At 39.6% G+C, this 123,837-nt stretch overlaps 7 protein-coding genes across 10 annotated transcripts in view; 3 read left to right on the top strand and 4 right to left on the bottom strand.

The window, feature by feature from the left end:
* Positions 1 to 11,704: 11,704 nt before the first annotated feature.
* Positions 11,705 to 20,087, bottom strand: LOC117303305 (paired mesoderm homeobox protein 2-like). Its single transcript, XM_033787472.1, has 3 exons — positions 19,868 to 20,087; positions 15,549 to 15,736; positions 11,705 to 13,268 (listed from the first exon to the last, which is right to left on the bottom strand). The coding sequence occupies exons 1-3, from the start codon at positions 20,085 to 20,087 to the stop codon at positions 12,915 to 12,917; spliced, it is 762 nt and encodes a 253-aa protein (XP_033643363.1). The 3' UTR covers positions 11,705 to 12,914.
* Positions 20,088 to 24,759: 4,672 nt separating this feature from the next.
* On the top strand, positions 24,760 to 52,416 carry LOC117302893 (protein transport protein Sec16A-like). 4 transcript variants are annotated; one of them, XM_033786861.1, is made up of 29 exons: positions 24,760 to 24,845; positions 25,902 to 26,018; positions 26,804 to 27,301; positions 27,479 to 29,970; positions 31,111 to 31,301; positions 32,096 to 32,346; positions 32,989 to 33,286; positions 33,736 to 33,932; positions 34,335 to 34,486; positions 35,132 to 35,193; positions 35,431 to 35,569; positions 36,406 to 36,633; positions 38,134 to 38,231; positions 38,591 to 38,672; positions 38,900 to 39,017; positions 39,301 to 39,412; positions 39,776 to 39,935; positions 40,365 to 40,451; positions 40,770 to 40,874; positions 41,591 to 41,750; positions 41,940 to 42,352; positions 42,634 to 42,921; positions 43,569 to 43,622; positions 43,925 to 44,063; positions 44,503 to 44,646; positions 45,052 to 45,176; positions 45,730 to 45,954; positions 48,138 to 48,200; positions 51,832 to 52,416. In XM_033786861.1, exons 2-29 carry the CDS (start codon positions 25,964 to 25,966, stop codon positions 52,045 to 52,047), a joined length of 7,152 nt encoding a protein of 2,383 aa, XP_033642752.1. In that variant the 5' UTR covers positions 24,760 to 24,845; positions 25,902 to 25,963; the 3' UTR covers positions 52,048 to 52,416. The 4 variants fall into 4 exon arrangements, with proteins under 4 accessions (XP_033642752.1, XP_033642753.1, XP_033642751.1 ...); XM_033786862.1 differs by lacking the exon at positions 48,138 to 48,200 and adding an exon at positions 50,666 to 50,689 and having other exon boundaries at positions 45,049 to 45,176; XM_033786860.1 differs by having other exon boundaries at positions 45,049 to 45,176.
* Positions 52,417 to 56,070: 3,654 nt separating this feature from the next.
* LOC117303503 (general transcription factor 3C polypeptide 5-like) lies at positions 56,071 to 62,297 on the top strand. Its single transcript, XM_033787727.1, has 8 exons — positions 56,071 to 56,223; positions 57,128 to 57,386; positions 57,762 to 57,985; positions 58,746 to 58,934; positions 59,381 to 59,588; positions 60,045 to 60,223; positions 60,538 to 60,739; positions 61,731 to 62,297. The coding sequence occupies exons 1-8, from the start codon at positions 56,071 to 56,073 to the stop codon at positions 61,979 to 61,981; spliced, it is 1,665 nt and encodes a 554-aa protein (XP_033643618.1). The 3' UTR covers positions 61,982 to 62,297.
* Positions 62,298 to 63,721: 1,424 nt separating this feature from the next.
* Positions 63,722 to 68,486, bottom strand: LOC117303206 (sialidase-1-like). The gene is made up of 6 exons (XM_033787344.1): positions 68,311 to 68,486; positions 67,415 to 67,604; positions 66,662 to 66,924; positions 65,574 to 65,756; positions 64,774 to 64,993; positions 63,722 to 63,943 (listed from the first exon to the last, which is right to left on the bottom strand). Exons 1-6 carry the CDS (start codon positions 68,413 to 68,415, stop codon positions 63,738 to 63,740), a joined length of 1,167 nt encoding a protein of 388 aa, XP_033643235.1. The 5' UTR covers positions 68,416 to 68,486; the 3' UTR covers positions 63,722 to 63,737.
* Positions 68,487 to 68,575: 89 nt separating this feature from the next.
* On the top strand, positions 68,576 to 74,914 carry LOC117303395 (multivesicular body subunit 12B-like). Its single transcript, XM_033787576.1, has 9 exons — positions 68,576 to 68,651; positions 70,187 to 70,386; positions 71,095 to 71,193; positions 71,812 to 71,902; positions 72,184 to 72,316; positions 73,221 to 73,352; positions 73,616 to 73,752; positions 74,094 to 74,152; positions 74,664 to 74,914. The coding sequence occupies exons 2-9, from the start codon at positions 70,309 to 70,311 to the stop codon at positions 74,769 to 74,771; spliced, it is 837 nt and encodes a 278-aa protein (XP_033643467.1). The 5' UTR covers positions 68,576 to 68,651; positions 70,187 to 70,308; the 3' UTR covers positions 74,772 to 74,914.
* A 9,000-nt stretch (positions 74,915 to 83,914) lies between these two features.
* On the bottom strand, positions 83,915 to 86,967 carry LOC117302913 (coiled-coil domain-containing protein 190-like). The gene has a single exon (XM_033786891.1). The coding sequence runs from the start codon at positions 86,096 to 86,098 to the stop codon at positions 84,857 to 84,859; it is 1,242 nt and encodes a 413-aa protein (XP_033642782.1). The 5' UTR covers positions 86,099 to 86,967; the 3' UTR covers positions 83,915 to 84,856.
* A 36,253-nt stretch (positions 86,968 to 123,220) lies between these two features.
* Positions 123,221 to 123,837, bottom strand: part of LOC117303110 — a 16,139-nt gene continuing 15,522 nt past the window's right edge. Inside the window, exon 14 of the mRNA XM_033787202.1 lies at positions 123,221 to 123,837. This exon is cut by the window's right edge and continues 865 nt beyond it. The gene's annotated coding sequence lies outside the window, so the exon portion shown is untranslated.

The following is a 123,837-nucleotide window of genomic DNA, read 5'->3' as shown; positions in this document are numbered from 1 at the left end:
TCTTTTTTTTTTGAGAGAGAAATTACCTCATCGCCAAATCACTGGGGTAATTTTTCTTCAAGCTACTATAAGCAGAGGTGGGTTTTTTTCTCAAGGATCTGGCTGTTTTGTTGGAGATTGTCAGTGTGAACAGGTTTTTGTTATATTTTATTTGAAAAAGGTTTTAAAATTGTGCATGGAAAGCCACATGAATAATAGCTGTAATTATATTGTTAAAATGTTTTTGAGAATATAATTTTGAAAGTCTCAAATTGTTTTGGCCGACACTTTTTCTTCTTCTGGTCGATGGATTGAATGAAGAGGGATAAAAAGTGTATGAACTCTGCAGATACTGTGAGTTGTTTCACTGGTCCTTCTGTTTAGCTCTGGAATGTACATTACTATAGACTGATTTGCAATGGATTAGCTAATGATCCAGTTAGTGGTTTAGCTGACTGGATCTCTTCACAAGGTGCTGAACGAAGAGCCATGGCCGGTCTGGCCTCTAGAGCTCCCACAGGAGCCCACTGTTTCGCCATCAGGCACTAGATTACCCCTAAACTCTCATGGGGGCAACCCTTTACTAATGTACCCCCTTTCTAAACTGGCTCCTACTGACTCCCCCCGTGGCCACCTCCAAACACAAATATAGGAAATTAAAGTCTAATTTTAAGATTGAGTTTCTTAATCCGGGACAAGCTTGTATTTGGGGTTCGAGTCCGCTGGGGATTTCTCATGTTAAACTGTGCGGTGATGCCGTTGGCACTTCTACATGGTTTCTTTTTATTATAATTGGTTAACTTTAAGGGCCATTTATCACAAGATGATACACAGGTAAAGAAGTTCCAGACAATTGCAAAGAAGGAACTAGGCATTTACAATTGAGAAAGTTCACATATTTTTCTTGGGGGTTGTTTAAGACATTGTTTGAAAGATTACTCATGTACTACCAAAGCGGTCCTGTGTAGCATGCACTGCAGTTGGTTGCCTCCAAGTTGCATGTACAAGTTGCCTCGTGTGACAAGGCCCAATTCAAATTGTCCTCATGATTGGTAGACTTAATGGTTATGTCTCACAGGGCGATACACAGCCAGACCATTTCAAGAAAATCGCAAAGAAGCAAAGGCATTTACAATTGAGAAAGTTCACATACTTTTCTTGGGGATTCGTTTGGTTTCCGATTCCCCCCCCCCCTGGACAAAAAAGAAAAATTGTAGCAAATAGCCTGAACGGTATACTAATGCATGCACTCAAGTTAATTTGTTTTACTCCCCCCCCCCCCCCCCCCGCAAGGACTAAAAACGTGCACGCAGTGTAAACGTTGCCTCATGTGACTAGGCCCACTTCAAATTGTCCTGCGCTGGATACCAACTCTGAATGGAACATACAGGAGCGTGGGTTGTTTGAGAGATTCTTAATTGTTTATCTTCTGAGTGATGGAGTGGATAGACGTGTGGTCACGGTAGTAGCCAGTATTTTGTTTTTATCAACACCTGTTTTGCAATCAAATAATCTGATGAGAGTTGGAACACAATTTTGTGAGTTTCAGACAAAACTTTTTCGTTGAAATGTTCCTCACTCCCAATCGCAGGACGACTTCACTTTGAAATAAACAGAAAGTAGTTCCTTCAGTGAAACCATGATTGTGAAACCCTTTCCCACTTTGTTTGCCATCACCTTGAGTGGCTGGCCTGTTTGTTTTTACGGTCTTGTAATTTGAAACATCCAATAAAATAAACCTGTGACTAGAGTGAACACTCGGACACATGAATCAGATACCACAACGTGAGTTTTTATCCCCCAAAATTTGAAACCGTCAGATTACTGCCCGAACAAATTTGTTTCCCGAATGTAAACACAACCAAGTGACAATGACTGCACCATTGTAACTCAATTATTTCAGTCACACTTTGCATGAAGAAGTCTTGCTGTCATCTTTTTACACTATGGATTAAAACAGTTGAGCTGTGAAAAATTATTAACATACGTTTTAAATGAGACTGCCCGAACACATTTGTTCCTGAATTTAAACACATGTGACATTGTCTTCACCATATAACTCAATTATTTCAGTCACACTTTACTGTCCCCTCACAATTTGGATTAAAACAGTTGAGCTGGTAAAAAAAGGTATATGTTCACTTTAAAAATGAAACATTTTTCGCGAATGTAAATAATTAGATTCGACGATATCTGCACCATATTACTCAATTATTCCAGTCCAACTTTGCATGAAGTTAAATTATATTCGTCTTGCTGTTGTCCTCTCACACACTTTGTGCTGAGTAACATGCCACGGCTTACACCCGGTCCATTTCGATTTCCCCCTTAATCCACGTGATGGGTGTCTGACTGACAGGAGTGGTTTTTAGAAAGGGGGATCTTGAGGGTGTTGTCACACCCACTCAGCAGCACCGTTGGTACCTAGAATGGGTGCCACTCGGTGCCCTGTGCACAGGGTGCACCACGGGCGTGGGTTGGATTAGTGGTTCTCGATTTAGGCTGGTTTCTAAGCGATGGTTAGTGCAAGGTGCAGCTGTAAAATAAAAAGGCGCGAAACTAGCTTCTTAAATTGGCTAATTTGCATGTTTTGTATAAAGTTTCATGTAGGTCTAAAACTAATGATGATACAGCGTTTAATTAGTAACTGTGATTGGGTTATGATATGACACTTCCTGATACGAATGGCACCACCACCAGCTAGCGCTGTGTGTGAATTGGATGACTGTTTTATGGGATAGTTTGCGGTGATTGCTGCGACCACGGTGCAGCTGTATCAACGAGCCGCGAAATAGTTTGAATGGGCTCATTTGCATGTTTTTATATAAAGTTTCACGTAGTTAAAAGCTAAAGATAACACAATCTTCTTCTTTTTTTATTGGCGGTGTATTTCGATTAGATATGCAATTTTCGTTATACGACTGATATATCCATTATCGAAAACTGTTAATTTTGGTGTTGCATCAACAATTTTAAGTTGCACTACAAGAGGTCTCTATGCGGTCATATCTGTACGGCGATATCTCAAAAAGTTTCAAATTTATTTTTAAAGATTCGTTATTATTGATTGTATCTATATGTTTAACGGATTTGGGTACCTTTTCAAAATGTCCATAGATTTACATTAAACTTACAGGGTTTGAAGATAATGATAGTGGAAAGCTTCCCTTCAAATATTACTTACTGAGGTGCTGTAGTTTTTGAGAAATGAGTAAAACAGTTTCATGAAAATACGTTTGTAAATTATTAAAATAATTTTCGTCTCATGAGTCAAAAATTATTTCCATGACATTGTTTTACCTACTCTCCAAAAACTACAGCATCTCAGCACGTAATATTTTCAGGGAAGCTTTCTACTATCATTATCTTCAAACTGTGTAAGTTTAGTGTAAATCTTTGGACATTGTGTTTTTTGTCCTACAAAAAGTACATAGACCCTTTAAAACAATCAAACGGTTCCAAATACTCCAAAGGACATTCAAGGCACACGAGAAAAACACTTAAAAAAATGTGTTTGGCACTGCTTCAAATCTCACCTGATTGAATATACTCCCACCTTGCCAAATTTCAAATCCCATAGCTTTATGTCTCTCAGTAAGTTCATATCACCCCGTTGAAAAGCCTAGTCATTTATCACCATGTAAATTTTAATGAAATACCACTGAGCCTATAAGCCGCGCTTACATGAACTTGGACTTGATGCGTAGTGTGTGTGTTTGTGTGTCTGGCAAAGTACTTATGGAATTTACGTAGTGATGTTAGAATCATTATAGCGGTATTCTTTGTCGCAATCTAATGTAGGTGTCGTGGTTTTCCATTTTGCCTTTTATTTGATTTGCCTGTCAATTCTTGCTGATGATCAGCTGATGTTAATTTCATTAAGGATTCGTCTTAACACGGGAATCTGCATAAGGGGAGTGAGTTTTTAGCTTAGCGGAAATTGTTGATTAATTTATTGCTTTTTGTGTGTGTGTGTATTATGTAATAAGCTTGACATTTATGATCATAGGTTGGCGTTGTAAATGAGATGCTGATAATATATATAGGAACAATTATGCAATTAAAGCCACATGTAAAATTATTAGCTGAAATCGATGGCTGTGTTGAGAAGACGAAAAAAGGGCAATGTGGCGGCGGGTACCAACCGCATCTCTGACCGCAGCATTCGCGAACGGACATTTACAAATTTGAATTTTCAGTCAGCCTTCAGAAGTCCGAGAATCGATTTTTAGATTCAAATGTTTTGGGGTAAAAAATTATTCTAGTTTATAATGACAGTCAAACAGCTTTGGGTGTTAAAATGGACACCATGGCTGTTGTCGTCACATATTGGGTGCGTTCGGTTTGCTTCCCCGGGTCGACCCCGCGGTGCTCACTCGGGTGAGCCCCTGACAAGAGCTATTCGAACGACCACACTCGCAAGCAGGGCACTGGGGGCTGACCCGGGTGAACCCCTGGTACTTGCATCAAAGTTATTCGAACGCACCGGGAACAGACCGGGGTCGACCCAGGGAAGCTAAATGAACGCACCCATTATAGATACCAAAACAGAATCAAAATCGACACCAGAGTACACCATGATAGGGCGTGATTGGAAGATTACACCAGACGAAAAAAAATCAAACACCTTCGATCTTTTGCTGTGCTCCATTGTCATAATGAGTTGATGTGGCTGGCAGCCAAAGGCGCCCTTGCATGCCTGCTTCTCGAACACGTTGTAGCCGCGTCCTTCACAGCCCCCCGAATTATTATTATATGATTAGTTAGGGGCGTTGAATCATTTTGAATGGTAAAGTTCAAAGAGATATAGATTTATTGTATATAGATGTGGATATATGACATTTTGGTATTTAGTGCAAATGTAAATACTATTAATTATGCAATTTAAATATGTAAAAGCATTACAGCGGTATGAGTTAATACTGACGCAAATTTCAGTAAACGAACAGTCGGCAAACTGTATAAAAAATAACCTTTATAAATGGTATTGCCTGTGAGTTGACACAAAATCATTAATTAGTCGCCTGTAAATAAACTGCTTGTGATAAATAAAACGGAAATACATAAATAATAATAATAATAATCTTGTCTGCAATTTGATTATTCAATGTACTCTTTCCAAACCCAAGTGTCATTCCTTAGAATTGGAGCACATTTTTTTTTTCTCTCGAATTGTCGAAATAGTTTTCCTTCATCTTGAAAACCGATTACATGTACATTTTTTCTCGGGATCGGTTCACGGTTGTCTTCTATATGGGTCGGGCTGGAATGTATCAGTAATGATATAGGCTTACATGTACTTTGACCGGGTTGTATGTTATCCAAGGAAGAGCGATGGGTGGAAGGTGTCTTGTGGAGTGGTCAGTTTTAGCTCCTGGAAAAGACCAATAGTTCAAAAATTTACCAGAGCGGGACTGGAACCTGGGACCTTTGGATCAACGTGCCGGTGCTCTACCTAGTGAGCTATAGCCATAATTATGTTGGCAGTCTCTTTATTACATCTCTTTAATATCGTTGCGGTGTCCGCTGCCAAAACATATAGGATTCGAACTGCCTCTAGCTACCGGGCAACCTTGGTAGTATAGTTGGTAAGACACTGCTCTAGAATTGCAAGGGTCGTGGGTTTGAATCCCACCCGAGTAACATGCCTGTGATATTTTTTTCACAGGACTCGGGAAAGTACTGAGAATACAGTGCTAACACACATGGGTAAACAACCAAAATTAATGTTGGCAATCATCCTGTTTTGTCGACATCTTTGTTCAGTGACTTATCTGAAAGATATCGGTTCAAAAACTACCCCTTCCCAACTTTCCTCCCGCCCCATCTCTGAATCGTAGATGACCTCAACTATTTTCTTAACCACCAGATGGAAAAGACAAGACAGTATAAACCGACGTCATGAATAATGCTTTCCTTGCGAGAGTGCGTGGTGCGATACCGCCACCGTTTGACAGAGTCACCGCCGTGGATCGCGTCGAGCGTGCCGCCTGGCTTTAGCTTTGAAGCGACCCGCGTCTGGCGGTAATTCCCTGTGACCAACCCAACCCTGACCCACGGGTGAATGCTGAACTGACTTTCTTCGTCATTAAAGATGCCACCTATGGTATTATGTCACCAACCTCGATTCAATACCTTAATTAATTAACGGTTGAACATCTAGCAGTGTTAATTACACATTTCCATCTATTCCTCAATGGGAAAAAGTTGTTAATGACTACGAATTTCATTATGTTCGTTATGAACAATTCCCCATAGCCTATGTAGAATGCACGTACACTTTGGTATCATCAAGATTGTGTCTAAAATAAGAGAGGGCGTCCAGTTTTCAACGACCGAGTCTGTATAACACTAATAACTCATGAATTGAAGTTCAATTTGCATACCGAAATTAATATTCTAAAGAATATTAATTTTGGTTTTACCCTTACACCTTCGATGAAATATGTTTGGAACTATTTAATCCTTGACTGATGTTGTGTCAGCCACTGGACTTGGGTGTGTTTTTATTTCATGCCTTTGTGTGTCCCATCGTGTACTATTTTGTTTTGTCAGTATGGGTACTGCCTAATTCACATGCTGTACTAAAGCAAAAAAACAGGCATAAATTGTTTGTGTGAGTGTTGGCTGACTTCCACATTACATGGTTGTACCCGCAAGTTTACTAGATATTTTTACTTCTTATTTTCCACACCATCGTCGTCTAGCCTGCTTCACTCCACTGCAGGAGGAAAGCCTCTTCACCAATTCTCTATTTCAATCTACCCTGCGCTGTCTGTTGCAAAGCAATGTCCCTGTGTGTACTAGTTCATCTCTCCATCTTCCGTTTTCCACACCATGCAGAAGTTCAAACATCACTCGCTCTCACAAACCCGCGACACGTGCGCGTCTTAAAACCGAACCTATCCATCTAAGCTCTAAACAGGCAATCACAAAAACTGTCAAGTTAACGTCTCAGCCCAAGCTACCCTTAAACTTGAGGCCGTAATTGCTATGACCCCACCGACCCCAGAGGCTGTTGACTGACCCGTGGCGTACCCGGTAGCTGAAGCCTCAAATCCCCCGTGGGTTCTCGGAGGATATACCAGCCGGTCTCAGAACAAAAAAAATGCGAGTGAAACGTTGATTACCGCTAACCGTCCGGAAAATTGTGCTGACAAATAAAAGGCCATAAATACATCATTTGCTGTGGTAAACTGATTGATACATTGAGGGTTATGATTGGGTTTTATTTCATCTTTTTTACGATATGTCAGTCTCAACATCGTGATCGTATGTGAAATTCTGTGGTTGTTTTACCTTTTTAAGGCACTGAAGGTGAATGTTTCGAAAACAGAAGGCACATGTGGACAGGTTCCTTTCATGCTCACAATAATATACTGAAGGTTTGTTTGTTATTCTCTTCCATTTTTGCACCTTATCATCTTCCCCTTTTGTTTCTTATTCACTTTGCCTGTGACGTCACTGCACTTTAGCCTGGTAGGCCTACTTGATGAAAAAGAGCTAAAAATGAAATACAAGACGCGTGCAAAAGCTTGCAGTTTTTATCTTAAATAATTTAATTTTTCACCGTACCTCATGTACTTTACCAGTTTTGTCTTTCAGTGTTAATTAATAATTAAGATATATTGCCTGTACCACACTCACCGGGGGGTAATTAAATCACCGTGGACGGCTTGTCAAAAGGTGGCACTTTATAGATCGGAAACAGTGTGGAAGATAGATCAAGAGATATGCCCTTCGTCGGCATTGAACCGAAACATTGGCTATCACAGTTTCGTAGGATAGAAGAATATTGCTTAGGCATAGACTAACTACCCGGGCCCAGTTTTTATATAGCGCTGCTAAGCACACAAATTTGTTTTGCATGAAATGTCTCCCTTGATAAAAACAGGAATGTCAGCCAAATTTCCACGTGAATTTTAGGACAGGCAAACAACAGCTGAATACCAGTAAGAAGAAACATGCAACAAAATGGAAATTTCGTTGGTAATCCTGTTTTTATCAAGGAAGACATTTTTATGCTAAGGAAATTTTGTGCTTAGCAACTCTTGAAATTTTGCCCTGGCAATCTGCTAAACGAATCTCGTCTGTACTATAAGTAGTGTTTAGTTTTGTTGCTATGTAGTCTAAACCTTGAGATCATAGGTGCTAATGTGCTGCATACTGACCTAAAAAAAGTTTTAGTCAGATTTTGAAATAATCTTCAGAATAAACTGGATTCCGAAAGTAAATCTTCTTTGTTTTTGAAATATTCTCAAAAATTAAAATAAGTTGATTAAAATAGGAATATTGTTTGAAAAATCTAGAAAAACAACGTGGGTAAAACAAATAATCTGGCAATAAATAATTTATTCCTTATCGAAGCGTTCAATATTTCCCGCCATTCCATCTCTTTTAAAGTGCAAAAAAAAAAAAAACTTTTTGAAAAGCCTGACGTTTCGACCTGAGCAGAGTCTTTCTCGAAGGCTAAATGACACATTTTCTACAGTCTCTGAAAAGTTCAGCCCTTTATAAAAAAGGGAAACATCTTGTTCCATAGACGAAGTATTTACAACCGGTAATTCAAGCGAAGCCGGAGGGCCACATAATTTTCTCTGAATGAGAATTCGAGTTTTCCCCAGTGGAACATGACAAAGTACCGGCGGGTGAATTCGGGCAGCGCGACGAGTGACGAAGGCCGGGGGTAGAACGACACTTTGCCCCCGCATCAGAATACGACTCCGTCTCGGTAACAAACACCCCGGCAATGTGGTTAAACAATGCCGTAATGTTTTTAAATTGGTTGTGTTGTATGGTTAAATTGTGGTTTATCGATAATTCATCTCTTTAAGATTGGGGAAAAGTATTGGAATTTACTGGGGAAATTGGGCCCGGTTTTGTGGAGGAACTCTGCTCAGTTGCAAATCTTGTACACTTTCCGGAAACTCACAGAACCAAAGTTGCCGATTTTAAAAAGAGTGACCTGAATCGTATGTTTATTTTCTTCAGACCTTAACATTGACTTACATTGCTTTGCGTTAAAAGTCTAATCAAGTCCGTAATTTGGGCCCAATTTCACAGAGCTGCCAAGGTTTAAAACGGCACAATTGTTTACTGGACTAGAGTAAGGTCACCAGCCAAAATACCATCCCACATGCACCATCTGCGACTGGTTTCCTACTGACTTTTGCTAAACAGAAAGTTGATGAGCAAAAATTTGTACTGAAGCAGCTCTATTAAATCGGGCGTAGAAATCGTAAAGAGAGATTGGCACTACTTTGCGCATTCCAAACAAATTATTGAAGATTTAGAAAGAAAAGATATTCACACCCATTAAAGGGTTTATGTAACTTTTGTAGGAGAAAAAAACACAATGTCCACAGATTTACACTAAACGTGCACAGTTTGAAGATAATGATAGTAGAAAGCTTCCCTGAAAATACTACATGCTGAGGTGCTGTAGTTTTGGGTAAATGAGTAAAACGATGTCATGAAAATAATTTTCGTCTCATGAGGCGAAAATTATTTTAATCATTTACAAACGTATTTTCAAGACATTGTTTTACTCATTTCTCGAAAACTACAGCAACTCCGTAAGTAAAATTTGAAGGGAAGCTTTCCGCTATCATTATCTTCAAACCCTGTAAGTTTAATGTGAATCTATGGACATTTTGAAAAGGTATCCAAAGCCTTTAAATAAGAACCAAACATAAACCATGTTTTAACTTTTTACAAAATACTGTATTTATTAAAAACTTTGCACAAAGTTTGTTACAAAGGCACAAAGATAAGAGCTCATTCTAAGGTAATATTAGTTGTTCTTTACAATCTTCGGCTGGATCCGAACCGTCTTCGAGAAATTAAAACGGTCATAACTCTGTGTATTAAGGCTCAGAATAAGGATGATAAATCGAAAGGTCAAGTTGTGCCGGTATCAGATGCAATTGTGTCCGCCATGCAATACTGTCCGCTCCGGACACTTTTGCATATGCAGTCGTGTCCGGGGCTATGCAAAAACCGTCCGGTGGACATGTACATGACTGTACATGTACATGTATGTGCGCGCGTAAGCGAGCGTGCATGCACTGAACCTATGTACAGCATGAGTATTCACAAACTATTTTATGATTGCAGCGACTACCCAAAGGCCGAACATTTCCCATGTCATTCATGACATGAACTTGGCTTGTAAAAAAAATGGCGAACGTGTTCCGTCGACCAAGGGCGTTTAATTTACTGCAAGGGCGGTTTTGCACGGGGGCGGACACAACTGCATATGCAAATATGTCCGGTCGGACACAATCGCATTATGCAGCAGCGTCTGGGCGGACACGATTGCATATGCAAGACCGTCCGGCGGACATTATTGCATATGCAATAATGTCTTCCGGATAGTAATGCACAGAGGATATGATTGCATGCGACACCGGCATCTCTAAATTCTTGAAATCTTTTACTAGCAAGAAGTACTTTATCATATTTGTTTGTATTTCACAAGGAGAAAATAATAATACTTACGTTCTTTCAATTAAAATCTGTTTCCCCCAAATCTATCGATTGTGCCATATACAAAACAAATCTATACAATTATTTAACACTTTTTAGTGCATTCATTACTTTATCATCTTCGAGATCAATTCAGAAACGGGAGTTTGAACGGTGGCAGGAAACATGGGCCCTTTTCAATCCACGGCTTCGGCTTCATCAGATTCGGCTCAGGCTAGCTATGCGCTCTGGCACTCAGACTAGAGAACAGAGCCTGAAGCCAAAGCCGAAGCATTGGTTTCGAAAAGGGCCAGAACGTGTACTGTATACATGTAGATAGATATCCCTTATTAATATGCACAGTTCTGAGTAGACTCGGAATAACTCTTTCAGAGAACAATGGTAATTTGCTGCCACCTAGCGTTCACAAACGTCTCCCAGTGATTTCGTTTAATTATAAACTATTTACAATTAGCTTATTCCTGTTTATTTTTAGTGCTAATCTCATCTCAATTCGACGAAAAACAAACTTACATGCAGTTATATAAAAACGCTCACCTTTTTTTTTATAGAAATGTCATAAATTAAATAGAAAATTATTTTGTTTTGAACAAAACACGCATTATTGTTCTCTGATGTTCAAAGAATTATTTACAACAATATTCAAATTCAAACATGCTAGGGCGTTACCTTGTGATTAATGCGCATGCTCTAAATTTTGTACACAGTGCCACACAAAGTGCGATTATTTCTCCCCCGCGAGACAACATTTTTAGTTGCCAATACTTTGCTTTGCAAGAGAATCATATAAAATAACTGTTAAACCATTTTAACGTAAATCAGATACTTTAAATTGTTGCTCCATTTTTATGAGGACTTCATCTTTTGGGAAATTAGTGGATCACAAAACTTAATGTGACATTAGAGCACCTCTTTAAAAGGAAGATAACTATTGGTAATTGTCAAAGACCAGTGTTCTCACTTGGTGTATAAATTTGAGCTCAATTGCTCATCGGAGTTGGGAGAAAATGATGTAAAAAAAAACCCCTTGTTGGACGAATTTGTGTGCTTTCAGATAGGAATAAAAGACTTCTAGCTAGAAGTCTTTATTATTAAGTGAGAAATTACCTCTTTTCCAAAATTTATGCTACTTCAGAGGGAGCCGTTTCTCACAATATTTTATACTATCAACAGCTCTCCATTGCTCGTTACCTAGTCAATTTTTAAGTTAATATTTGTTTAGAGTAATTACCAAACGTGTACCTTCCCTTTAATTCACCCTGTGTTTTATTAATAATAATAGGATAACTCTTTCAATAGCTTGATTTGGAGTATGCCTATTTCTGAATGACTATTTCCCGGAGTGGACTCTACATTTCCAGATACCTAGCGGTTTCCATGGCAATGTAATTTTTGTTGCAACTCCATTTTGAATTAAACAATGAATATACGAATATTTTGACTTTTGGAACAAAAAGTGAGGGAAATGAATGCTTTGGTTGCAGTTGTTTACAGGAAAGCACACGTGTATAGATTAAGTTTGTGAACCAGAAACACCATTATAAAAACTTACATGAAGTTTTTATTTTTATTTTTAAGTTAACTACAAATTATATCACTCGAAATACGGCTTAATGTCCCACAAAGCATTATGGTATTAAAAGTGTCTTTCTCAAGGACGCAAGTGCCACGACCGGGACTCGAATCCAAACGCTGTTGATTAGAAACACCAGAGCTTGAGTCCAGTGCTCTTAACCGCTCGGCCACGACACTCGAATCTTTGTACGTATTCGATGTGATTAATGACAAACATCAGAATCATTAATGTACTGTAAGACAAACCAATCATTTCTACTTCATCTTCTTCAAATTCCTGCCTTTGGCGGATGTTTTCCTTGTGCATAAATCTTTGTTTTATACAGGAGAGAACTCACACTTCAACCTTTGAGTGCTTTGTTTCTCTTCTTCCAGTTTGGTGATGTTATCCCCACTATTTGCTTTTGGAACTCCCTTCAATTTGTTTTGCAAATTTGGTGAAAGAATTTTACTCCTAGAACATGCGCTAAACATGTAAAATTGTGGCGGGCTCTGGCTTCAAAAGGTCCACTAAATATTCCCTTTTGAATTCATTCGTTTTAGTTATCAGTAGTTGTCTCGCTAAATTTCTGAGTTAATTTAAGATAAGTACTTAAGTAGGCCTATACCTACCGAATCTGGACACGTCCATATGGGTCCCAGAGGTTGCTGTCTGCTTTTTCGGGTTGCACCTTGGCCTTAGCTACGGTAACATGCATTGAATATTTCAGACATTAAACTGGTTCCACCGCCAATGATCGTTAGTGACGTAAGAGTGACGTGATTGCATTAAGCAGCCAATCCTCATCTTGTGGTTTTGTTTTTTATCCCCAATTGGAAGCAGAAGTTCAGTTTTTTGAGTTGATGTTTTTTCAAACATCAGGAGGTGGACCTCACATTAGAGGTATCTGGTGCATGCTGTACTCCCTCGCTCGTAGCCTAAGATTCGCCAGGCTCGGCCCTATTCCAAGCCCTACTCCAGAGCTGTCCGCCCCCACCATGCATGGGTTCATCAGCGTGGGTGCGCTACCGGGCGACATGCTCACCGTGCCGGCGAGGCGACTGTAGGTAGTAGGGCTCCACGAGGCGAAGTCGGCTGGGTTCGTGACGGGACACGGCCGGGCCGCCACCGGTTGCTCCACACTGACGCCGTTCACATTGCCCGCGACTCGGCGGGCTGTCGTCTTGGATGCTTGGTGACTTCGTTCGTTGCGCCGGAATTTCGCCCGTCGGTTTTGGAACCAAACCTAAATATGTCACACACAGACAATGAAAACAACATTAACACTAGTACACTGGCTAACGGGCAATTGCGGTGGTCTACTAGTTGCTACAACACTGCAAAGGTTGTGGGTTCGAATCCATGCCTGTGATTTGTTTTCCCACAGAATTCGGGAAAGCGTCTTTCTACCGGGCCGGGAATTTTATTTTTGAGAGGGCAATGATTATCTAAATAAAGGTATATGGGAACATCTTCAAAGGGCCCATCAAGGCCATTGAGGCCTGATCTATCCCAAACCTAGTTTTTTTTTTGCCCACTTTCGTACATCGCATATTTCCTCCAAATGTTCCCGCCATTTTCTGTCTACTCCCACCTGTAATCTTACACCGCCACGCTCTCATAGTTCTGGGCCACGCAAGCGGGCTGCGAAGCGGGCTCTTCGGCTCACCCGTCCCGGTCAAAAGGGCGCGGTGGCCCCCTCACCTGAGCTCAACCAAACCGGAACCATTCATTACGAAAACTCATCCAAGTGCATCCAAACCTCAAATGCTCAATTATAAAATATAAAATAAGTAAAAAATCACAACCCCGGGAACGCCAACTTGTTTTTCCGGTGTCCTGGTTAGGGTCTGAGATACAGGGGGTTTCCCCATGGGAGAAGATAATAACTCATAAATTCAAAAGCCCAGTAAATATGGCACTGAATGAGAGCACGTCGATAAAGGTAAAGTCACAAGAGAGCTTGTAAATCTGTCCTTTGACCTAGAAATACCTTCAACCGATATTTAGTCCAGCAGGTTTTTATTTTTATTTTAAGGGGTATTGTTTTAGGGTTTCCATAAAAACCGGATGCAATCTTGTTGTTTTGATAATGGAGTTTTGGGTTATTGGTGAATGGAAACTGGTGTAGAAATATTCATTGACATAAAAACTTTAGAAAGAAGGTACAAATAAATATTTTATGGAATGGTGGATTAAAGTTGGTGAACAGTAACAAATATGCAAAGTTCCATAATGCTAACATGTAAAACTGTTATCGGAATCTACAACCCGCAGAAAGGTTTAAAGGTATATATTATAGTTTACAATTTATTCGTAGAAAGTGTTCATGTTTTTGTCTGGTCAATCACAAGCCTAAGTTTCATGAAATAACAAACCTGTGAAAACTAGGGCTAAATTGGTCATCGAAGTTACAAGATAATAATGCAAGAAAAAACACCAGTGTTGGACTATAGAATTGTGTGTTTGTAGATACGTCATGAGCGGAGGCCAAATTCAAATGTTGGTTGTCACGTTAACTCTTTCTTTAAACAACATTACTTCATGGGGTGTTTTTAAGTGTTTTTAAAGTATCAATAGCTCGCCAATGCTTTTTAATAAGCCTTTATAGTCATAAATTGTTTGAGTAATTACCAAAGGTATGCCCTCCCTGTAAATCAATACACAGATTAGTTTGAGCTGCTCAAATGTATAGCCATAAAAACCTGCGGCATTATTATTAGTTATTTACCCAAGTGTAAAGAGTTGCAGTAATTATGACATATGGTCAAATTATCACGAGGTGACATGCACCGTTTAGCGTTGTGCAACCCCTGGCCATCGTGTGTTGTTTCATCGTCACGCTTTACTGCTCGAGTTTGAGACTAGCACAGGGCCCTATTCCATATAGCTGCTTAAGCACAACAACTAGCTTAAGCACAACCACATTATGCTTACCCGAATAAGGTTACCAGCCAAACTACATGTCACATGTACAACTTGTGGTTGGTATCCTGCTCATTTCTGCTAAGCAATTTTTGTTTAAGCATTTGTTTCTGGAGCTCTATGAAATTGGACCCAGTGCCATTGTTTTATACAGCTGCCTAAACAGGAAATATTGCTTAAAGGCTGTTTACACTATTGGTAGTTGTCAAAGACTAGTCTTCTAACTTGCTGTATTTCAACATAAATGCACAAAATAACCAAGCTGTGAAAATTTGAGCTCAATCGGTCATCGAAGTTGCGAGATAATATTGAAAGAAAAAACACCCTTGTCACACGAAGTTGGGGCGGACACAACTGCATATGCAAATGTGTCCGGGAGGACACAATTGCATTATGCAGCAGCGTCCGGGCGGACACGACTGCATATGCAATAATGTCCTCCTGATAGTATTGCATGGAGGACATAATTGCATGCGACACCGGCCGTATTCCCTCAATGCAACTTCATTGAATATAAATTGTATTCAACCGGGGCCAGACTGTTTTGTCCACCCAGCCTCGGTTTGGTTTTACACTGTTTTGAGTACAAAATTGCGCTCACCTGTACCCTGGCTTCACTGAGGTCCACCTTTCTAGCTAGTTCTTCTCTTAAAAAGGCGTCTGGGTAGTGTGTTCTCTCGAATATCCTCTCCAGCGCATCCAGCTGTGCCGTGTTGAAGGTGGTTCGATTCCGCCTTTGTTTTTTTCTCTGTTTTACCTGGGCTGGTGTGAGTCCCTCCTCTGATCCAGCTGGAAATGGATCAAAGAAATATTTGAATATAGGCCCAACATGAGGTGGGAACTATGGCAATGAAACAAAATCACTGTAGCTCGTGAGGCTGAGAAAATCTATAGAAAAGGTTGCTTGCTATAAAATATTAAAAAAAAAAAAAAAAAAAAAAATGGGAACAAGGAGCACAAATATTTGAATTGGCCCAAAATTAGGTGGGAACTTAATTACTATAGTGATGAAACCATGGATGGCTCTTTATTGAACTTAGTCTTTGTAGCTCGCAAGCCTAAGGAAACCAGTGTAACACGCGAGGGTGCTTGTATTATAAGTACAAAAAACCGGGTTAACACCTACTCTGCTACGATAAGTGTTCTGGGTTCTTGTACGTGTATCGCCAATCCACGGGACTTAACGGCTTAAAGGCAGTGGACACTATTGGTAATTGTCAAAGACTAGCCTTGCACAGTTGGTGTATCTCAACATATGCATAAAATAACAAACCTGTGAAAATTTGAGCTCAATCGGTCATCGAACTTGCGAGATAATGAAAGAAAAAAAATACCCTTGTCACACGAAGTTGTGTGCGTTTATATGGTTGATTTCGAGACTTAAAGTTCTAAATCTGAGGTCTCAAAATCAAATTCGTGGAAAATTACTTCTTGCTCGAACACTATGGCACTTCAGAGGGAGCGGTTTTTTTCACAATGTTTGATACCATCAACCTCTCCCCATTACTCGTCACCAAGAAAGGTTTTATGCTAAAAATTATTTTGAGTAATTACCAGTAGTGTCCACTGCCTTTAATGTCTCATCCGAAGTAAAAAAAACAAAAAAACAATCGCGGTAAACTATCTTAATGCCCAAGGATACGACCGGGACTTGAACCCACACTCTGTTTATCAGAAACCGGTGCCCCACCTATTAAACAGTGATTACGTTCACTTTATGAGGTATCCTTGGTTTTATTACCAGCAATATTAGCCACCAATTGTTTCTGAAATAGAAACTTTGATTGGCTGTTTTTTTCCCGCTTCTTTCTGGATCCTTTCCTTAATCCCTTTCCCCCTCTCTTTTTCTATAAATGGATATGTATTTGTTTGTACTTGTTTTATGCCTCTGAAGAAGGTCCGGTTTGGATCGAAAGCTAAGGCCATCTACCCTATTTATTGTATAAAACATAAACATATAAAAACTAAACAAACAATACAAAATCACCCAGCATATTTACCGGGTAAAGCAAATTCATTCATTTACCGGGTAAAGCAAATTCATTCATTTTTGTTCAAATATACTGTTCTGTACTCGTTTTTTTTAAATGTTGGGCAATGGCCTACTTGTTTGTGACCAACAAGGCATTTATCAACACCCCTAACTCCTCGGTGTCCTTTGACGTTTCATCAGCTATCAACGATCAGTTATTCCAATTTTATCCTTAAACTGTTTCTCTTCCGAATTAAAGTGTTCAGTTTCACACAGAAAAAAACGGATCAAAACGAAAGACATGTTCAAAAGCACCTTCGAATGTTATTACCAGATGCCGCGGCTCGGTGCATCGCGCAACGGGTTAATCTTTCCAAATCAACGGCGACCCTTCACTGATCCAAGCGCGGCTTTGCCCGGAGACCGACAAGCTACACAGGTAATCCCCCGCCTTCGCTAGACGGCGTGTAGAAAGCTCTCTACACGGTCGGCTAATTGTCAAATGATTTTTTTCTTCTTCAAATAGTTTGTTATTAGATGTATGGATTCCCAAGATGAAGTTGGTATGCTTCGGGAGGAGAGAAAGAGCTGTGGACGAGAAGGTTATTCTTTAGATGACGATGTAGCTTCTTTGATGTAAATTTAACATCTATTATAATCGTTGCGGTACCCGCTACCAAAGCATATGACTCGAACTGCCTCTAGCCACCGGGCAATCTCGGTAGTCTAGTTGGTAAGACACTGCTTTAGAATTGCAAGGGTCGTGGGTTAGAATCCCACCCGAGTAGCATGCATGTGAGATTTATTTCACAGTACTCAGGAAAATACCGAGTATGCAGTGCTAACAAACATCGAGAAAGACCCTACTTAGTGGCCCAATTTCACAGAGCTTCTTAAGCAGAAAATATTGCTTAACACGTCTGCTAAGCATAAACAAATTGGATACAGTCACAGATGCTATACATGTGACACGGCATTTTTAGCTGGTAACCCTTTTTCTGAAAAGCATAATTTCGTTGTGCTTAGCTAGTTTTTGTGATTAAGCAGCTATGTGAAATTGGGCCCTGTCATTAACTATCTTTTGAATGTATATAGATACTTTTGGTTGGTTAGCAGTTTGCACAAGCTAGTTCTATTTTCTGATTGTGTGTGTGTGTTGTGTGAGAGTTTGTGCCGGGGGTGTGGCGTAACCGAAATGAAGCCAGCCCAGTATCTTGCCCCGATAATGATATTTCCATTGAGTGAAGTTAACCAGATGACGTTTTTACCCGTTGAACCAGGCGTCTGCTTTATTCCAAGCTGACATTTAGTATCCATGGAACATGTTCTAATTCGGTCACGAGGTTATGGAGACTAATAAACTTTATGGAAATGTCAAAATGTATTCTTTTTATTTTAGCTGAGAATGATTTTTATTAACGGGCATAATCAGGAGTGCCGAAACAAAGACTATACTGCACAATCCTGTCATTTTGTGTATGGACGTTAATGTACTGACACAATTTGTGTTAAAATCCCTCTCCTGGCGCTTTCTAGGTTGCATCATATTATACTTAGGTATGATCCCTGAATTTATTATGTGGAAACTCCAGGCTTCTGACTGGCAATCGAATATATAGACAGGCCTATGACAAAACAGGGAGACCATCAGTATAATAGGTATAGCTCAGTTGGCAGAGTGCCGGCAAGTTAATCCGGAGGTCGCAGGTTCAGGTCAATACAACTTTAACCAAAACGTTTTTCAAATTTAACCCAGTCAGTTTCCCTTGGAATGTTACGAACACCACACTTTCTTTGCGAGTTTAAAAACCTTTGGAAATCATCTTAGCAGGCAATTTTTAAAGCAGTTTCGGGGTATTTCAAGGACTATGTCACCGCTACCCCTTCAGGTCATGATGTTTCCGAAAGTTTATAGTCCGCAAAACTACCCACTTTTAACTTTTAAAAACCATAAGGTTAGTATCAAGTGAGATGACCACACGGAGTGGTGGAAGTTATCGAGGCCACAGTACAATGTCAGAATTCCATCGCAGATTTTATTTCCGCTTTCCAACAAAACCAAGGACAAGACGGTCAAGAAAGTTTCAGCAAGGTGTACATGTGGGTTTCAGAGTGGCACCGTATTACTTAAAGGCACGGGGCACCATTGGTAATTACCCAAAATAATTGTTGGCATAAAAACTTACTTGGTAACCTAGCAATGGAGAGATGTTGATAGTATCATTGTGAGATGAGAAACGGCTCCCTCTGAAGTAACGTAGTTGAAAGAGGTAATTTTTCTCACTCAATCATTTAAAAGGCTTTATTCTTGAAGTCTAATATTTGTTTGCAACTGAAAGCACACGAGTTCGCTATTCTCTTGCAACTTCGATTTTATGAATATGTCGGGATACACCAAGAGAGAATAGTGGTCTTTGACAATTATTACTGAAGGTGTCCAGCGCATTCTAACAGTCGAAACAAACACAAATGACTAATTAAACAAAGTTTATTTATGAGTGTGTTTAACATGAAATTGCAACCTGCCGTGTGTTTTCAAGATACTAGATGATGCACAAGGAACCGACCCGTCAACAAAACTTATGATTTTGAGAACAGTATCAGAAATGGACACATAATGATAATCAATAGTAGGCAATGGCATTTCAGGTTTTTTTTTCTTTCATCAGATGTCTTCAAGAACGCATATTATTCAAAAACAAATTAGTCAAGAAAACCAACCTCTTCCTACTGAGTTAGTTTGTTCCAGATCACAAAGTGTACTAATTTGAGTGAGCACCTATTATGTTGTAAAAAGTCAGTGTAAAAAGACAAGCTCTAATTAAAATGACATTTAGAGATATAATTTACTACTGAATGTATTGCTAATGAGTAAACTATTGTTGCAGCGTATTATAATGAATATTAAAATTAATAGATGGAATTTTCAATATATTCAATATAGTCACCTTCGTAGCAGCCTGTCGAGGTATCATCCCCGCCGTCCATCGCGCCGTTGTGCCCCGTGGCGTCACCGAGTGACGACGCATCCGAAAAGTCCACGTGTTCCAGGTTGAGCAAGTGCGACACGGAGAAGTTCCGGGTCGCCTGGTGGTGGTGATGGTGCTGCAGCGCGTCAGATAAAACAGTCTGATGGACGGAGTTCTCAAAGTCATTTACGGATACCATATTAGTTTGGTCCATCTTTCTCTCTGTGTGGAGCTATAGGCAGCTCCTGGATGAAGATTGATATGCAATCCAATACGGTTCGCTGTAGCGAAAGGATATGGGATCAAAGGTTTGGTCTCCTCACAACCAGCACTAGTATCACAACACTATACTCTGCACTTACTTGGGAAATAATCCGAAGGAATGAAGGGTCGACAGTGGGTTTCTTGTTCCTCAATTGCACTGAAATCGAAGATTGATGAGGTGGGTAGTCTAACTCTGTGTTTCTCCCTAATCAACGCTGATTGTAGACGTCTTCGAAGATCACCCTAAGATTAGATACCGGTTATGTCTCAATTGCGGTTGGCAACTTTATGATGTCACTTTCTTACTTTACGTTAAGCACACTCTCCATTATTGTCACACAAAATGAATTCAATATGACGATTGCTGCCAAGGCAACTTTAGGTTCTAAATTTCGTAGTTGAAGTTGATCCTCAAATCGCTACTCGTTCAGCTATTGTTTGATCATGCGTTGATATTATTTTTCAGTCCTATAGAACAGCCGTGTTGCACAATTCACGGTATTTTCACCAGCTCAGAGTCGTGTGACCTCAGTCATACACACATATGCTCAGACTAATAATTTGTCCAATCCACGTCTACTCTAAATAGTGATTTCTAAGACAGCTATACGAGACTCGAGCGACGGCCTACCAACGTGAAAGGGGTGTGTAGTGGACGAGTAGCCCGGTAGACAAGTCCAACCAAAGTTGTCCCACTTTGAACGCCCCAAAAATATCGTCTGCTCGTTTCATTTGTCCCAGCCACCATCGAAACACCCACCTCTCTGATTGGCTATCTTTCCTCTCGGTATGCTAATGAGCCATAGGACCTTTGACCAATGAGATAGTGTCCATGTGTATTTCAGCATAGTGCACCCGATGTCTTCATGCGATCGTGCCAAAATCAAAATGTCGATTTGCCCTTCACTTCTAATAAAATGCATTAAATCACAGACATTGTGATAGCATGGCAACATCATAACACTTTATCCGCGGTTACAAAATCCATGCAATTACCGGGCCTTAAACAAAATCTGCCCGGCTGAGGTAAACGTGGTGGATTTGGAAAGACTGTCATGAAGTTACTATATCGTCATCAATTTAGCTGAATCATTGTTTCAATGTTCATCCAATGGTAAGTCTGTATTTTAAATGTTAATTTCCATGTTAAATGTTAATTTCCATGTAGAATTTTCAGTTTTTGTTAAAGAGTTTTGGGCAATGATATCTGTTTCTTGAATGATTTCTGGTGACTCGAATATTTCCTGCTTAAAGACACTTGACACTAATGGTAATTGTCAACTAGCTTTCACATTTGGTGTATCTCAACATAATATGCATAAAATATCAAACCTGTGAAACCATGTCGCACCATGGTCACACGAAGTCGTGGGCTTTCAGATGCTTGATTTCGAGACCTAAAAAAATAATTCTAAATCTGAGGTCTCGAAATCAAATTCGTGGAAAATTACTTCTTTCTCGAAAACTACGTCACTTCAGAGGGAGCTGTTTCTCACAATGTTTTATACTATCAACCTCTCCCCATTACTCGTAATCAAGAAAAGTTTTATGATAATAATTATTTTTAGTAATTACCAATAGTGTCCACTGCCTTTAAAGCAGCACAATGAAGTTTGGCCATGGTCTTATAAGGATACAACAGGATACCCATGCACAAAGCTCAAGTAGACTTTGTTGTAGTGATGAGCATTGTCATTGTCATTTACATTTCTGTTAAGAACACAATTTTGAAATAAAGACAAAATAAAAGAGGGTTACATACTGAACATGCTCCACCCCCTGCGCTAGAACGTGTCTAGCTGTCGTGTAAACCACAAGGCTGATTTACAGAGGACTGATGTTCGAAGAGGGGATTATCTTGAGTTTGAAGCCTAATCCCTTCAATATCCTTCCAAAGCTATCGAGTGCAAAACTTCATGTAGACCGGATATTAGTAAGACTGTATTGCGGGGACTATTAGACGTGGATCTATCGCCTCATTGCGCAGTCATTTCCCTGCATCATCTTATGACGGCTCATCGCCGATGGAGTATGAGGAGGGTGGAGGGGGCAGTCACTAGGGTGCCCCCCAACCCACAGTCTTAGATATTAGTAAGACTGTATTGCGGGGACTATATTAGACGTGGATCTATCGCCTCGTTGCGCAGTAATTTCCCTGCATCATCTTAGACTGCTCATCGCCGATGGAGTGAGGGGGTTGGAGGGGCAGTCACTAGGGTGTCCCCTCCCCCAAACCCACAGTCTTAGATATTAGTAAGACTGTATTGCGGGAACTATTAGACGTGGATCTATCGCCTCATTGCGCAGTCATTTCCCTGCATCATCTTATGACGGCTCACGACGATGGAGTGAGGGGTGGAGAGGGCAGTCACTAGGGTGTCCCCTCCCCCAAACCCACAATCTTAGATAATAGTAAGACTGTATTGCGGGGACTATTAGACATGGATGTATCGCCTCATTGCGCAGTCATTTCCCTGCATCATCTTAGACGGCTCATCGCCGATTGAGTGAGGGGTGGGGGGGGGGGGCAGTCACTAGGGTGTCCCCTCCCCCAAACCCACAGTCTTAGATATTAGTAAGACTGTATTATTGCGGGGACTATATTAGACGTGGATCACGCCTCGTTGCGCAATCATTTCCCTACACCATGTATGACTGTATATGTGCTCGCATGCACTGAACTATGTGCAGCATGCATATTCACGTATTTATGATTGCAGCGACTACCCAACGGCCGAAAATTTCTCATGTCATTCATGACATGCACTTAGCTTGTAAAAAAAAATGGCGAACGTGTTCCGTCGACCAAAGGCGTTTAATTTACTGCAAGGACGGTTTTGCACGGGGCGGACACTACTGCATATGCAAATGTGTCCGGGGGACACAATTGCATTATGCAGCAGCGTCCGGGCGGACACGATTGCATATGCAAAACCGTCCGGCGGACATTATTGCGTATGCAATAATGTCCTCCGGATAGTATTGCATAGAGGACATAATTGAATGCGATACCGGCATTATTATACGGCTCACAATGTGGCATGAAGTGTGCTGGGTGCGGGAGGGGAGAGGGAGGTCACTCTTGGTTGACCCCTCCAATCCCCCGTCCCAGTTTGTTTCACTCTCTTTCTCCAAACCATGCACAATTTTTGAGTAGATTATTTAATATTGTCCTAACCCGTATCCAATCCGTTCCTTGTAGTTCCAACACATCGATTGTTTTGTTTTCAGAGGAACCTATGTTAACGGCAGAGCCATTTGTATATAAGCACTGAGATAATCCTTGCTTAACAACAGAAACAGCGTATATGGGCCTACCAGCCGATATACCATGATGGTATTATGTCGCTATCCAGACGTCCTGGTTTGTTTTACTTTAGGGAAGAACTTTACGTTTTGCAGTTTGTGTATAGGCCTATTATCAATTTTTCAGTCATTATTCTTGAGAAACTGTTTTGCCATTATTCTACTACTGCAGAGTAGATTTCTGAATCCGGGATCGGGAGAGAGTTCTGAAAAGAACTGTTCTTCTTATTTTAAGTAGGCCTACATGCTGAGCTAGATATCGGTCGGGACTACTACATTCGTAGATTGTGAGGTCTTCTCGTTTAAGGCAGTGGACACTATTGGTAATTACTCAAAATAATTATTAGCATAAAACCTCACTCGGTGATGAGTAATGGGGAGAGGTTGATGGTATAAAACATTGTGAGAAACAGCTCCCTCTGAAGGGACGTAGTTTTCGAGAAAGAAGTAATTTCCCACGAATTTGATTTCGAGACCTCAATTTTAGAATTGGAGGTCTCGAAATCAAGCATCTGAAAGCACACAACTTCATGAAACTAAAGTTTTTTTAATGATTTATTCCATTCATATCTCGCAACTTCACGACCAATGAGCTCAAATTTTCACAGGTTTGTTATGTTATGCATTATGTTGCTATACACAAAGTGAGAATACTGGTCTTTGACAATTACCAATAGTGTCCATTGTCTTTAACTTCACTGCCACTGGCTCTCTGAGTTATTTGTCTCAAAGTTTCGACTGATCCTGCTCTGAGTCGTCGGGAAACTGAAACGTGTTTGAGATGCTCTTTACAAACTACGGGTGTTTCGAAAGGGAGCTCTGAGACCACTGAGGGCGCTAGTCAAAATTGCAGGTACAATTTTTTTTTCCCATTTTTTTTTTCAGAGTGCACACAAAATCGAGGGTTTAGAAATATCGTGTCTCTGCTATAGTATAGTATGCCCAGTATAGCTTGTCTTCTTTATTTATGTTTTTTCTTTCTTGCATGATTGTCCAACGTTATACTTAAAGGCCTACTACAACAATCTCCACAAAATTGATTATGGATGATGGACTAGAAATTATTCCTAAAATTTCGAGAAGGATGCCCTCATCCATTCATATAAAGAACCCATGTATTTTCTTGCACAAGTAATCTTTGTTACTTCTTGAATATTTTTAACATTGTAGCTATTTTTAGGCCTATCTTTCACAGATCACATGATCATCCAAATCCAAAAACAAAAAGATTTTCTGACGAAGCCATGGGAGCGAGGATGATGCATGATCGTCCCCGCTCGTCCCCAATTCATCCACGCATGCGTAAAGACACGTAGCCGTATGCGATGTCCGACAGCAAATTTTCCAGACCGTCTGTGATGTTGTTACACCATATTTTATCGTTTTCGTAAGTAAATTTTTCAGCAGTTTTGTAAATCAATAGACAGTTTCAATGTCCGTGACACTTATACTTGAATTTAGAGTTAGAATTGTCTGTATTAATGTGGTAATTGTTCGTATAAATTCCTTGTTATTTCGTTGCTGCCAATGGCAATGCTGCTGCACTGCCCACTTTACCTGCTTCCGTATGTAACCGCACCTAACGTATTTTTGTGCAGAACCAGTTTCGTGAAAAAAATTGCAACTTTAAAAAGAATCGTTAAAAGTTCACATTAATGTGGATCAAACCTACTTCCATAGACGTGTATCAAAAATGAAAACACAACTCAAACCAAAAATTAAATTGAAATTAAGTTGTCGGTTTCTTAATTTTTTTAAAAAATTTTGATAACTTTTCATATGGCGCCACCACTTTTTCACTCATTTTTACAAAAAGGGATATCTCATTGAGGTTAATTAGATACTATATTATTTCATATCGAATGAAAAAGTGGTGGCGCCATACGGAAACTTTTCCAAAAATTTAAATACAAAATTGTAGTTATGAACTTATGATAACCTTGTTTTGGGTAGGCGGTTATTTTGTATGGCTCTCTTTTAACATCGATGGTATCGGACTAGTTGCCAAGGCAGATTTTTCTTGTACCCAAAGTCCAAACTCTACATACAACCTCCCACTGGTCTGTGTCCTTTATGATCAGACATGAGGATGGAGTATTAGGATTATCGCCTCAAACAAAGTTATTAAAAAAACCCAGAAAAACAAGTGCAATGTTTTAGTTGGAAATACAAACAATTTGTTAAATTAACATTAAAACAAAGTTAAATCTTTTGATGGTCATTTTTGAGAACCTCTCTTGCCAATCATCATGCTCAAAAAATTCTGAAAATGAAATATAATATCGCGAAGAGGCTTGTTAAATTTGTCACCCCAAATTGTTCAAATGCATTTAATTAATGTCACTCTCTGATCTGGATCCATTTTAAACAAGTACAAATTGTTGTTTTTCAAGGTTTATTTGTTGAAGTGATAATTTAAGATAAATTTTCTTTTCTTTTACAGATTTTGGAACTGAACACGACCCTTTTCAGCTCTTATTAAAAACAGAAGAAGAATCCAGCACCATGTCTGGGGGAGACTCCAACCAAATCACGAACCAAGGAGGTTTTTACAACCAAGGTGAGGTACTAGTGAACAGACCTCGAAAGAACCCACGGCACCCACAGCAGTAGCCGTGGTGCCCTGTGCTTTTGCTGTAGTGCCCTATTGCAAAAATCCTATACAAATTAGCATATTTTAACATTAAAGGATTTTGGTACTTTTTGCAACACAAAACACAATTTCCACAGATTTACATCAAACTTTACACCGTTTGAAGATAATGATAGTGGAAAGCTTACCTTAAAATATTACTTGCTTAGGTGATGTAGTTTGTGAGAAATGAATAAAACAATGTCATAAAAATACGTTTTTAATGATCACTGAGGCAAACATTTTTTTCATGACATTGTTTTACTCATTTCTCAAAAACTACAGCACCTCAGCAAGTAATATTTTCAGGGAAGCTTTCTACTATCATTATCTTCAAAATATGTAAGTTTAATGTAAATCTGTGGACATTGTGTTTTTTGTCCTACAAAAAGTATATAGACCCTTTAAGAGTGAAGTGCAAGACCTGAATAAGGTAAGAATTCTTGGCCATCCAAGTTTGGCCATCCCAACTACAGTTGGGCCATCCCAACAACAGTTTGGCCATCCCAACTACAGTTGGGCCATCCCAACAACAGTTGGGCCATTCCAACTACAGTTGGGCCATCCCAACTACAGTTGGGCCATCCCAACTGTAGCACTCAAGTTGGTGACCGGTCCAAACTGTAGTTGGGATGATTCCGAAGTTGGCAATGAACAGAGATATTTACTTGAATTGAATGACCATTAAATGTGACTAAATTATTTGTCAACAGGTCCTACTCAAGATGGCCCTCCTGCACACTGTGGCCAGGCACCAGACGCTGGACAAGGGTGGTACAATCAACAAACCAACAGCCAAGCTACATTCTTCAACCCAACAGAATACCAAAAGACACAGCCGGCAGTGTTTAACCCGTATAACCCCGGAGAACCCCCACCCAATATGGGTATACCCCAAGAGGGTCAGCAAGGTGTAGATGGGCAACAGCCGCAAATGGGGTACCCAGCTGCAACGCAAGAACCCCAGCAAGGGTACGCCCAACCAATACAAAATGACCAGTATCCCAACAACCAGTGGAACAATGTGCCGTCAGATAACAACGGAGAACCTCCACCCAATATGGGTATACCCCAAGAGGGTCAGCAAGGTGTAGATGGGCAACAGCCGCAAATGGGGTACCCAGCTGCAACGCAAGAACCCCAGCAAGGGTACGCCCAACCAATACAAAATGACCAGTATCCCAACAACCAGTGGAACAATGTGCCGTCAGATAACAACGGAGAACCTCCACCCAATATGGGTATACCCCAAGAGGGTCAGCAAGGTGTAGATGGGCAACAGCCGCAAATGGGGTACCCAGCTGCAACGCAAGAACCCCAGCAAGGGTACGCCCAACCAATACAAAATGACCAGTATCCCAACAACCAGTGGAACAATGTGCCGTCAGATAACAACGGCAGCTACCAACAGCAACAGTGGGGTCAACAACCTCTGAATGGGACGCATCAATCGAACATGAATAATGTCAACCCGAACAGCTGGAGTGGAGCTCCTGTCCCAGACTCTGGAAATAATGCTCAACAAATGGCTCCTCAAATTGGCCTGTACCAGCCATATGAGAACAGCCAACAACCCCAAATGGGTAACCCTGGCCTTGCAATAACTGACTATAATGATGATAATGACTCGCACAGGGGATTTGGTTCTTTCTTTCATGATGACGACTCAGATTTCTTAGGGTCGAGTGGCACGCCAAGCTTGTCTGCCAGCCAGCGACAAACACCAGATCCTGTTCTTAACGATCATTCATCTGTGGATACTGAACTTCACCAGCAAGAAGCTACTTCAAGTCAGCCCCAAGTGCTGGACAACACCGGTGTCCACATTCACGGAAACCCTGATGGTACACAGCCTGGTGGAGATTTCGAACAACCAGCTACAAACCAGCAAACTCACATGTCAAATCAGCCAGATGTTTATAATCAGCCTGGAGTAGAAGTTCCCCAAGAGCCAAGTGGAGATCTTGGTCCCAGTATCCAACCTGTTAATCAACCTTACAATGCGTATGATTCACCTCCTGTCCGCATCAGTCCCCAGACTATCAGCCCCGCATTTGGGGGTGCTCCAAACCTTGAAAGTGGAAGTAGCGTTGAGTATTCTCAGTCTTCAGATTCTCACGGTCATGGACAGTCACAATCCCAGGATGGGGTGTATTTATATAACAAACCAGAGTCTAACTTTCAATCTATGAGAAATGACCCTACCTTGGTTCCTAGTCCAACATCGGATCAGGAACCTCCTTTTGGGAGTTCTGACCAGATCGCCCAACCTAATCTGAGCCTTCAGGGTCCCCCTTCTTACAGAGATGATCAAATCAGCAATCATAGTCAAATTAATAGCCCATTTCTTGGGGAATCGGGAAGCCTGCACTCCCAACCACCATCAGCATCGACAAGTCGAAGCAACTCCATGTTGGGAGACCATGTTGGCAGTGAGCATCCTTCTCTAAGCCCAGCTTTTCAAGATCAACGTCAGGGAAGTCTCAAGGAAGACTCTCAGAGTTTAGATGTTCACGCTACGTCTCAGGATGAAACAAGTAGAACCCCTGATACAACTGTTGCTCAAGGATTTCTCAACCCTACTTCCATTGATCAAAACAGTAACAGTGCGCCTTCTCCAGACTCTTATCCACAAAATTCTGATACTGTACAGCAAGCCCAATCAAATGTTTATCTTCCTTTAGCCGCTGAACAACCAACCTCTCAACACTTGGCACTTGATGATCCGCAACTTGGACAAGGAGGACAGCATCAACAGCCACATTCTCTGGGTCAAGGAGCCAACTCTCAAAAGCGGCAAAGCCCAAATGAGACACCCACTGTGCAAGACCGTCCTCTTTCAAATCCAAGAACAACAAATCCGACAATGGACACGTCAGTTCATGGTGAGGAGCCACAGCAATCACGTCCAGGCAGTGGTTTTTCCGCAGGACTGCCACCACTCGGTCTTCCTAAACCTCAGCCGACGATCCCTCAAGGCCCAAAGGAACTGAGTCCCACAGACGAGAAGACTCCACTCACCCACCCGAGTGCCTTCCGCAGCGTTCAGCGCAGTCAGCAACCCCTGATGACATCTGTGAATCCCTCCCCTCCACTCTGGTCAGCAGAGGTTCCTCCAATGCCGGCCAATATCCTGCTAGCCCCGGCAGCACCTTCTTCAGCCGCCCTGGTCCTTCCTGTACGTCTCTCCACTCCCCAGGCAAACCCAGTTCCTGGTCTGGCAGCAAGTGTCGCCTCAGTCAGCGTACCATCCCTACCATCAGAGGCCGTCTCCTTATTAACTCAGCAGCCGGCAGTTAACCCAACAACACAGTCAAGTCTCGGACCACAGTCCAGTCTTGGTCTGCCCGTTGCTTCATCATTTTCTCAAACGCCTTCCACTGAAACAAGCACCACTCAAATTACTAGCACTCAAAACTCTTCAAATTCTCTTCTCGCTCAGCCCGCGTTCTTCCCAGTGCAACCATCCTTATCTGTACCTCTTGCTAACAGGACGGCAGACTCGATACAACTGGCAGCGTCAGCTCCCACTCTGACACCACCCGTTGCTGTGACACAAGCAGCTCCTGCGACTTTACCGCAGCAATCAGTGCCTGTATCAAATGCTCACATTCCATCGTCACAGACCCCTGGGCCGGCCGTTGGGGCCTCTGTCGCTCCGAACCACGCACCTGCAGTTCAGCAACAGCAACCAATTCAACATCAACAGCAGCAACCAATTCAACAGCAGCAACAGCAACAATTGAACACTGGCGTGGACAGCCAACAGCAGCAGCTGCCACTGCAGAATCAGCAACAGCAGCAGCAGCAGCACCAATCGTTTCAACAACCAGGACAATCATTCAATCAAGCTCCAGATCAGCAAGGCCAAATGCAACAGGTACATAATGGCTTTCAATTTAAACCTAACATGGGTAGATTTCAAACACAATTGACCCCTTGCCCCACCTTGATTGCACATTTGCACCATGGTTGTCCATCATTTTCACCATTTTGGGAGTTGTTAACCACCGGTTGTTTTCAGAACCAACATAACTCAAAAAGAGATATTCGCATGGTGTTACCACAAACCTCTCTTAGTTCTACTTCCACCGTGCAAAGTTTCATATCCTACTTACCATTTTAGGAGTCAATTCCTCTGTGTACATTTCGACTTCCAAAACGGTGGGACAGGATAGGCACAAGTCAAAGTGCTTTGCGATGTGTAAGGGGTCAAAAGACTGCGCTTATTTTATTATGGTGCTTACCGGAAGCCTGGTTCATACTTGCTGAAAGCGATACGAATTTTGACGTCACAGTCCTAATTTTGCTGTTAATGTTTGGCAGGGGTTGAGCACATTTCAACTGGTACAAATTATTTGTTGGGAATTTGTGACGTCAAAATTCATATTGCATTCGCATTTGCAGGAAGTATAAAACCGGGCTTTACACTGTTTGTAACATTCGCTGTATACTCCCTTTTCTGAGTAAATTGTACTCCGTTTTCTGAGTACATTGTACTCCGTTTTCTGAGTACTTTGTACTCCATTTTCTGAGTACATTGTACTCCGTTTTCTGAGTACATTGTACTCCGTTTTCTGAGTACTTTGTACTCCGTTTTCTGAGTACATTGTACTCCGTTTTCTGAGTACATTGTACTCCGTTTTCTGAGTACTTTGTACTCCGTTTTCTGAGTACATTGTACTCCGTTTTTTGAGTACATTGTACTCCGTTTTCTGAGTACTTTGTACTCCGTTTTCTGAGTACATTGTACTCCGTTTTCTGAGTACATTGTACTCCGTTTTCTGAGTACATTGTACTCCGTTTTCTGAGTACATTGTACTCCGTTTTCTGAGTACATTGTACTCCGTTTTCTGAGTACATTGTACTCCGTTTTCTGAGTACATTGTACTCCGTTTTCTGAGTACATTGTACTCCGTTTTCTGAGTACTGAGGGAAACAAATCCACAGGCTTCATGGTTGGGCAGGACGAACTAAATTATTTTTGTTATTCATTTATTCAAATCTGATTCTGTTTCAGGGACAGCCTCAGAATAGTCAGTGGGGCGACAGGAGGAGTTCTGATCCCTACTACAACAGGCAGCAATACGACCCGCGTTATCAGTATGCCGATTATCGCAACCAGCAGTATGATAACTACGGTAGGTATGCTGCAGCTTACGATCAACAGAGTGGGTACGGCTACAGAGGCTCCGCGGCCTACGATGCTAGGTAGGTACACTCTTGTGTTTAAACACCTCACGTTGGCATTTGAAGGGTCTGTATGCGTTTGGTAATGACTCTGAAAATTAATTGCAATAAAAACTTACAGCAGCTTTTGGATAGTATGATGCATTTTTAGAAACATTTCACTTTGAAGAACTGTGGTAAAATGGAAAATGTTATACATTTTTATCCCCCAGTATTTGAATCTCTCAGATAGTGTGTTCAAATAGCAGATTTTTCATCCTGCATTGACATAAACCAAGCGGATACAAACTCTTTAAAAACATTAATAATAAATTAAAAATTATTATTATTATTTTTTTTTAGGGGGGGTGCAAAACCCACATATCTCAGATGGCTCCATACCAATCATTTGTAGAAAAACTACCAAACATATAAAAGCCTTTAAAAAAAAATATAATATTGACAGTATTTTGGCAAACAAATTGCCAAATGAAAAAAAATATTAAAACAAAATTATTGCCTACCGATCATTTGCCGAAGGGAACAATATCCCCCCAGCTGGAACGGAGTCAGTTTGTTTGTTTGTTAACTGCATGATGTTAATTGCAATGTGCATTGAGAATTGCATCGATGACCTACTTGGTAAACACTGGATCATTGATATACCAAATGTGAGCGATTTTGTTTTGCTTTCACTTGTTTGGAGTAATGTTTGTTGGACCAATCTGGTCTCGAAAATTGTTTAAATTGGCGCAAGATGGACATAATTACTGTTTGACTTCACATGTACTAAGAGACTGATGCTGTAAAGTAATGTTTCCTTCATTTTGTAACAGGAGATCCTACTCAAGACAAGGCTACGGGAACCAAGAGCGGCCCCGATCGAGGCAGGGCCAGGGGTACGCTGAAGGGGAGCGGACACGAGATGGGGAGCGACCTCGATCCCGACAGGGGTATCAAGACCCCTCGAGGCAGGGAGCATACCCCGAACAGGAGAGCAGACCGCGGTCAAAGTCGAGACAAGGATACGATCAATATTACAAGGGCTACGACAGGAAGGACCCGAGGGCGCAGGACTACTACAAAGGTCAGGGTTCATAGGTCGTAGGATTCGTCCTATTAAGGCGTGTCCTCTAAAGAGACTATGCCAATTTGCAGTCGACAGTTTTGTTTGAGGATGTGTATAAGTTTCTGAGTGATTGTTGTAAGTGCCGGATTATTACAGCCCAGTTTAGTGTAAAGAGAGCGTCTTCAAAATCGCTGGAAACATTCCTCTTGGAAACACTGACTTTTCTCAATGGAGAAATACCTCTTGCGGTTAAGTCTGGGACAGTGTTTTATTTGTACGTTCCATCAACATTTTAGGAAAAGGGTATTTTCTCTTTAGGGGAGACCTGTTTAATGCTACCATAGGAACAAGAGTGTGTTAAAAGTTGGGGGGACGCTTCCTTATTCAACCACTACAAAGGTCAGGGTTCATAGGTCGTAGGATTCGCCCTATTAACCATTTTTATCCTCTAAAGAAAATAGTTGGTTAAACAAGTTTATAATTTTAAGCCCACCATGTTGCTGTTTAACTGGATTTAGAATGGGTAAAGGTCCGGAAAGATGTCTTTCCTGTTTACCCCCACTGATCATCTTATCATGAAAACTACTTCCACTTCCTGAGATTAAAGATACACAGAAAATAAACAATCTCATAAGGTACACTAATTCACTCTACCCCCAGGCTATGATGCTTATGGTCGACCGTACGACAGACAAACTCAAGAATACTGGGCGAAGAAGGGCTACTACATCAACCAGAGCTACGACCAACGTAGCAACCGTAGTTACGATGACCGTAGCAACCGTAGTTACGATGACCGTAGCAACCGTAGTTACGACGAACGTTACCAGAACTGGGAGAGACAACACCAGTATTACCGCGAGAGAACTGATGATGACAATCGACAGAACACGTCGGCGCCTGAGCAGCAGTGGCCGGCCGATACGCGGAGTGGTCAGGCGGACCAATCAGATACAGGGTAAGAAAGGTCAAAGGTGGTGTCAAGATCAACGGTCAAGTTTTGCTGTGTTTCCTTCAATTGGGGAAATACAGTGTGTGGGAGCTGGTCTTCACTGCGTGGTAATGACCGGGTTGGTGGCTTGCCGCTGTTAATTGACTGAGATGAAGAATATGTGGTTTTTCTTTTGCCGTTATTTTAGGAAGTGTTCTCTCCCTAACTTGTCAACATCTTTGTTTGTGTGGCTTCTGAGTGGCGCCTTGATAAGACATTGAAAAAAATATAGGGGAGACTGCCACGTAGTGCTAGATAGCTTAGTTGGTATTGCGCCGATTATGTTAATCGCGGTCATTAAATCAAGTCGTGGTCTAGTCCATCTTCTTTCCTCTTTCCAAAAATCATTTGCAATTTAATACTCAGTCAGTTTCCCTTGTGGCTTATTATTGATATATAATCATATTTTTCCGCAGATTTTCCTCGGGTTTCCATCACCAAGGAGGGGACACACCCGAGAAGTACAACGCAGACCAGAGCAGTATATACTCCGGTGACTACACCGACCAGGCTAAAAACAGCAGTGTGGCAGCGACGACGTATCAAGATCAGTACGGTAACTCATATAACTACGGCTATAGCTCGGACAGCTCATATCAGGAGGTCAAACAAGGTAGGTATTTACGTTAAATGTATGAGACCTACAATATGGCATTTGGTGGCAGCAGACTTGCCAGGTTAAAATCCATTGTTCTGGTGATGTGCGCATGCTCAGAACTACGTAAACAATGCCAATTTACAAAATAGTTTGCTGCCACCTACCTAAACCAAAGTCTACCATTGATATCGCTTTCCCTGTCTGGTTTTCTAGCCTTACCAAAAATCAGCTGGAATGCCTTAAGAAGTTGCGGTGAAAAGCTCTGTGAATAATTGACCTTTGACTACTGTATAGCTAAGTCTTTCAGAGGAATTTATATCCAGTTTGACCTGCCCCTAATTCAATTGCGACTCGAGCAGCTATTTGTTAGTTATGGCGCATCACTTCTCAAATTGAAACTGTTATATTTCTACACAGCCACACCGCCACCACCAGAGCGCATGACACCAGCGAAGTTCACTCTCCCTCATGTTATAGCTCGGTTTAGCCCTGGTGGCCACCTCATCAAGGTACTACCCAACATGCCGCTAGAGGGAATGCCAGCCTCTGTGGAAATACATAGCGTAGAGGTATAGTAGTCATTTTTTTAAATACATTTTCTTCCTTGTATCTGAGCTTGACAAGAGAATTAAAAACAAATGAAATCAGAACTTAAAGGCCCAGTCAAACTGCAGCGATAACGATAACGATCGCCAAGAGAACGCGCTCTATTGGTTGAATTGCTCCAGGCAGAATATGCACACGCCCATTCAACCAATAGAATGCGTTCTCTTGGCGTCGTTATCGTTATCGTTATTGTGATCGCTGCAGTGGGACCGGGCCTTTATCCCTAAAACCAACTTTGCACAGCTTTGGGCAAGGGTTGGCCAGGATCACTACCAGGCCTGGAATTTCATCTTTGAGAGGGAAAGCCCTTTTCATTTTACATGTGGATTAAGTTTCCGGTTCAACCGACTGTTTTGGGTTTTCCCCATTGGGGTTTTTCCTCCACCATCTAAAACTGACCATTTGTTCTTGTTTTTCTATTCATCATTTTGTTGACACTAACTGTACTGTTGGATTTATAATCAACTTAATAAATAATTTAATAAATAAATATATAAATAAATAAAACAATTAAAAACTTGCAAAAGGCTTCTAAAGAGACAGAATTGAAATACATGTATAGTTTGAGTTTTGTCCTCATAAATTTTTTTTGTTTTGTCTTGTAACAGACCATGCTGGAACACACCCCAGAGACTGAAGAAATGCGAGCATTTCCCGGGCCTCTTATACGGTAAGTTTGAAATTAGACTGCTCCTGAACCCTTTTTTTTAACCCTTTCTCTAAAATCCCATTCAGTAGAAAGGAATCATATCTCAAAATGTTCCACATCAATCGCTGCAGTGCTTTTATCAAGTAAGATATTACTGTCATAAATTTGTTGAGTTTTTTAAATAACGTGTCCGAAAAAAGAAAAAAAAACTGTTGAGGGTCAAATTCTCGTCAACCGTTTTTGTATTTCTATTTGCAGAGGGGAAACCCATAAGGGTGATGTGCTCAGGTTTTCCCAGCAGAAGTCCGCAGCATGCAGTGAGAGTACAGAGATGATGGATAGGGAGTCAGCGGCTCTACTATGGGAGCTCATGGTTCTACTCTGTCGACAGAACGGGGTATGTACTCACTCACTCAATCAACCAATCCATCAATCAAGTACAAAAGTCAGTTATTGACCCCTTGCACGCACTTCACATGCGGTGACTGTGCCATTCTCACCATTTTGGCGGTCAATAGGTTTCTGTGTAAACGCTGCATTGCCTTAATACGCGCACTTCACTGATTAACGCACAGTGACATTGACCATCAAAATGGCGCATCCAAGATTATTCTGATGATGACAGCAGCTGAATTGGGTCAAAAGAGGGCCTGTATAAAAAGTTTGCTCCAAGACACTGAGGCACAGTTGAATTATTAGTAAGCCTGCCGGAACATTTGAGCTGTAAGGAGTGTATTGAATGAGGTGATTGAGCTGGCATTTCTTATTTGTACAGTAAGTCTATGTCATCCTTTAAGGCAATTTATACGAAGAACGATCTCTATGGAAAAGTTGAAAAGCAAGGTCTTGGCAAAACAAAAAAGGAAGCAAGGTGTAGATGAACGAAGATGTCTTTGTTGAGATCTCTATTTGAGCATCTATGTGATATATCCAGCCGTCGATTTCACCAAACTCTTCCTAACTAAGGATTAAACTTAGGACTTAAGGACGAGTTAAGTTCCGTATCAAAAGGCATTGGACGCATTGAAAGTTGGGACGGGTTACTCGTCCTAAATTGAGGTAGGATTAGTCCTAGCGTTTTGCGAAATTGGCTGCAGTAGCTTGTTTGTAGTACTGCAACAGCTAACTGTATTTTCTCAGATACTACAGTCTAACATAGTTTATGGCAAAAAATAAAATTTAAAATTCATAGTAAAACATTGAAATATATGTCTATTTTCTTTCCCCCCAAAGTCAATCATGGAAACGGACATTTCGGAACTTCTTCTGAAGAACCACCCAATGGTGTCCTCCTCCATAACCCCACCAGACCCCAAGACTGAAGAGGATGCTGCGGCTGGAGAGGAGACTAGCATTGAGGGTCAGAGTTCAGAGGTCGTAGTGCAGAAGAAGCCTCATTTGAGGGATGTTGAGGCCGACACTAGTAGGTTTAGAGAGCTACTGTTGTTTGGACGTAAGAAGGTACGTTTATGAAATAAGTGGAAGAAAATTAATTGCTATAATAGTTGCAATGGGGAGAAAGATTTGTTGTTTTTCTTACGCTTAGGGCCTTATCACACAAGGAAAATTTCACAGGCAACTTGGAGGCAACCAACTGCACTGCATGCTATGAGACCACTTTGGTAGTACATGAGTCATTTTGCAAACAATGTCTTACGATACCCAAGAATAATATGTGAACATTCAAATGTGAATGGATTCTCTTCTTGGAGTTTGCATGGAACTGGTTGCTTGTGAATAGACCGATCCAGTAGGCTCCGCCCACGACGCACGTGTGAGCAAGAACACGTGAGCCTCTCCAATGCCTTTCTGCACAACTCTGTCGCGCGCGCCAAGATAGACGCACGCATGTCGGACCTTATTTGGTTGGACCTTCGTTGCATTGTGATTGGTCAATACGCAATGGGGCGGAGCTTAATGGATCGGTCTATTGCCTTGTATAACGGGAGCTTTACGCCGATTCGTGATAGCACTACACCGTATGTGGGTTTTGTGGCATTGCATGGCGAGGTATCCATGTATAATCAGTTTGTGGTAGTACCACATGTAGATCCACTTTGCTGTGTAGATTTTGCCTATAAATAGGCAAACATGTTTCCCACGCTTCACTCGCCTAACAATGACTAGAGAAAGCTATTGGGAACACGGAGACCACTTTAAGAACTCACTCCATTTAAAACAAAATCCCACAAGTTTTAAACTAATTACAGTCGTTACAACCAAAATTAAGAACAGTATGTTTATTTACTGAAAATTGTACTTGGTTGTTTACTAATAATAATAATAAATAAACAATAGGTATTTGTAATGCCCCAAATCAATCTTAACAGTGTTTCAAGGCGCAGCAGAGACAACAAACTAAGCCTTAATGTTCACAGGTTTGTTATTTCATGTATACGGTTGAAAAAATATTGTCTGCAACCATTTAATCCTGTAGAATATCATTAGTTTCGTCTGCCGATTGCATTTAAAAAATTGACTCTCTAATCACTGGGAATGTGTGACAGTTTAACCATACAGATTTTTCTCTGAATACTAAATGTAATTATTTTATAGACGGTAATTGATTGCACCTGTCGCATAACACTCACAGCTGTGGCCAAAGCCTTCTGATGAATATGCACTGACTGCCTTTTTATGTGAAAGCTCAATCAATGTATTAGTAACTTGTTTGGTTACAAATGAATGTTTTGTGTGTTACAGACAGGCTCCAAGGTTAAACTTAGTTTTGTGATGCAATCATTTTTTTCAAAAGATAGAGGCCCTTTGGAAATTAAAACAAAATTACAAACCTCTTACCTCGCATTTAAACAAACATTTTTGGGAAAGATTTATTTGCAAACAAACACAATTAACTAGCCACTTCAAAATTTAGAAATAAGTGAGTTTTAAAAATCATACATATTGTATGTTTATACATGTAGTACTAAAGCAACTTCTTGCTTTGTTAATCCCTCACAGGATGCACTTGAGGCAGCAATCAAGGCGGGGCTTTGGGGCCACGCCCTCCTCCTGGCCTGCAAGATGGACAGTAGAACTCACACTAGTGTCATGACTAGGTATGTATAGACCAAACACACCCAGACTAAGCGAAGATATTGACAAACCAGGGAGACCATTTGAGAGACTCCCACAGCTTCTTTCCTCGCACTGTCCAAGCTTCCTCAAGACATTCTTGAGCTGTAGGAATCCAGCTTGCTGCTTTTGCTTGCACCCTGTGTTTATTTTGGCACCTAAAGCCGTCCACCATCTAGAAGCTTAACAGGCTTAGACATGTAGCAGAATAGACGTAGATGTAGACCACAGACATAACGGCTAGTGATCTCAGTTGGTAGAGCATCGCAAGTTAAATTGATATACTCTCCCAGGTATTTCTGAATAGAATTTTTTAAGTGTAATTTTTCTTGATTGTTTGTAGATTTGCCAACAGTCTAACGATGAACGATCCCCTACAGACACTATATCAACTCATGTCAGAGAGACAGCCTGCTGCAGTCACTGTGAGTAGTAGAGACTTATTTTATGGGGAACTTATTAGGGTGCTCCAAGAGCAAGACAAGGGGCAACATAGGGCCATGAACTCCATCTTATTCAAGGTCTGCAAGAGTGGCCTTGTTTAAGGCGATGAATAAAAACGAGCAGAAATTTTGATGGAATTAATGTTCTTCATCAGATATAAAGAAGGTTGCTTATAACTCATTCTCATTTTTTTTTTTTTTTTTGCCAGAGCTGTGCGGATGAGAAGTGGGGCGATTGGAGACCGCATCTAGCCATGATCCTCTCCAATCTAAGCCCAGATTCAGAGCTGGACAGTAAGAGCATCGTCACCCTCGGTGACTCCCTAGGTAAGGTCTCAAACGCTAGTGGCAGTATTTCTGAGAGAAAATTTCGTTCAGGACAGTTCATAGTGGTGTTGCGTTTATAAGAAGACGAACATTCTAAATGACTGATAATTTTTTGTTTTCTGCAATGATGACTCTCGATTGATGCCTTCAGACTGTTTGTTAAACTCGGTATCGACACTTGTGTTTTTAAGCAAAACACTTGCCACTCTACAGAACTCAAATTAAAACCATGGTTGCTGTAAGTTCTGTAACAGATTTCTTGTTTCCTCGTTTTTCTTATCAGCATCACGAGGTTTGTTGAAGGCATCTCACTTTGTCTATCTGATGGCTCAAGTTGGACTGGGCGTCTACGGTAGCAAGACAACCAAGATGGTCATGATCGGTGCTAGCCACAGGTATGTCCTTAAACCAGGGATGAGAAGTCTAGCCTTTGATCTGAATGCAGACTTTTTGGAGTCTTCCTGATAAACTAAACATGCTGCATTTGTTCTGATATTCTGTCAAGGGGGATAACCCTGTTTCCGGCATAGAGGTATGTGGCAACATGTCCCTGGTGGTAGTTGATTCGGTCGACAGCCAATAGAAGTTAAGTGTGGCCCTTACCTTAAAGTGACCGCCCACGCGGCCCGTGACGTTAGGCAAAGCATAGGCAAGCTTTTATAAAACAATTTTTTTGTATTGCATATATTTGACTGTTTGTAAATAAACCCCCCAAAAAACAATACCTTTTCTACTGTAATTCCCTTCTTTTCTTCCAGTCTTCCTTTCCAGAACTTTGCACTGAATTCCAATATCCAGCAGACGGAGGTCTACGAGTACGCTCAACTGCTTGCCAATAAACACTACAGCTTGCCTAATTATCAACCCTATAAATTCATCTATGCTACCAGACTAGCAGAACATGGATTCACAACACAGGTGGGTGTCCCCGAAATATTAAACAAAATCTAAAAGGTTTTGATTGCTCTTCACATCTCCTTTTCCCCTCCAAGAATTGTCTAGTCTACAGAAGTCAAGTTCTTGGCACAATTTCATAAAGCCTGTAAGCATAAAAAACATGCTAAGCACAGACAAATCTTGCTTAACAGACACAGGTTACCAGCACAAATTCCACAAAGTTTAGAATGGTGCGTCTGGTGCCCTACTTATTTTTGCTTTGAGCAAAGAAATTTTATCTGCTTAACAGCAGTTTATGAAATTGAGCCCTGGCGGTTAATTCATCAGGGTGTCGGTTCGAATCCTGGTCATTACTTTTGTTTCATGACTTGTGCAAGAGGCTTGTATTTTGAAATATCATTTGAAATGTAGAATCATCTATTAACTGGTGCTTCCTCTTATCCTTTTCAGGCGCTCCATTACTGTGAAGTCGTAGCTAAAGCCGTGTTATACATGCCGAGTCTGTACAGCTCAACGTTAGTCAACCAGATCTGTCAGGTACGGATGCACAAGTTATCAATTACTAACATCGCTAAGTTCTGTTTTCGGACCATAACTCTAACCTAGTCACAACCAAAAGAATCTTCATCAATTTCCCTATCATAACGCACTACCCACTATTAAAAAAAAATCTGAAATGTGCTAATTTTTCCGACAGTAAAATATTTCTGAAATGTGCTAATTATTCAGACAGTAATATATTTCTAAAATTTGCTAACTTTTCAGACAGTAAAATATTTCTAAAATGTGCTAATTTTTCAGACAGTTTATCCATGGTAGTTGTTAAAAAATGTGCACTTCCCCTTTTCCCCCCAGCTTTCTGATCGTTTGGTATACCATGACGACCAATATTATGACGGGCAAGTTCTGATCAATCCAGAATGGCTGTCCAAGCTGACTGATATTCTCAGACAAATGAATGTAAGTTTAGTGGGACCGTCATAGTTCATCTACTTGTATTTTTGATGTGCTAGTGTTTGATTGTAATGAATTTTGTGAGATATGTAGGAGGGGGTCTATCTTCACAGGAGCTTCTTTTCCTGCTCTTGATTAAGATTCTGACCTTGGCCCAATTTCATAAAGCCTGTAAGCACAAAATTTGCTTAGCATGAAATTTCTTCCTTGATAAAAACTAGATTACCAACCAAATTTTGTATTTGTTGCATATTGCTTGTTGCTGACATTTAGCTGTTGTTTGCTTATCCTGAGTCAAATCATGTGGACATTTGGTTGGTAATCCTCTTTTTATTTAGGAAGAAATTTCATGCTAAGCAAATTTGTTGTGCTTACAGGCTTCATGAACTTGGGCCCTGAGCTCAATCAGTTTCATAGAGCACAAAAGTAGCTAAGCTCAAAAGATTTTTATGTAAATTTTCTTGTGGGAGGAGTGTTGGCCTTAAAAAGAGCCCTTCTTTTTATAAAACACCTTTCTTTAATAACCATCTAACTAGATTTTTGTCCTTGCGATGGAATTTTTAAATGCCTTTTTTTTTTTGAAATACTGTTCGCTTTATGAATGCTGTATATTATTATTACTATTTTTTTTTTTTGTATTTTTTTCACATTTTCTATTTATCAAAGCAGTGGCAATTATTAAAATTATTATTATTTTATTTGTTTAACCCCCTCCCCTGCAGGATGGTCAGATCCAACCGTCCTCTACGTCTGGTACCCCAATACCTTGGAGTGAATCCTACAGCAATCTCAGTACGATGGGGGAGAGTGTCGGAAGTAGTGGACCGACGTTTGAGGTTGACCCTGCTCATGTCAACGAGGGCGGAGAACCTTATGCATCCGGTAATTTGTTCTTCTGTGTTGTTGTTTTGAAGTTGTTTTTACAATATGTGTACTTTTGCTTTCTCAGTGTAAACTTTTTAGCATTTTTGAAAGGCCCTCGACCTCGACTTTAACATGTCTCCTCGTCTGTTCTTTTTCACTTTGTCTCGAAAAGTTATATCGAATTGTTTTTCTTCTTTTTCTGGATAGTTGGCGACTACGCCCTGACAACGAGCGGCTACTACCATCAAGAGCCCTCAACTTCAGATGTAACAACTGACCTGTCACAGAATCAACACAGTGCCTATAGCTACGATCAACAACAGCAACAACAACAACATGAGCAACAACAACAACAACAACAACATCAACAACAGCAGCAGCAACAGCATATGGCGCAGGGTGATCCTGCTCTAACGCAAAACTCGGGCAACTACACAACATTTGGGCAGCAACCGCTCTCGTCCGTGCCTCGCAACGTCGACCCTGGTGCCTCGCTAAACAGTAATTTCTCAGAGTACAGCACAACGAGCGCAACTTCGGCTGGTGATTCCGGAACAGAGCTGGAGGAGAGCAGAGCATCGAGGGCAGCATTCGACTACTATGGTACAAGCACGAGAACTGTAAGTCGTTAGATTTTACTATTTTAGTTGGCACACGGTAGTAAAATTATAAAGTACTTTCAAATCAAGTATCCAAACTAACACTGATTGGATCTTGTGAAACCCTTTTATTGAACCTTGTGAAAGCTTGTGAAATCCTTGGATGCCTTGTAAAACCTCATGAAACTTTTGGGTGAAACATTTGGAACCCTTGGGTTGAACCCACGCCAGGACACATGATAAATTTATCCTTTTGATTGTCAAATTCTAACCAGATAAATTCTACTCTTATCACTTTTCAGAGCTCTTTCAGTCAATACGGCCAGAAGGCACCCGGTCCACCCTCACCGGCGCACACCTTGACACCCCCACACACACCAAGTGGAAGAGCCCGCACCTATTCAACGGACTCAACCAAACACTTGCAGAGGGAGGATCCCAAGCCAGAGCCCAAGCAGGAAATCAAGGAGAAGCCAAAGGAGAAGCCCAAAGCCAAACAGGGCGGCGGTCGGGGTTGGTTTGGAGGATTTTTCAGCAAAGTCACGGGGCGGGGAAATCAAGTTCATCTACCTGATGATAACAACAAGAAGGTAAAGAAGAAAAAAAAACTTTGTTGATTTTTCATATTTTGTTTATAGACCGGGTCGCCGTATGACAACTACTATCTCGAACGGCCTTGTACAGCAATTGCCGAGGTGCCCTGTGCTTTTGCTGTGGTTCCCTGGGTAAGGTCACAATACAATGCATGAATAGTGTCTCAGATTTCTGAGGGTTAATGTCTGTTCACAATGCTGCTGCAAGAACTGGACACTCGCTGTCACCTTACTAATCGCGGATGGATTTGACACTCTTGTAAAAACACTGTGACAGTGTTGGGCTGTGTTCTCCACGTGTTGGGCTGTGTTCTCCACAAGTAGACACTATATTCAGATGAAAACTTTCACATGCTACTTTAAAATTGAATCTTTCTTTATATTTGTTTTATTTCTTTTATAATCAGCATTGTTTTGACGAAAGCCAATCTATGACCTTAACTTTAATGATGATTTTGAAAATTGAAAACTTTCCCACAGATCGAGTTTTCTCAGTAAGTAGACTACATTCAGCTGGAACTTACACATGTAACCACATGTATCTTTTTGGATAATTCTGCTGATAAATTTGCATTACATTGACAAAAGCCACATATAATCCTACCCTCATTGATGAATTTGATTTTTTTTAAACTTTCCGACAGATCCAGTGGGACCCCAAAACTAAACGATGGATAAACGAGGATGAAGATGAAGAAGTAAGTAATTTATAGCATTACTCACTATGACACAGAGGAACAACAAGCTTGGGCGGAGCCTCTCTGCTTTAAGAAAATGACATTATTATAAAAATATATTTGAGGAAGATAGTGGTACATTTTTAGTGCTTAAAAAAAAAAAAACCCAAAAAAACATACTTTTTATTTATTTTTTCTATTTTTTATTTTGACATTTTTTTATATTTATATTTACTTTGTTTTATTGTGAAGATTTATGAGATAAGAATAACATTGCATTGAATGAACAAACTGTTGATAACTTTTTAAAACTTGATTTTCAGTATGTAGCGCCCCCACCAGCTCCACCCAAAGACACCGACCTAAAGCCAGCTGTACCTACTCCCCAAGGAGGCGGGAGCCAGACCTCCGGACCCTCAACCGGCCCGCCAGCCTTTGGTGAAAATAAATTCAGAAAGCCAGGTATAAGACAAGATATTGTCAACTCAATATTTCTTTTTTACCCTTTATACAACTTTCCCATTTCTCCATTTTTTTGTTTTCTTGTAAGAAACCGGGTAGCCACCAAGGAATTATAAACAGATCATAAAATGTGTCTATCTTAAGAAGTCATTTAGAGTGTCTGTAACAATAGTAACTAGTTATAATGTAGCGCATTTTATAACATTGATTCAATGCGCATTACATAAGAGACCTGGTCATTGGGCTTGTCATGGCCTTGCGTATAAGAACACCAGACTCGACTTACGGTGTTCCTGATCAGCAGAGTATGTGTACGTAAGCAAGTAAAATTGTAAAATTGCCAGAAAAAAAACCAGGTTCTACAAAACACACAAAGATAAGATTTTTCTCTCAAATTTGAAATCAAATTGTAGGATATTGTTTCGCTTTTTGTTTACAGCGAGGAGAAACTATGTTGATGTGGTTGGTCAGAGCAGTGGGGCGTCGGTGTCTAAAGCCAGCATGCCACCACCCAGTACGCTGTTCCAGTCACTACCCTCGGGACCACCAAGTACCTCAATGAACTTCTTCGTCCCCGGACAAGGTATGTGTTCAGGAGACAAGAACGGAAAATACTGCCGAAGAAAATTTTGTGATTGCGGCTTTTGCCTTGTTCATCAACATTGGTATGAAGTGTGACATCCGATAGAGCGGAATATAATGACGAACATTGGTGGCAGTCTGTCTATTCTTGTATGCCATACATGTATTTGTATAACAACAGGACAAAGGTCATGAGTTGGGGGTCACAGAATAACCCCAGAAAGGGATTTTACAAGACAAGGCAGAGCCTGTTGTCAAGTGAAGTGAACAGAAGCGTTTTATGATAGGTGCCTTGGACAGTTTGGGCTATTTTTCTAAACAACATGACATGGTCTATAGAGTTTGTCACTTGATAAAATAACTTGCAAAAAGTCTTATGCTGTGAATTTGTTTTTGTGAACAGCAGCAGCAGGGGATGAGACGCCTAACCCTGGCCAGCAGCAGCATGTCGCTAATCCATCCTCTCGTTCAGAGACGCCGGCTACGCCAGCAACGCCACACAGTGACACATCACCACAGCAGCAACAACAGGTATTTTTTCAAACTGACAGACAAATGTGACCCAACCTGAGAATTATTCATTATTGTCACAAATTTTTGGAAGTGAACCTGAAGATACCTCAAAAGCAAACTTAATGACTGTAACTCGGAAGTCTCAGGAATCCTGTGCACATGGATGCATGATAAGCAAACATAACCACGGTTACTCCGAATTCCTTTAAAGACAAATACTAACACTGTTGCTCGGAAGTCTGAGGAAACCTCTGAACAAGGATGCCTAAGCAAACATTTCACTGTAGCTCGGAAGTCTGAGGAAACCTCTGAACAAGGATGCCAAAGCAAACGTTTCACAGTAGCACGGAAGTCTGAGGAAACATGTAAACAAGGATGCATCATAAGCAAATGTAATTGCTGTAGCTCGGAAGTCTGAGGAAACCTGTTAACAAGGATGCCTTTTAAGCAACCATAATCACTGTTACATTCATACCTAATTCATTAACTTTAAACTTTACACTCTGGACGTTGTGTTCATAAAAAAAAACTCAAAAGTAGCCATCTTTTTATATAAACTTTTCTCTTATAGTTTTTCAATCCAAATGCATTTACTGCAAACAACGGCAACTACAACGAGGCGCCAGCCAGTCAACCACAGTATCCACAACAACAACAAAGCCAGTATCAACAACAACAACAACAACAGCCCGATCCACAAAAACAAAGCCAGTATCAACAGCAGCAGCTACCCGATCCGCAATATCAAGCCAACAATTCTCAGCTAGCGCCACCACAAACTCGAAATGAAGAAAATGTAAGTTGATACAAATTTTGTATTGCAAAAACAATTGGGGACTTTAGTAGTGGACACTAGTAGGCAGCAGAAATACCAGGTAAATCCATTGTGCGCATGATCAGAACTTCGTTCACAATAGAAATTTACCCGGTAAGTCTGCTGCCACCTTGCGTTCCAAAGTCTCCCATTTTAGTGAGGCAACTCGTTCTCTAGTTCATCAATCAAGGGAGACACCAGTGAGGGGAAGGTGGCCACTATTAGTGGCCTCATCATGCAGGTATTCCACAATAAGGTTTAACTGAAAGCTTATAGAGGCCTCGATGAATACATGAGGCCCCAGGTCGTTTGCATTTTATGCAAAATGATTGACCTTTATGCAAATCACGCTTAAACAGGCCACGATGTAGACATGAGGCACCAGATCATTTGTATTTTATGCAAAATGATTGACCTTTATGCAAATCATAACCACTTGCTCCATGACACTAAAACATTCACCAGGTCAAAGGTCAATCTCATTGAACAGCCTATACAACCCAGACTCTTAGAAACTTCTTTCTGAACTGGAGCTCAACTGGTCAGTTTGTGACAGAAGCTACTGACCATTTTGTTGCTTGCACTGCTTCACTTTCAACACAGTAACCCTTTCCTTACCAGAGGCTACCTAGCCGACAGCTCTCATACCACTTTTTTGGTTAATAAGTATAGTAGGCATATGAGTTCTCATAATTTTTTTCCTGATTTGAGGACTTTCTCAAACTGTCCTTGAGCCTGCACATTTTTTTCTTTTAAAAGGATAAAATGGTCACCTATGGGAGAAACAAATATTTGAGACTTTCCGACTGTGCAGTTTTGTATTTCCGTCAACGTCCCGCCTGTAAACCTCTCGTATTGTAACTTCTGGGAGTGTCTGGGTCTAGACTAGTAAGCCATATTTGTTAGGAATGCTTTACACTTGTCAAATACTATTAAAAACGAAAATAACAAAAATTAAGCTTTCATAGTCATAACAAGAGCTTAAAAAAATTTGCCAATGAGTACGCGAATGCTATAATGTTAGAATATTTGTTTCATGTGTAAATAGTCAACAAATGTTGACGACAGTGGTGGTTGAATCAGAGCAGTTTGGTAAGGATAGGGTTATTAGACAACATTTTAAATGTTTTTGATATCTTGTTCCTTTCTGTTTACTCATAAGAACATTTTCAATTTGGTTCACATGATATTCATAATCAAATGCATGCATCAACAATTCCACCAGTAGTCATAAAGTTATACTTTTGGTGGGAGGGGGGGGGGGGGAGGAAAGACACGAAAGACTTGAGTTTGATTCATTCATCCACTCGGAAATATTTATTAATTTGAGGAGTGTGACCTTCCAGCTGCCATTCGTTTTAATTCATTGAGTTCCAATTGACCTCAGATTGACCTAAACTTGAACTATGACCTCTTTGGAGCAATTCTTTGTGGTGAACTGTGATAATCTCATAATCTTAGTTACAACCCCAAAGTGACCTTGTTTGGGGTCACAAAAAAAGGTACCTTGCATCTGGAAAGTAAAATCTCAAGATTTGTCGTCATGGTTTTAAAGCTGAATATTGCAACCATTATTCCAACCTCTCACTGTACGTGCATGCCCACAGCACATTGTTGTCATTTTGACAAATAACTTGTTTTATTTATTAATGTTATATATTCAGGCCTGTATGCTTCGTTTTTAAAAAGGCAAGGGCACCAAGGCTGTTTCTCTTAAGCAAAGGGCACCCTATGAGGAAATTGTAAATTTCTACTGGAGCATTTCAAGGGCACCAAGGCAATGGCAAGGGGCAACGGAGGCAATCGCCTCCGTTGCCTCCGTGAAGTATCAGGCCTGTATATTGATAATAACCAATCCATTTTTGGAATGTCCACAATCACTGCAAAATTAATTGACGATCGAAGGTGTTTATTGCTAGATCTTTTATAGATTTTCAGCACAAAACTTCCTTCCTTTGCACACCACTCTTAACCCCACCCCAGCCCTAAGCCCACTCCTTACCTAAAGGACTCAAGATTATATTTAGCGTTCAGTTTGCGCATGACATCCTACCTGATGATCTTTTTTATTTTTATTTTACTGCTTGTTCCCCCCCCCCCCCTCTTCCCCATGGTTTGTTTTTCGGTTTTTCTTTCTTTGGCTGGGTTTTCCCCCGACCGCTCAGTTATCTCGGTCTAGTTCCATGAGCTCGCTGTCGTATGAGGTTAGCCACCATTTGCAAGAGAAGGTATTTAAATATATCTTTCTTATCTCCCCTGTCTGACGACCCACCCTAGCTATCACTTCATCTTGGCTCTCCATCGACCCACGTATCACTGCTTTTTGTTTGCCTTTCACTGTCCTCTCATTTTACATTATGCAGCTCTTATTTTTACATGTTTATGTTTCATTGGTTGCCCACTGAAATCAATCCTATCTTGCCTCGTTCTCCTTGATGCTGTTTGTCCATGGCTTTTCACTTGTTGGTACTCACTGTCCCCTCACTATCTGTAGCTACTTGCTCTACTATCACTGTAGCGCTCATTGCTCACTTGTAGTTACTCACTTTACTTTCCTGTCACTCACTGTAGTTCCTTACTGCCCACTCACCAGAGCTACTCACTCGATATTGCTACTCACTGCTCATTTCATGTTGCTACTCACTGCTCATTTCATGTTGCTACTCACTGCTCATTTCATGTTGCTACTCATTCCTGTCACTTGTTGTGGCCACTCACTGTCCATTTCTTGTAGCTACTACTTGCTCTTCTTTCACTCACTGAGGCTATTCACTGCTTACTCACCGTAGCTACTCAATTTCCTGTCACTCATCGTAGCTACCCACTGCTCATTCCCTGTAGCTTCTTATTCTCCTGTCACTTGCTGTGTCTGCTCCCTATAGCTCCTTACTGCTCACTCACCCTAGCTACTCACTCGCTGTAGCCACTCAATTCCTAGTTGCTGTAGCTTCTATCAGCTCACTCATCGTAGCTACTCACTACCCATTTGCTCTAGCTATTCACTTTGCTTTCACTTGTTGTAGCTACTCACTGCTAGCCTGCTAGCTACTCACTCCCTTGTCACTCGATGCAACGACCCACTGTCCTGTAGCCATAGTTTTGTTTGTGGCTACTAACTGTCCCCTCACTTGCTATAGCTGCACAAGGTCCTCTCAATTGCTCTTTATAATCACGGTCCACTAACATGCTGGAACTTCTCATTGTCCACTAACTAAACTTGCTGTAGCTACTAACTCCCTGACTCTACTTTCTCGCTATAAGTGTAGATACATAAAGTGTATTTAGCCTCTAGGCACTATATATCGTGCTTGTTGATCATTGCATCTTCTGTGACTGTAGATGTATTTGCTCTTAGTGTAATCTTGGAGCTAGTTAATTAGGAGTGGGTTTGAGTTTACACTTACAAGCATCACATGAGTTACTCATGAGTGTCATTCGAGTTACACATGAGAATTACACGAGTACCATGTGATTTACCCCGTGAGTATCTCTCATCAAATATCCCCTACAGATGCGATCAATTTGATTACAGCCTTCAAATTTTTCTCTGTGTTTATATAGGGTGCATTTCGATAAGCTTCCCTGGGTCGACCTCGCAGTGCTCACTCAGGTGACCCCCTTACAAGAGCTAATCGAACGACCACACTCGCCCTCTCGTGGTGACGGCATGCACCTCAGGTCACCCCCAACTGACCCACTCCACAAGCAGGGCACTTGGGGCTGACCCGGGTGAGCCCCATCAAAGCTATTCGAACATACCGGGGCAGACCTGGGTCGACCCAGGGAAGCTAAACGAACGCACCCTTTATAGTCTCTAAATAGTCATCCATGAAACGATATATATCACAATATTATTATTACCTTGTTATTTTGTTATCATTCGTCCATCAATTTAATTGCATGTCAACTCACAGATATTCATCTTCATGTAAATTTTAACTGAGCTCTTCTTTTCACTGCATGTTTCACTGTAAACCTCAAGGGAAACTGACTTGTACATTTTAAATAAATTTGGGGTGAACAAAGACAAATCGACTTGAGTGGGATTTGAACCGTTGACTTCCAGAGTAACGTGCTGGCCCTCTACCAACCGAGCTATCGAGACTCTCTATTTTGGCAATATCTTTGTTCGGTTGGCTTCTGACTGGCACCCCGAAGAAAGATATTGACGAAATAGAAAGAGAAGGTCATGGTAGGGCTAGATAGCTCAGTGAGTAGAGCACTGGCACGTTTTCAGAGGTTGTTGTTTGAAATCCCGCGGCCGTAATTTTGTCTTTGTTCAACTTTAAATTATTTTATTTCCAACTAACCACCTCACACAATTTGTCCATGATATGTTTTTCATTGGGTTAATATTCGTCCATTGAGGTAGAGTGTTGCACTTTAGGATTACTTCATTTTTCTGAGCAAACATACAAATAGTTCATCTGCGTTTGTTGTTCTTTCTGGCAAGCTGGTCTTTCTTTTAATTCTCGGTCAAACTGTGTCTCACTGCATCGTCTCCATGGGTAGTTTAAATTGTGACGTAGGAAAATGTCCGTTTTCGCTCTGTAGTTGATTAGATGTTCACGTCATCGCTAGAATTTATAGAAATAAAGAATCATTGTGGTGACTTTGAGGTAGTGTGAGAGACAACATCCTATGGAAACAGGCCGTTTAATTTATTCAAATTTATTCAAATTTATTCTTACAGAGAACATGGAAGGATTATCGAAGTGTACGTATTTAAATATATAATCGCCACTTAGTTTATATGCAACTGTGTGCTTCTAAATAGTGAACATTCTTTATTCCTGTCTGTTTAACACAACTTGCTAAGCATCTGGGTCTTGGTGGTGTAAACTATAAGCATAGGATGGTATGCCTTGGGCCCAATTTCATAGAGCTGCTGAGCACAAAAATTTGCTTAGCATGAAACTTCTTCCTTGATAAAAACAGGCTTTCTAACCAAATTAATTTCCATTTGTCGCATATTGCTTGTTACTGGTATTCAGCTATTGTTTGCTTTATCCTGAATATCACGTGGAAATTAGGTCGGTAATCCTAATTATATCCTAAGGCAAAAATTTCATGCTTAGCACATTTTTGTGCTTAGCAGCTCTGTGAAACTGGGCCCTGGTCTTGGCCTTGATGCACCTTAGAAATGTTTCAAAAAAATTGTCTGAGTTTTTAGAGGACGTTTTCCGCAGGGAATAATATTGAGCGCGTAATACTTGGTTCTTATAGCGCACATATCCTAGTTGGTAGATCAAGGCGGTTTACAAGATTTTTATCCCTGTACCTTCGTCATACTTTAGACCATTCCTCTAAGTATTTCAACTCCCTGGGGAGCATACAGCCTGCTGAAATCCACCACATGGGGGTTATTTTTTTAACGATGTGGTGGTTGCCAACAACTGTTTCTGACCGAAGTTGTATTTGGTTGACGATGCGAAAGCGCAACCCTGTCTTTGCCCCTGAAGCAGAGTTGGATCGGCATCAAATTAATTGCGGTGGTCCAAGCTTCTCAATATTTTTTCTTGTCTTTTGGTGTTGGATGTGTGGAATTTTTATGCTGGTGAGTTAGGAAGTTGGTGAAATTGACAGCTGGAAAAGAGTAAGGGGATCTTGGTCATTTGGTCAAGCGTAACATGGCTAAAACAGCTAACAAAGTATATCGAAATGCCCTTGGCGTAATATTTTTTTGTTGATTTTAGGTTTTAGTTCCTGTTTTGTTTTTCACTTGTCAAAATGTGAGATCATTAACAATTGTTCGCTTTGATTTCAGAAATGTTTATCACATTTTTTAACTTGGATCTTTGTTTTGACGCTCCCTGTGAGATAACAACCGCCTTGTTTTACTTTTCCCTCTTGAAACAGACCACACAGGTGGAGGATAAATCATCAGCCAGGCAGCAACCCCAAGCTGCTCAACCACCTCCTACTCAGGCAGCAGGACCAGTGTTCTTCAACCCTCAAACATTTCCCAATCAGCTAGGGGGTCCATCCATGCCCCCGTCAGCCCCATCAGGGGGTGGGCCCTCCTCAGCCAGGCGAGGGTATGGGACTCGGAGGCAGTACCCGACCGCTAGGTAAAACTTGTGTCGAGGTCTTCACTAGGACTTTTTGGGGAGAATGGATTGGACTTCATCAGGGGCGGATATCACTAATCACGGCGATTATCTTGATGAGTTGTCAGTATTACCATCGGGATTTGGATTGTGACATCACACTTTGCTTAGCAATTAAGGTTGCTATTATACAATCCCTTCAAATTGGACTGGAAAAATCAGAAATGTAAAGAACAGAGCGCCATGTAGAAACATAAAAGTACATAAAGGCGTTTTGAGTTTTCAGATTACATTGAGGAATCAAAGACCAAGAACTTGGACATTTATTGGCTCATCTTTGAAAACTTTTTAAGCAAACTCTAAAACATTTAAAGCTAGACACAACAATTAAAAACACAACACCATAAACCCAGATATTTATGGACTTAAATTAAGTCACTCATATTTGTTAATAAGTATAATTAATAATCACCTTAAATTTTCAAATAATATAATATATCATTTTAATTTCTGTAGATGTCGAGCGGAATGTAAAGATATAAAGATGACAATTATTATTGTGTTTATTTTATCTTCAGTTTTAAGAATATCCCCAAAAAGGTAGACCTATATACTAGCACCATTCTGTAAATAACCAAAAAATGTTTATTTTAATTGGGAAATAAGAGAAATAGCGTATGGGTTAGAGTGTTAGAACCAAGGTATACCATGAGAACCAATGTATATCATCAGAACCAAGGTTTATCCTTAGAACCAAGGTTTATCATTAGAACCAAGGTATATTCTGAGAACCAATGTATATCCTTAAGAACTGTTACTTTTATTAGCATACAATATGAGCTGCAGGTATAAAGAACAAGTACATTTAGTTAGAGACAAATTGACTCATCAATGCAACAAGTCTGTAAAACAAAAATCAGTCTAAATTGTATGAAATAATGGCAGAGTTTTTCTCCTCCAAAAATTGCATTTGATCCCACATAACAGCAAATGTTTTTTTCAAAGTTCCCTTTGTAGGTTAAGTGGGTTGATGTTAGAGGATTTAAGTTTAGCAAATTAAAGACTTCAAACAGTTCTTAACAAAAAGAAATTGTTAGAACAGACTTTTTCTTTTATTTGAAAGGATTACATATTTCTGTAGAGTGGTGCCGTTCTCTAGGGAACGAAAAAAAAGTTTCAGGTGTACCTCGATTTCACAAAACCTAAAAAAAAAGACATTTGGTCTGTAAACGAAAATTAAAGGCACACGTTGCCTTGGATCGGTCGAGTTGGTCTTTGAAAATCGTTCTGTAACCGTTTGTTGTAAAATGTATATGGTTAGAAAGATATTGTAAAAGTAGAATACAATGATCTACACAAATATGCCTCGAAATTGCGTGGTAAAAGGAAAACCGTGCAGTTTCGAGTGATACTTGTGTGGATCATTATATTCTACTTTTAAAACATCTTTCTAACCATATGCATTTCATAACAAACGGTTTCGAACGCTTTTAATAGACCAACTCGTCCGATCCAAGGCAACGTGTTCCTTTAACTCGTCACTGGTATTTTAATTTGCATGTTGCTGTCGTACAGTCCTTTGATTATTGTTTAGTAGTTGTACGTATAATGTCCAGTATTGATTATTATTTATCTGTGCAATGAGTTCACACGTGGTTTCAACTGGGTCTTTGAAATCTACATTGGGAGAAAGTAAACAAGTATTATTGAAAGTTAGTTGAGTTTGAATCTATTTAGGGTGTAGAAAGGGCATGGTTTGTAGTCTTCAAGCATTTGGTTTGGCTTAAAGCTTCAGATAGTTGCCCTTCTTTGCCCAATTTGATAAACTTTAGTCCTTCACTGCTAATTTACAATGATTATCACAGGGCAAGGCGAACCTAATCTCTCGGAATATGTAGTTGTTTACTTACTTTCCTTCTCAACACAGGCCTGGAATCACACGGAGACCAATATTGCCCTGGTCTTGGCCTTGGTGCCCCTTCAAAAGTTTCCTGTAGACTTTAGGATTGTTGTAGTGAAAGTGCCCTTTGCAAATGGAAGCGGCCTTGTCGATTCAAAGATGAGAATCGAGGCCTGTAACATGTTGTAAAAATGCCAAAGGAGTTGACTGTCACTAAAATACTTGCATTGTAATGCCTTTTTTCTGTTATTGCTGCGTCTCTCTTTTGGATGTTTAAATGGGGACCTTGCTTTATATAGGTCTGTTGTAGTCAAATTCAGCCAGAACATGGGGTGTTTTTGCGGTCTAATCAATAACCGTTTGGTAGAATTTACCTTGGTTGATCACTGGCCATTTACTGCAACAGTAATTGGTTACGACCGCAAAAATAAAACTGTTGGCATTTTCAATCAATATTTTCTTCTTTTTATTGTCTTGTCTCAATTAATTATTTAATAAACAAGTCTGAATAGTTTCTGCTCAAATTGTGATCTTTTGATCATGGTATGTTTAAGATAAATGAGGCTTGTAGCTCTGATTAGGTTTTCCCTTAATGTTTACTTTATTATTGGTGCGTATGAGCTGTATTTCCTGTATATACAATGATCTGAATATACTGTTGAAATGGATGGTGGAAATTTCCATTATCAATATTATGAATGAAGTTGCAATGAAATTAAAGATAAGTCGGGAATTGACTCATTCTTTGTGACTGTCTGTGTAAATTGTTTTGGTTTGTCTTTTATTATGGTAGGGTTTAAAGACTTTGCTGATGGCATCGTCCCTGTGGTTTACTTTATTATCAACCATACAATAGTAACCCCTGGGATGGACACTCCTTACTTGGTACCTGATTGGAAAAAGACTTAAAAATATTAGCCTTGCTCAAGGTAGTCGAATTATTCACTCCGAAAAAAGACCGCCGCTCAAGGCAGTCGAATTATTCCAAAAAAGACCGCCGCTGTATAAAAACCCATCCGTATTCACTGTGCGTAACATCGCACGACACGATGCCCCCGTTCACTATTAGTGGTACGAGTGCGGATGGCTTGTGTATGAGTGTGGATGGCTTGTGTACGAGTGCGGATGGCTTGTGTGCACAGTAGTCGTACGTACGCACAGGGTATACGGGTGGGTTTACAGCGGCATCTTTTCGGAGCGAATAATGCGACTGCCTTGAGCAAGGCTATACAAATATTAGAATATGTTCCATATTCATAGGTATTCATCATAGGTACAGCTAGCCGCCGGTGTCACATGCAATTATGCCCTCTATGCAATACTATCCGGAGGACAATATTGCATATGCAAAAATGTCCGCCATGCAATAATGTCCGCCATGCAATAATGTCCGCCGGACGGTTTTGCATATGCAATCTCGTCCGCCCGGACGCTGCTGCATAATGCAATTGTGTCCGCCCGGACACATTTGCATATATGCAGTTGTGTCCACCCCCGTGCAAAACCGTCCTTGCAGTAAATTAAACGCCCATTTTTGTACAAGCTTTAAGTGCATGTCGACATGGGAAATGTTCGGCCGTTCGCTGCAATCATAAAGCACATGAATATTCATGCTGCATATACGTAGGTTCAGTGCATGCACGCTCGCTTACGCACATGCAACATACAGTATTGCACATGCAAAAGTGTCCGAGCGGACAGTATTGCATGGTGGACACAATTGCATAATACACGGTCAACCTTGTAACTGCTCGACACACCCTGGGGACGAGGTTGTCATGAACCTAAAAATGTGACAAAGAAGAACCGTAAGAGTACATTTAAAAGGGTTCTAAAGCATTTCCTTTTTTTTTTATTTCATGAAATTGGGTCCATGCCACTCATTATTTTATTTTTTTAACTTACTAGACTTGAAAGTTGAAAGGAAGAATGAGTAAATAACCCTCGTTCGCTTTTTGTAAAAAATATATCAGTCGCATTAAATTGAAATACTTTAAAATGTATTAAAAATTTACAACATAGTATTTATATTTTCTTTAAGCAATTATTTCATTGTTACAATATCATTGTATGAAATAGTTCAACAAACGGTTGTTGATATATTGCCGAGAAATTTCGAACGAGGCCGGCTGTTCAGTTCATTTCAAGATGGCGGATTCAGAGGAGGGAAATTCGTCTGCTCGAGAATCGCAAAACGCAGCACAAGGACTTCCTCGGTTCGTTTGTGTGGAGTTTCCAGCACGGGTGCAGAATGTAGACAAAATGCTGAAGACCCTTGGTGGTGAAGAAACGATTTCAAATGTAAGCATTGAAACAAATAGTGGGGCTTTTTAAAAAAATTGTTTACATAGTTTGGATGCTCTCCAGTCTCGCTCAGTCTCTCACCCATATGTGCGCGTAATCTTTGTAAATCGTCATTTTATGAATTCGCGCGGTGTGCCATCTTTTTCGTGGCAATAATACTGTAATTCCTTGCATGATTATAATAATTGCGCAGGATAGCTCGGGCGCAAACTTTGAACACCAACCATAATTCTCACCAAATGGTTTACCTCCATGGTTTGGTAGAGATTTCTTTTAGTTAAATCAAGTAGCGTTCTTAACTTCTGTTTAAAAAAGGGATACTTGTGGTAAACAAATTCAGAGGAATGCTATGGTCTGGAATTGAAATGATTGGTCAATGGTATGTCAAATGTGTAAACAATGTGTACACAGTCCCCACCCAGTACTGTTGTTTGTTTAAAAATAAAATAAAAAGCATTATTATTATTTTCTTTATACGATCGCCAATACTTATAAATGAAACACAACACAACTTAAGACATACTCCTAGAACGATGAGGTTTGCATTGCGTGATGGGTCGATTCTGTTGGCTACCTCGGATTTTGCTCTCTCTTTTCTTTACAAATGACTTCCACAATCACGGTTTTGCAAAAATTTGAATAAATTCTTCTTTCATTAGGCCTATGACTTATTCATTAACTGTATTTTGTTTTTATAATATTGTTACCCCCGCCCCCCCCCCCCCCAGGGTTATTGGGTGTGTTCCAGTTTGGAATAAAACATAATTATACAATACAATACAATTAAAGACTTGCATCATTGAATGGATTGTAATTGTATTACTTTTTTCTGATTTGTGGTTCTCAAGGATTTTATTTAGAGGGAAATAAAGTCTAAATTGCTAATTTCTTATAATTGAAGATCTTGACTGCAGGCTCCAACAAGAAATTAGGAATGAAATTCAGACCCGACGACCCCTTCAGCCGACCCCTTTATGCCAGTAGGCACCAAGCAACCAATCTCCTTCTCAGGGTCAAGAAAAGATACAAGAAGAAGGCAGGGAGTGAGGGAAATGAAGCACAGGAGGAGGACGAATGCACAGATGATGTAATAGTCGATGAGGAGGCAGAGTACGAGACGGAGCTTGTGGGTGTTCTTGACTCGGTTTACAAATTTAAAGGTTGGTACCAGGTACCGGCTTTCGTATTTCTACAAATATTGTTTCTTATTTTTTTATATTTTTTTTATATCCAACACGGATAACTGCCTCTTATAGGTATCATTTAAATAAATAACTGATAATACTATGTATATTTATAAGTTTAGTATTACAAGGAGAGAAGCAAACATGATAATTGTGTTTCTCAAGGACACAAGTGTCGCAACCAGGATTCAAACTCAATTTCTGCTGTAAAGTACAGAAGTTTACCCTAGACCGCTCTACCCCACTGTGTCAACATAGTGCTGTTGTAGAAGCTACAAAGTTTTTGTATTCATGACGCAATCTCATTTCCTTTCCTATGAAACGGTATTCTGTTTTCGTTTTTTTGTGAAGGTTTGTGTGATTTCCAGTATCTGCCCATCCACAAGAACAAAGAAACCAATAAAATGGAGAGCCTGACCGATACGATTATTCCAAAGGAGCCAAAGGACACCACGTTCCTCCAGCAGGATGTTCCGCACTTCATGTTGCCCCCGGTCTTCTCTCGTACGGATATACCATCCAGTTACAACTACCAACCAGACCTGCTACCAGCGTCAGAAAGTATCACATATAAGGTAATAACTATAGTTTGTATAGGTTGTCATGGCCGAGGGGTTAAGAGCATCAAATTCAAGTTCTGGTGGTTAAGTCAACAGAGTGTGGATTCAAATCTCGGTCGTGTCCTTGGGAAAGATGCTTTGCTACCATTCCACCCCTGGTGGATAAGGGAATCAATGTGTGGTGAAGAGGTTTTCAACTAGTGGTTTAATCCCAACGAGGCCTGGTTCTTGATAATTTAACCGAGACGAAGTCGAGGTAAATTATCAAGAACCAGGCCTCGGCGGGTTTAAACCACTAGTTGAAAACCAATTCAACACACTTTGATTCCCATTCATAAATACCTTTTACAATAAGGGCCTTGTCATACGAGGCAACTTTTACAAGCAACTTGGATGCAACCAACTGCAGTGAATGCTATAAGACCACCAATCTATCTCGGCTCCCTGGAGTTATACAGCCTATTACACTATTAACCTCTACCCTCGCAGTACCATTTATACCCCCGAGTAGTGTCATGACCGGGATTCAAAACCACACCTCGATGACTAAACCACCAGAACTTGAATTTGTTGTTCTAAACTGCTTGGCCATGACACCCTACAAGGTACACTCATCCTGGAAGAGTTGGGGTTAACCCTGGTGTTTCTGGTTGACATAGTAACCACCTTTGTTTACATGTTTTCTCAGGCTTGTGAGCTACTCTGATAACACACACTATGAGGCGTCCATGGTTTCATGCTGTGAAAGGTAAATTTTTTCTTGTTATAAACACAGGTTGCAAACACTCTCGACGCAAACATTACTGGCAGCGGACGAGCGAGGAGACCTCACAACACTTACGTTGTTGCATTTGAGGAGGAGAAAGATCTCCCTACTGCCCCCAAACCTGAAGCCTTGATCAATATCGAGAAATACACGGAGAAGAACAAGGACATTAAAATAATGATGGAAGAGATTGTACAGGTGATTTTATATTTCTTTCTAAGGGTCTTCTCACTTGCTGTATCTCAATATGTGCATAAAATAACAAACCTGTGAAAATTTGAGCTCAATCGGTCATCAAAGTTGCGAGATAATAATGCAAGAAAAAACACCCTGGTCACAGGAGGTTGTGTGCTTTTACATGCTTGATTTCGAGACCTCAAATTCTAAATCTGAGGTCTCGAAATCAAATTCGTAAAAATTACTTCTTTCTTGAAAACTACGTTACTTCAGAGGGAGCCGTTTCTCACAGTGTTTTACACTATAAACCTCTCCCCATTACCCGTTATCAAGAAAGGTTTTATGAGTGCAATGGAGATGAAAGACGAGTTCCAAGAATGGATCACAGCTGCCCATTGAAAGATAATCCTCCTTTATCCTTCTGTCAAAGCTGTCTGGCTTATTCTATCATCATTTTTCTCTGTCAGGTCTTTCAAAAGCGTCCGATCTGGTCGCGTAACGCATTGAAACACAACTGCACATTGACAGACCCCCAGTTGAAGGTGCTCCTGCCTGCAGTCGGCTTCTACTATATGACCGGGCCATGGAGGGCGACATGGGTGCGGTTCGGCTACGACCCTCGCAAGGATCCAGGTGCTCTGAAGTATCAAATGTTGGACTTTAGAATACGAAAAGGTAAGAGTGATAAATGTATAGTGTTTGAAATAAATATTATTGCTATTTTATTTGTTGTACACAAATCTTGTTGAGGTAAGTTTCATACCTCCTGTGTAGTGTTTCACGCCACTCCTGTGACTTTTTTTTAACCCTTGGATGCGCATCGGGAAGTTTCAATTTGCGTTATGCTGGCATTTGGTATGTAATCGTCGTCATATTTGGGTCTTGTCACCAATATGATTGCTGGGTGTATAGTGTCCCAGTGGGGGGGGGGGGGGGGGGGGAGTTAGAGGGAAGGGGATAATTTGACCACAAGAGGTTGGAAGCACACAAGTCAAAATCCGTATCGGGAAGAGGGGGAAAAAGTTACTTATAACTGAGAGAGACGGACTAAAAAGGGTGATATCTGTGAACAAAAAGTGGTTAATTATTTCCTCCTTGATTTTAGCTAAAACTATTTTATTTTTTTTAAAGCGATGTTCCTCAGCAGAAGTACCTCGTCGTCCAGAAAGCATTATAATCGCTTCAAGAAGACCAGCTATGAACGTCAACTGCCGATGTCGATCCAGAAACCATCAAGGAGGAGTCAGGCTTTCATCAAGTACAACGAGACCACAAGCCCTGGTGCAGAAGCTAAAAAAACAGTAGATAAGGTACAGACGGTCTGTTGAACCTCAAAAATTAGCTTAACCCCAAAGTATCCTATGTGTAAGTATGAAATTTAAGCCCGTTCACACGACAGAAAAAAACAACATTCCTGGTGAAATTGTCTCAATGTTTGTAAATCTTACAAAATGAGCTCTTGGTGAGAGCATAAGAATTTTTGACATGTTCTACTTTTAACCATTATGAACATTATGAACCTTGTGCACTCTTTCGTTTGAAACGACTTGTTGTTTGAAGAGCATGAGTTGAAACATAAACAATCCCTGCTCTTGTTAAATATTGAACCCTCTTTCCCCGTCAGGAATCCTACTTCTTGTTCAAGGAAGGTCTAGTCCCTGCCTACAACCAAATGTTCTACCAGTTGTGTGACATTAAGGATGATGGCCTTCAGGCTTTTATCAAAGGTGCGACTAGCGAGAACGATTGCTACCTGAAGACTGAAGATCTGTGCCAGTTGAGGTCCCTCATGAACGCCATACTAAAAAGAACACTGATACAGGAAGGTAAGTGGGATTCATGACCTTTTGACCTTCTCTGTTGAAGGCACTGTGGTGGATTTCACAGCAAGGTTGTAGCTAGGGCAAATTGGATGCCGGCTAATTTTGTCGAGAGCATGGTCGAGAGGGTGTGTGTATGGGGACAGCGTAGCGCCTCACAACCCGGTGGGATCAACAGGGGCAGCGTCTTTGGAAGCTGAAGGGTTTTAGGTTTTGTTAGAAGCTTTGATGGGTTCCCCAGGCTCTCTCTTGCCCATTTGTGCCTTTGACATAGTCATTGTGGGAGGCATAGTCATTGTGGGAGGCATAGAAAATAAATACTTATTAAGTTTTAAAGTGAAATTAATATTAGGGTAAAAAAAATAAAATATTCTGTTTCCGATTTAAACTGAATCTCAAAATCGGGTAGGTACAGAAAGGTAAGACTAGTCTTACATGTATCTCGAGTTAAGGCGAATTACTTGTCCTAACTTGGGACTAGCCTTAATATCTCCTATAAGGACTAGTCACTAGTCCTTATTGTTTGTCCGACCAGGAACACTATTGGTAATTACTGAAAATATTTGTTTGCATCAAAACTTACTTGGTGACAGGCAATGGAGAGCTGTTGATAGTACAAAACATTGTGAGAAACGGCTCCCTCTGAAGTAACGTAGTTTTTGTTAGAAGTAGTTTCTCACTCAAGGGCCCACATTCTTAAAGCTGCTTAAAGCACATATAGTAGCACAAGAAGTAGCTAAGTACAGCAAAATTACAGGTACCAGCCAAAATACCATGTCACATGTACATATTATGGCTGGTATCCTGGTCTTTTTTTGCTATTAAGCAAGAAATTGTCAAGACAAAATCTCCTTTAAACGCAGCTCCATGAAATTGGGCCCTGGTTGCAAGATGCAAATGTTGGCAGCTCTTATTCAATTGAAGTCTCACACCAAGCCTTTGCTTCTTTCTCATAAGAAAGATCTCTCACACCAAGCCTTTGCTTCTTTCTTTAAAGAAAAATCAAGAGCAGCAAAAGAAGAAGGCGAGACACCAGGACCTTCTTCAGTGTCTCCAATTGGAGAAGTTGATCTGGACGACCAGGAGATGGAGGGAGTAGATGAAGAAGATGATGAAGAGGAGGAAGACAGTGGTGATGATGATGCAGAGAATGATGATGAACCCATTGATGATGCAAACATCGATGGCGAGGAAGAAAGTGAAAACGAGATGGAAACGGACATTTTGGAGTATTTGTCTGGAACATGATATAAGAGAAAACCAGCTGTGCTGAGTTGCCCCGAGTCGGATGAAGCCACGAGTGTAGTGGTGAAACATCACTGAAAAATTGTGAGTTTTTCCTCCATTTTTCATCAAGATATTAAAATCGGTAAAATGAACATCTTTACTGATTTGTTTTGGACTTTCCTAATGAATCCATTCAAGAATTTAACAGAGTCACGTTGGGTGATCTGGCATCTTGCATTGATGTACTCTCCCATACATACATTGCTGCTGTCCTTGAAAGGGTGGGTTGCACTTTAATTTGTGCTCTGTACTTGTCCTGTCAAGCTTGTGCGCTTAAGATGGATTCCACTATTGTTAAGCATTGTATTCAGCTCAATTGAAAGTCCAAGCATTTTGAGACTCAAGCATACCATGGCAGAGTACTGGCCGTGCCTCGCGGCCAAGGTTCTGCGAATCATGGCGAGTGTTTACTCATATTTTTTTAGGGGACATCACATCCGGGTACTAAGTTTGAGAACCTTTCTTGTATTTCCATTGCCAAGACAAGGTTTCAGTTTGGAAATGATATTCTCAAAAGAAAAATGATTACGTTTTAACAGTAAAAGGCAAAACAAACAAAAAATGTACACAGGTTAAAACATAATGACTATTTTGCTCCCCTTTTTTAATGCATATAATTTGTATTTACGATTTATTAATTTATTGCATTAAAATGTTTCTTTTATTTCTTTAGAAAATGAGGCACAAATATAGATACATAATTTGCTGAAATGACTCAATTTCAAAAAAGATCTGTCTGAAAGTTACCAGTTGAATTGTTCCAGTAAGATGAAAAGGCAAATTTGCCAGTTTACGAAAACCGTGAGATTTAAATTTGTACCAGGAAGAAATGTTGGTTTTAGGTTGTTTTGACATTGAGTCTTGATGTTTTGAGCAACATTCTTTTTTACAGGAGGATTTATATTTTCTATAAAAAGCGTACAAATTTCACTAAAAATGTCGGTGCCAATTTGTTAAACATGACCATCAGATATAAACAATCAGAAAGTACAAATATCTTTCAAGTTATGTGAAAATGTAAATACATTTTCAGGTAAAACAAATAGTTGTACATAAAGTATGAGTTGGGGTGTTTCATTATAATAAACATTCACCTGTACAAAAAGATATATACTTTTAAATTCACTTTAATTTCAATTATTTCACATATCCATTTACCCTCCTACTGTCTGACCATTTAACTTTAAATTAGTTTTTTTCTCATAACAAAAATATCAACCACATTAAAAAACCCGCTCTAAGAAAATCAAATCAAATCCAAATGTTTTTCATACTTCATTTAAAAGAAAGACTTTAAAAGTCAGGATAGGAAGTTCCTACTCTAGCATGCAATCCACTAGACCACGGAACGTTTCTACCATTACGAATTTTTAAATGAAGTCCAGTTAACTGTGGTCCATTTAAAGGCAGTGGACACTATTGGTGAATACTCAAAATAATTATTGGCATAAAACCTTACTTGGTAACGAGTAATGGGGAGAGGTTGGTAGTATAAAACATTGTGAGAAACGGCTCCCTCTGAATTTGATTTTGAGACCTCAAGTTTAGAACTTGAGGTCTCGAAATAAAGTATCTGAAAGCACACAACTTTGTGTGACAAGGGTGTTTTTTTCTTTCATAGTTATCTCGCAACTCCGATGACTGATCGAGTTCAAATTTTCACAGGTTTGTTATTTTATGCGTATGTTGAGATTCACCAAGATAGTGTACACTGTCTTTAAACATCTTCAAATAAACTCACTCTTAAAAACGTTAAGGACTCAAAGTATGACAGTATGCCTTTTTCAAAGAGAATGAAGATGTACGGCATTGAGCCCGGGTGTGCCGTCATAGTACTGTACCCACTCGCCTTATTCCAGATCTGATACTCATCGGCCCAGGTCGTTCCGTTATCATAACTCCATCTCAGGTTCAGATCGACTCCTACAATGGATGAATAAAAAATTAAGTCAATAAGCCATTTGCGAGTTAGATTTGAATAATGTCTGGTACAATGACTCGCTTAATTACGATGCACCACTTACATTTGAATTCCTCAGACTATCGAGACAGTTACTACGCAACGTGATTTGCATTTTGGGATTTGGGGCAAGCATTTGCGTAGCTAGGTTAGAGACGGTGAACACCCATACACAATTCTGAATGGATGTGTATGGCCCAATGGCACCAGGGCTTGCTCATCCTGGAGGTTGCTATACAAAAGCTTGCCCCTAGTCACGTGGCGTAGCAACTGTCTCACTTGTCAGAGGAGTTCAAATGTAAAGGGTGCATAGTAACTAAGCAAGTCATTTTAGCAGACATTATTCAAATTTAAAGTCAAGGAATAACGGCAAGTTGTTCCTTTTCTTGGCTGCTCCAAGCCTTGAATTGCATTCTTGAAGGGGCACAGCAATTTTAAAATAACATAAAATAACAAACCTGTGAAAAATTGAGCTCAATTGGTCATCGAAGTTGCGAGATAACAATGAGATAATAACACGAAGTTGTGTGCTTTCAGATGCTTGATTTCGAGATCTCAAATTCTAAACTTGAGGTCTTGAAATCAAATTCGTGGAAAATTACTTCTTTCTTGAAAAACAATGTCACTTCAGAGGGAGCCGTTTCTCAAAATGTTTTATACCATCAACCTCTCCCCATAACTCGTCACCAAGAAAGGTTTTATGCTAATAGTTATTTTGAGAAATTACCAGTAGTGTCCACTGCCTTTAAATTGAACTCAGGAAAGATAACTTTGAGGTACATTCAACACTTACTCTCTGTAGTACTTTTTGGGTTGCTGAAGAAGAGTACATTTTTATGGTAGACCATTCCAGCGGCGCATGCTGGTTCAATCAGCGTCTCGTCCAGGTACAGGTTCTCCATCGGGAAGGTTTCCGCTCCGTCGTAACTTCGAGTCACCATACGGCAGTGACAGTGGTAGCTGTTCTGGTTACGTATGTTGACTAGGATAGAGCCATCCATCAGTTCGACTAGCTGTGTTTGGAAAAATAAACATGAAATGCTTAGACCCAGTAACTGGAGCTATGTACTCTGGTTTGAAAATCTGCGGTTGTACTAGCCAGTAAAAAATTTTTGACAGGAGTACAGCGCCCTAGATACTGGTTTTTGTTGAATGCTGTGCAATGAGTTCATCTCATCCACTTATGGGGTTTTGAATAGGGGAATGAAAGATTGGGGATGAGTTCTTAAACGGCTGTTTAAAACCTTGAAAGGTTGTGGTTGATGATAATGGACCTTGCCTTGGCTTGGTCCTTTATTGCATGGCTACGACCATGCAACAATTTAAACTGGTGTTTAAGACCGAGCCTCTACTCTTTTATTCCCATTCATAATGCCCCTTTTGTTGAAAAAAACTATAATCTTGACCATTTAACATCATCCACAGTGGTTATGAATGATAGAAAAAATATGCAAGCCTGCAAATTAATATGGTGTTGAATGTATCAACACATGTGATCAGTCCACAGTCAACCCTCCTACTATTTGATCATTCAATATCATCCACTGCGCTTCAATTTAGGGTATTTGAGTGTCACTTTCAACTACACCTTACCTGGCACTCATCTGGTAAGAAGTCTCCGCTCTGTTTCACAAGACCGAATGGTAGCCCGATCACAGATCCACCCCATCGCCACGTCGCTCCGTGATCGTCACTCAGCAGACAGTACAAGCCGTCCTTGTCTAGACTGCCATGTCCGCAAACGATAAGCCTGCCTTTATTGGGAGCGTATTTTTTCTGAACGGGTGAATAAAAAGTAACAAATAAAGCAAATTAAGGGAAAGCACTTATTGTTTTTGAACATTAAACCTTGGCGACAATCCCGAGTTCTTTACCAAATGTGGCATGCATATTCAAACTCAACATGCAACACTTGCACAGGTCTATTTCAACTTTTTTTTTTTACTAGTGGCTTGGAAAAATAAGTACGGTTAAATTCTCTTTCCCTGGACAGAACACATGCAGCTGCACTTAGCATTCTGTGCATTGTGTAACTTCTTCAGGAAACACTATTCAATAAAGTAATGAGTTCTTGTTATTAGACTAAGATGCTAGAAGGCATGTACAACTATTGAGCTAGCATCATCTGTACAAACAGAAATGGGATTTTCTCAAATTTCATGAAAAAAGTAATCATAATAATTAATAATTTGGGGGGCTAATCATCCTTACTCGCAGCTAAGAGCTGAATTGCGAAGGACGCGGCTACAACGTGTTCGAGAAGCAGGCATGCAAGGGCACATTCAGCTGCCAGCCACATCAACCCATTATGACCACGGAGCACAGCAAAGATCGAAAGTGTTTGATTTTTCCCGAGGGAGGAAAACCGGATGGTTTGGAAAACCCTCGTGGCACAACAGAGAACCAATGCACAACTCAACTCACATATATCGCCCTGGCCGGGAATTGAACCGGGGTCACCTTGGTGAGAGGCGAGCGCTTTACGCACAAGCCAACCGTGCCAGGAAAGCAACTAAAGGGTGAAAAAAGTAGTTGGCATAGTGTATAAGTCTGTAGTTTGGCAATTATGAATGTTCAACCTATTTGTTCTAGGTGAAGAATAAGGGAAACCCTTGCCTGCAAGCCATTCTCAGGAATTTTCACATTTGTCAAATCTCATCCGTGGACAAACAAGAGTTTACCTGAATGCCAAAGCCTGGACCTGGTGAGAACATCCATGTGCCTGGACCCAGTAGTTTTTCCCCCTTGGTCCACGACACTCCATCATCATAGCTCTTTACCAACATCGTCGATGTAACGTTGCACTGATCATGATGGTTACAGATTGAGTACATGATGAAGATGGCGCCTTTTTCATCGTCGACAATGACAGCGCCGAGGTTGATGCCATCGAAGATGAGGTAGCCATCGTCAACGACGACCTGTTGCGGTGCCCACTGGTCCCCTGCAAAAGAAAAACAGATTCTAAGGTTAAAATGAAGAGACCACTTGAAGATTTCCCAATGAAATATTCTCAAGGGTGCCTAGACAAAACAGTTTGCATTCAGATTGCTACAAAAAAAATGTATCAAGCCTTGATCTTGATGTAATAATTGAACATTTCCTTTCTAGGAACAACACTCAAAATGAATTTGGGTCAGGAGTGAGGAACTCCTAGTTGCACTTATGCGTGCCTCTTGTTTGAAGTGTACACCTTAACTAAGTGGGGCTATGCTGGTTGTTGAGTAAGGGAGTGCATTCCAGGCTTTTGCAGTATTGGTGAATTATGACTTGATAGGTGTTGGTTCTTGAGGATGGAGTGGGTTATGAAAGTTGTTTTACAACAAAAGTTATCATGATGACACCTTGGAACGTTGATTCTCCAACCAAAGTTACCATACTAAAAAACTTGACTCAATACAAAAAAAAACTATGGACTGACAAATCAAGCTTACCAAACTTGTCCAACGATCGACGTACGACCAGAAACTTTGGACCAGCATCAGAAGTTGAATATTTCCTGGCCTCAGCTACGGCCAAGAGGTGTCCCTTTGGGGTGTAGCTAAGTAGAGGGATACGGTAGGATTTGACGCTCGCATCTCCCTCCCTCCAAAGAACCTTCTCAGCTGAAATGTAGGGATTGACCTAAAATTTACATAGCAGGAATACTTTTAAAGAATGATGGGAATGAAACTTTTTAATAACACATGCTGGACTCCCCCTGAAACGCATGCTGGACTCTGCTAGCCCTGATATGTGACCTTTATACCCTGCACTCTGTCGGCTTTACGTCCTGTCTTATGGACCCTACCGAGTATACAAGTAGAAGTAGAAGTATGCAATGGATGGCAGAGGGTATTAATACACTTGTAAGTTGTATGCAACGGAGCGGAGGATTCCAATTTACTCCTAGAACTATGAGAATCATTCCGACGATAGCAGAATGAACCTCATAGTTACAGTTTCTAGAAATACCAAAGTGCCATCCCCATTAGTTGTACCCCAACATAAACAGTGCATTACGCTTTGAGGTAGCCCAGGTTGGACTTTCAGGTTGGACTTTCAGGTTGGACTTATTAAAGTCCAACCTGGGCTACCTGAAAGCGTAATGCACTGTTTATGTTGGGTAGCAATTAATGGGGATGGCACTTCTAGAAACTGTAAAATGTAAGGCTCCTAGGACTGGTCCGAAGTTGGGACTAGTCTTAACTCTTTGTGAAATCGACCCCTGCATTGATATGCTTCAATACTTGTCACGTGATGCTCACATGACCGACATTCTCAACTCAAAAGAAAAGTAACTAACGAAATTTGTCTGGTTTCTGATGATGATCAAACCATCAAACTGTACCTTTAAGCTCAAGTTTGACGTCTCAAAACTGGCAGGTACAACCCCCAGAAGTAGAAGTAGAGGAACGACTGTCCCATAAGCAGTCTGGCGAAGTGATGCCCTCATTTCGAGAGAATAATCTGTTGAAAAATGATAGACACCATTCCTGACGCTGGACGTCAACACTGCAATGTTTGGCTGATTATTTTGTGCAAGTGCATAAAACAGCCGTTATATAAATATTACATATCTGATACCGTTGAGGGCGTTTTAAATTAACCGACGACTGGTACATGTTACCAGTGCAAGTCTCTGAGTGGTACAACAACAGCGGATCGGGCAATTCTTCGAACGACAGAAAAGTAAGAAAATCGCTATTATTTGGGGGTTAATTCGGTACTGGAACAATACCTAATATATAACTTTGAATTATTGTTTATAAGTCACTAAATACATTTGGAAGTTGGTATGTATGAAAGCTTGTATGATCCTTGTTTCAGGTGATTTTTGTATTGTTTATAATTATTTTACTTTATGTTGAAAATGAACTCTCACGACCACACGTCTCATTGAATAACAAACGATCGAAATCATCGAGACAATGGTTATGTATTGTCCTGTTATGAACAACTGTTGTTCGTCATGCATGGTCTTGTTATTTCTCACAGTGTGGGTGTGTCCTTTCCCCTTTTTTCAGTTTTGTCCAGTTTTGTAATGTAGCATGACAAACAATTTACAATTTGTATTTTTTAAACAAGTCTCATTACTCTGACTGACCATAAATTAACATGGTTGAATAATCTGACTGACCAAGTTGTTCCATTCTGTCAGTGTCGTGTCTGATGTCCTTACCACACTTTGGTTCAATCATGGTTGTTCTGTCGTCGCATTGATGATTGATTGAATGTACTGCTACTGCTACTGTTGCTCCAGCTTCGGGCAGGTCCAATTGCTTAATTAAATCAAGATCAAGATTAGTAAGGTCGCTTATTCACAAGACCCACTAACTCACTGGGCCGCTGTACTGTACTCATTTTTAATTGATTGATCAATATTTGTTTTTTTCCATAATAAAAAAAAATCCATATCTTATCATTAGGCTACTCCTGACCTATTAGAACTATTTCGGTTTCGTCCGCTATCGTCTGCCGTAACCGAGACGATAGCGGACAAAACTAAAATAGTTCTAGGTGTATCATTATAAACATATTGAAAAAACTAAATAATAAAAATACCAGACTTCTCTCTCATCAAGTTTCATTGTGATTTTTACTTGAGGTCTAACTGTATATTTAGAGATAGACACAACAGAAACTACAAAAACAACGATAGTCACTTGTTTGAAAGTGAAACTTTGTATATCAGAATGAACAGGGGCCAACTTTATAGCGCTGCTAAGCACACAAATTTGCTTAGCATGACATTTCTCCCTTGATAAAAACAGGAATGCCAACCAAATTTCCATGTGATTTTCAGGACAAGCAAACACCAGCTGAACACCAATAAGAAGCAACATGCAACAAATGGAAATTTGGTTGGTAATCCTGTTTTTATCAAGGCAGAAATTTCATGCTCAGCAAATTTTTGTGCTCAGCAGCGCTATGAAGTTGGGCCATGGCCTGGAGTTTCATCTATCGAGAGGACAAGGCCATTTTCATGGCAAAGGGCACTTCCATTGAATTAAATCTTTACTGTGTAGTGTGTAGGGAAGTTCTGAATGAAGGGGCCCCAATCTGACTATCTCTACTTGAGATAAATCTGCACAAGTCAAAAGGCCAACTATCAGAAGAAATTTTCACGTTTGTTGTTCCTAGGTTCCAGGGTTAAAACTAGCGAATTTAGGGGCGTGCTTTTTCCAAAAAAACTAAAAAATTTTAAAACCACCTTGTAATTTCAGGTCTTAGGAGAACCATTTATTGTGATGCTGTAAATATTGTTTGAGATCATTTTGGAATCCAGAAATCACCAAGTTGCTCATTGTGCGTGTGACTCCCATAGTGAGGCTGCGAGGGAAACAAGATGGCTGACGACTCACAGCCAATCACAGGTGTCTGTGTAGTTGCTGACAAGTCTCAATGCCCAAAGTGTTACGAAGTGGTAAGTGTTTATCCGAATGCTGGAACCTGAGTAATTGATAAAAAGTTACCCATAGAATAGACAGGGTTTGAAGTACCCGCTGGACCGGCCACTGGTAGCCAAATAATTTACAAGTCCAGGGGTGGATTTCACAAAAGTTAAGACTACTCTTATCTCGAGTTAGGACGAGTTACTCGTCTCTCGACTAAATTAGGACTAGTCCTAACTCTTTGTGAAATCGACCCCCGTAGTCTTAGTGTTTGTCATATACTTTGGAAAGATTTACTCTAAAAGTAAAAACTTTCCACACTGTAGGTACAATGTAGGTTTTTAAATTTTGATTCCGGTCTTGTTACTGCTTTCTGGTGCAGCACCGGCTGGGGCCAATTTAAAAAAATTTGCTTAAGCACGAAAATAACTCGCTTATTTTTCACCTGTTACTGGCAAAAATTTCATGCCATATACATTGCTTGTGGCTGGTATTTAGTTATTGTTTACTTAGCATAACAAATAGTGGAGTCTTGGCTGGTAATCTGATTTTACTAAGCAAGGATTGTTTTGCTTAAGCGAAATTTTGTGCTTAAGCAGATCTATGAAATTGGGCCTTAGACTACAACAGCTTGCAGTATTTTTCCCACATTTGAGCCCTTTTTGTACCTTTTTTGTGTGTACATCTGTGCTATTTTTAGCTATAAAAAAGTGTTTTTTTCTTTTTTTTATTCTTTATAGATTGAGACCACTACAGACAATCAAGATGCAGACCTTTGGAAAGATGGTTTCTTCAGGAAAGTAACAAGATACGTGTGCTTCACTCGTCAACTCGTGCAAGTATGTTTCATGGATGGACCCTGCCCCAACCTCATGCACTAAGCTTACCCCCCCCCCAAAAAAAAAAAAATTAAATTAAACAAAAATTCACCCTTGCAGAATAATAAAATCGAAAAAACACTCTAAATATTGAACCCAATCTTCTCTCTTAAAAACTAAGTGGGTAGGTAGTGCTTTTTGCTCTATCGGCCAGGCTTCAGACTGATGATACCCAAGCCTACATCCGTATGGACTGTAAAAGGTGTAACCCTGTTTCAGCCCTAGGAGTAGGTAGCAACGGCCTCTGAAAAAAATAACTTGCATATAAAAAAAAGGGGGAAAAAAAGGGAGAACAGGCCTGGAATTTCATCTTTGAGAGGGCAAGGCTATTTTTAAGTTGAAAAGGGCACTTCCAATGGAAAATCTTAAAGTCTATGAGAAAGTTTTGATGGGGCACCAGGGCCAAGACCAGGGCAACAGAGCCCATGGCCTCCGTGTCCTCCATGAGGTTCCAGGCCTGGGAGAAAGCGATCTTTCATTCTAAAAGTCTATTATATCAGTCCCGTTGTTCAAAAGTGTTTTCCCACACTTCCAAAAATGTTTTTAAAATGAATGCTACATATTTGTTCTCCTTTACAGGGCAATTTTGTGCTTGCTGATCTTACAGTAATCAAAGAAAACGATCAAATACCTCAGGGCTATACTAGTATTGCAACCACTTCTGATACAAGTAAGTAGGATATTTATTTTCAGTTCAAAAGGTGGTAGCGTTTTGAGATATTGCCTTAAATCTGGAGCGAATATGTCCACAACATGGAAAAATAAGCACCAAGAGAATACCCAACCTGAAAAGTGTTTTGCTTTTTGGTAAAAAATTCAGATTCTCCTTTGTTTCAACTATCATACTATCATCATCTCCTTACCTAGACTGTGCTAGAGAGTGATTACCAAATGTATACCTTCCCTTTAAACCATTTCCAGTCAAAACCACCTAGTTTTTCTCTCAAACAGAGGAACCTGTCCTCAAGAAGAAGCTACTCATTGCACAGTTTGTCGCAAGAGGGTCAACAACAAGTGCGCTGTGTAACATGTTTTTGACGACGTCGAAAGCCAAAACACGATCATCTGAAGGTGCATATAGAGCGTAAGTACTGAACCATTTAAAAAAAATGTGTGTTCATCAATTTTCATCATGTAAGTTTGCCCCAACTCAAACAAGACTAAAATCCTCTCTTGGGTAGGGCTACATGAAGAAAGTATTTAATAAGAAAATAGCTCTGAATGAGCTGAATGTAGGAGTTGCCATTCCTCTTCAAACAGTCTAGGTTGTAGGATGGAGGGAAACATGCACCAGGCAAGGAGCTCCAAAGAGATAATAATAATAATAATACAGCATTTTTAAAGCGCACTTAATCTGTAAAACATTCTAAGGCACTGGTCAAAAAACAAGAAGAAAATTTCACTCAATATCTGCATAGGCTAATCTGGAGAGATGGGTTTTGAGAGAATGTTGGAATCGTGAGATGTCATGTGTGTCCTTGAGATGTTGAGGCAAAAAGTTCCAGCGGCGGGGTGAAATGTTACTGAATGCCCTGTCCCCATAGCTGGATAAACGGGTCAGAGGCAGATGCAGTACGTGGAATAAAGCTGTTGGAATGGCTCTTTGTTCTACATCTCAGCAAACCAAGAGTGTATGGGTAAGAAGAAGCAGAAAGTCTGGTTTCACGCTCAAACACCCTAATAGGAGGAACTAGGGCAGACACACTGGTGGCACATTTAATACCAGGAAAATATCTGTAGAGAAGACAGAGGCTGGCTCATAGACCTTTGGTGGGAAAGAGGTTGTAACCTTGATCCCAACCCTTCACTAACAAAATTTGCACTCTGCACTCTGCACTCTGTCTTATAAAGATAAATGGCAGAAGTTTATCTATCATTCAAAATTGCACTGGACGATAAGGGAAAAACAGTCTGTTGCTTTGAATGTTGGTAATTTCGTCTTTGTTATTAATTTAATTAATGGAACAAAATTCTCTTTGTTATTGCAGGGAGATTAATGGACTTATCTTGTATTTGAAAACAGGCCCAATTCCAAGTCAGGCAGTTGGGCCTGTCCAGCAAAACGCACAGCCTTCAAGCAATCCCCAGCCTTACAATAGCACACCTAGTTACTCATATGGGTAAGTAACACTAATTGGGTAATTGACTTTTTTTTAACACTTGGCTAAAAAGTTATATAGAGCTGCGTTTAAAAGCAAAAAAAAAAGGAGTGGGTCACCAGTCAAAACAGTATAAACTTAATATTATTTTATCTAGAAACCAGTTTCTGTTAAACAATACTTTTCTGTGCTTAGCAACTTTGTGTGCTTATAGGCTATATTTTAATTTGGACCAAGGACCAAGGTACAAATTGTCTGTTTTCATGTTTGATTACCTTCTGCAGATCCGCTGGACAGCAGAGCACCAGTCCAGCCCAGCCTCTACCGTACCAGTATCCACCGAGAGGGGCTAAAAGTGGTACCCTGACTCGCCAACCATCTATGATACAAACGAATGCAGCTACTGAACGAATTCATTCAGGTAGGAGCCTTGTTGTGTTGATCAATCTCGTCACACCAATTCTTATTCCAGCATGCCATGTTTGCTCATAACCCCCGGAATGGTTCGACTTAAAAATGTTCTTAAATCTGGCACATTTTATTTAGGCCTGTGGTTGATCTCAAGTATGGTAATGCGCAAAAGAATCAACTAGTCAAATTAAATATCGGCAGTTTACGGTGTTTATCAATTAGTGACAAACTCCGTTTTTTGGGGGGACCTTTGGGTTGGTGGTGTGATGATACCAACGGATGTCTTGTATTGTCCTTGTGCACAGTGTCACTTTAAATAAACCATCTATTTATTGTGGTGTTTTCTTGCAGCCATTGAAGGAGTTCCATTTGAAGTTCATGCCTCGCTTCAAGACAATAACCAATCCTATGTAAGTACTTTGTTAGTTTGTTATGAACTACAAGTAATAATAATTAGTTCTTATATAAGTGCAGTTTGCAATAACCTTATCAATGTGCTTAACAATCAGTGTCCTTGTCATTGGGCCAATAACATTCCTTCAGCTCCCTGTGGAGTAAACAGCCCCCCCCCCCCCCCCCCGATGCTCCAAAGGTTATTTTTTTTTTAAAACACAATATCAACCTCTACCTTAACAGGTACCCATTTATACCCTTGGGTGAAGAGAAGAATTTTAGCAAAGCATTCTTGCTCAAGGACACACCTCATGACCGGGATTCGAAACCCGCACTCTGACGAGTTATAACAACCAGAACTTAAATTTGATGCTCTTAACCACTCGGCCTTGACGCCATGCACTGAATGCCAATTATCAAAATTTTCTTTGAGAACTTCCTAAAACACAGCACTGACTTTGTTATTGTTAAATATAAACTCGCTTATTTCCTGATCTTCCAAGTTTTTTTTTTTTCATTTCTTTTCAGGATGCACCAACATTACCCTTTCCATCAGAGCAAGATGTGATGTTTGAATATAGCTATGATTTCCGGACAGAGTATCAGATTAAACAACGGGTATGCGCCTCGCCTTAGAGCCAAGCCGACAACATTGGTAGGGCCAGTTAAAAGCCAGTTTCCACACTTGTGATCCAAGATATGCATGAATTAACAAACCTGTGAAGGTTTAAAGACACTGGACACTATTGGTAATTGTCAAAGATCAGTCTTCTCACTTGGTGTATCTCATCATATGCAAAAAATAAAAAACAAACCTGTGAAATTTTTTGCTCAATTGGTTGTCGAAGTTGCGAGATAATAATGAAAGAAAAAACACCCTTGTTACACGAAGTTGTGTGCTTTCAGAGACCTCAAATTCTAAATATAGGTCTCAAAATCAATTTTTTTTTTATACATCAACCTCTCCCCATTACTCGTAACCAAGTAAGGTTTTATGCTAATAATTATTTTGAGTAATTACAAATAGTGTCCACTGCCTTTAAAGGCACTGGACATCTTTGGTTATTGTCAAAGACCAGTATTCTCACTTGGTGTATCCCCACACTGTATCCTAAAATTTGTATAAAGTAACACAACTGTGAACATTTGGACTCAAGTGGTCATCAAAGTTGCAAGTGAATAATGAAAGAAAAACACCCTTGTTGCACTGATAAAATCGTTTACGTGCTTTCAGATGCCTAATAAAAGTCTTCAGAGTGAAATAAGTGGATATCTTCACATAGCATAACTTCCAGATACACGGTTATTCATCAGAGTAGCTCATGACTTGTGGGAATAGCACCCTCTAGTGTTGATATATTACACAGAGGGATCAATTTCTCACAATGTTTTATACTATCAACAGCTCTTTGTTGCGTATACCAAGTAATTTGTTATGCTAGCGATTATTTTGAGTACTTACCAGTGGTATCCAGTGCCTTTAAACATTCTGAATTTATACTGTTTTTCAAACATCAAAACCCTTCAGTCTGCATTGTGATTATTTCCATCTAAACTCTTTACATCCCTTCTGTTTATAAATGCTAGGCGTATTCAGTATACTGCCATCTTTCTCATTTTTTTACTAAAGGCCCATTCCCACTGCAGCGATAACGAGAACGAGAACGATAACGACGCAAAGAGAACGCATTCTATTGGTTGAATGAGCATGTGCGTATTCTGCGTGGAGCAATACGACCAATAGAACGCGTTCTCTTTGCGTCGTGATCGTTATCGTTTTTGTTTTTGTTTTCGCTGCAGTGGGACCGGGCCTTTATCATTCTAATTTATTATTCAAATGCATTTGGTGATGTCATAATTATATACATTGTGAAAATATCTTCCCATTCGTCTGATGTCATAAATATATTTATTATGATAATTTATACATATATGCATCTGATGGCATCCTACATACCATTATGTAACGTATGGTAATTTATTCACATACATCTGATGACATAGTTATATTCTTAGCTATTATGGATTGTAGTCACAGCCTCAAAATCCTTTTGTTTACACCTTTCCTATTTTCATTTCTTAACAAACAGTAAATATAAGGACGTGAGTTCGTCTTCAAACTTAACAGCTGCCAAAATATTTTAGCATATACAACCTCTAAAAAATATACACCCACATTTTTGGAAAGTTTGACTCTTTCATTTCACTACCTCCGCATGGCCCTATTTCATAAAGCTGCTTTAGCACAAAAATGATTGAAGCGCAACAACAAAATGCTTACCAGAATAAGGTCACCAGCCAAAATAGCATGTCTCATGTTCAATCTTTGACTGGTATCCTGCTCCCTTTTAGCTTAGCAGAATATTTTTAAGCAATATTTTCTGCAGATCTTTGAAATATGGCTCAGGTCTGGAGTATGACTGGAAACGATAACTTTCAAGCTAAAGACAGCAAAAATCGAGTATGGCATGCTATTTTATGTAACACTTTTCAGCCTTTTTCTTGCATAAAACGTGTAAATATTGTGACATATTAAGTAATTACCCACAAGGGAAACTGACTGGGTAAGAGTTTAGACAATTTTTGGTTAAACAAAAGACAAATTGACTGTAGTTGGAGTTGAATCTGCTACCTCTAGATTAGCACTGACGCTGCCATCTTGCCCTAATGTTGGCGGTAGGTTGGCCATCTCCCTATTTTGTCAATATCTTTGTTCAGGGTGCCAGTCAGAAGCCGTTCAACCTGTAACTGCCAGGTACCCAGGGATCACACCCAAGTTTATGATACAACATAGGCAGTGGCAGCAGAGGGATCACCTATAGGGGATGTAAATTTTTATTTCAAATATTAATTTATAAATCACACGGGAAACTGATTGAAGGTCGCAGGTTCAAGTTCCACTCTACTCAAGTTGTCTTTTGTTTAACCCTAAATTAAACATAAATACCAATATTAAATTCCAACTTGTATGCATTTTAACATGTTGGACTTATGATGGACTTGTGGGTGCCTGGAGTCAATTTCACAAAGACAGTCTTATTGGGATTAGTCCTTTGACTTTTTAGTAGTTAAAAACTGAAGGCTAGTCCTAAGTTAGGAAGAATATCTCGTCCTAACTCAAGATACGACTACTCTTTGTGAAATCCACCCCTGTTCCCAGTCATCGTTTGTACAGTTTGGTTTCGTTGCAAATGACCTTTAAACTTTCTTTTCAATTGTTTCTATGAAGGTGGGATGCACGCTGTGGTATTTAAATATTATAATTAATTATCTTGTAACTTGTGTTCCCACTTAAAATACCTGCATGTAAAATATATATGGTTTTTTTTTTATTTAACTTGTTACTTAAAATATTAAATAACAAATTTGAAGAGGTTATTTTTAAGATGGGATAAAATATTTCATTGAAAAGTTAATGAAATTTGCACGAGTCAAAACAAACAATTTTTTGTTAGATTACAGACTACCTTTTCTACACAACAACCATGTATTTTAAAGATTCTCAAATTGTGTTGAAATGAAGGGTGTAAAAATAATGTAAAAAGATGACAGAATTGTAAGCTGATCAACCAAATCCAATGGCTGCGTTTCCCTTTAGTGTAATATGTAAAGATGAATTGCAGTATAGCATTACACATAATTACTCTTACTTAATACATCTCAGTTGTATAAATATACATTTTAACTTCCTTTTTGAAATAAATGTTATTTTAAGTCTTAAGTTCCTCTTTGTCACTGCACTGTTTATTTTGTCCATAGAAATTTCCACTAGTTGCTTGTTTTGTTTTACCATGGATATAGGTAAAATAATTAAAAAAATCGATAAACGAACTTTATTATTGAAAATTCGTGCCTAAAGTATTTTTCTACCTAGTAAAATAGTAAAACATAGGTGTGTTTTTTTGCACACACTCAAACTAGTCGAATTTAAGTTAAAATGTTCTGTAAAAAGAGTTCAATTTGAAATTATGAGAAAATCTATAAAATAAAAATTCGATAGTAATTTCTCACAAAATATATATCAAACCAATTCACAATTAATTACAAAGTTTTGAAGAGTCGAGTAAAAATTAAGAAATGCGTGATTTATCAATAACTGAAACGAAAGTGACTGAGCGAGCCAGAATCAGTTAGTCTGGTGCTCACTTCAATACATTTCTTTTACTGGTAACAAATGAAATGAAAAGGGGCGCGATCGATAAAAACAAAACCCGGGGAAATTTGAGTGCCGTCTGCCGCATGCCCGAAGATCCAGCAACATGTTTTCTACCTGATAAAACGTCTCTGTAGGATTGACAAATTTGACGAGGCTCTTCAAATGGTACAACCATGTAGTTTTATTTTTGTGGAAGAGGCAGCATTTCAGCTCCAGCTTGAGTGGATGTGCAACGTTGCTATCACCCCTTCATGACATGACCTCACGCCGCGGTGTAGGCGTGGTACATGATGATGAGAGAATGCCATTGACAGTGCAATGGAGTCCGACGTCCTTCCATGTGAGCTAGGCTTCACTCATATTCTTAGGATACAAGGTAATTGTTTTATACTGTTTTCCGTTTTCACTTGACACGAATAGTGGGTAAACAAAAAGTGTAACTATCCCCGCGGCTTGAGCATTGACCAACACAGCAGCAAAGTCACAAAATTATTTGCAAATTGCAACAAAACCTGAATATCGGAATGCTCGCAGGGTCGATAAAGGTGTGATAAAGGCCCTCGCCGCGCGCTCTTCACCAATAGGAATAAACTGTTTGAGGTATTTATGAATTCAGTTTAATGTGTTAACGTAGTCAGGTTGGCCAGTTGGCCATTTGCTCAGTGATTTCTGTCCATACCTTTCACCTCTGTGGACTCCTGTTCACTGGACTGAGCTAAGCATGAGTGGATTTGGGTGTTCAGTCCTTCCCTGACTGTTGGGTTTTCACTATATAAGGGGTTTTTCTCCCCAATTGTCTTAATTTGCACTTTCTTCATAGTCTTTGCCACGTTCAGTTTTAGAAAGCACCTGTCTCTTCAATGCAAACCACAAGAGGGCAGTATTCAACTTGATGGGTCTGAGAAATATCACATCTCAGCAATCCATGTAAATTTATTTAGGTAGCTCGAACCAACAACAAAAAGATAGAGAGAACTCGAAAATGAAGCGACATAGTAGTTAGTTTTCGTCAGTGCAGTATAATTAAAATTGGCAAAAGATTAGGTTTACATTTTGACCACCATGTTCCTGCACAATGCACTGGAGTCTGTACAGAATTTTTTGTTAAAGTAATGTATTGATCAATGTATCCACAAGGATAGGCGTACATGCTCCACAGTTGCCAACAGTAACGAGCTCTATTGTCAAAAGCGTTACTATGGTTACTTCATATAAGATTTTCTGAAGGTGAAACTGCTGTAGGCGGCCATTGTTTAGCAAAAATAGCAGGTTCGCAATGATGTGCACGATTAGAGATGCTAAATAATATTGAAGTACCTTGACATTATTAATGTCAAAACGGTAGAAAAAATAATGTATAATATTTTGTGTGGGCGACAACCATTTCGCCTGTTTGTGTCCCATATTTTACAGGTATCACCTACCAACGATGTTGGTGTAACTTACTGTGTTTATTCTTAATTCCACAAAATGGCATCTGAAGGATATAACACAGCTTCGTGGCATGATTCTACCAAAAGCAACAATAAACTCTATAACTTGCAGCAAGTTGCATACTGCAAAATACATGTTCTTATTGTACTCACAATGATCACCCCCCCCCCGATGTGATATTTTAGGGGAAACCCATTGTACGTGTACATGTATTGGTTTATAAATGGATTTCTAGTGCTATTGATAGAGTGCATACTATTTTGTTGTTACCATAATACCAAACGTGCGTTGTTATGATGTCGTTGAACCAGGATCACGACTGTATGAAGTCAGCGACTGTACGATATTACTTGTATTTCTATAACCACAGTGCATTCAACTTGTTTGTCATAAATGTACATGTGTAAATATTATTTGTATAAAGAAAAACACGTTCAAAGGAACAAATCATGCCAACCAATTAACGATTGAGGGTTTACATAAGTAGCACGAACAGCAATGTCGTGATACTTTTTTGATGATTTATTATTAACTCTTCTAAATAAAAACATGTTTATGCAGCGTGCCGTTACAAAGTTCCAAAGCCAACTAATGTGCCTGCGTGGAATTTTTTTTTTTCATAGTCGTCAATGTGTATCTGTAAATTAGGCCTATTCATGTATTATTTTTTTTACTTTTTAACAATTCTTTATATTTTTCCCTTACGTGTTTTTTGTTCATATAAAAAATGTTTTATTTTACATTTTAGTAGACTTTTTATTTGTAGTAAAGCTATTTATTGATTTTGTTTTGGCTTTTAAGCACACATGCAAATTTTAAGAACAATGTTCAGACTCTCCCGAAGGAATGTAAAATGTTTCGAAAACAACAAAAACACAGTTGTAAAAAGCAGTGTTTTCCCCCTTAACAAACCCCCATAATTTTAATGTTTTGAACTTATTTCATAACTGACAGTACTACTGTCATCCTTTACCGTGGGTCATTCACACATTCAAGAAGAATGCTTGTATTCTTGCCACGTGAGACATAAACCGTAAACACACTTTGGAAGTCCATGTAGCTCCAAAGTGTTTAGGGAAATTAACGAAAACAGTGGTGTTAATTGAGGTGGATTTGAAAGTCGCGTGCGTACGCTTAAAGGCAGTGGACACTTTTGGTAATTACTCAAAATAATTATTAGCATAAAACCTTACTTGGTAATGAGCAATGGGGAGAGGTTGATAGTATAAAACATTGTGGGAAACGGCTCCCTCTGGAGTGACGTATTATCTCGCAACTTTGATGGCCAATTTGAGCTCAAATTTTCACAGGTTTGTTATTTTATGCATATGTTGAGATACACCAAGTGTCCAGTGTCTTTAATTGAGGTGGATTTGAAAGTCGCGTGCGTACACTTAACTTGCCAATCTAATAATAATGCAAAACAGATAGCCCCCATAAGGTTGAGCTCTATGTTGGTATGCAATAGGCCTACATGCATGGCTTATTGCATTTTAAATTAAGACCATGCTTACAATACTGATGAACATTCTTACGGATCGGTGGTGTGGTCAATCTTCAAAGAGTTCGCATATTACTTTTTTTCCTGGTCATATTGACCCTTTATACGGGTCATGACCCGGAGTCCCAGCTTAGGTCCCAGTCACTTCATGCGTTACTGACCCTGCATGTCTTATTGCATTTTAAATTAAGACATATGCTTCGAATACTGATGAACATTCTTATACGGTGGTGTGGTCAATCTCCTAAGAGTTCATATTATATTTTTTTTTTCTGGTCCATATTGACCCTTTATACGGGTTAACATGACCCGAGTCCCAGTCACTAATATGCATTACTGACCCTGTAGGTCTTCTACGCCAACCCACACTGACCCAAAACATAGTTCTGCCCCCTATCCCATCCCCCTTGGAACCCCTAACACTAACAGAGTCAACCAGGGCACAAACCCAGACAATTCCATAAAGCTAATTAAGCGCACGAAAAAGAGAGACAACATTTTTCCAGGCATAATTATCATAAAGTACACAAAATGTGTTGTCCAAAGTACCCTAAAGTGTGGAATAAAAACAAATATGACATAGAAAATTGTCGGTTCAAATTCTTGTTGATCTTCGTCAAGTATTATTTAATCTTGAAAGCAAAAATTTATGAGAACAGTTAAGGTACATCAATTATTAATAACATTTTTTTTTACTGTGAGCTTAATTGAAATTGAATACAGATCTTTGGTTTAGAGGCAAAATATAACTTTGGTTTTTGAACCGTTCGATTGGCACAAATCCTATGATAAAAGTATACGTACATGTACATAAATGCAAACTATAAACGTGAACATTTCATCTCACAAGGTACTGTAGAAATCACCGATAATCCAGGCGAGTGTTGGCATCAATCGGTCGGCGAAGTTGCAAGAGAATAATGAAAGAAAGAAAAAACACCCTTGTTGCACAAATTTATGTGATTTCTTGCAGGTGCCTATTAAAAGGCTTCAGGCCTGTAGTCTTTTAATAATTTGAGGGAGAAATTACCTCTTGCTCATAAAATACGCTCTTCAGAGGAGCCGTTTCTTACAATGTTTTAATGTCGTCCAATGCATTTAAAGGCAGTGGACACTGTTGGTAATTACTCAAAATAATTTTTAGCATCAAAACCTACTTGGTATAACAAGCAATGGAGAGCTGTTGATGGTATAAAACATTGTGAGAAACGGCTCCCTCTGAAGTAGCGTTGTTTTCGAGAAAGAAGTAGTTTCCACGAATTTGATTTCTAGACCCCAGAGATCGATTTTGAGGTTCCGAAATCAAGCATCTGAAAGCACACAAGTTCGTGTGACAAGGGTGTTTTTTCTTTCATTGTTATCTCGCAACTTCGACGACCAGTTTAGTTCAAATTTTCACAGGTTTGTTAGTTATGCATAATGTTAAGATACACAAACTGAGAAGACTGGTCTTTGACAATTAGCAAAAGTGTCCAGTGTCTTTAAGATAAATGCCATCAAATTTGATTGACTCCCCAGCTATAGTTGATATGATAGCATTTCTTTTGATTGAACACCTCTGACATAGCTGACTGTTATTGTATGCGGGATGACAACCACTGAACGTTTTCCCGCCAGTTATAACAAAAAACATAACATTTTTTATGTAGGACAAAACAAACACAGCTTTATACCTGGTGAAGATTGACACGGATATTCGGCACATGCACCGTGACCCAACTAACCCTGATCAAAGTACAAGTTTATACAACATCAAATGTTGAGGATTTTACTGTAAAAATCTCTACACGATCATTCAATAACAATAAACTGTGGGCTTATAAGGTACTTCTGATGTTCCTATCACCTCATTGTTTCAGAAGGGGGCTTGTGAAGGGTGGGGCTCGAGTTCAAAAGCTGTGGAAGTCTGGAACACAAACATACACGACCCAATGCTAAATAAACTTCTACCCGTTCTTTGGCTTCAGAGCTTATATTTAGGCTAACGTAATTCAATACATTTACTCAGGTGAAGGGACCTGCGGTCGTTTTGAAATTGGCTTTTTGATAATATTAGTCTTTAAAGACAATAGACACTATTGGTAATTGGACAAGTCTTCTCACTTGGTGTATCTAAACTAATGCCAAAAATAACAAACCTGTGAAAATTTGAGCTTAATTGGTCGTCGAAGTTGCGAGATAATAATGAGAGAAAAAACACCCTGGTCACACGTAGTTGTGTGCTTTCAGCTGCTTGATTTCGAGACCTCAAATTCTAAACTTGAGGTCTCGAAATTAAAATTCGTGGAAAATTACTTCTTTCTCGAAAACTACCAACCTCTCCCCATTACTCGTTACCAAGTAAGGTTTTATGCTAATATTTATTTTTAGTAATTGCCGATAGTGCCAACTGCTTTTAAATAATATCGTGTTTTGAAATATTATTTGTTGGCAAAGGTTCCACCTCACCTTTTCCTGCAATAATGCAGAAACCGATCTTTCAGTTCGAAATACATTAATTATATTTCACGTCCATTCTATTACTTAGATGCGTTCGGAGTTGGACACATTCAATATATACCCAAAAAACCATATGTATTTGTTTGTACTTGTTTTATGCCTCTGAAGAAGGTCCGGTTTGGATCGAAAGCTAAGGCCATCTATTAAAAAAAAACATTTATACAACATTATTTTATTCCAAAAACATTTACAACAAATTCAAAAAACAAATTCATACCTAAACTTGCGCTGACACGTGTAATGGTAAAAACAAAACTATATACATGTACATCGTACAAACATTTTTAGAGCAAAAATATACACAAAGTTTCCATTAGTTTGAGGCACTCAAGGTTTTTTCTCCAAGCCTCGGTGTATTTCTAAAGTTATAAGCTTACAAAAGCTTACGACATTCGTGGAATGTTTCCCAACTTGCTCTTTAAAGAGGGCTCAAAAAATGTTGTATTAAAAGTTTTGTGTCCACTAATTTTTCATTAGAGGGAAACATGATTGCAAGCCTCTTCACCTCACGTTTAAATGGTGTAACGTACCAATATGTTGGATACTCTTTAACTGCCATTTTTTGTCAAAATCCAAACACTTTCGATGACGTCAGATAACAAATAAAGGTCTATACATTTTTTGCAAAATTTTGCTTTGAACCTTCCACAATAATTCCTCTTTGAAGTGTACACGCCCCTCTGCATGTGTTTTTCGATGACATCCTGTTTCAAAATTTCGTCCAGAAAGAGCATCAAATAAAATGAAGTTCTACTCCATTTTAGGGCGAGGTTTTAACTATTTTCAAACTTTCACGAGGACGCTATCTTTTAGAAAATGAGTGCATCACAAAACTAAATTTGATCTTAAAGCCGTTCTGCATTATGAGACGGGCGCAGTTCGTCACACAGCCTCATTCCGGTCTAGTTTAAACTATTCGTATAACACAAAATGGTGACTGTACATAAGTGTTATTTCAACCATGGAGCTATAGAAGTTTCAATATTGACCACAATCTAGTAGGGATACACAATCACCAATACTGTATGTAGTGTTTTTTGTTCTCTTTGCAATGTGATAAAAACTGTCAATATTTCAATATTTCACATTTTAATTTCTGCTGCGTACGTGTTCCATCCTGCAGAGTAGAGATTACACGCTGTCCTTCCGTGTGAGCGAGCTCTCAGCTTTACCAAAAATTTGATTCACCGTGAGCTCGATATCGTCTTCTTTGGGTCCTCTCCAGCGCAGGTACCGGGCCTTCTTTGCTTCCTCAAAGGTTTCCATGGGGTCCGGTAGCATGTGCATCGTACGCAAGCTACCGTCAGGTGCGTAAGTGTCTTGGTCGAACACCATGTCCAAGTTCAGTGGGATTCCTTTCTGTTTGGAGTCGCTACCCACCGAGGTTTTCTTCTTGCGGAGTTTGGCATTTCCAGTCACAGATGATACTGTTGACGTGGTGCGGTTGAGTTGAGGGCTCTCTGTAGTGGATGCGTCGTTGGGGTCGGTGGGGGGTTGCTCGTCGCCAACCAATCTCTTCGTGATGGAGTTCTTCACCGATTGCAGATCGTATTCAGAGAAGGAGTTACTTCTTTGTCTGGAGCTGAGCGGAGTATCGGTGCTATGCGGTTGAGATGGTTGAGATGGCGGAAAGCTAGCGCTGGGATCGGAGCTGCCGGTGATACCATCGTCACTTTTAGTGTCACTACGCTCGGACGGGGAGCGTCGAGTCTCACCATTGGTAGTAGTGTCGCGGTGTTTCTGCCCCAAGTCGTCGCCAAACTTCTCCATCCTTGCTTGGAGCTCCTCCTGCTTCTTGTTCAGGTTTCTCTTGTGCTCCAGCATCTGTTGCTCGCGAATGTAATCCTCACCGCCCGGCTCCTGCCGGTTGTGATAACCGCTTCGTGGGCTGCGTCCTCCTGGGATAATCGACGGCAATTCAACGGTGTGGTGCCGGCCGCGACCGACTGCTTCCATGGGTGCTCTGGCCGTGTTGGGCTCCCCGGTCGCACCGGGAGTAGGTGACGTCGCTCTCCCGGAAATTTTAAGCGATCGGTTCCCCCCGTTGAAGGACTGCGACAACCCTTGCCCTTTGAATCTCTCATTCGGATCTTTATTCAATCGTAGCTGGGTGAGTCTCGCCGTGTTGCTGCTCATCGACGCCGTGTGCCTCCTCCCGAGTATCCGCGGGTTTCCTCTGCCTCGACCTCGCATCTTTTCCAACTCTCGCTGCAGCTTCATCTTCTCGTTTCGAATCGTCTGAAGGTGCATCTTCTCCATGCTCTGCTGTACCTCCAAGTTGGCGTCCAGATGTCGACGGGCGAACGAATTCCTCTGAAGGGCCCTGTCTTCCTTGACAGTCAGCCCCATGTCCATGCGAGAGTACCTGCTCATCTTGACAACAAACAGATCCAAGTAACTGCAGATTATAGATAAACACACAAGTTTAACAGTGTTGTCCAGTAGCTTATCTCACTCAGAACATGTACGTGGTCTCCTTTTCGTTGTGATATCCAAAAACCATGTCATCATGTTCTGTCCGGTCACAACTTTCACAGTGACAACTAAATAAAATATCCAAGGTTGGCGTGGTACCTTCTCTACGGTTAGATTGAATACACACTGAGTTCCCTTACACTGTGTTCAGACCATGGTTCAGACAGTCAGTGTCCTAATTTGAATTTTCCAGTGCGAAATACCAGAGTCTGGACAGATTCGTGTTCATCAGATTAAGAGTGGCAGAGCAAACAAGAACCGGCACAATGTACAGCTGCTATGGCAGCGTGTATGACAGGTAAACGCTCGATCATGAGCGAGTGTTAAAGTTTGCCCAGGACTACCAAAATAGGTCGGTGGATTATCAAATAAATTGGATCATAAGTTGGCATGACTATTGTTCGGCTGGCAGTCTTTCGGTGCCGTGTGATGTGAACTACTCACAGTGTGCAAACATGTGTCAATAAACGGTTGTCAGCTACAAGTTTCGGTTGAATCCTGCGCGATCACAATCCATTGTGCATTTTGTAGCTTCCTCCATGCTCTTAATAACACAGCTCCTCCTCGTTCCTTCCTGTCTGTCCTTTGATAATGTCTTCCGGAGGAGAAAGTTCCACCGCACCTGTCTAGCTTGACGAGTGCCGTACGAAACACCTGAGCGACGGGGTACACAGTCCGTGATGTTGACGAGTACCTGTGGTTGTCCCGGTCTTCTGTTAAGCCTATACAAACAGGGAAGAAAACGTAGTAGCATTTAACTTTCAAGTTTATGTATTATTGCTCTATGGTTTGCAAGATAAACATCCAATCAATTAAGAAGTAGAATTAAGAAGAATCTAAGCCAAGATTTACTGCAAGCTTTATGTGAAGTGGCCGGATCCATACCAGGATACGATAATCAATGGGGTATGCAGGATTGAGCCTCCATCAGTCAACACAGGGTTACGAAACTGACAATAGTCCTTTCGTGAAAGTGTATCCTGTCGATAGGATTTGCTATGGCCCATTTCTTTCTATTGTGTGGTATCGAATGGTGCTGTAACGCGCAACAGTGACGTAGTACGTCGCTATTGTGACTGGGGTTTTGTTAATGGCGGTACGTGGAAAACGGACTCATCAAAAGTTAACTGCTAAACCATGCTAAACAAACCAAGTGGCTGTGTGAATAACTTAACACATACAACCGGTTAAGAAAAATAAACATGCTCATGAAAACATTGTCGGCTAATCACATCCGTGTGCAGTTTTGTTCTCGTACCTGCTGCCAAAACATAGGATTCGAACTGCCTCTAGCTACCGGGCAACCTCGGTTGTCTAGATGGTAAGACACTGCTCTAGAATTGCAAGGGTCGCGGTTTCGAATCCCACCCGAGTAACATGCCTGTGATATTTTTTCACAGGACTCGGGAAAGTACTGAATATACAGTGCTAACACACATCGGTGTATGGGTACAAACCAAAATTAACATTCTTTATCCAGATTTAACATCTCTTGTTATCGTACCTTCATAATGAAGGAAATGTATTTTGCAAAATGTTATATTGACAAGATTAAAGGGACCGTCATGATAAAAACACCAAGCATGCCTGAAAAGCGCCCAGTGAAAGGCAGTGGACACTATTGGTAATTGTCAAAGACCAGTCTTCTCACTTGGTGTATCTCAACATATGCATAAAATAACAAAAATGTGAAAGTGTGAGCGTGAAGTTGCGAGATATGAACCAAATAAAAAACACCCTTGTCACACGAAGTTTTGTGCTCTCAGAATATGCTTGATTTCGAGACCTCAAATTCTAAACTTGAGGTCTCGAAATCAAACTCGTGCGGAAAATTACTTCTTTCTCAAAAACTACGTCACTTCAGAGTGAGCCGTTTCTCACAATGTTTTATACTACCAACCTCTCCCCATTACTCGTTACAAAGTAAGGTTATTATGCTAATAACTATAGTTTAAGTAATTACCAATAGTGTCCACTGCCTTTAATGCACGCTCTCCATTTGATTTCGGAGGGAGGGCACACGCATGCAGTTTAACTGGTTGAGAGTTCATGTAGGGATACAGCCACTTGCCTGCACCAGACAAATCCTTATCAAATACCTACATTGTTACTGTATTTTTTTTTTAATAGACACTGGTCCTCCAAAAATGTGATTAATTTATTTTACGAGAGCTTTACTGATTACAAAGTTCATACCAGTACCATCCGCAGATAAGTATTTCCAGCTCAAATGGGCCTATACACATTCACGATCATTATGATATAGAAAGTTCAGAGCACCAGTGATTTCGGATGCAGCTGACCGAAATAGTCTCCCCCCCCCCCCCCCCGGATGAAGAATTTTATTCAAGCTACTTTAATGTACCAAACTATACACATTTCAAACTACTGGTACAATCAACTACTTTTAGAACCTTACGTAAAGAGAACTTGCAGATCAAAATCGGTACTTTTGAGAGTGCACCAAATAATATAAAGAGGAGCAACGAATTGTACCCAGAACTGATGGGTGGGGCATTGCAGTAATTGGAGTAATTACAGGCTTAAAAACGAGTTTGTAAGCCGAGGATAGTCGGCACGTACAAGAGGGGGCAATGTAAGCTCTAGCTGAATGGTTATACCATAGAGAATGAACTATGGTTATACCACAGCGGGAAGGAACTATACATGTACAGTGATCTGCTGTTGTTAAAGAGTTTGGACCCATTACTTGGTCTGTCGAAACTAGACCTGCTTTGAGCACGGTGGTGTTTTAATTGCAAGTTAATGACTTAAAGACCCATTCCGTCAACAGTAAAAAAGCGCAGATGCGACAGGACCGACGCTTACATTGAAAGGTGATGTTCAGTTAAACAAACAACAACACAAACAAACACCACAAAATACCCAAACACACTCCCAAACAAACAAGTTTGTATTATATGAATGGTTCTGATGGGTTCTTTTCACAGGAAAACTACACATGCACTGACTACGCGCTATACAAGATTATATACATCTCTGGCAACTCTTTGCGTAAACAAAAACAACATCAGCAGGCAGCAACAACAACACACAACAACAATGTATACCAACTTTCATTGTTGTTTTTGTCAGTGATCTTTCTATTGGTGGATAACCATAGAGCAACGGTGTAACTAACCACAACCTATGTATATGTTATTTTCTTACTTAAAGGTGATTCGAATTTCGTATACAACGCAAACAAAGTTGACATGATTGAAGTATCAGGAAAGTGATAAGACAAATGCTGGTTGGAAATACATGTGATTTTCAGCCTGGTCAAACCACCAGTTTCTCAGTCTCAGAACCTACAGTTCGTCTCAGAACCACCCACAAAAGAGATTTAAGTGTTGTCCGACACCGCAAAACGTACCATGGAGCTAGTCCTTGCTTTATAAGTTTTTTTTATAGAAAGTTATACTCGAAGTTTTATTGCTTTTTATAAAAACCGTCTTCCACGCATATATGTGGCCAGTGAAGTTGCTCTCAAAGTTTCAAATCATACGTGTTACACACTTACCTTAACATATATCGCAACTCTGTATGGCTGAGCTGAGTAGCAAACGTTTTCACAGAATCTGATATTCCAAGATTTACGACTTCTTTTTAAACCATGGAGCTATAAAACCCTCTTCTAAACCAATGAGACATCGGGCTGGGTTATTTATGACATGCAAAGTTAAAAACCTTATTACAATCTTACCTTATATGTACATGTATTTGGTTTGCGGTAACACCATGTGTGTATCTACTTGCCAGGTATAGAGTTTGTTCTTAGAGAACTGTCTTGCATTCATTCTACTGCCGCAGAGTAGATAATCTTACCTTATTTCAGAACAAGGCTGAGTAGAAACGTTTTCCCAGAATGTTATACTCCAAGGCATGGAGCTATAAAACCATTTTCCACATGTGACAACATTGGTTGAGTTTGTTCTCATGTTCTCACAACTTTCGAACTTCATTCAAAGTAAAGACAAGCAGCTGCGATCAATCAAACACAGTTTGACAAGTCTAACGTTTTCGCTTCTCTAAGCCAATCAAAACAGAGTTGAAGGCGAGCGCTGCAGGCTCATCAAGCTGAATGCCATTATTTCCAGTCAAGAGATACACAAAGAAGTTCTATACGCATGGCTGACTTTTATGCACTGGACTATGGACTTATCATCTTGCAATCAAAAAAACCCAAAGCCAATCAGTTTGATATCTTCTAAAGACAGTACACGATACCTTTGCGGATTGTTGTTGTGTGTAAATCTCATTAAAACAAAATACCACGGCTGATTAACTTGATGTTCAACTCATCACAACAAAGTCCACACTACTGGAAATATTGCAACTGAGCTAGAAAACACTCCTGTAAGAATTTTAGGGGGAGCATTTAAATGCACTCTACACGTTCGGTAATCACTAAAAATTATATAAGCATACAAAACTTACTTGGTACAGGCAATAGCTATTGATAATTATAACACATTGTGGGAAACGGCTCCCTCTGAAGAACGTAGTTTCTGCTAAAAGACTTCTCACTGAAATATTTGAATCTGGGAGACTTCTGATCAGACCCGAAACCCTTCTCAGGCATCTGAAAGCACGCTTTAACGGGTGCTCTCATGATTTTCTTTCAGCTTCGATGACCAATGTTGTGACCAAATTTGCACAGAATTTTTACTATGCATATTATGTTGGGATACACCCAGTGAGAATCATGGTCTTTGACAATTACCGAACAGTGTACCTTTAAGGTATAACAACTATACCCAATACATGTTCAGTTTTTAACATGTGAATATCAACCTGTTACGAAGACGAAAACAACCGACTTCCTCTGCGGGCAAATTTTCAGCACGTCTTATTGTTGCACACGCACAGTTCTGACGAGTCAGTGTCCCTGCATGAGAACATTCTCGTGTACAACACAACTTTTATTAAAATGATACCATCGTCCAAGGTCCCGTGACATGACAAAGTAGTCTACATTACTTGGACCTCTAGTCCAAATATTTACAAAAGCCTCAAGTCGGTTGATATTATGTTGCATCCCCTCAAGTAAAAACAATTCGTGATGAAGGACGGGACAACAAGTCAAACGGTCAAGGAGACTATGATCTGATGAAGGTAATTTGTCAAAGACGGTTGCCCATTACAAATTTACATACATTTTGTTCTATGGAGTTATAAAGGATTCGTTATGGTGAAAAACGTTGTCAGTTTTGTTAGCTGTATCTTTCCTCGCCTTCCCCCTCTGTGACCCGGTTCGAATCTCACCGGGTGGATTGGGTTTTCTGACTCAGTGTGGGTTTTTCCCTGGAATAATTTTTGTCATTGTCTTGTCTCCATTTTACGTGGTTCGTGCGATTAGGTTCGTTTTTCGGGTCCTTCACAACCAGAATAAATTAAATGAAACAACTTGCACAAAATATCAGATGCATTCCTCGAACAGTATGTTCATAAACTAACTTAGCACGAAAATTAATGCAAAATGACAAATATTTCGTCTGATAGCTATTTGTTTTGCTTTCACAAAACAAAAGCATCTAAAAAATCCACCATGTGTTCAAGGAATAAATATAAGTTATTAAAAACCACTTGCTGCGTTGTATCCTTTAGATCTGTAAATATTTAATGATCAAGTCATTGTCATTCAGCATTAAAACCTTCACCTTAATCTACAGTAACTGTAATACAATATTGACAGCTTTAAATCTCTATGCGGCAATTCTGTGATGGCTGTGTTTAGAGAAACGAACGGAAAAATGTGTCATGTCCGGCAACTTGCGTGATAGATCTAGTCAAAAGACCGGGAAGATAGCCACCTGCAGCCCGGTGGTCCAACCCCGCCGCACGGTCTCTCGCAACAATATTGCCATACTATTGATGATTATTTTGATTTATATCAAGTTGTCGTTAGTCTTTAAAGGCACTGGACGCTATTGGTAATAACTCAAAATAATTGTTAGCATAGAAACCTACTTGCCGAATAATGGAGATCTGTTGATAGTATAAAACATTGTGAGTAACGGCTCCCCCTGAAGTAACAACGTATAGTTGTTTTTAGGTTGAGGTAATTTCCTCACTCAAGAAAGGGACAGACTTCAGACCTTGAGCCCTTTATTTCCAACTGAATATTGGTGTTTTTTCTTTCATTATTCTCTTGCAATTTCGACGACCACTTGAGCCTAAATTTTCACAGGTTTGTTATTATGCATTATTATGTTGGGACACACCAAGTGAGAACACTGGTCTTTGACAACTATCAAAGGTGTCCAGTGCATTAACAGTTGTCACTATAGTCTTTCTACAAAAAAGGGTCCTTCACCGAAATAAGTTTATGTAATCGATTAAAACCGCGGTGCCACAACTTGCTGTCGGCATTTTTCGATAATGCAACCGTTTGTTGAATATTGTTAGTCCCTTTCTTTGTCCGCACATTCGTCTTACATGCAGTGTGTCAATGATAATAACGATCGTATAGTTAGAATGTTGATAATTTACGCCCAATTAGTTAACACCAAGCCAGTTGAGCTTTTTGGTTATAACAAATAAGAGGTGTCTGTATTGATGTTCATCTTGAATTTCGCGCATTCACTTCGATGTAACCACACCGAGGCTGGAATGAGGAATAGTCTGGTTCAGTTTAGTATAACGAATAATAAGTACTCATTGCCCGTATTGCATAATGCAAGGAACACGACCAAGATGGTGGTAAGGGAGAAAACAGGGCGTCGACCTTGTTAATACTTTGTTGGCCTCAAAATATTCTACATACAGAATATTTTGCCTAATTGTGGCCTGGGGGGTTGTTGACTTAACAACTTGAGGTATGTTGGATGGTAGACCGTGAAATAAATGGTCCTATTTGACGAGAGGTGCAGGGACTTTTTTCGAGGTTGATGCTCGGACTTTGAAGATACACATGTAAATCTCGACGGTCACTAGGACTCCTTGTACCCGAATGAGCAGTGGGTGAACAGTTCAGGAGCCAATGAGCATTATTCTCCCTATACTGTAAAAATATGTGAGAATACTCTTTTCCGTGTGTTTTTAAATATTTACGATTTGCACTGCAAACGATGACACTCCAGTTTGCTACATGCTGTTCTCATCACAGACACGACTTCATGTAAAACCATCGTGTCGTTTTCACTAAAGAGAGACAGGCTCCGACTGCTTGACTTGATGACGTCAGATATTTGTATAATCAAACACCTTTATCAGTCGGAAGAGTTTTTATCTCTTTAAATTCCCCATAATCGCCCTTACAGCCCATAGTTTGATTTGAGGTGTGGGAACTTATGTAATTGGCAGTCTGTGGACATGGTGTGGTGCTCGGCAGTGTCCAGGCATGGAGGAAGAAAGTCCAGGGTAGTTGTTTGATCATTATGATCTAGGCTATTTTGAGCAAACCGTGTAAAAAGTGGGTTGGGCGTCCGACACTGAACTGAATTTGAACTCTGGTTTTACGCAACATATTCAAACATCATATGACCCACATATTAGCCCATCTTCAACGTAGTACAGGTGATGTTTTATAGCAATATCATACAATGTTTAACAGCACCGGATTCAAGCTCTGGGTTTCTGATCAACAGAGTGTCACTGGGTTCGAGGTCTGGTTTTGTCATTGAGCAAGACACTTCACCCATTCCTAATACCTCCATGCTTCACCATGATTGCTTCGTCCTTCGTTTGGGACATTTGATCGTAGGTCCAGTGTGCGAGGATTGAGTGCATTTAAAAGCACGCAGACCAATTATCTTAGAAGAGGTACACAGCAATCACCCCTGGATACAGGTTTCCTCCGGCTTGGTCAATTTAGATATAATGTTAAAACATGTACATGTAGCCAACATTGTACCACGATCTTTCCAAACAGAAAAGTGTGATAACGCAAGACAAAAATATGCAACCACCTTTCTGACCCGTACCTATTCTTATGAGTACCAAGGGTCTGGTATATAATACAAAGGGGTAAGCCCCCGTCACGTCAAATCGGATCAGGGGGGATTAGGGCTGAGGGATGGTGCGATGCTATTTGTATTCGCACTGCCCACCTGATGAAGGACAAGTGGTTCTTGCCTGTGGTAGGATCCTGTTGCCCAAATATTGGGCTGTGTGTTTAACGAATTGACTGGGGGTCTTAAGACGTCTGTGCAAATGCCTTAAACAGGCACTAGACACATTTGGTGTAATTACTCAAGATTTATATTTAGCATAAAAACTTACTTGGTAACGGGCAACGGAGAGCTGTTGATAGTATACAACTTTGTGAGAAACGTCTCCCTCTGAAGTAACGTATAGTTTTGGATAAAGAGATAATTTCTCACTATAGTAAAAGAATCAATGGTCCTTGGTCGTTTGTCTTTGGGTAATTGTTTTGTGAATTGTGGGTTTGGAAAAACATTTTGCTCTGAAAATATTTGGATGTACACTGTACCTTTTAGCATTATATAATGGAAGTGAAGTATATGTCATCCTTACAATTTTATTTTCACAATTTACAACTTCTGAAGTCGACTTAAATACAAATACAGTCAATCATTGAACAGAACAAGGACTTTCCCTTGCTCTATAATCACTGTAAATAGTACGTTATAAAGGTTCTGCTTACAAAGAGTACATTCTAAAGTTCCAAATGTAATTTCTACTTTGAGATTCTCATGTTTTGCTGTCCTCTCATAACAACCTTCTGTTTAATAAAGAGATGTAATTTGGCTAGTCCCAACCAGTGATATTGTTAACAACTCGTTTACTGTATCGACATCTGCCGGAACAAACTTTTGGGTTGATGAAAACAATAGTCGCGTGCATTTCCCCTTGTAATAATTGGTGTAATATAAAGTTACAGGTGCTTCAGAGCAGCTGCAGAACACCCTCAACACACCTGACTGGGAGACGCCTAAAACCCTTTTAAAAAACAATTAATTTTTCTACGAGTGCTCACTCGTCAACCTGTCTCATTTTTCTAACCCTGTATTTGTTAAAAGGTTATTGTATTACCCTATAAAAAATACAGGTGTATTGAGGCCCAATGAATGGCTACCATCGTTGTTGTACAATACAGAAGAGTCGGCTTTTTATCATGGGTTAACTGTTTAAGGGAGATAGCCCAGTTGAGTGTCATGAAGTAGGTCAAATGATGTCACCAAGAGGTCCAAAGTTGATCGAGCAGAGGGTGTAATTTTGTCACTGTATATTAAAGGGAATATGGGCATTGGTGATCTTTACAAACCCAGATTCTACCATGTTTTTATACGGTGTTTATACCGCCAAAATTGAACTTATCTCTGTCATAAAATGGAATTTCCCTGTTAATAAGACCATTGAAATAAAAACCATTTTTGAAAAGTTTTAACACACCAACGTCATGTGACCCCGGAGCAATAGTTTAACTGCGAACCATTGAGGGATAATTACTAATTTAGACATAGTTAGTACCGGAAAATTCAACCAGTACTAAATCGTCCCTTGACGTCACGTGCGACGTAGTGGTACAGTCTTACCGCCCCCTACGAACCTTTTCCATGGTGCATATTATAGATGGACTTGGTTTCACCACTAGCAGGAGTAGATAGACTATCGGTTTTTTATTTGATTCATTTATCCTGTATTATATTATAAAGGCTTGTACTTGGCTTGTTGTCCCCTTCACATCTGATGAAAATTAGTTGCTATAATATGTAGTTTTTTTTAAATTAAAGATGCTATGTCAGATTTGGGGGTCGAGAAAGTTACAAGCTTTCATATGATCAATTGCTCGAAAAAGTCCGCCAATTATTAGTAGCAGTGAAATAAAGTGCTCAAAATTAGTTTTTGTCGGGATCCCGACAATATATCACGTGACCAATTATTATGTGTTTTATAAGAAACTTTTTACATTTTTGTCATGGTTCCTGACCATTAAAGGTAAACGTTAAACTTGTTTTCGTTAGAGCGGGTGATACTCTTTGAAATACCATTCACTCAAAAAATCTATTTTTTAATGTTTGGGGCCAAAAATCTGACATAGCATCTTTAAGTTAGTCTTTGTTTTATCTATCACTCAGGCTTACACGACTATTGTTTTAAAAGCATTTTAAAAACTTTTTCAAGTACTTTTTAGGAAGTGCAAATACAATTGCACCATGTTTGAAGACTCCTCCAAGAGTATATGCACGGCATGAAATATTTGAACAATTTTGAATAACTTATTTGTAGTAATACTGGTTGAAAAAACTCACCATGTTAGAACTGCACTCCAGCGGGTCTAGCTTCCTCTTTGGTGATTGCCAACCAGAATTCTGCCCAGGGAAAAAGTATTTACCATCATAACGCCAAAAAGTCCCTGTTCAGTGAAAGCACACACAGACGCTATCGGGTGACGCTATAAGTAGGGAAAACAGACAATACAAAAGGTTCGATTTCACAGAGATGTAATTATTTTTTGATACCAATAGACGAGCGTCCAAGCTTCCAACCAATTGTGCGAACAGAAACCCTCTGTTCGGTTAATGATGCATCGAGTCATTTGGCGAAACGGCGAAACCAATTAATGTCGTGGTACCCAGACGTAAAAGTATTGTTAGACGGCCGTTTGTTAGAAGCCATGTCCGTGACTCCACATTGAGTGGAAAACAACACAAAACCAAACGTTGGTTTTTAGGGGTTGTTTACGAAGTCTTGAATTAAACTGCAAACATCGTCTGCAGAATATGTTTTCCACGGACTTGCAACCTTCCCCTCACAACCCGTCACGTACGATTGCTTTGTAAATATACCCAAGCAATGCCGGCAAGGTGAGGAGATAAAAAAGGACAATCTCACACATGTGCAAATTTTATAACCTGCCGCGCCTTTCTCATCGCATATACATACACGTATACACCAGTCGTATACTTGCGTTATCCTTCAACCAGAATCAGAGTAGTAACGGATATGGATAAAAAGCAGCCTGGAAACAAGACTATACAAAGTAGCCAGACCGCGTATAGTCTTCTACACCGATCGCTTAGAACATTATTTAAATTCCGTGGTTGCCCTGAGCGATGAATGGTATAATAGCCCTGTTTACTCTGCCGTTGCTTCGGGCCTTCAGTCCCCCTTCAATGACAAGAGCTTAGACTCGACAACAAGCCCATTCAATGATCCCTCGTTAAAGAGTGACGTAGGTATTCTGTCATAGCAGCTAATTTACTGTGTGAATGTATAGTAGCTAACCGAACATAACTAGATCCAAGAAATAATATAACTATTTTATGGTGTGTTTTTCTCTTAAAGGCAGTGGACACTATTGGTAATTACTCAAAATAATTAGCATAAAACCTCACTTCGGTAACGAGTAATGGGGAGAGGTTGATGGTATACAACATTGTGAGAAACGGCTCCCTCTGAAGTAACATAGTTTTCGAGAAAGAAGTAATTTCCCACGAATTTGATTTCGAGACACCAAGTTTAGAACTTGAGGTCTCGAAATCAAGCATCTGAAAGCACACAACTTCGTGTGACAAGGGTGTTCTTTTCTTTCATTATTATCTTGCAACTTCGACGATCAATTGAGCTCAAATTTTCACAGGTTAGTTATTTTATGCATATGTTGAGATACACAAACTGTGAAGACTGGTCTTTGACAATTACCAATAGTGTCCACTGTCTTTAAAGGGATGACTAGGTTTTGTCTACCTCCATGCTCAATGTAACCGCATTATTGGTAATCAGAAAGGATGTTACCAGATGACATTGTGTTTGCACTTTTGTGTTTCATTTGCCCAGTTTCATTGAAGCTGCCTCAAAGCAAAAACAAAAGTAGCTAAGCGCAACAAAAGTGTGCTTGCCAGCATATTAAAAGTTACAAGAAGGACTTCCATGTCACGTGTAGGTACAAACGACGAGGGAAGAGGTAACACTCACCGTTTGTTGTTGTTGTTGTTGTTGTTGTTGTTGTTTTGGTTAAAGATTATATTCCCGTCAAAGAATCATGTTCTTTTCAACCTTGGAGGGAAGGTGGGTGGGGGTGTCTCTCCCTCTCTCTTTTCGACTTCGTATAATTCCGCCATTGCAAGTGAAGCAGCCACTGCAATTACTAATTACAATAGTATTGTATATTATTATTATCCAACGCGAGTCCCATTCGTTGACGAAGGGAGCCCTAACAAGTACGCTCTACTGCCACTGGGAAATCATGAACAAAGTTTGTCCTTCGCGATAGTCTGTCCTGATAGAAAACAGCGTATGCTCAGGTGCGCTTCCCTCTTTTCAGCCAGTTGCAGTAATTGCACTTTTCGCAGTTGTATGTTATAAAACCTGGTGTTTCTTTTGCTCAGAATTTGAATGATGAGCAGTATATAAACACGCACACCGTTGTAAAATGTGTATTTTATGGCTACACGTTTACAACGGTGTTGTGTTGAGCGCCGGTGTCGCATGCAATGATGGCCTCTATGCAATACTATCCGGAGGACATTATTGCATCTGCAATAATGTTCGCCGGACGGTTTTGCATATGCAATCGTGTCCGCCCGGACGCTGCTGCATAATGCAATTGTAGGATACAGGATATTCTTTTCGTTTAAACAAAAATTAGCTGCTTCTAATTTCTTTTCTCGAATGTTGGTGATCTGTCACCCCGTGTAAAATTCGCAAAAAAATTCTTACTACTATAATACACATCGGCTGGATGTACTCGTCAAAGACATTTTATTAAACTGTTCTATTTCCAAAGAACGATTGTCAAGCGCTGCAGATAAATCCACGGATTCGGCAATACTTCTGACAGTTTTTTTTTTGGCACCTATTTTTCCAACGCGAAAAAAAGAGGGCGCTGTTCATATTAATGCTAGTATGCCGTAGTGATGAGCCGAAGCCGTGGATTCGAAAAGAGCATAATGTAAGTGTGAGGGCGCCATCTTGTGATAAAAATGATTTACTTGTTTAATTATGAAACATAGCTTCAGGAACTCTATCCACCCAGGAGAAATCACCGTACAGCTATACCTTGTTAGGCCGAGTAAAAGAAAAAACATGTGTCACGTCCGGGTTTTTCAAAAAAAGGAGGAAGAGGGGCTTTTTATTTTTTATTTTTTATTTCAAGATGGCCGCCATTCTTTGTTAAAATGTCAAATATCCATTGTTTTTTCTACTGCTGAAATACACAAAACATAAATGAAACAATTTAGTCGAGGCATTCAGACAAGACATTCAGATTGTTTTTGCTGAGATCATTTTTAAAAAAAGGAGGCGGCCTGTAAAAAGGAAGCGGGCGGGGACGCGAAACATGTTTTTACTTGGCCTTATCAAGATGTTAACCTATGGGGCTTGAACATCAATAGTTTGTTTACATAAAGTTTCTTCTAAGTTGCTCTCAATACACAGCTCTACCTTAAAAGGCACTGCACACTATTGGTAATTGTCGAAGACCAGTCTTCCCACTTGGTGTCAACATGTGCATAAAATAACAAACCTGTGAAACAAACCTAGCTCATTGGTCGTCGAAGTTGCGAGATAACTTTGAAGAAAAACACCCTTGTCACACGAAGTTGTGTGCTTTCAGATGCTTGATTTCGAGACCTCAAATTCTAAATCTGAGGTCTCGAAATCAAATTCATGGAAATTTCTTTTCTTTTTTTTCTCGTAAACATACGTCACTTCACATGGAGCCGTTTCTCACAGTGTTTTATACTACCAACCATTCCCCATTACTCGTTACCAAGTAAGGTTTATGCTAATAATTATTTTGAGTAATTACCAATAGTGTCCACTGCCTTTAAGTTACATGATTCCATATCCGCAGAACTTTAGAGGGATGATTGTTTCCTAAAAGATTCGTAGCTTCCTGCTCATGGGGGGAAATTACCTATTTCCCGCCGTAACAAGTCTCATCATAACACGACAAGGTATTAAAGCACGCGACAGTTAAACTAGTTCGCCTTTATGTATTGTTCTATAAGACAATACAGAATGTAAACCAAGCTAACAACAGAGGAAGGTAGACAAAGAAAATCATAACACTCAAAAGTACAACTTTATCGCTAACAAATATTTCCCAAAATAACGCTATGGTTACTGTTCCACGAAGATTTTTGTTATCAATGGCACCCCACACGGTGGGCCTGTGGCACCAATATTGCGGTGCCACCCCTCCCCAGCCCCATACCATACACATGCAATGCCCTAAGAGAAAAACAAGGCACAGTCCTCCCCACCACAAGGCAATATGCCCTAATAGTCCTGACCCTTCTCGAAAGGAAAAACCGACTACACCGCTGATTTGATATGCAAAATCTTGCTGTTATGATCTATAGAGAGTTTATAACATCAAAATAGCAACTACGCCAACAATTTAACAAAACAAAGAAAAAGAGAAATTGAGGACAAGATACCACACTAAACAAACAAAACAAATTCTTTATAAAGTTTGGAATTGGCAAAATATTGACATGAACGCGGGACATTTTTGTTATTTCGTAAAAAAAAATAAAAAAAATACTAATAATAAAATAATACTAATAACCGTATGAATGTCCTATAACCAATTAACTTTCCATTTCTAATGGTCAAACAACTAAACTGTTACCATTAATATTTCGCTTAGTATTTTTACATAAACACTGACAGAGAATGTTTATAAACCAGCAAAGATAGAAACGGAAACTGCCCGCTAAAAAGAAAGGAGACCAACCTCGATAAACTGCCTTAACCACTTCCTGAACATGCGCACTGATGAGCCATTATGAGACGCTAGGTCGGGGCATACGATTTCCTGTGTCAGCATGCAGACCATGCACACACTTGCATGAACGGCGCGCTTCGGGTAAGCTGCCATAAGTTTAACCGGGGAGTCAGCTGTGCATAAATCATGCACGGCATAATGCAGTGAATAACGTTGAACCGAAAGGAGGAACTACCTACTAAAGAAAAGGGAAAGTATTGGCGTTTCGATTTCTGACTGCAGTGTGGATCTTAAATTACAAGCAGTGTTCTTCATTATCTGGAGCAAGAAATACATCTTTTGTGAAAGGATCTCTTGAAGAAACTGGAATTTCTTTTTGGAGATAGTGACAGTGAAGGATCTGTGAGGGGGCTGATTCAACGCACACGTGTTAACTTGTCATGAGTTTGCCCGATCGAGTCGTAGGCCAACCCGAAGGCTAATCAGTGGATATATTTATTAACACGCAGCGCACTGTCACATTTTAAATACTGAATAATCAACTGTGATCGAGTCTGTACTACTTTCGTAGTCAGGTGTGGCTGAGTTTACTGCTCGTCAGATTTTGTGTTCCGTCTGCTGCATCAAACATGGGTGGCCATCACGGTAAGGCGAGGCGCAATGGACACACTGAACAGGGTCCGTCCACTTTCAACGGCCAACCCTCCGAGGTTGTGTACAGTAAAAGTATGGACACCTGCAGCCTCAAGTTGTACCGTGTGGAAGGAGCGAACGACGGCAGGGATGAGCTGGTGGTGCTGCTAGACTGTGGTGGGAGGGTCTACGCTAACGGGAGGAGAGTGTACCCATTTGAAAATACTACACCGAGTGTCGAAGGGATGGGGGATGGAGCTTGCTTCCCTGGTACGTACAAAATGGCAGGCGAGCTTGATAAATGCCTGAATGCTGATTCTAACGGGACATGTACAATGGATGCTGTGATGTCCCTCATTGCACAGACATTTGAGCAGCTTCTTAAAGATGGGATAAGATTGCAGGATAATCTTAGAGTCCTGGAGGAAGAGAACACAGCCCTGTCTTTGAAAGTTCTCGAGTTGAAAAGAGAGCAGCTCCAGATGCAAAAACTGGAACTGCAGAAGCAGAAACTGGAGCTCCGCATAGACGAACTGGAGTCTCGAAGTTCACCCTTCGTGGCTACCGGAGTGCCACCCCAGCAGAGACGGTTAGCAAACCTGGTCCGGACGAACTCACTCGGACCCGGCGATGCTAACGGACTATCGAGGGGCAACGGACCCAGGCGGTCCGAATCTCTAAACAGGGTCAATGCCGAACAAAATGGCTTCCAGAACAACAGTGACCAGCAAAATAATAACTTCCGTAATGGTCACACGACTAAGGAGCAGGTCAACAGGAAGATGTCCGAGGGATTTATAAGAGACACCGAGACACGCCGCAACGAGCTGGCCCAAGAGACGGGGGTCATTAGCTTCCAGATGGAGAGCCTCAGCCGTGAGCACGAGCTCGTCAAAGCCGACATGATGCGGTCTGGTGCCATGACTCGCAATCGGAGAATAAGCGGCGGACCGGCTCCGTCAGACGGCACCATGGTGGGGTCCAAGCATATATCACCTCAGCTCTACCAGAGTATGGAGCGTCTCAACATGGACATCGAACCCAGGACCAACGGGAAGCAGGGGAACGGGCAGTGGGACCGCTACGACACCATCAGACGGCGGTATGACGCGCTGCGACAACGGCGTATCGACCGGGTGCGGCAGTATTCGTCGCAGGAGAATGTGACCAGGACGTCGTCGAGGTCGCGTCGGTCACACGATCGGCAGTCCATCACCAGTGATGATGACTCGTCTAATAATAGCAGGGACAGTCCCCCACCACAGCAACTTGTATACGAATGAATATATCTTCAGAAAGTTGCCAACAAAAAACCCAACCATTGACGAAAGCATGCATCCGAAACAGACCCCACTCAAAAATCACAATTACTTGAATAAGTTAGTAGCCAACAAATGGTCAATAGAATTAGATCAATTATTGAATGAAAAACATCAACATTCAAAAAGAAGTTGAGTACAGATTATTCAATAAAGAAATCAAACCATTTTGAGAATTCTTAACGCTCACCAATGATTGGTCACACCAGTCTTAAAAAAAAAATAAGGTGCAATTTCCAAATGTTAATTTGGTTTTACCCGGTGTGTGTAGGCCTAAGCATGGTATATTCGGTTTCCAAAGCTCGTGTGTATGATAATTCTGATACATTACAAAAAACTGTCAATAGCTCAGGTAATGTCATGCATATTAATTGCCTCCCCTCGACTAAACTCACACCGTCCCCCAAAATGTCACCGATGACTAGAACCCTCGGACCCCTTTCCATCGTGAAGGTCGCCAAATAATTGAACGAACAAGAAGCCTGACTAGTTGTGGCACATTCTGGGTGTTTTTGAACAACCCTCAAATCTCAAAATAGCCTCTCTCTATATTTCCCACCCAAGTGAATGATCGTCAATGTCTGCCCTGATGACTAAACACGAGCGGGGCCCAAGCACCTGACGCCTACCTACCCTAAGCATGGACATAATTAATCTACTCATTTGGAATTGATGCAGACACTTCTGACTTTCCTCAAATAGTCTTGGCATCCTCGGACACATCTTAACACGAAAACATATCTTGACAATATATTTTCTCTTTCATAAGTAGATATTCGGACCTCAGAGAAAAACGCACTTAATTTCTGACGACGCAGTTTGGAGCGAGTCTGTGCATCAATCTTTTTGCATCCCGTTTTGACAAGAACACACCAACATTTGTGGATTTTCGCAGCCGTTGGATATGAAATGATATACTTTCCACTTTAAATACAAATCCAGCTGTTTTTTCGTAATTAGTGACACACTGGTGACATCAACCCCCGTCACTCATCGACAACGCAATGAGTGACGTCACAGTATTTGTGCCCCACATTAGATGACGCACAAGCAGCTGTGATCATCGCAAACATGAGTTTATGTCTGGCGAGGAGTCGAATGTTATTCATGTATAAGGACAGACACCTTGACTGCAAACAACTGGAAACACCGGTTAAAAGATGAGACCAGTATGTCTTTGCTCTATAAAATGTTGGAGCCTGACTGCTTTGTGTTTTACATGATGTGAGACTGCAATATTCTGCTGGATCATGCCGTGTGAAGTTACTGCATAATTCGTTGACCCAACCTCCCACACTCCGAGCCCGTTTCCAGTATACAATAAAGATGATTTTTGTCCCCTTCGCATTCTTTTCACAATACTATTGAGCGCCTTAAGGCAAAAATCCTGTAAGGATAAACAGATCAGAAAAGCCTAGCATTCCAGAGTATTTTCAAGGGGTTTATTGTTGAGATTCTGGGGCAGTGTTTGCTTGGCATTGTCGCCGTGATGATGAAGTGTGTGATGTGCTCACAATGTAGGTGTCCAATATTCACCTCAATCATAAGTGGGACACGATCGAACTGTTTTCAACTCGGTTTGACCCCGGCTGTGGAGCCGCTTGACCTCCCCCGGATGTGACGTCGTGCATGCACCACGGATCATAATATAAATTTGATGTACATGTCAGATGTAGTAAAGCTGCTGTCACTTGCCTGTTATGTAAATTATGGTGCTTTTGAAATGATTATTATTACAGAGATGTACATGCATACTGCGGTTGACCAAAACATCTGTGAATTTAAAGTTCTATAGCAAGGGCAGAATATAGACCTGATCAAAATTGTCAAGATTCTACAAATCGTTGTGTATTTAAAAATAATATCAGCCTTTTTACTTTACTTACTCCCTCTGTATGCTACGTATTTTGGTTTGCAATCTTTCTCAGTAAGACAAAAAGCTGTTCCAGGATTGGTTAGGATACATCATTGTTTAAACTTTAGTCTGAAAGCTTACTGATTATGAAGTTCATACTAAAAATACTGTGAAATATGTTACTCTGAAATTAAGCGATATTCAAAAATCTGAAAACCTATAAGGGCAATGTGTTTACATGCTGAAAATTGTGCATAGTTTTCCACCAATCCTGTATAACACATTTAAGCACTGGTGTGCAAAATAATGAATTGTATTTTCGCTGGAAACCTTATCCTGGTATTGTGCTTATGAAACTGATACAATGTCACTTTTTACTACACCAGTGACCTTCCTGGAGAGCTGTTGATAGTATAAAACATTGTGAGAAACGGCTCCCTCTGAAGTAATTAACGTAGTTTTCGAGAAAGAAGTAATTTTCCACGAAAATATTTGAATTTGATTTAGAGACCTCAGGTTTTGACTTTGAGTTCTCGAAATCAAGCATCTGAAAGCACACAACTTCATGTGACAAGGCTGTTTTTTCTTTCATTATTATCTCGCAACTTCGACGACCAATAATTGAGCTCAAATTTTCACAGGTTTGTTATTTTATGCATATGTTTAGGTACACCAAGAGTGAGAAGACTGGTCTTTGACATTTTACCAATAGTGTCCCGTGTCTTTAAGCAGCTTTATGAAACTGGTACAATGTCATTTATTACTAAGCCAGTAACCTTCATATGTTTATGTAATGAACTTTGGGTCAATGTTGGTGTTTTCTTGACACTTTCCCATACGTGGAGGATACACGCCCGTTTCCGCTGCGGTTCCAAACACGTCACGTGTTCGTCCAACGTTTTGACCTGAAGAGTGTCACTTGCTGTTTCCCGTGAAAAATAACAATGAACTTGTAAACTCTACATGACCGTGGGGTTTTGCCACGTCTGTGTTTTGTGTCCATTTTCGGCACCAATGAAAAGAAGTAACAAATTGGGAATAAAACCTAAATTTTAGGGGTGCACGATAATGAAATGTGTTAACAAATCCTATGGGAAACATTTTAAGTGCAAGAACAAAAGAATGCTTCACAAGGATGCATTTTTGTGAACTTCTGCTTTTTGTTTCATACCTAGCTGTATAAAATAAGTAAATGGTTATTTCGTGGCTGTCGAATTTGGCCTGTGTATATCGAGTGTTATTGTCACAACAAATTGTACATTTGTAAAAAAGATACCATTTGCTTAGAATGGGTGGATATTATTATCAAATGATACGGTGCACACTTTTAAAACATTCGAAGTTCTATTAGCCAGTCTAATTTTAAGCATTATAATTATTTTTATTATTAAAAAAGCTTCTATTAAAATAATTATGACATTTTATAATTGTTGTTTTCATCGCTGCAATAGAAGTCACGTGAGACTTCAATTAATCTATGCAAATTTATGCAATGATCAGTTCATATTCTGAAATGTATAAAAATGATTTTCTATTATGTTGCAGATTATATCTGGTATATTTTGTAATCTTAGCTACTAATGCTAGATTAGGTCACTCTGTAGACTTTACGCAAATGACGTCATCTGAGAAGGTCTCCCTCACCTAGAGGCCAAAATGGCCCGGCTGGTCATTGGCCAATCACGTGCGCCGCGCGTACAAATCTGTGCGTTTCCATTGGTTACCTCAAGATGACGTCAATGCATAATTGTCCTTTTCAGAGATATACAAGTTAGAAATTCTAGTTACAAAAATATATTTAAACACTTGGCCAGTATCATACATAAACAGGTATTTTGCACAATTTCAACGTGTTTTTCAAAGTTTCTCTCTAAGCTCCAAGGGAAAAATCAATTATCGTAAAACATATTAGAAGGGATTCTTCGGGAAAACAAGCCCACTATGTTTGTTTAGAGACGTTCCTTGCAGTGTTTAAGTGGCTTCGTGCCAAACGGTCTCGGTATAGTAATGTGTTCGTGTGTATGAATTCGTAACATGACCATTACATTCATAGCCACTGTCTACCAGCGCTAATAAAATTGTTTATAATTGACTTGATTCACTTTTGCTGTCAGTATAAATGCGCAACAGTTGACCATCCCACGTTTTTTCTTTCTCAACTGAGAATGCGCGAGAAAAGGAAATACGGTTGTCATGACGACTCATCATCGTAACTTGATTTGTTTGGACGGGATCACCGAGCTGGGCCGTTTTCTCTGTGTCTTTTTCTCATAATGTAAAACAGCTCCTCGAGCCATATTTTGTTTCCCGCGTATTTTATCATCTCGTTTGAAACCTATCATCTCGCATACCCATAGGGCATGTGTGCGTAGTCTTCGTCGTCAGACGTTTTTCGGATGCTGCTTTATTGATGAGCGCATGTAAATCTCTGATGTATCAGGTTGGCAGACACAAACAAGACTAAATAGATTGAGCTTACATTTCTCGCTGGTTTTAAGTTCAGAAAACTCAATTTTGGCACACGGGAAACTAAAACTTGTTGCTGGTCAAAATAGTATTTCGTTTACAGCCAGCCCTGTCATAATTTAAACGCACACTGATTTACAACCCATAGTGTACACAGACTGATCTTGAATTTTCATTGACAATGTGCTAGTGAACATTTTCACTGCGAAAATTTTGACATTTTGTGAGAAACTGATGTGTAAACTTGTGAACATTTTAACATTTTGTATGACACTGATTTGTACAAATCTGTGAACATGTTCACTTTTTGTGCAGTGAAACTGAAGAACAAATCTGTGACATTTTTAGAAATGCTCAACAAATCTGTGAACATTTTCACAATGTGTAAACTGTAAAAAACCATAATACCTGAATTTATTTGATGTAAAAAAAGAGAAAGGAAGAGTAACAATTCTGAGTATTTGACAAGCCAATGTAAATTTCTTGTCTGCATCCGTTCTTTCTGAAGGAGGATGGTGAGTCAGCATGCAAAGCGCGGGAATCTACAATGACCAATTTCTTATGAAGGTTTTTTTTTTTTTTATTTTTTATCGTCTGCTTCTCTCATGGGTGTTGCCGTACTAGAATATCAATGAAAACACGGTCTGCATTTTGGATGTGCTCTTTATTGGGTTAGGGGAAATAATCGGAAACCACCTGTCTTTAACCATGCAGGAAGAAAATTATGCATGCTTTAACTATCGACTAACAAAACTGTGTAATGAAGTTACTGTACATTAATTGGGCTGTAGTTGAACCATGGTTGAACCATGTGAAAAGCGATTTTATAAAGGCGCGTCTGAGATCCCATTCCCATGTAACCAAAACGAGGCTGTGTGGAAAAGTAGGCTGGTGCCTTTATGCCTTGCCCTATGCTTTGTGTGTGATGAAAAGGCATTAACATACGATGGAGTATAGAGAATATAAAATAATGGATACATTTAATTGCACATTGTTGAACTCGTTCAAATCAAAATGTCATGTCGAGCAGTCATGAGTAATCTCCCGGATGTAGGCTTATATTGCTGTTAGTAAACCACCATCGTCATAATGCAGTATGTAAGACACTCTGTGATTGAAGTGTGCATAAATAAGGCTCATATTATTATAACAACCAGCTATTATCATGTGATACTACATTTTATAATAACTATCAATCTGTTCATAGTAATCAACAATTTATGCAAAATGTTGCTCATTCAATCATTATGTTCTTCTTATACGAAACGTTGTTAAAGTGAAGCTGTCTTCTGCATCAAAGTACAGTGCATGTACCTTTGGTGGCTTATAGAGGGTATAAATATATCTACGAAATCTGCAGACTGGAAATTTGGCATTAACTGTTATGCCAAGGGAAAAAAACTCTGAAACCTCAACGCAGAGTGTTCAGGCGTGAAAGGAAATGGTTGTTTGTTTTCGATGAAATTGTCCCAAGGAAATGAGCGTGTGTGTACAGAGGAATTTGTGAAAATATACCACTTCCGTTTTAGAACTCGAGTAAACAGGTTTCCACATGCAATGTGGGTTAGACAGAACGTATGCAAATAGTGTTCGTTTTGAAGTTATCATTGTCATCAAGATTAACCTATGTGAAAGTTCAGTTTTTTCCTCCATGGTTCAAATTCTACCTCGATGGTTCAAGGGAAGTTGTCATCGGGTGAACTGTGAATTGTTCCACACAAAGCAACATGAAAACCACACAATCCCAATGACAGTAAAGGTAGTTTGATATTGTACATTTTGGGTTGGGCATTCGTATAGGTTTATACAGCGAATATCAGTGTACGAAAACAAATGAATAGACGATCTGTGCCAGTAATCTCCCTTCACGTCGGAAAAAAAAATAACTTAAGAAAATAGTTTTCTACAACACTGTAAATACACTGTGTGGATGTGTGTAAGTCCACAGTGTGTCTGGATCCCCTGCATTATGTATACCCATCGTCGGAAAAAAACCACTTAAGAAATAATATTCCTCAATACTGTAAAACCAATGTGTGGACGTGTGTAAGTCCACATAGGGTGCGTCTGTTTAGCTTCCTTGGGTCATCCCCGGCGTGTGGCGGTTTTTTTTTCCCAGGACGAACGTGGGTAATTATCTTCACACGTTCGTCCTGGAAAAAAAACCGTAACACACCGGGGTCGACCCAGGGAAGCTAAACGAACGCACCCAGTGTGTGTCAATCCCCCACATTGCGTAGACCCATTTTGTTGACCTCTCCGATCGTACCGAGATGCCGCGTCAAAACACTCAGCTCGGGCCTACGACGAGTCACTGACCGCACCCTGTTGACCTGTCAGAAAAGTTATTTTCTTCAATACTGTAAAACCACTGTGTGGACGTGTGTAAGTCCACATAGTATTTCATTAAGCCCCTACCTTATGTCATAGAGCAATGATTATGTATGGTAGACCCATTTTTTGACCTCTTCGTACCGGGGGACGCTACGTCAAAACACTCAGCTCGGGCCTACGACGAGTCACTGACCGCACCTTGTTGACCTGACAGTCTCATCCCAAGACCGTGACCATTTTGATAACGGTCATCTGAAAAAAAGTGCGACGGTCCCTTTTAGCTAAAACCACCCACTGGAAGTATTTAATATCCTCAATTTCCTTAATACAAGCCTAGATAATCCACAATATGGAATGGCTTAATTCGTAGTCTTAGTAAATTGCAGATATTAATTTATTTCGACTGGATTACTACTCCCGTGTGTGATTACTGTTTTTGTTCAAGGATCTTGCGCGAATGAAAATAACTATGGATGATGCACATAGTGGTTTAGAGAAACTGGTACCATGCTTGTGGTTGATTTACATCCAAATGAACGTTGCAATAAACCGTGGTATTAAATATGAATAAGTAGCTAGAATCATGGATAGACATTGATTGTAAATAATGTATATGAAATAAATTATATGCGTGGGTGTACAGGGAAAGCACAAATTAATTATGCTCGTGTAAGCATTTTGCCAAAATGTAAAGTATTAGTATGTTAATTGAAAACGCAATGGATTCAATCGTGATGGGTATCCTCCATGGTATGATAGAGCTACATACCTCTGGGTCATGAGCTGACCATTGTGGGTCACTGATGATCCTGAATGAGTCTGAATTGACTCTGAATGGGTCAGTGGTGATTCTAAATATAGGTCAGAATCGACTCCACAGGTCAATGAAAAACACTGTTGTTCATAATAATTATCAAGTCTGACTTTTTTTTTATAAAGATTTTGTGTGATTTCAATGTCATTTTTTGTAGATACAGAATGTCAAAATATATTAATTGTGTACTAGGCTGTAAAAACAAAAGTTCGGTATAAACACTGTACAAATATTTAAGTCAAAACAACACTAATTATGATTTTGATGTAAATTTTTCAAAATCATGTCTCATTATGACTGAATAGTGTTGTTTCGACTAATATATTTAGAGTGTGATGATGTTGTCTTTGAAGTGTAGCCTACATGAAGCTGGTCTGTTATAAACAATCTTCCTTTGTGCTGTAAAAATGTCAAACAAACAAACAATCCCAACTCATGTACATTTTCCCCTTGTAATCCTTTTGACCAATTAATTTTGACATGTTGCACCTGTTTGTGAGAGTTCGGCAACGGGTGCTATTAATTAGGTTAATTACATCTGATTAATTAAGATAACAAAGCACTAGGGTTAGATCAGGTTATCAATGAGCGTTATATAAGATGGGGACGTGTGTATAAAGACACAAGCGTCTTAAACTCGAATGGAATTTGGAATTTGGACTAGGCACCATAGAAACCAGCTACTCCAACTTTAAATGTTACATAAGAAGTAGATTTTATGAGTAGTGTAATAATCATATACAGTAGTACTTATTATAGTGTACACACGTGAGAATACATTCAGAAATAGCGGTATATTAGAATAGCTTTGTTATATAAAAAAAAAAATTTGAGATAGTTTAAAGAGCCTGACATTTTGACGGGGTCTTGAGTTTTGTCTTAAAGGGGCGTTGTGAATCTCATGTGATATGTAAGCTGTGTATTTATACACTGGGAAATTTGAGTGTTAAATTTACACCATGTTTTCTTACAATAATAGACACCAAAAGAAGATCAACATTTACACCATAGAGTTTTAAAATAACACTGTGTTCTTCCAACACAGTTACTTTATTGGCGTTGTTTTAAAGGCAGTGGACACTATTGGTAATTAGTCAAAATAATTATTAGCATAAAACCTTACTTGGTAACGAGTAATGGGGAGAGGTTGATAGTGTAAAACATTGTGAGTAACGGCTCCCTCTGAAGTGATGTAGTTTTCGATACATAAATAATTTTCCACGAGTTTGATTTCGAGACCTCAGATTTAGAATTTGAGGTCACGAAATCAAGCATCCGAATGCACAAAACTTCGTGCGACAAGGGTGTTTTTCTTTCATTATTAATATCTCGCAACTTCGACGACCAAATTGAGCTCAGATTTTCACAGGTTTGTTATTTTATGCATATGTTGAGATACACTGAGTGAGGAGACTGGTCTTTGAAAACTACCAATAGTGTCCACTGTCTTAAACACCCTAAGATTTGTGATCCTCTCAGGTATTTGTGACAACACCAACACTCTTCCTTTGCTGTACTGTAATTAAACATGATGCTGGTTTTGGTTGTGTGTGCTTTAAATTAATTATGCCACAAAGTGCCGATTTTTGTACAGAAATTTTCAAATTAAAGTATGAGTTTATTTGGGTTGTATTAACAATGGAAAATGTGATTGGTAAAAGGGTTTATATCTGCTTGTTTGTATTTAATTGTTTTGATCGCATATAAAACAATTAACAACATAAACAACCATATCTGTCATTTATGAGACAAGTTTAAAGGATTTGGGTTCCTTTTCTAACACAAAACACAATGTCCACAGATTTACATTAAACTTACACAGTGTGAAAATTATGATAATACAAACGTTCCCTTAAAATATTAGTTGCTGAGGTGCTGTAGTTTTTGAGAAATAAGTAAAACAATGTCATGAAAATACGTTTTTAAAAGCAAAAATAATTTTCGTCTCACGATCAGTGAGACGAAAATTATTTTCATGACATTGTTTTACTCATTTCTCAAAAACTACAGCCCCTCAGCAACTAATATTTTCAGGGAAGCTTTACTAATATTATCTTCAAATTGTGTAAGTTTAGTGTAAATCTGTGGAATTGTTTTTTCGTTCTACAAAAAGCACAATGAGTGCCCCTTTAAGGGTTTCTATATGTTCGGTAATTACCCTGAAATGTAATGGAAATAAAAACTTACGTGATAAGAAGTACAGCAGCTTTAGATAGTATTATGATTTTTGAGAAACGTTTCAATTCGAAGTGCTGCGGTTCTGGAAAAAGATATCACTTTTTATCCCCAAAAAGTTGAATCTAAAAAGCTTCATATAGTAACAGCGCTTCTCAGATAGTGTACGCCAATTGCAGATTCTTCTTCGTACTGCGTGGACATAAACCGCTCCGGATTTCCGGCATCATCTCAAAAACCTTATACCACCTTTTGAAATGAAATTGTCACAGTTTTAGTTGTATGGTATTATATCTACAACGTGAAATGTTCACTAATCCTTTTAACACATGTGTTATTACTCCACCATTGAATGGTCGATGAGAAGATTGAGTTTGCAGTTTCAGGAAATAGATTCTCCTTTGGGGAAAATCCCACAAAATAATGATAATATAACTTGATATTATGGCCTGGATAATTCCAAAGAGACTCCTATTAATTTTCAGAGAGGAAACTAATCAGATGAAACAGTAATACACATGTCTGGGTGAATCAACAAGGGCGGGAGATTTTTCTCGGTAGGATTTATGAAATTATCACATGACACACATCCGTGTATAGTTTTTCAAAAAGACTTTTTTCCCCCTGTACCAGTATGTTGTAAAGATTGAGCGAAGTATGAATAAAAGAATCAGCGCTTACTTTTAGACTAGGATACAGTGGTGTGTTTTTATTTTATAGTTTACCTGGGGTGGATTTCACAAAGGTAGTTCTAACTTAGGACTAGTCCTAGGCAATGCTAAGATATAGGACTGGTCCTAAGTTAGGACCAGTAACTCACCCTAACTTAGGACTGGTCCTATCTCTTAGCATTGCCTAGGACTAGTCCTAAGTTAGGACTACATTTGTGAAATCCACCCCAGTTTTGTGTAAGGTATGGTGCACCACATGTGCCATCCACTTATTCAGAGTCGGCTACATGGAATGAGTCGACTTGTCGAGACAATTAATTTGTCTCTTACCAAGAAGACTTAATGGACCTAAGATTGTATATCTTCCTGATTGATTCAGTAAGTTGTCTTGAGAAAAGTCGACTCATGGCACAAAACAAGTCGTCTTGGTGAGATAGTACACTATTTCGACAGGTCGACTTGTTTCAAAATATGACTCGTCTTGTTTGTCGCGCCGCCAGTGTGTACACACAGAATGAGAGAAGCACATTGCAATATAACTTTTGGTTTTTTTGGCGATGTACTTTTTTAAACTGATTGTAGTTGCTCGGGGAAAAAGAATAATTCGTTTCCATGAATAAAATGTCATGTTGTTTCTTGTTATAAAACGCCAAAATGTAGGCACAAGACACTAGCCGTTTTACTCTCACTATATAACATCATTTTCTACCTCAGCTAACAAAAACAAATCTCTGAAATTTTCGGTGACTATGTGGATTTTTTTGGCCGGGGGTAGCCAGGAAAAAAACCGAGTCACGATGACTCAAAATCACAAGCAGGGCTCACAGAATATCAGCCCAATTTGTAGATTGATCGAATGGATCGGACACGACTTACCAAAATAGTACTTTTTTTTCTTCAAATCTCGGCACTGTTTGATAATGCTGATTCATTAGTATCTCATTATTAGTTGAATGGCGGTGACGTAACCAAACATTTTTTTTTTTAGGGGGGGGGGGGGGGGAGAGGCGGGGGTAAATACTTGTGTGTGGGGTTAGGTTGGGGCTGTGTACAAGCTGTATGGTGTAATGCATCAATGCCATTCATGTTTTCATCCTGGTCGATTTTTTTTCCTTTTTTTTTTGGGGGGGGGGGTTAAGAGTGGCCTTGGGTTCTGATCGAGGGGCTCACCTGTGCCCTCCTTCCCCACACCAATTCCTCTGGTTACCACACTCTTGAGGGCAGGACTGACTGATAATGCATTCTCTTGTTATAAGGGCAAGGCCGTCCCCTCCCCCCTCCGTACGGTCACTTTTATGAAGGAAGTTTGAATTAGTGTCGAAGCATTTTAAGGGAGGGGCACCAATGAAATTAAGAGTGAAATACAACGAGCAATTGCCTTCACCCGATTCACTTTATAGTTTGTCACAGAAAAAGTTCAATGTGATGTGGATGTTAAACAAACCTTGATCGGAAACACTTGTGTACACTGGAAACACGATGGAAAACGATGAATCAACCAAAATTACTCTATTCACCCCCCCCCCTTTTTTTTAGGGGGGGGGGGGATGGCGGGACTTCCTCTAGACATGGATTCCGTTCCAAATATAGACCCAACAAGCGTTGAGACGGTCGTACCTTGACAGTCAAGATGTACGATTCAGGTCAAATTTAGCCTGAAGTTGTTATAGTTTTTTGGGAGAGACAGATGGTTCTTAATACTACCAAGGGGAATTTGTCAGTGCCGCCATTTTGGCTGGGGCAGGGCGGCTACCAAATTATAAAGAAGGATCTTGTTCTAGATTGGAGCTTCGTCGTGAAGGATCGTAAAGGGAAAGAGATAATGACCGAGTTTTTGGCCAGCTCAGTCCACATTACACCACCAATTCATTCAGGAGCTTACTTTGTTGAGAAACTGACAAAACACAATGAAACGTTCTTTTAAAAGCCCTTTTTGAAACGTTCTTTTAAACGCAGGGAAGAGGTTGTGAGTGTGTGTGGGGGGGGGGGGGGGAGGGGGGCTAACAATTAAGAGGAATTCCCACTTTGTCCCCTCAGTACCTCTAGCACGGCTGAGGCACTTCAGAAGTGTCTATCTATATAGACCTTTTCGCAAATACTGGGGCGCGCGTAAAGCTTGGAATTAGGTGCATTGTGGTCTAGCTGGTATCCAAATTTGATCCATATCTATCCCACAATGCACCTCATTCAACAGTCTGCGCTTGCGCATTGGTATTTGCGATAAGGTCTATGATGAAGAGGGGAATGTTATAAGCACTGTAGAGATAGCTACGCAGCGTCAAAAAGAAAAAAGGCAGAATAAAACTGTTCACAATAACAAACTTCAAACCACATAACTAATAAATATGATTCATTTTTATTTGTTTGTAGGAGTCAGGAGTTATTTTTCTCCTGACCGAGATTCGTTCAGTCCCAGCCAAGCCAGCTGCTAGTAGAGTGCTATTACGATTCTCATCGGACACTTGGTACGATGACGGTTACACCACGATGAACAACTGCTTGAGTTGAAGATAATAAGGTTAGTTATGGGTGGACTGGTACATTTCAAAATAATGACTGCAGCACTCACAACAGCTACCTGTCAGAAGGGGCCTGACCGTGGGTGAGTATTGACCCGCACTGCATGGTTATAAGAAGAAGAAAAAAGGATTTCAACCTGGATTCAATCCAATGGTACCAAACTTGTTCAGATTCGGGGCATTAGTCTGAGGAGCGTTACCGCGGTATATTCAAATTCTGGGGGATAAAAAAAGTGATAATTTTTATTTTCATAACCGTCTGTAATGCGGAGTGAAATGTTTCTCAAAATGCACTATACTATCAAAAGGTGCTGTACTTCTAACCACTTAAGTTTTGACTGCCATTAATGTCATTACCAAACGTATACGGACCCTAAAAATAGAAGGATAGCTGGGGGCCCCTGCACATGGATAACCTTGTAATTCAAGGGGAAATTGCATGCAAGTGCAAGTCGATCCCCATCCGCGTTTTATATGCGGCTCTCAAGCCGTATGTAATGTGACTATACTGCAAATAGCTCGCGATTTGTGCTAGGGGAATGCGAGAGAGGGAGGAGGGGGAGGAGGGGGGGGGGGGGTGCATCATCCCTTTCCCGGGGGTCTGACCCCTATCGCAATCCAGGCGTGTCAACATAACGGAACAAACAACTTAACTTACCAGGGGCTGTTCAGTTAAGAAACTACATGGGTCTTATAGGAGACTTGCCCCAGCGCACTCGATCTGTCTGGACAGATAAAACTTAGCCGTCTTTATATAGATTATGGGGGAATATCCTTCACTTAGACATGAGTCCTCGTGATTAAGTTAGTGACGTATATGATCAAGTGTCGCTGTTATATATTTTGTTTAAAGACAAAATTTTTTTTTTTTATTTTTTAACTTTGGAATGCGCCCTCTTGTGGCATCGATGTATCAGTGTTTGTAAGTTTTCTTCAGGGTATTACAAGGTGTTGTTAAGAGGGTTCAAAAAGGCCCATTGCACTTTCTTCAGAAAATTCCAGGGTCAAGCAAACTTTCTTTTTATTTATGAAATGATCTTTAACCTGCAATCTAATGCTGAATAAAAAGAACCCTCTTCCAGCTTTGTAATTTAAATTCACACTTTCAGGTCAAATCTCCCAAAACTCTTCCACAGGGCCAAGATTGATAAGGGAAAGCAACACACCCTAATTCCTTCCACTCCTTAAAGGTAGGACTAGGAAACTCTGTAATACAGAAAATGATAAATACGTCCTGTTTATTTTTGGACTGAAATCTTTCCGATTATGATGATATGAAACATAATATATTTTATTTTTTATTTTTTCATCTGAAATGAAGTCATATTTGAGACTTTTATCTGTAAACCTAAAACAACAATGCAAAAGCAAATTATTGATAGTTACCAGAGATCTTTATGAAATCTTTACATCCCAAACCATGGGCATTGTGTTTCCAAGCTGAACTTTGTTTTTGTTTCCCTCCCACTATTTTCTCCTGACACACAACGGTCTGTGACTATTTTGTCAGCTCTCCCAATCTTGTATATAACGTCTCTAGAAAGTGCGATCACCAGACGGCTGGCATCTTATTTATAGACTCTTGACTTTAAGCAGACAAGGCTATAGAGTCTTGAATACTCAGCACATACTAACGCTCAGCGGTAATAAGTCCCATATTACCCCCCCCCCCCGCCCCTTCCCCTTTCTTTCCGCTTGTACTGACCTGGAAATCAATCAAAGCTTCGGTCATTTCCAGTCATTCTGAAATGTTAATTTTGTTATTGTGTCTTCCCAGAGGATGACCTACAACTTGGGATACTGGAAGTCCGGAGCCCTTTCTGACGCCGTTGAGAAGAAAACTAAAACATGCCTTTTTGTGTTCCTTAAAATCACAAGTGACTAAAGCTATGCTGTTTTCAATAAAACCACAAGGGGTAAGCCTTGTTTTTATTTATTTATATACAAACCCACAAGGGAAACTTCTGGTGTGTTTTTTAGTATAAAAGTCACAAATTTTGAAAAAATTAACAAGGCTTATTATAGCTTGGTGACTTTTTGAAAGGTTCACAAGGCTCGTCAAATTTTTAAAAGTTAACAAGGCCTTGTGATTTTTTCGTCAAAATTTGAAAAGTTCAGTGACTTGTGACTTTTTCGTCAGAATTTGAAATGTTCACAAGGCTCTAGAGAGGGTCACAAAGCTCAAATTCAGTTTTGTGATTCACCTATTTTTTAATAGTTAAAGAGGCTATAGCCTTGTGAACTTTACAATTTTTGACAAAGTCACAAGGCTATAATAGCCTTTTAAACTTTTCAAATTTTGACAAAAAAGTCACAACTTGTGAACTTTACAATTTTTGACAAAGTCACAAGGCTATAATAGCCTTGTGAACTTTTCAAATTTTGACGAAAAAGTCACAAGGCTTTAGCCTTGTAAACTTTTCAAATTTTGACAAAAAAGTCACAAAGCCTTGTGAACTTTTTAAATTTTGACAAAGTCACAAGGCTATAGCCTTGTGAACTTTTTAAATTTTGACAAAAAAGTCACAAGGCTATAGCCATGTGAACTTTTCAAATTTTGACAAAAAGTCACAAGGCTATAGCCTTGTGAACTTTACAATTTTTGACAAAGTCACAAGGCTATAGCCTTGTGAACTTTTTAAATTTTGACAAAGTCACAAGGCTATAGCCTTGTGAACTTTTCAAATTTTTACGAAAAAATCACAAGGCTATAGCCTTGTGAACTTTTTAAATTTTGACAAAATCACAAGGCTATAGCCTTGTGAACTTTACAATTTTTGACAAAGTCACAAGGCTATAGCCTTGTGAACTTTTCAAATTTTGACAAAAAAGTCACAAGGCTATAGCCTTGTAAACTTTTCAAATTTTGACAAACAAGTCACAAGGCTATAGCCATGTGAACTTTTAAAATTTTGACAAAAAAGTCACAAGGCTATAGCCTTGTGAACTTTGCAAATTTTGACGAAAAAGTCACAAGGCTTTGTAAACTTTTCAAATTTTGACAAAAAAATCACAAGGCTATAGCCTTGTGAACTTTTTAAATTTTGACAAAAAAGTCACAAGGCTATAGCCATGTGAACTTTTCAAATTTTGACAAAAAGTCACAAGGCTATAGCCTTGTGAACTTTTTAAATTTTGACTAAGTCACAAGGCTATAGCCTTGTAAACTTTCAAATTTTGACAAAAAAGGTCACAAGGCTATATAACCTTGTGAACTTTTCAAATTTTGACAAAAAAGTCACAACTTGTGAACTTTGCAAATTTTGACGAAAAAGTCACAAGGCTATAGCCTTGTGAACTTTTCAAATTTTGTCAAAAAAGTCACAAGGCTATAGCCTTGTGAACTTTTTAAATTTTGACAAAGTCACAAGGCTATAGCCTTGTAAACTTTTCAAATTTTGACAAAGAAGTCACAAGGCTATAGCCTTGTGAACTTTACAATTTTTGACAAAGTCACAAGGCTATAATAGCCTTTTAAACTTTTCAAATTTTGACAAAAAAGTCACAACTTGTGAACTTTACAATTTTTGACAAAGTCACAAGGCTATAGCCTTGTAAACTTTTCAAATTTTGACAAAAAAAGTCACAAGGCTATAGCCTTGTGAACTTTTCAAATTTTGACAAAGTCACAAGGCTATAGCCTTGTGAACTTTACAATTTTTGACAAAGTCACAAGGCTATAGCCTTGTGAACTTTTTAAATTTTGACAAAGTCACAAGGCTATAGCCTTGTGAACTTTACAATTTTTGACAAAGTCACAAGGCTATAGCCTTGTGAACTTTTTAAATTTTGACAAAGTCACAAGGCTATAGCCTTGTGAACTTTTCAAATTTTGACAAAAAAGTCACAAGGCTATAGCCTTGTAAACTTTTCAAATTTTGACAAACAAGTCACAAGGCTATAGCCATGTGAACTTTTAAAATTTTGACAAAAAAGTCACACTTTGCAAATTTTGACGAAAAAGTCACAAGGCTATAGCCTTGTAAACTTTCAAATTTTGACAAAAAAGGTCACAAGGCTATATAACCTTGTGAACTTTTCAAATTTTGACAAAAAAAGTCACAACTTGTGAACTTTGCAAATTTTGACGAAAAAGTCACAAGGCTATAGCCTTGTGAACTTTTCAAATTTTGTCAAAAAAGTCACAAGGCTATAGCCATGTGAACTTTTCAAATTTTGACGAAAAAGTCACAAGGCTTTAGCCTTGTAAACTTTTCAAATTTTGACAAAGAAGTCACAAGGCTATTATAGCCTTGTAAACTTTTCAAATTTTGACAAAAAGTCACAAGGCTATAGCCTTGTGAACTTTACAATTTTTGACAAAGTCACAAGGCTATAATAGCCTTTTAAACTTTTCAAATTTTGACAAAAAAGTCACAACTTGTGAACTTTACAATTTTTGACAAAGTCACAAGGCTATAGCCTTGTAAACTTTTCAAATTTTGACAAAAAAAAGTCACAAGGCCTTGTGAACTTTACAATTTTTGACAAAAAAATCACAAGGCTATAGCCTTGTGAACTTTACAATTTTTGACAAAGTCACAAGCCTTGTAAACTTTTCAAATTTTGACAAAGAAGTCACAAGGCTATAGCCTTGTAAACTTTTCAAATTTTGACAAAGAAGTCACAAGGCTATAGCCTTGTAAACTTTTCAAATTTTGACAAAAAAGTCACAAGGCTATAGCCTTGTAAACTTTTCAAATTTTGACGAAAAAATCACAAGGCTATAGCCTTGTAAACTTTTCAAATTTTGACAAAGAAGTCACAAGGCTATAGCCTTGTGAACTTTGCAAATTTTGACAAAAAAAGTCACAAGGCTATAACCTTGTGAACTTTTCAAATTTTGACAAAAAAGTCACAACTTGTGAACTTTGCAAATTTTGACGAAAAAGTCACAAGGCTATAGCCTTGTGAACTTTTCAAATTTTGACGAAAAAATCACAAGGCTATAGCCTTGTAAACTTTTCAAATTTTGACAAAAAAAGTCACAAGGCTATAGCCTTGTGAACTTTTTAAATTTTGACAAAAAAGTCACAAGGCTATAGCCATGTGAACTTTTCAAATTTTGACAAAAAGTCACAAGGCTATAGCCTTGTGAACTTTTTAAATTTTGACTAAGTCACAAGGCTATAGCCTTGTAAACTTTTCAAATTTTGACAAAAAAAGTCACAACTTGTGAACTTTGCAAATTTTGACGAAAAAGTCACAAGGCTATAGCCTTGTGAACTTTTCAAATTTTGTCAAAAAAGTCACAAGGCTATAGCCTTGTGAACTTTTTAAATTTTGACAAAGTCACAAGGCTATAGCCTTGTAAACTTTTCAAATTTTGACAAAGAAGTCACAAGGCTATAGCCTTGTAAACTTTTCAAATTTTGACAAAAAGTCACAAGGCTATAGCCTTGTGAACTTTACAATTTTTGACAAAGTCACAAGGCTATAATAGCCTTTTAAACTTTTCAAATTTTGACAAAAAAGTCACAACTTGTGAACTTTACAATTTTTGACAAAGTCACAAGGCTATAGCCTTGTAAACTTTTCAAATTTTGACAAAAAAAGTCACAAGGCTATAGCCTTGTGAACTTTTCAAATTTTGACAAAGTCACAAGGCTATAGCCTTGTGAACTTTACAATTTTTGACAAAGTCACAAGGCTATAGCCTTGTGAACTTTTTAAATTTTGACAAAGTCACAAGGCTATAGCCTTGTGAACTTTACAATTTTTGACAAAGTCACAAGGCTATAGCCTTGTGAACTTTTTAAATTTTGACAAAGTCACAAGGCTATAGCCTTGTGAACTTTTCAAATTTTGACAAAAAAGTCACAAGGCTATAGCCTTGTAAACTTTTCAAATTTTGACAAACAAGTCACAAGGCTATAGCCATGTGAACTTTTAAAATTTTGACAAAAAAGTCACACTTTGCAAATTTTGACGAAAAAGTCACAAGGCTATAGCCTTGTAAACTTTCAAATTTTGACAAAAAAGGTCACAAGGCTATATAACCTTGTGAACTTTTCAAATTTTGACAAAAAAGTCACAACTTGTGAACTTTGCAAATTTTGACGAAAAAGTCACAAGGCTATAGCCTTGTGAACTTTTCAAATTTTGTCAAAAAAGTCACAAGGCTATAGCCATGTGAACTTTTCAAATTTTGACGAAAAAGTCACAAGGCTTTAGCCTTGTAAACTTTTCAAATTTTGACAAAGAAGTCACAAGGCTATTATAGCCTTGTAAACTTTTCAAATTTTGACAAAAAGTCACAAGGCTATAGCCTTGTGAACTTTACAATTTTTGACAAAGTCACAAGGCTATAATAGCCTTTTAAACTTTTCAAATTTTGACAAAAAAGTCACAACTTGTGAACTTTACAATTTTTGACAAAGTCACAAGGCTATAGCCTTGTAAACTTTTCAAATTTTGACAAAAAAAAGTCACAAGGCCTTGTGAACTTTACAATTTTTGACAAAAAAATCACAAGGCTATAGCCTTGTGAACTTTACAATTTTTGACAAAGTCACAAGCCTTGTAAACTTTTCAAATTTTGACAAAGAAGTCACAAGGCTATAGCCTTGTAAACTTTTCAAATTTTGACAAAGAAGTCACAAGGCTATAGCCTTGTAAACTTTTCAAATTTTGACAAAAAAGTCACAAGGCTATAGCCTTGTAAACTTTTCAAATTTTGACGAAAAAATCACAAGGCTATAGCCTTGTAAACTTTTCAAATTTTGACAAAGAAGTCACAACTTGTGAACTTTGCAAATTTTGACGAAAAAGTCACAAGGCTATAGCCTTGTGAACTTTTTAAATTTTGACAAAGTCACAAGGCCTTGTGAACTTTACAATTTTTTACAAAGTCACAAGGCTATAATAGCCTTGTGAACTTTTCAAATTTTGACAAAAAAGTCACAAGGCTATAGCCATGTGAACTTTTCAAATTTTGACAAAAAAGTCACAAGGCTATAGCCTTGTGAACTTTGCAAATTTTGACGAAAAAGTCACAAGGCTATAGCCTTGTAAACTTTTCAAATTTTGACAAAAAAGTCACCTTTTTAAATTTTTAAATTTTGACAAAGTCACAAGGCTATATAGCCTTGTGAACTTTTTAAATTTTGACAAAGTCACAAGGCTATAGCCTTGTGAACTTTTTAAATTTTGACAAAAAAGTCACAACTTGTGAACTTTTCAAATTTTGACAAAAAAGTCACAAGGCTATAGCCATGTGAACTTTTCAAATTTTGACGAAAAAGTCACAAGGCCTTGTAAACTTTTCAAATTTTGACAAAAAAAGTCACAAGGCTATAGCCTTGTGTGAACTTTTCAAATTTTGACGAAAAAGTCACAAGCCTTGTAAACTTTACAAATTTTGACAAAAAAGTCACAAGGCCTTGTGAACTTTACAATTTTTGACAAAGTCTTGTGAACTTTTGAAATTTTGACAAAAAAGCCACAAGGCCTTGTGAACTTTTCAAATTACAAGGCCACAGCCTTGTGTCCTTTTTTGAGCGAAAGGTTCACAAGGTTTTGTGCATTTTCAGGCAAAATTAGATGAGCCTGAGGTTAACTTGTAGGAAATCAAATGCATTGAGGCAAAAATAAAACTAACAAAATTAATTTTAATTCTAAACTTATGTCAATATACTCAAATAATATTTAGGCCCTTCTGAACCAAAAATTATTCTGTGTATGTCAAGATTAACAAAAGGGGATGTAAGCCTTGGTAGTAATGGGTCCGTTTTTGTATTTGCATACATTCGTGAATGTATCTGCATATAGTAAATATTCATAAATGTATCTGCATAAAATAAGTATTCATGAATGTATCGGCATATGCTGTATATTCATGAATGTATTTGCAAATACATGTACTATATATTCACAAATGTATCTGCATATACAAAATGTACAACAAATTCATGAACGTATCTGCATATACTATATATTCATAAATGTATTTGCACATGCTGCATATTCATGAATGCATATACTAAATATTCATAAATGTATCAATAATCATTCTTAAGACTACAGGTTATCCGAGTTAAAAACACATAGAGAAACACCTGAATACATTAAGGGAACCTGATTATCTTAAAGCCAACAGAGAATTTAAACAATTTTGGTGATGCAAAAATCATGAAAGAACTTCTTTAGGAGAACCAAACCTGTAACAAACTGGCTGTGCAAACAACTTGAGCTTTTGACCCATAAAT

This window comes from Asterias rubens, chromosome 19 (assembly GCF_902459465.1).
Source record: "Asterias rubens chromosome 19, eAstRub1.3, whole genome shotgun sequence".
NCBI classification, from domain to species: Eukaryota; Metazoa; Echinodermata; class Asteroidea; order Forcipulatida; family Asteriidae; genus Asterias; species Asterias rubens.
Note: the sequence above shows the minus strand (reverse complement) of the source record. Positions and strands in the feature narration are given on the sequence as shown.

Coding starts and splice junctions, on each gene's coding strand:
- LOC117303305 (XM_033787472.1), bottom strand. CDS start 20,087: ATGGTATCCGTAAATGACTTTGAGAACTCCGTCCATCAGACTGTTTTA. Junction 15,737..19,867: donor CTCGACAGGCTGCTACGAAG/GTGACTATATTG, acceptor ATCCATTTCCAG/CTGGATCAGAGGAGGGACTC. Junction 13,269..15,548: donor TCAGTGAAGCCAGGGTACAG/GTGAGCGCAATT, acceptor TGACATATTTAG/GTTTGGTTCCAAAACCGACG.
- LOC117302893 (XM_033786860.1), top strand. CDS start 25,964: ATGTCTGGGGGAGACTCCAACCAAATCACGAACCAAGGAGGTTTTTAC. Junction 36,634..38,133: donor TGTTGTTTGGACGTAAGAAG/GTACGTTTATGA, acceptor AATCCCTCACAG/GATGCACTTGAGGCAGCAAT. Junction 39,413..39,775: donor ATGATCGGTGCTAGCCACAG/GTATGTCCTTAA, acceptor CTTTTCTTCCAG/TCTTCCTTTCCAGAACTTTG.
- LOC117303503 (XM_033787727.1), top strand. CDS start 56,071: ATGGCGGATTCAGAGGAGGGAAATTCGTCTGCTCGAGAATCGCAAAAC. Junction 57,387..57,761: donor CTCGGTTTACAAATTTAAAG/GTTGGTACCAGG, acceptor TTTTTTGTGAAG/GTTTGTGTGATTTCCAGTAT. Junction 58,935..59,380: donor TGATGGAAGAGATTGTACAG/GTGATTTTATAT, acceptor TTTCTCTGTCAG/GTCTTTCAAAAGCGTCCGAT.
- LOC117303206 (XM_033787344.1), bottom strand. CDS start 68,415: ATGAGGGCATCACTTCGCCAGACTGCTTATGGGACAGTCGTTCCTCTA. Junction 67,605..68,310: donor CGTCAAACTTGAGCTTAAAG/GTACAGTTTGAT, acceptor TGTAAATTTTAG/GTCAATCCCTACATTTCAGC. Junction 64,994..65,573: donor TCTTACCAGATGAGTGCCAG/GTAAGGTGTAGT, acceptor TTCCAAACACAG/CTAGTCGAACTGATGGATGG.
- LOC117303395 (XM_033787576.1), top strand. CDS start 70,309: ATGGCTGACGACTCACAGCCAATCACAGGTGTCTGTGTAGTTGCTGAC. Junction 72,317..73,220: donor TCTGAAGGTGCATATAGAGC/GTAAGTACTGAA, acceptor TTGTTATTGCAG/GGAGATTAATGGACTTATCT. Junction 73,753..74,093: donor TACTGAACGAATTCATTCAG/GTAGGAGCCTTG, acceptor GTTTTCTTGCAG/CCATTGAAGGAGTTCCATTT.
- LOC117302913 (XM_033786891.1), bottom strand. CDS start 86,098: ATGAGCAGGTACTCTCGCATGGACATGGGGCTGACTGTCAAGGAAGAC.